The sequence below is a fragment of the Diadema antillarum genome, unplaced genomic scaffold, assembly GCF_040938485.1.
Source record: "Diadema antillarum isolate AM-2024a unplaced genomic scaffold, OU_Dant_1.0 seq00001472_RagTag, whole genome shotgun sequence".
NCBI classification, from domain to species: Eukaryota; Metazoa; Echinodermata; class Echinoidea; order Diadematoida; family Diadematidae; genus Diadema; species Diadema antillarum.
The window spans coordinates 328,424-450,319 of NW_027272211.1; the positions used below are offsets into that span (position 1 = coordinate 328,424).

At 38.2% G+C, this 121,896-nt stretch overlaps 2 protein-coding genes across 2 annotated transcripts; both read right to left on the bottom strand.

The window, feature by feature from the left end:
- Positions 1 to 51,104: 51,104 nt before the first annotated feature.
- LOC139709818 (uncharacterized) lies at positions 51,105 to 100,672 on the bottom strand. The gene is made up of 29 exons (XM_071621779.1): positions 100,205 to 100,672; positions 84,497 to 84,601; positions 83,532 to 83,615; positions 82,710 to 82,802; positions 81,485 to 82,433; positions 80,916 to 81,118; positions 79,930 to 80,072; positions 78,940 to 78,999; positions 77,028 to 77,102; positions 75,944 to 75,961; positions 73,679 to 73,831; positions 72,719 to 72,876; positions 71,861 to 72,075; positions 71,339 to 71,568; positions 70,533 to 70,691; positions 69,782 to 69,911; positions 69,076 to 69,294; positions 67,997 to 68,252; positions 66,908 to 67,205; positions 66,277 to 66,440; positions 63,567 to 63,817; positions 62,224 to 62,571; positions 60,951 to 61,322; positions 60,317 to 60,482; positions 59,169 to 59,320; positions 56,525 to 56,890; positions 55,528 to 55,652; positions 54,286 to 54,459; positions 51,105 to 51,960 (listed from the first exon to the last, which is right to left on the bottom strand). The coding sequence occupies exons 1-29, from the start codon at positions 100,436 to 100,438 to the stop codon at positions 51,105 to 51,107; spliced, it is 6,756 nt and encodes a 2,251-aa protein (XP_071477880.1). The 5' UTR covers positions 100,439 to 100,672.
- A 7,484-nt stretch (positions 100,673 to 108,156) lies between these two features.
- LOC139709819 (uncharacterized) lies at positions 108,157 to 121,535 on the bottom strand. Its single transcript, XM_071621781.1, has 7 exons — positions 121,480 to 121,535; positions 119,827 to 119,934; positions 119,560 to 119,785; positions 114,795 to 114,990; positions 112,503 to 112,671; positions 110,893 to 110,978; positions 108,157 to 108,886 (listed from the first exon to the last, which is right to left on the bottom strand). Exons 1-7 carry the CDS (start codon positions 121,533 to 121,535, stop codon positions 108,867 to 108,869), a joined length of 861 nt encoding a protein of 286 aa, XP_071477882.1. The 3' UTR covers positions 108,157 to 108,866.
- Positions 121,536 to 121,896: the final 361 nt, after the last annotated feature.

The following is a 121,896-nucleotide window of genomic DNA, read 5'->3' on the forward strand; positions in this document are numbered from 1 at the left end:
TGCAAAATATTTTGGAGTCTACTCTCATAGGAAACTCAGCTTGAATCACATCGCCACAGCAGCTTAAAAAGGGTATACTTCAACCAAAGACTCTCTCCAGACGAAGATATCATAAAGTTCAGGTGCTTTGCTACTCCACACTGCTCAGGACTGTCTTCTTCTTCTTCTGATTAAGTCTGCCTCCTTCAATAGGCTGAAGATTCTTGCAGACTGTCCTAGAATATGCATGCATTATCTGGGATCCATTCACCCTGGCAAACATCATGAAGTTTGGAATGATCCAGAGAAGATATGCACTCTTCAGCTGCAATGACCATCACATGCAAAACAATCAGTGTTACAGCCACAAAAAAACAACAAAAAAAACTGCAATGCCAATCCCTGTAAGAAAGTACAGGACAGGCAAATTCAGCGATGATGTTCTGCATCAAGACCTTTACAATATCCACTCCGCAGGAAGTTGTGGCTCCATTGCTGCATTCTTCAGAAAGGGTCAATGATCGGAAATGTCAGGCATCATTTGCAAGAACACAAAGTAGGCCTACTCCCAAAGAAGTTTTTTTTTTTTTTTTAAGTCGCTACCCTAGGCCACTCTCTCTTGTATCTCTTTGAAACACTTCAGGAGAGAGATACTCAATATTCAGCTCTGCTATTAAAGATACAGATGTCTGTCTTTTTGTTTTTGTTTCTGGGTTTTTTTTGGGGGGGGCTGCATATAGCTCTTTGGAGACCTTTTTTCACCAATTAAGAAAAGGCTTCACTGCAAAATATTACAAGATTACACAGTATAGTAAAGAAAAAGAAGAAGTAGTAGAAGAAAGAGAAGAGAAAAGAGATCTCCTGTCAATGATGTAGAGCCAATCAGTTCCATGGTAGATCATAGTCGGCACTGCAAAGGTTCGGATGTCTCTGTTGGCAAATGATATTCTAAAGCTCCAAGTAAGTCCTTGATGGGGTGTTTACATTGTCTGGGTATAGAGGGTTGGGTTGGGTCTATGAGGATATGATGCTTTGTTATAACAATTAGGTGTATATATATCTGGGGGGTTTTTTATGTTTGTTTTGACCATCCGGCATGGATCTCCAACACAAAAGAATGATAATGTGTTACACCCAGCCACCACCGTGTTTTTTTCCATAGATTTTGACATTGCAGTGTAGTTGAGAAAAAAATAACCTCTCATTGTCCCAGATGGAAGTCAAAATTGAACAGTGTGTGGAATACTTTGCATACAATTTTGGACACACACACACAAAATGCATTTTTCCGTACATTATTTCATAAACAGCTGGCCATTACAAACCAATGAGACCAGACATTAATACACTTACATTTCGATGCATATCTATCAATATCCTCCAGAGGTCAGAGGACAATCGCTAATGTTCATGTGAAACGAGTACACGCCTTTTGAGTTGCTCAATTTTATTGCTATAGAAATACGCAATATGTGCATCATGTCAATCATGAAGTAATGTATCAGTTTCATTTTCTGTCTTTGATTGTTGTTTTCTATGTGTACAAATAAAATCATGGCAAAGTGAAAAACTTTCACATCCAAATATAAACGAGAATACTAAAAAAGAAATAGATGTAATAACGTGCAAAGCAAATACCAGGCCTACATCATCTTTAGGCATACAGGTGAGGGAAATCACCTCATTGATAAACAATTTACTTGACTGGAATAGTGACCACTGAAGAATATTGTTTCTTACAATTCTCTCTTCTTTTCAACAAGTGGAATAAAACACATGCACCTACCGGGGCATCAGTTTGGAGGAGGGGTGGGGTGGTGTCAGATAAATTGTGAGATGTGGACTTTGCTTTGTTTTGTTTTGTTTTGGTGTGTGTGTGTGTGTGTTTTGTGTGTGTGTTTTTTTTTTTTTTTTGCTTGTTAGAAAATTGACCAAGTTTTTCACTTTAAGTGTGCATCAGATTGTTGAAATTTAATTCTGAAATGCAAAATCTCCCCTCTGTGAGAGGGGACATCTCTTTCCAATAGACTCCTTCCCCCTGCCTGGTTCCTTCCACAAATATAACATACTTTGGGGATTGATGATTTCCCTAATTCTATGAAAAATGTTTTTAAGAGATATCTTAATTGGAATTCTTAAGGTGAAAAGGCTTTCCTATAATATGCACGAGTGTTCATCTCGGAGGGCAAGAGGCAGTTGCCCGGCCTCCCGAGAAAATATGGGAGGGGGAGTGGTGGGGACATAAAACTATGCCTCCAAGTATTATTTCTTTTTTCACTTTTTGATAGAAAATAGATTGTCTGAACATTTCAACCAATAATATGCACCAGATTAAAAGGCAAAATTTCCTTTGCATACCCCCTCCCCAAACTATATCTTCCGTTAGGTCCCCTTCCATATACACTTAGTGCTTTTGAGATTAACCATTTTCGTTTCTATATCATCAAAAAGTATGTACTAGATCTTTAATTTCAGTTCCAACAAATTAAAGAAAATCCCGCTTGTTGGAGGGGGTAGGGTATCCTCTTTCAATTAACCCTACCCTCCTCGGTTTCTACCCTTAGATTCAGTACACTTCTTTTACTGATAATTTCCCAAATATTCCATCACAAATGTGTATACAAGATTTTTTTTTTAAATTTCTGTTCTTAATACAAAGGCTCCCACGCATGGGAAGGGTTGGGGGACAGCCCCTTTCATACCCTCCTCTCACTATATTAACCTCCCCTCCATGCATTGATTATGGCTACACATTTGGGGATGGACATTTTTTTTTTCTTCAAAATGGTAGTTCAACCAAGAGTGGCAAGAGATCATTGAATTGCAAACAAAAGAATGCATCAGATTCTATACAAAAAATCAAAAACTTCATCTTCGGGAGAGGGGAGGGGGTGAGATGCGCCCACACCCCATCAACTTCCATATAAGTGATGATGCACACGTTAAACAAGAGTTGCACGAAATCACTGATTTCAAGTCTAAAGCTGCAAAATCCAATCCCCCACCCACACCCTCCCCTCCCCCTCTGCTCCACTCCTTTGCACCATGGACCTATGCTTACATATATTTTCCAAGTCCCACCCCCCCCCCCCCACGTGAAAACAGATCGACACCCCTTGCTCTATGCACATACCCGATGTAGATAATTACCTGAAAAGTTCTGCGGAATGAGTAGCCACTATTTTGGTAACAGAAATGCCTGGTTTGTAAGCCCTACATTATACACAATTAACTATTAACTATCGCAATATCAATATTGATATCTTCACATTTCATTAGAGGTCTTTGACCTTGTGTGATTGTCATAGGTGAAAGGTAATGGCTCGTTAATAAGCAGGACCTACGAGTGCTCTCTAGAACATCATCATGTTTACCATTAATGATGCCAAACTATTCTGATACTATGAGGTCCCGCTGTTGTTTATTGTTTACATTAATGATTTTTGTGTTTCTTCCGATGTTTTATCTTTCATACTTTTTGCCGACGATTCAAATGTATTTTATTCGCATGAAGACCCAAACACCCTTGTGCAGACAGTTAATTCTGAGTTTAAAAAAGTATGTGAGTGGATACGAGCAAATAAGCTGTCTTTAAATATCCAAAAAACTAAATATATGCTTTTCAGTAATACTTTAGATAATTTGAATATGGATATTTGTTTTGGTGATGCTGTTTTAGAAAGTGTTTCCCATATCAAGTTTCTCGGAATCACAGTCGATAATAAACTCTCCTGGAAATTTCATATCGAAAATGTCTGTAAGAAAATTTCACGTAACATAGGTGTTATTAATAGACTAAAATTTTCTATTCCTCAACATTCGCTGTTTACATTGTATTCATCCTTGATATTACCCTATTCAAATTATGGAATTTTAGTATGGGGAAACACTCATCAAATATTATTGGATAGGGTTTTACTGCTACAAAAGAAGGCTCTTCGCATTATTTGTAACACCGTTCCATATTCTCATACAGATCCTTTGTTTTTTCATAATAAGATTCTGAAAATTAAAGATTTGTTTTTGTTTCAACTCGGGCAATTTATGTATACTTATAATAATAACGGTCTTCCGTCTATTTTTAACTCCATGTTCATGCGCAACCGGACATATCATGGATATCCAACCAGACAGTCAAATGAATTTCATTTACCTTTATTAAGAACCGTGCTTGCTCAACAGACTTTCATTTATGTAGGTCCAAGATTCTGGAACTCCCTTCCCATGGACATTAAAAATGCACCATCATTGTTTTCTTTTAAAAAGAGATTGAAGAGTTTTCTTTTGAAGTCTTATAATGCAACCGAATAAACATAATTCTGCAATGTATCTTCTTTCATCATAGGCAGCGTTCTCTTGAGGCATCGACCATTTTTTACCGCGTTTAGTATTTTTGTATTCCCCACGTGCCCTCACGGTTACAGTCTGTTCCGCTGGAAAGCAGCTCAACACTGTTTCACTCTCGAAAACGCGTGGCTATTTGTCTCTGTGGGCTTCGCCCCGTGGTGTATGCATCAAAATAAGTTAGGTTTTCTCTCTCTCTTTCTCATTCTCTTCCTCTTCTCCCCATTTTCTGTTCCCTATTTTCACACTTTTGCTTTCTTTTTCTTCTTTCTTTCTTTTTTTTTCCGACTTTCCCAGTTTCCCGCACTCTTTGTAGTTGTAAGTTTTTCACCCCCTTTACTTCCCCTCTTTCCCCCTTTTCCCTCAGAGGTACCCACATGTTACAAGCATAGTCTTTTGAGTGGGTACCTCCACTTTTTTTCACAGAGTGTATAAATGTTTCTTTTTGTACTACACATAAAGACATGAACATGTTGTTATCCCTGTCTGACTATGTATATTATCAAAGACTCGCATGCCAAATGTATCATATTGTTTTTTTGTACATTCTGTTGGAAAAAGAGTGAAAATAAAGTTTGAAGTTTGAAGTTTGAAGGTCATTGACCTCTCGAGATCATTGGAGGTCAAGGCAGTTACTCGTCGGTGTGCATTGGAATATAAAGACAATATCTTTGCCAAACAGATATGCTTGTTTTGTACATCTTAACTATGTTTATCACCAACCAATGATGTCATAGTTCAATATTCTGATATTGTGAGGTCATTGACCTCTAAAGGTCATCAGAGGTCAAAGGTAGAAACCTGTCTGCTCTTTAGAATATGAAGACAATTTCATTGTCAGACAGATATGCTTGTTTTGTACGTCTTAACAATGTTTACCATTAATCAATGACATAACAAATAAATATATTTTGAGGTCATTGACCTCTTAAGGTCATCAGAGGTCAATAGTAAAAACCTGCCAATGCTCTGTGGAATCAGAAATTGGTTTCCTGAAGTATAGATGCATGTTTAGTGCATCATAACCTCATATATCATTCACAAATGTCTCAAAACATCAACATTCTGATATTTAAAATTCATTGACCTATGGAGGTCATCAGAGGTCAAATCAGACTTACCTCCCGGTCTTAAAATAAATCTTATGGTATGTACTTACACTGGTGAAAGTTTCATGCTTTAGTCAAATTTTGCACAATTCTCGTGATTTTGAGGGATTAACCGCTCTACTACTAATCAGGAACCTCTGGGTTAGCAATAACAACATTCTGTAGCTTGCTACAGGAAAAGCAAATTTCCAACCCAGTGATAAACTAATGGACCAGTAACTGTGTGGAAATCACCTTGCAAAGAACAATATGTGAAAAACGTTTATGAGGAAAAAGTGGGCAAATATAATGTAGCATGCAATGGCAGACTGGAAATGACATGTGAACATCAACTTATGAACCTTCTGGGCTTCTTATAGCAGATGCAAGACTCAAATCAAATAAAGTGAAATTGTCTACCCCAACAGCAAGCAATCCCCCACCAACCATATCCGGCTTTGACACACATTTTTGTTTTTGTTCTACCGTCGGGCAAAATTAACCTCAAGGTCTTGATGATGATTACAATGAGCATTGTGATCCATAAAATCCTACTCTACATACAATTGATGGGGCAGGTAGATAAAGAACATAATGGACTGTAAGAGAACAAACAAAATAAAACAAACAAAAAACAAAGGCGAACAATTTGAACTCTAAAGGCAGTGCACAGTATTATATGACAAATATACATGGCGCGTGACATAATAGCGAAGACCTTCACTATTTATAGAAAGTACAGTAGCAGAGGTTACTTTCGTGGTTTTTGGAGCATACATCTTCAATAGCGTTTTAATTCCCAGTATCAACTTGCATATATTTATAAGATGAGGATGATTGCATAACAACAAATGTTTTCTCCTTTCATTTATCAACAAGGATAGTTTGTTTGAAACCAGTTAATGGTGATGTCCCTTTATTGCCTGGGCATTGTGGATGGGAAATTTTCAGGACTTCATGGTTTGTCATGACATTGTGTAAAGTAGCCAAGAAATCATCCATACGAGTTTATGAAATCTAAGTTCAGTGATTACTAGTATTGCTTTTTAACCATACGTCCATTCACATGACTTTAGTTGTGAGTTTTGTTGTTCATTGCTAAGGAAAAAGCAAAATCACAAAATAAGACACAAGAAAAATAAATATTCGTCTCTTTCACCTATTATACTGCAGCCTAATCATTTAGGTCTTCGGTTACACACACACACACACACACGCACACACACATACACACACACATACAGTACGTGATTACGTGAGTAGATATTACGAGCCAGATTTTTGTAGGAATAATTCCGGCGATCTTAACATGTCGAAATTGGGGCATACTCCAACGTCACACCTTGTACCTCTTCATTTTTGTAAGTAATACCTTGAGTGGTTATGTTTTATGTTTTATAGACCCGAAGAAAGCACATGTAAGGATAAGCAGGTCTACATTCACAGTGTACCACGTAATAGACAAGGTACCGTTTATTATATCGAATTATGTTTTTGACTTTAACACTGAACGCCATCAGACTGATCATAACACTTTTAATAAAATGTAACACGATCTGAATAATCTCATCACCTCATGTTCTCACGGAAAACCATTACATTGCTAGTACGTACGAAAAGGGAGGGTTCCGTCGCATTACCTCAAATTTTACTGGGACTGAAAATCAACTATTCGCAAAAAAAAAGTCTCACCCCCCCCCCCCCCCCTCTGTTTTGTCGAAAGTGTGCGTTGGAATTATTATGCTCTCTCAAACTCTTCCACTCGGTTGAAGAAGAGAAAAGTTTGTGTGTGTGCGTATGCGTGTGTGTGCGTGTGATTATTAGACTCTTAAAACGAAAATGGGTGATTTGAAGTGCAGTTCAATTTAAAGAAAAAACATTCTCTTCTAGCAACTTGTGATTATTTTAGGTAAGCTAAAGCCTGCCGTTAAACTAAAGAATTTTTGTTTCAAGTATTAGTAGACCTTCAAAAACATTTGAGAGAATTGATCATGAAAAATCGGTTTGTTGGCTTGATTTTTCAAAATTTATCTGGAATGCAGAAAACAATTTACAAGCTATAATTCACATACTTAATTCACAAATGCAAACAATGTCTTATGATGTTTCGCAAGTTTTGATATTGATTCCTATTTTTTTAATTAATGATTTGCCACGTTATCGTGTCATGATACCAATTTAATGAAACATTAAGATATCATTCAAGCTATAAAACAAAACTTGATGAATAATGAGAATAAATCAGCTTTAAATTATTCCCAACACATTTTTGAAATACTAGCAGTAAGTCTGTTGGTGTTGAAACTAATTTATATCTCAATGATATAAAGGAAGAACAAGTGAGGTCTGCAATTTTCTTAACGATTTTTGTTTATGAAGATATGAAATGGAAAAAAAATGATACTCATGTTCTCAGAACGGTTTCGAAAATATTGGTATCATTAAGAAACTGAGGTATTTCTTCCTCAACATTAGTATATTGCTTTTACCACTGCACTGTATAATACTTTGTACTCCCACATATAATCTATAATTGTATTTAAACTTTCGGGTAAGCCCAACATGTAGATTTTAAAGCGAATATATTGGCTAAGAAAAAATGTTGGAGTTAGAACTAGTTAATTTTTGTTGTCTTACTATAAGCCCTTATTTATCAAACTGAAAATTTTACCCATTTATCAACTCTATGAACACAATCTTGGCATGTCTGTACTTCTATTTAGCAAAGAATTATTACCAGAATTATTTAGTGCATCACTCATAAAGAATATGAATATTCATATTTTACAATACTGGATTTACATCAGACGGGCGAGTTCAACATGGCAGACCTGATTTTCCTCACTCACTCAGAATCTGTCAGAGACCCCAAACTTTGGAATTTAGCACAAGATAGTGTTTGATTTTGAATTGATTCAAGGAGAATTAGCAAGATTTAGCTTATTTCTGAATACAACCTGAAAATCCTGCTGTAAATAAAATGACATCTTGACTTTTCTTTTAAAAAGTACATTTTACTAAGTAATCATATTTAGGCACTTCCCTCTTCACCGCCCTTGGGGCAGTATGAACTATTTTTGTTCCACTCTGGAATCATAAGTCTTAATAGAATCTTTTTTATATGAAAACTTTTCGTGATCCCTCCGAAAAAAAGACTCATTTATAATGTTTTTTTTTTATTTGAAATTCATATTTATTCTTCGCGTGTATGCATAGACTCTATAATCCATCAGACTTTTTAATGCAAATTTATGGAATAAATACGCAGTGATATCACAAGTATTCATCCCGTGCATCTTTTCTTGATTGACATGTGGGGAAATGACTTGTATATAAATTTGATATTGTGTATGTTCGTGTTTAGGCTGTGGGGAAGAAGAGGGAAAACTTTGCTCAAAGTTGTCACTAATAAACCATTGTTTCTGGTCAGTTTTCTTTTTGATTTCTTTCATTATATTGATTATAGTTATGTATCATTATTTATATGTATATGTATGTATGTGTGTATGTATATGTATACAAATGCATACACGTGCAATACATGTATAAATGCATATTACATTCATATATTAGTGCATATTACCATCATTACACATGTCTTTAATCACTATACTTGAAAATGATAGTTAAGTTTGGTTATTATATTTCAGAAGATTGGTGTTGTATTATTGTACAGTGATATACGACATTGCGTTATAATATCACACTTATTACATCATGGCCCATTATGTCATCTAGACAATTATTGTTATGAATGTTCTGTTGGTAAATCCTGATGAAGGCCATTAAAGGCCGAAAATTCGATTAAAAGGAGAAGAAGAGAGCAAAGCCAGTCTAAAATCTAATTTCTTTCGCTGTATAATATCCACAATCAGGCACGCGTACGTTTCGGGCGGGAACGATCTCTCACATAATATATGTATGATTTGTAATGTATGCATGTAGATATATACCTTTTTTATTCATAAGCCTATATGAGCGTCTGTATATGCATTTTTAAATAGGTGAGAGAGAACTCGAAAAGAAATAGAATTCAATTTTGTTCTATTCTTCTTCTTTCCAACTCGCATTCCTACAAATTGGGAACCTCTGGATTAGCAATAACAACATTCTATATCTTGCTACAGGAAAAGTAAATTTCCAACCAAGTGATAGAATAATGGACCAGCAGCTATGTAGAAATCACCTTACAAAGAACGTATGTGTGAGAGACGCCTACAAGGAAAAAAAAATAAAATGCAGGCTGCAATGGCAGACTGGAACAGACATGTTAACAGTTCATGGACTTCCTGGGCTTTTTATAGCAGATACGAAACTCTAATCAAATAAATTGAAATTGTCTACCACAACAACAAACAATCCCCCACCTCCCATATCCTGCTTTGACACACATTTGTGTGTGTGTGTTTGTGTGTGTGTGTGTGTGTGTTTTCTATCGTCGGGCAAAATGAATCTCAAGGTCTTGCTGATGATTAATGAGTATTGTGATCCATAAAACCCTACTCTACATATTGATGGGGTAGGCAGATAAAGAACATAATGGACTGTAAGAGAACAAACAAAATAAAACAAAAAGGGGGGACAATGGGAACTCGAAAGCCGGTGCACAGTATCATATTACAAATATATATGGCGCGTGACAAAATAACGAAGACCTTCACTATTTATAGAAAGTACAGTAGCAGAGGTTACTTTCGTGGTTTTTGGAGCATGCATCTTAGCGTTTTAATCCCCCAGTATCAACTGTCATATGAAGAGTTTGTTCGCAAAAACCGATAAGTCCATATTTGCCAAATGGAGATATTTGCGATTAAAGGTCAAAAAAATATAGAGAATAATAAGAAAAGTTTGCTTCTTTTGACCATAACTTCAAAAGTGTACCTTTATAGGTAGTGACCAATATATCATTTAAAAGGTATAATTTTGTACTTTATGACAGAGACCGTACTTCAAAATCTTCAAAAATGGACTTATCGGTGTTTGCGAACAAACTCTTCATATTTCTTTCAGATGAGGATGATTGCATAACAACAAAATTCTTCTCCTTTCATTTATCAACAAGGATAGTTTGTTTGAAACCAGTTAATGGCAATGTCCCTTTATTGCCTGGGCATTGTGGATGAGAAATTTTCAGGACTTCATGGCTTGTCATGACATTGTGTAAAGTAGCCACGAAATCATCCATACGAGTTTATGAAACCTATTCAAAGTTCAGTTAATTATTGCTTTTTAAATATACGTCCATTCACATGACTTTTATTGTGAGTTTTGTTCAGTGCTAACGAAAAAGCAAAATCCCAAAATTAGACACAAGAAAAATAAATATTCGTCTCTTCCACCTAAATCACTGTAGCCTAATCATTTAGGTCTTTGGTCACACATACACACACACACACACACACACACACACACACAAATACAGTACGTGATTACATGAGTAGATATTACGAGCCAGGTTTTTGTAGGAATAATTCCGGTGATCTGAACATGTCGAAATTGGGGCACACTCCAACGTCCCTCCTTGTACCTCTTCATTTTTGTAATTAATATTTTGTGTGGTTATGTTTTATGTTTTATGGACCCGAAGCAAGCACATGTAAAGATAAGCAGGTCTACATTCACAGTGTACCACGTAATAAGTGTCGTTTATTATATCGAATTATGTTTTTGATTAACTCAACACCATCAGACTGATCATAACACTTTGCATAAAATGTAACATGATCTAAAAAAATTCATCACCTCATGTTCTCACGGAAAATCATTACATTGCTAGTACGTACGGAAAGGGAGGGTTCCGTCGCATTGCCTCAAATTTTACTGGGCCTGAAATCCAACTATTGGCAAAAAAGTCCCACGCGTCCCCCCCCCCCCCCCCCCTGTTTTGCCGAAATTGTGCGTTGGAATTACTATGGTCCCCCAAACTCTTCCACTTTGTTGAAGCAATCCTCTTGTAATGTGGTACTCATTTCTCCCTTTAATTCCAGGCTTTGAGCTGTAAGATCCTTGATGTTGTTTTTGGTAATCCTAATCCTTTCCGATAACAATGCTTTCCTTGATTTAGTGACGATGTTCTCCGCCTATTGCGTGTCCATCGGGCTCTTGGTGTTGAGACTGACCGGAATCCATTTTTCCCTTTTGCACCGTAGGTTGAACACAGGGTGATTGCGTTGCTGCGACAATTTCCTCTCTAGTCTACGCGATCCCATTCTCTCACTTTCCGGACTGTAGGCTGTCCAAAATCATCCCTCAAATCGCTGAAAAGATTATTATATCGTATATCATTCCTCAACACATAAGATCCCATTCTCTCAGATCGGCGTGCGCCATCTACGTCGGCTAGTGGGAGGACTCTCTCACAGCGTTCGATCTGAAGAAGCCTACAGATCAAGTAGGCGAAAGTCTCAAGAAGCAATGGTAATTTCGCAACTGATTGTGACAAAGTGAATTTTTATCGAGAATTTATCAGATGAATCTCTTCAGCGATTAGTAGGCCTACGACGATTATATGACATTTTCACTGTTGCCTTTCAAGTGGTGAAGACCTGCATTTCACTTTCAGAACATGGATGAACCCAGGCGCAGTCTTTACCTCCGGTCGAGATATATTGTGGAGATTCAAAAGGTAAGTAGGCCCTACAGGGATTATCCGACTTTTGTCATTCCTGTTCATGTTGTATTATCCTTTTGCAAATGCAGCTCGTAACACGGTAATTTGTGAATTTGTAAGTGAAATTTAACTATTAAGAATAAAAAATGGGAGTTTTCTTTGTAACACCTCTATATATATATATATATATGGGTCAGAATTTTGAACGATGTACAATTGAGCCAAAACAAGGTAAAATTTAAAAAGTAGGAAACTCTCCAAATTATTAATCTTACCTGAAAGAGTATAACTCAAGCTTTAATATGAACCCAATTATACTAGGATTTGCCCAGAGGAACAAGTTTTATTCACCGCTGAAGTTTACCATGTCCAGAGCAGCGAACGTCCGTGAGGAATAGTACAGCACATACACTTGAATACCATTTAACATAGTTTGCAAAGACCTGATTCAGTTCAAAATCCTAACAAAATATCTTAAGGGACATGTGTACGTGCTTGCAGAATATTAAGCTTGTACTCTTAACCTGTACGTAATGGTAGACAACTGATGATTTAACTAAATTCGTCGTTTCTGTTGAAATATTGCTCTTCCGCTAAACACTTTCTCCACTTTACGCGCATTTTACAGAAACTCAATATTTTGACCTCTTATTTCACTATCCCATACTTCAATCCTCACTCCCAAATAATAACATACCTTTTTAAGATGTATCTGATCTAGGCAGTCTCTATAACCCAACGAACATAGCATAGTTTTCATCACGGAGGTTCGCATGTAGCTCACGGACGTTCGGAACAAACAAGATGCAGCTCTCCTGAGTTGGAAACGCATTCTACTTACAACAAACAGCAATTTCATGTCGAGAACAAACTCCTCTGCAAAATCCTGAACAGATATTACCAATTCTCAATTACATAAGCTTGTTTATCTTCTCATACTGAGGAATTAAAGAAAACAATTTTCCATCTCTCGTAAATGAACATACCAACGTACGTGTAATCTCAGTGACGTAGTTCATCCTTGAGAACGAATATATTTATCAAAATTTCTTTATCATGAAGTAAAGATTCAGGTCCTAAATTTGTTATCTAAAGTCTACAAGGCAAAATTTGCTTATAACGAACATGGTCACAGCTAAAATTATGACAAAGAATTAACATAGAAAGACACAGAAATGTGCTCCGTTATAGAAATACGTTGTTTAGCTGGGGAGGACAAACGAATACGTTGTGAAGAAATCCCTCTATGTTTGCTCCTTGTGTTACACACAGTTACCGAGGAGAATTTGTATTATTATATTAGTCAGAAATGATATTAATAGGTTCGATACTGCGAAGTTTCGTCATAACAAGACACAGTAAGTCCATATTACATGGATGATGTTTGTGACTTCGATATTATACACTATGGTTTGTTATAACAAACATGTTGTAGCGCGTCATTTCGGAGGCTCGTTATTCATACAGTTTGTCAATGCGAAAATTGATAGAGTTCGTACAATTATGAAGCTTTTTTATTCGGTAAATGATAGGAATCTCCGAAGGTTAATCGAAAGGTTTATTAATCGGAACATGAAAAATCATGTTCGCTTATCCAAATGTGGGGAAACAAGTTAACAACTAAAATCCTCCAAATTTCAAAACCTCATAATAACCGTTTTCACCTTAACGAATATCAGGCCCTTTCCACTTTTAGAAGAACGGACCTAAAGATAATGATCATTAATATTTATTTTTCGAACTAACAAACTTTCGGAATAAGAAAATTTTTAATAACAAACCTCCTTAATTAACTACAAACTTTTTTTTCATTTTCGGAATAACAAACCTTTGGACATCGGAGTAAAGAATCTTAGGAAGAGCGAACGTATCAAAGTGTAACCTTAAACCTATTCTTGATCATAACTTTTTTTTAAATGTGTTTTCAAAGTAAGCACAAAAGCACAAAAAAATTGACGATCTCTCTGTCTCTTAAATGTAAAATGAAAAAAAAAGTCTTGGAAAGAATTACAAATGAACATTGCTTTTCATTGATGAGTATAAAACAAAACCATGTGATTATAAGCGGAGGATTTGTTTGTTTTCATCCGACAATAATTGTAAACTGCATTATTTTTGTTCGCTTGTGACGGCATTTCGATGAATAAAAAACGTAAACAAACAAACAAAAACTTCTCCAGAGGAATTTGGTACGACGGGAGTGCACTGGCAATTCTTTTCTCTGTGTGTTGGAGCTCGATCCCTTCTCTGTTTCTCAGTCATTTTTATTCAACTGCTTACACGTCCTTTTGAAACTTTTCCATTTTTTATTCAACACATGCCCATTACAGACTTCTTCCGTCATTATCCTGCATGTGATTACGTAGCACTTTTCGGATTTATTTTGGTTTGTTTTGTTTTGTTTCTGTTTTCTGTTTGGTCGCAGCATGTCCAGGCTATTGAGGGAATGAGAGAAAATCGTCATGAAGAGAAAAATAAGAATGAATTAAGGCATTTAATATCATGACAATTACAGCGAACGTCCGTTATGGAGACCAAAACTGGATGTGTTCTGTTTGAGACGCCAGCTACCATACTCAAAAGATAAACACTTGGCGCACCTGTCACTAAAAAGTGGCACTGATCCTCTTTCTCCTACTATGTAATCCATTGACTTATTCTACCAACGAACATCCGTGACCAAAACGTTTTCCTTTTGTTATTACAAGTAAATTGAGTGCTGAACATTATTCACTTTTGGGTATGAGCGGCTCGGTGATTTGGTAATATTTTCAACTAACATTAACTTTATGTGCAGTGATATATTTGTAATTATCAGCAATTTCCTTTCTCGGACAGAACGTCCGTGAGCGAAACTTTCAGAACGTGTAACAGTACAAATTGTCTCCAGATCCTCATTAGAAAGAAATTTAAATGCACAGAAATTACAGATTACGCAAAATTCCATTTTCCTACAACTTTGTTTTCAGTGATTAGCTGTTTTTGTACACTGTAAAAACATCGGTGTTAGATTTAACACCACGGGTGTTGAATCTAACACCGATCAAACTTCAATAAAGGACCACACCCACAGGTGTTAAAAATGCACTGTGATGGTGTTGAAAAGTGTTCACCTGACACTTCGTGGTGTTAATTTGACACTGTACCTGGTGTTATTTTGACACTGTACTGGTGTTAATTAAAAAATGACACCACATGGTGTTGATTTGATATTTGTTGGTGTTAATATCAATGGTTTAACACCCGTCCAGCTTCAATAAGAGACCACACCAGCTGGTGTTACTTTGGTATAAATTCATTTTCACATTTTTTTCAAAAATCTAGTATTTTAATGTAAAATTCTTGATCGTCTTGTTTAAATTAAAAATCAACAAGAAGTGCAGTTACTAACAAACTCTTCAAAAAACAGTTTAAAATTTGGAAATGACACCCGGAGGTGTTAATTTAACACCATAAATGAGCACCGAAAATTTAACACCAGCTCGGTGTTCACTATTTAACACCGGACTTTTTGCAGTGTATAATTAGAGGGAAAACAAGCGTAAAATTGTGAGTAAATTTTCAACTGTTTCTTCATCATGATCACATAACGCCTTAAAAATTCTGAAACTACTGCCCTAAACTCATTGTTTACTTTGTAAAACTTTATTTGTGACTATTGGAGCTAAAAGTTTTAAAGAATACAGGACACTTTTGGGACAAGTTATCCCCATCGAAGGGATTGCGTACGTCACGGACGTTCGCTGAAATTGTCACGGACGTTCGTTCTACTGATAGGGTCATGTTCCCGGACGGATAACTAATCGGCAGAGAGTACCTAGCCTTCCTAACTCTGTCAAAAATTTGAAAAGGTATTGTCGATGCAAATTATAAGAAATTTGACATCCTTACAACATATGTATTGCTCAGAGGGGGATCAGGAGGTGAATTTTGAGAGAAAATATTATATTAATTATTTGCTTGGTTTTCGGTGAATTGCATGGTCCAAAAACTGCGGACAAGCCTCAGTCCGCTCCAAAAATAACATACAGCTCCTCGGCTAGAGAGCCAAAGGTAAAATGCACCTTCGTCATCAAAGTAAGATGGTGTCCCACTCGAAAACGTTTTAATCATCACGGACGTTCTTTTTTTCTCGGAGGTTCGTCTAAAAATATAATTTCGGCTCCTATTTGACAAAGGATGGACAGAAACTCAAAACAAACATATTATCGTTTGGCTAGATCTTAGTTGATTACGACTCAGAACAATATCACCAATAGCGTTTAATGGGATACGATCTTTATTAGAAAATAGCGGAAGCACGTTCCATGACGAAAACTGAGTATAATTTTGCATAAAAGAATATTACGTCCCATGTACAGCCAGCAGACGTACAATTTTTGCAGGATATGTTCATTAGGTGGAACACCAAATTTTCGTACACGTTACAGTTGGTACGACAAAGTAGAATTTGCAGCAGCGATAGAAATAAAAGCACCACGGACGTTCGCCTGTTTAGGACTTTGATATTTCAATTGTTCTCTGTGATTTTATACGTGCTCATATAGTTCTTATAATGTTGTGGTTCATACCCATGATATGTCAGATCCAGAACATGGTCAGATATTAGATGCCACGTATGCTTAAATATGCACATCATTACTTTGAAAAACAAAAATTATTGTGAAAATAGCGTTTTTACCGTATTTTTACGCTTTAAGTCCTTGTCAAATGAAAAATATCAGGCAAAAGTCAACCAAACCATATATTTCCTGAAAGGAAATTTACCAATCTTTGAGATGACATGAAAAAATCTGGTTTCTTAGATCATCCTGGCGTGTTCTAAGGGAAAGAATGTCATAAGGTGCGAAAATGGGCAATTGTACATCGTTCAAAATTCTCACCCATATATATATATATATATATATATATATATATATATGACCCTGCACCTCAAAACAAATAAAAAGTCGCCAGACATGAATTTTTAGTTAAGACCATCCTGAAAGAGCAGACTTTAAGTTTTAAAATGATGTTTAACTCAAATCAAATGGACTATTCTAACCTATCTAAATATTGGAAAGAAAACACACACTCAGAAAAAGTGTGAACTGAGAAAAGAGGCTCTGAAGTACAGTGTCTATTCAAGCGCTTAATCTTTACCAAACCGTGCTGGCTGTGCGATGAATGGGACGAAAAACGGGAAGTTAACCACCAGAGCAACAACAATGAAGGGATTATCACAGAAATTTAATGCCTCATTAACACATTCTGTCCATAATTAATGCCACATTTCAAAGCAGTAGCACTATCCTTTCAAAAGTTATTAGAGTTGAAAGTGAAGAGTGTGGACAAGGTTTTTCAGAAATGAAAAAGGGATTCTAAAGACACACCTAATCACATTATTCTACCAAAAATGTTCGAGATAAACTGCTAGAAGAACACACTTTCCTGCCCGTTTTATGATATCAAATTTTAGCATAATGTAAAAGAAGACCCGCTCTTTCAGAAAATATGAAAAAAGTCAAGTTCGCCTAGGTTGACCCATTTTACTTATTTTCAGTCCTCACGCAGAATCAGTGTATGCGACTTTATGTTCGTTTTGAGGTGCACGGTCACATATATATATGACTCTGCATCACAAAACCAACAAAAAGTCGCCCAACATGAATTTTTAGTTAAGGGCAGATTCTAAAAAAAAACAGACTCTAAGCTTTAAATCCATGTATAACTCAAATCAAATGGACTTCCCTGACCTACCTAAATACTGAAAAAAGCGCACACTCTGGAAAAGCGTGAACTGAAAAAGAGGCTCTGAAGTACAGGGTCTATTCAAGCGTTTAATCTTTACCTGGATGTAAATCTCCGGTTCAACTACAATGAAGGGATTATCAGATAAAGCTGAATTTAAGCATGTATTATTACAGCACATTCTGTCTATTATTAAAGCAGTCAGGTATCTCTCTCTTCAAAATTTATTAGACTTGAAAGTGGAGAGTGTGCAGACGAGTTCAAAAAATGAAATGGGGCTTCTAAGACATACCTGATCATTCTACTCCATTATGCCCCCCGCACAAAAAAGGTAGTAGAAAAACTGCTGAAAATACACTTTCCCATTCATGTTATGATCCCAAAGTAAAGAATAATGTAGAAGGATAGCTCTTTCAGAAAATATGAAAAACTCGATATTGACTTAGTTGACCCTTTTCACCTTTTTTTTGTGTGTCCTCACGTAAAATCAAATGGGTGCGACTTTTTGTTGGTTTTGTGATATTAATATACATATATATATATATAGTCCTACATAGACATTAATAAATATATGAAATTAAATGCAAAAACCGATTCATCCATTTTATCAACTTGAGATATTTTACATTCTGTTAACTTACGTTTCTGCAGTTATTACAAAATCCTCTGCTTATACATTGTATACGATTTCCTCTGTTTATTTGATGGAAATAGAAATATATTTGAATTTCAATTTGAATATTGAAGATGCTCCAACACAAAGAAAATGATCGATATGTATGTGATCATTTTAATAACATCTTCACAACTATTTCTTGTTATGTAACGAGTGCAGTATCACTGAAAGATATATTTTTCTCTATTTCGTGATAACTTTACATAAATCACTTTGAAAATGGCGTTTATTGTTTATTCCGTTCTAAGCGTTAATGTAAAAAAATATATATATTTGAGAAGTTTTCTTTAGAGTAGTGACAAAAACACTTCACATATAGTGTACCATGTATACTTCTATCTATAACAATCTTTTTCATGCAGGCCATTATAAACCTGTGGGTCGTTGTCTTCATTCTAACATTCCCGTTACCAGGTGAGCACAGACCAGCACCTGTCCACATGCATCAGTTTAATCAAATAAACGAATATGTCTCCGTCAACATAGTATTCGACTATATCGTTATGGCCTTTCGGAGATAATTGGTTTTCAGTAAAGGTTGCTGCCGGCAGATGGGAATTTTGTGTTTTTGTTTTTTTTCATTCACATTCATCCAGTGACCTTTTTCTTCAACCAATAGGCTAATGGTGAAAAGTCTGTTACAGTTACTGTCTTACAGACAACAAGAAGAGTGTTCATCTAATTTGGAAGCTGTTGTTGCAGCTGCATTTCCCTCACCATTTTCCTCGATTAAGAATGGCTTTACTCTGTTACAGCTCCATGCTTTTGTGAGCATATGTCTGTGTCTCAGTGAAATAGATACGTGTAATTGAGTGCCATGAAAGTGTTTATGTGTGATGAAGGCTGTAAGTAAACGCGATGAGTAAACGACTGCAATAAGGCGATAATTATAGCATTATACCCGATATCTCGAGGCGATTTGAGTAAAGCTTTGACAAAAAAGAATGCCAATAGACAAAATAGCTTTTGATGTGTCTCGTTTGGCTATTGTGAGCCACAACTTTGATTTGCAATTGACTAAACTTGTAACAATAACAGAACTGACAGCTGACTAAATGACAGTGTTTCAACATTGATGAGTTCCATGACAAATATGGAAAGGGACTTTCCTTGTGCCTTTTTTTTTTTCCTTCTTTCCTCTGTGTACCTGGAGCAACAACTCTAAATTTGTTTATGTGCATGTATTGTATTCCTGGCGCACCGAGCATTCTTTCTCCAAGCGCTTGAAACTTCCAGGCTTTGTTCAGTTCATTTTACTCGTTCATTGCATATGTACTACATCTAATTCTTATTTATTACGTAACGATTGATATTTCAGCGCACTCGATTTTCTGTTTGATTATTGTTATAATAGACTAAGGTGGTAATTGAGAATTCACTGCCCGATAAGCCCCATGACAAGAGTGTAGAAAGGAATCCCTCTACTTCTTTTTGTCTTTATATACCAACATCAAGAACTCCAAGTTTGTCTTTGTGTATTCTTAGTGCTCAGAGTATTCACTCTCTATTCGCTTGAGACTTTCAGACTTTGCTGCTTCTCTTTTTTGTTTTGGTTTTTTTTTCTCTCTCTCTCTTTCATTTAATGTTCATGTTCAAATTATTATCACGTAAGACCGACCGCCTTTCATTTAAGTGTGGTTATTCAGGTGGTCTTAGGCTATTTGAGAATTCGGATGTATCCGAGAGTTCACTGCTCCAATGACAACCTCAATGGCCTCAAATAAGAATAGCATTTCTGAAGTCAAGTTGAAGTCAATAAACACAGGTCCCGTATTTGTTATCCTTTTATGTAGATATCATGACTATAGGGACCACACCTTTTATTTGAATATTTTGAAAAAAAATGGCCTGATGTTGCTGTTCATCTTTCTTTTTCTATTCCATATGGGCCTCTGTGTATTACAGTTGTGTATTGCCATTGATCCACCTTGGGTTATTGCCAGACATCCAGTAAAGCTTTGAAAGCAACTTTGAGAAAGCTGATTTTTTTTTCACACACTGTTCGTTAGTTTTAAAATAAATAAGCTATAATCAGTAATTTTTTTACGTTAAGAGCAAACAACTGTGGGTTTGAATTTAAAATACTCGTTAATGTTTGATTTCAATCGGTTGTGTCGGTTGGTTGTGCTTCGACTTGTTCGAGTTGTACATCTTTACCAAAACGTTATGTACATTTGTGGAAAATAGTCTTCCATAGTATTGTGAGATCCCTGAGAATAGCTTGTCATTTTTGTTCTTGTTTTCTAAAACAATGTCATCTTATTTGACTATGCTCTATAGGAGCACTGGACAACTCATGTCACGGGCAGGCTGACTTCCAGATACAATGGCGGATCCAGAGAAGACTGCACCGGGCGCACGCTCCCCTCCCCCTTGTAATTTTTGTTAAGACAAAAGACATAAAAAGAAAACTGCAAATTTCTGGATCCGCCCCTGGAATATATCATTGTTACTCTGGTACAGGCATTGAACTCAGAAATTAACAATTGGACAGGTCTCTGTATAGTGTGTGCTCGTTACGAAACTTCGTTAACATGATGATGTGTGAAGTGAGATGTAAATGACATCATTATTCGGAGTCTATCTTGCCTGACCAGTTTTGACATACTTTTCTCGGGGGGGGGGGGGGGGGCAGGGAGAGCGATGTTTGGGTTTAGCCTTTCGGAAATGTACCTTGGTCACGAGTCTATAGGTATGTGTTTTTGTGGTGTTTGTCTTGTTCTTGTCTACTGTTCTTGCTCTCTTGTAATTCTCGGGTATTTACGTTGTTTTCTTTCTTATTCCTACTTCTACCACTTTTTCTGTTCCTTCCTCCTCCTCATCCTCTTACATTCTTTCATGCTCTCTCTTATCTCATCCTCCTGCGGTCTCTGCCATGCATGCTCGAACTCACACTGGTGCTCGATGGCACCGAGTACGTCCTATCTCTTTCTGACTCCTAGATGACGCAAGTCGAAGACTTTGCTTTTTATTCATTAAACAGTGATGAGTTGTTTTTCTTTTATTTTCAGAAATAACACGGAAACACAGACAACTAATGACCCCTCTAGTAAAGATTATCAGTTACCTTTTAATTTCTATGAGGATAGTGTTAATTCTTGTCAGAATAAATCCAAGTTTGGAATATTTCTCAATTAACAATATCAAATCTGTGATTGAAGGTAATGATTGTGACAATAATTTGTCTTTAATGCATCTGAATATAAGGAGTTTGAATCATATTTATGATAATTAATCGCTTATTTATGGATGACGCTCATGGATCGTTTTGTAATGTAATAGGTCTTAGTGAAACATGAGCCACTCAGAGTTTTACTTCCATGCTCTCCGAGTTTATGATTTCATTCATAATAGCAGAAATCAGAGAATGGGCGGAGGCGTTGCTTTATATGGAAAACAAAATCTGGATTATGTTATTCATGATGAATTGAATTGTATGAGTGAAATTGTTGAATCACTTGTTATTGAAATTAAGGTCCCTTATTCAAAGAATATAATTGTGTCAGTATTACATAGACCTCCTAATTCAAATATTTATGATTTCTTTGATTATGTACAATCCCTACTATCAAACCCAACATTTAATAATAAAGATTGTTTTCTTATGGGAGATTTTAATGTTGATTTGTTGAAGTTTCAGACTTTAAACATTGCCCAAAATTTTCTGGATATAATGACTTCCTCGTCTTTTTTATACCGCTTATAACAAAACCAACTCGTTATGTAACCAATCACTCTGCAACACTTATCGACAATATATTTTGTCACATTAGCCCTTTACCTGCCTCCGGAATTATTCTATCAGATTTATCTGACCATGCATTATCCCATCTTCACTTATATCCCCCTTAACCGTAGAATTTCTTTAAAGCCTCCTGTGGTAAATTTCAGGAAAATAACACCTGACAAAATAGATTTGGTTACAAAACGAGTTAAATACAGTGGACTGGACCGATGTATATGATAATGAGGATCCAACTGAAGTTTATGATTTGTTTAAGCAAACGTTAATTTCTATTTTGGATAAACATGTTCCCATCATTAGAAAAAAAATGTAACAATTACAAAAGATATCCTAGGCTGCCTTGGATATCTAAATTTTTGTTGCGATCGATTAACCGTGAGAATAATTTGTATTACGTTGATAAAATTAAACCCACTCTGCAATCTCATAATAACTATACTTTATAAAAGAATGTTCTCACGCAAGTAATACGGTGCGAGAAACGTAAATATTTTATTAATCAGTTATCTTTGTTTAAACAAGATATTCAAAATACGTGGAAAACTATTAATACAGCTATTAATAAAAATACGGAGAAACCACGTATTACCACAATCAAACATAATGATTTGATTAGCGATGATGCTTCATCCATTTCAAATATTTTCAATCAGTATTTCTCACAAATTGGCAATAATCTTGCTCACAATATTCCGGATAGCATAAGAATTTTTCAGATTTTTTTACAAACTCGTAATCCTAACTCATTTTTTTTTTGTTCCTTTAGAGAGAAATGATTTGTTAGATATTGCTCAGAATTTGAAAAACAAGAAAAGTGCCGGGCACGACAGTATTGATAATGTTCTATTGAAAAATATTATCAATTTTATTGTTCATACGTTGGTACACGTTTTTAACTTGTCTTTGTGTAACGAAGTTGTCCCTGAGGGTATGAAAATTTCTAAAGTAATTCCCATTTATAAAATATGGGGATAGGGAAGATGTTTGTAACTATCGACCTATATCTTTGTTGACTTCTTTTTCGAAATTATTTGAAAAACTTGTTCATTCTAGGTTATAACAGTTTTTGGATATCATAAAATAATTTCTGATTATCAGTTTGGTTTCCGGCAAAACCACAACACATCCCATGCAATACCTACCTTTCAGATAAAGTTTCAAAAGCTATTGATCAATTTCATCATACAATCGGCGTTTTCCTGGACTACTCCAAGGCCTTTGATACCATTAAGCACAATATACTTCTTTTATAAATTATCACATTATGGGCTTGGAGTGGTTCAGGGGTTACCTTTCTAACCGTTAATGGACATACATCAGTCACGTCAGTTAGGCAAAATGTTAGTTGTGGAGTGCCTCAAGGAAGTTTGCTTGGACCTCTGTTATTTATCCTTTACATTAACGACATGCCGAATTCATCAAGTATTCTTTCTTTTCTATTATTTGCTGATGATTTTAATGTTTTTGTCACATTCTGATCCTAATATGTTAATTGATATTTTAAATGTTGAATTGGATAAATTACTTCAATTGATAAGAGCAAATAAATTGTCAGTAAATAGAAAAAAAAAATAATGTATGATTTATAGTAACTCTTTGGAAAATGTACCAAGGAATTTCTATCTGTATGACACAGTTATTGAAGAAGTCCTCTTCAATCAAATTTTTAGGTTTGATTATTGACCGTTAACTCACTTGGAATTTACATATTGATTCCATAAGCCGTATTATTTCAAGAAATATAGGTGTTATAAATAAAGTTAAATTTGGTTTACCCAAAAAGTTCTTTTAATGTTACATTCATCTCTGATTTTACCTTATTTGAATTGTGGTATACTCGCCTGGGGAAACACACATTCTTCTCATTTGGAAAGACTACTTTTGTTACAGAAAAAAGCTCTTTGTATTATTTGCAATGAATCGTGGAGAAGTCACACTGAAGTCACACAATTAATTCCACTACATTGTCTCGATTCAAAATTTTGTGGAAAAGACACCTTTTCAACAGATTGAAATTAGGTACATGAATGTAGAAAATGAAATGAGGTAGCCATGTGTGAAGTGTGCATGCAAGTGTGTATGCGTGTGTATCTGTGAGTGTGTGTGTGTGTTGTGTTGTGTATGGGGGAGGTGATATACGTGTACGTGTCTGCATTTATTATGTTGTATAATTTGTACATATTATGTTATACTCCATATAAATATGTTACACCTTGCCATATACTGTAGTATATTCTGTAAAGGGGCCCCGACAACAAGCTGTGCTTCACTGGGGTCCCAAACCTATCATTATGAATTTTTGCAGTTATGTCTTGTACTTTTGTTATGTTTGATTTGGTTTGAATAAACTGTACTGAACTGAACTGAGCATAAATTCCTACATAGTTGAATGAGTCATATCCTAGTTAAAGGGGAAGGCTAGTAACTGATCAGTGGGAATCAGTGGAAATGCTGGAAGATGATTGTTCCAATCCTTATGGGATTCATTCAAGAGTTCATTGTATATCTAGACTATTGTTGTGTGAAAATGATTTGCTTCAGAACGGTCTCATATTCAAGTAATGTGCAGATTAATGCCCCGTCACTGACCAGGGACGCTAACCTGGAAGCATTAAACTGCACATTACTTGAATATGAAACCATTCTGAAGCAAATCATTTTCACACAACAATAGATATACAATGAGCTCTTGAATGAATCCCATAAGGATTGGAACAATCATCTCCCAGCATTTCCACTGATTCCCACTGATCAGTTACTAGCCTTCCCCTTTAACCCTAATTTTGAGCTTTCTTTTTTATTCGTTATACTCATTCTTTTCTGTTATCTATTCCTTTCCTACCACCCTACAGTATGTACATATACCTCAGTGATCCATCGCACCATGTGCCTCGCGTGTGCTGGTATAGACCCTTCATCTCTTCTCCTTCCTCGCCTTTTTCTGTCCTCTTGTCTCTTTCTGTTTCTTCTTTCAAAATAATTTCCTCGTTTCCTCTTTTTCCTTCGCTGTATTTTGTTTTTCTCTCTCTATCTGTCTCTTTACAAATGAGGTTGCTTGTGTTTGTCCGTCTGCTTGTTTGGTTGTTTGTATAGGTCTCTATGTGCTGTGCACTTTTTATATTATGTCTAGCTAATTGCTTTTTGATGTTATTTAGTCTTTATGTCCACGAGGAACTGCTAAATACAATCTTTGCTTTTTAGCATGTCTCCTCCATTTCCTGCATCTTTAGTTTTAATTCAATTTTCATTTACTTTTGTGATGCATAGTATTGTTAGATTCAACTTTATTTCCATTTCCATCAAATAAACATAGACATTATATACATTGCATATGTACAGGATAATTGTAATACTTACAGAACATAATTTGACAAGGTACACATGAAAATGAGAAGTAGATGCGACTACATCTTTGTTAATATATACATAAAGCGTATAATACAAGTCAACTAAGGATGAGGATGGAAGTGGAGGGTCCCACTAAGAAGCAGAGCTTGTACGATATGGGACCCTCAGAAAATACACAAGACAGCAATATAAAACAAAATAAACGAACCGATGTCAACTGACATCAAGATGATTGGGAAGAGAATAAGAAAGAAAAGCAAAAAAACAAAGAGAGAAAAAAAAGAGAAAAAAAGGGGAGAAAAGGGAAAAAACTACAGCACGTGCCATCGTGGACGCAAGCAGTCTAGATTCCATAATGTAAAATAAGTGATGAAATACAAGCTGGATTGAATATAATGCAAAACATTTTTTATACGTAATTATGTTGGTAAGAATGCAGGAGAAAGAGAAAATAAACACATCATTATATTTAGAACACAGACAGGGACATAATTAGGAGAACTTATGTAAAAAAAGAATGATGACTTGACTGAGATGATAAAGGGAAACTAACTCGGTTGGATGTTGTAAAATTTCAATAAAAATGATTTTAATTTAGTCTTGAAGGAATTCAGAGATTGAGCTGTCGTAATATTGTTGGGAAATGAATTCCAATACTTTGGCCCATCGTAGATGAATGTGTTTTGAGCCAACAAAGTTCTCAAAAATGGCAAATGGAAATCATTTGATCGCCGTGTTGGATAATTATGAATGGATGATTATGAATTATGTTAACTTCACGCATTTTTCTTTGTTACTACATTGTATTGATGTTGTGTTATTTTGTGTATGAAAATGTTGTTGGTAACAAAATAAAAGAAATGAAATGAAATGAAATGAACAAAACAACGGGATTTAAACGAACATTCGCACATCCCATAGTGTCCAGGACGAAATTGAAAACAAATAAAATAAAACATTTATTTATCTGGTATCTTCAAACCTTTGGAGAGTTAATGGAGCTAAAAAAAAAACAATCTCGGATCTACGAACCAGAAAAGTTTCAAACTAATCTAAGATTTGTTTGATAGATATTTTATTTTCTGCAAATCAATATACATAATTTACATAATCATGAACATGTAGGAAATATGCAGAGTAAATTTTCGTTTGACTTGCATAAACAACGATATAAAAGGAAATTAATGATATGATATACAGTATGCATGTCTATGCAGCAGAGATTACAATAACAATTGTAGTTAAGAAGCGATTACGCAGAGGGCCGCCATTATAAGCATTGCTTGAAAAGATGGCCGGCCCGAGGAAAAGGCAGGGGAGTAATACATTCGTAACAATACAAATTCTGCTGCGAAGATAGCAGAGGAAAGTAAACTCCGGTGTGTGATGATGGTGAACGTGCGTGCAGGTGCTTGAAAGTGCACAAGGACAGATAGGCTGGAATTTAGAATAATAGAATCGGTTTGCTGGGAGAGGGAACGATATGCAATGTTGCTATCGGGAGACCAACATTAGTCATATAAATTATTTGTTTTTAGTTCGTATTTGAAGTATACTGTGATAAAATGTTGCTTTCAATGAAAACAAGGAGGCATGCTGTTTCAACTCCTCAGGAAGGGTGTTCCATGTATCCGAACCGTGATGTCTGATCGACTTTTGAGCAAAAGAAAGCTTTGGATTACTTCAATGAAAATCATGGGAACGACGGGTAGGGTATGAGTGAATATGGTCCTTGGTTACTAGGGCTTCGAGTGTGTTTATGGGTCAGAATTTTGAACGATGTACAATTGAGCCAAAACAAGGCAAAATTTAAAAAGTAGGAAATTCTCCAAATTATTCATCTTACCTGAAAGAGTATAACTCAAGCTTTAATATGAACCCAATTATACTAGGATTTTCCCAGAGGAACAAGTTTTTATTCACCGCTGAAGTTCACCATGTCCAGAGCAGCGAACGTCCGTGAGGAATAGTACTGCACATACACTTGAATACCATTTAACATAGTTTGCAAAGATCTGATTCAGTTCAAAATCCTAACGAAATATCTTTAGGGACACGTGTACCTGCTTGCAGAATACTAAGCTTGCACTCTTAACCTGTACGTAATGGTAGACAACTGATGTTTTGTCTAAATTCGTCGTTTTTGTTGAAATATTGCTCTTCCGCTAAACACTTTCTCCACTTTACGCGCATTTTACAGAAACTCAATATTTTGACCTCTTATTTCGCTATCCCATACTTTAATCCTCACTCCCAAATAATAACATACCTTTTTAAGATGTATCTGATCTAGGCAGTCTCTATAACCCAACAAACATAGCATATTTTGCGTCACGGAGGTTCGCGTGTAGCTCACGGACGTTCGGAACAAACAAGATGCAGCTCTCTTGAGTTTTAAACGCATTCTACTCACAACAAACAGCAATTTCATGTCGAGAACAAACTCCTCTGCAAAATCCTGAATAGATATTACCAATTCTCAATTATATAAGCTTGTTTATCTTCTCATACTGAGGTATCAAAGAAAACAATTTTTCCATCTCTCGTAAATGAATGTACAAACGTACGTGTAATCTCAGTGACGTAGTCCATCCTTGAGAACGAATATATTTATCAAAATTTCGTTATCATGAAGTAAAGATTCAGGTCCTAAATTTGTTATCTAAAGTCTACAATGCAAAATTTTGCTTATAACGAACATGGTCACAGCTAAAATTATGACAAAGAATTAACATAAAAAGACAACAGAAATGTGCTCCGTTATAGAAATACGAAGTTTAGCTGGGGAGGGCAAACGAACTCGTTGGGAAGAAATCCCTCTATGTTTGCTCCTTGTGCTACACACTGTTACCGATGAGAATATTTTGTATTATTATATTAGTCAGAAATGATAATAGGTACTGCGATGTTTCGTCATAACAAGACACAATAAGTCCATATAACTTCGATGGATGTTTGTGACTTCGGTATTATACAATATGGTTTGTTATAACAAACATTTTGTAGCGCGTCATTTCGAAGGCTCGTTATTCATACAGTTTGTCAATACGAAACTTGATAGAGTTCGTATAATTATGAAGCTTTTTTATTCGGTAAATGATAGGAATCTCCGAAGGTTAATCGAAAGGTTTATTAATTGGAACATGAAAAATCATGTTCGCTTATCCAAATGTGGAGAAACAAGTTAACACCTAAAATCCTCCAAATTTCAAAACCTCATAATAACCGTTTTCACCTAAACGAATATCAGGCCCTCTCCACTTTTACAAGAACGGACCTAAAAATAATGATCCTTGATATTTATTTTTCGGACCAACAAACTTTCGGAATAATACAATTTTTAATAACAAACCTCCTTAATCAACTATTTTTTTTTCATTTTCGGAATAACAAACCTTTGGACATCGGAGGAACGAATCTTAGGACGAGCGAACGTATCAAAGTGCAACCTTAAACCTATTCTTAATCATTACTTTGTTTAACATGTGTTTTCAAAGTAAGCACAAAAGCACAAACAAATTGACGATCTCTCTGTCTCTTAATGTAAAATGAAAAAAAAAATCTTGGAAAAAATTACAAATGAATATTGCTTTTCATTGATGAGTATAAAACAACACCATGTGATGATAAGCGGAGGATTTGTGTGTTTTCATCAGACAATAATTGTATACCTCATGATTTTTGTTCGCTTGTGACGGCATTTCGATGAATAAAAAACATAAACAAACAAACAAAAACTTCTCCAGAGAAATTTGGTATAACGGGAGTGCACTGGCAATTCTTTTCTCTGTGTGTTGGATCTCGATCCCTTCTCTGTTTCTCAGTCATTTTCATTCAACTGCTTCCACGTCCTTTTGAAACTTTTCCGTTTCTTATTCAACACATGCTCATTACAGACTTCTTCCGTCATTATCCTGAATGTGATTTCGGATTGTTTTGGTTTGTTTTGTTTTGTTTTTGTTTTCTGTTTGGTCGCAGCATGTTCAGGCTATTGAGGGAATGAGATAAAAATCGTCATGAAGAGAAAAATTAGAATGAATTAAGGCATTTAATATCATGACAATTACATCGAACGTCCGTTATGGAGACCAAAACTGGATGTGTTCTGTTTGAGATGGCAGCTACCATACTCAAAAGATAAACACTTAGAGCACCTGTCAATAAAAAGTGGTACTGATTCTCTTTCTCCTACTATGTAATCCACTGACTTATTCAACCAACGAACATCCGTGAAAAAAACGTTTTCCGTTTGTTATTACAGGTAAATTGAGTGCTGAACGCTATTCACTTTCGGGTATGAGCGGCTCGGTGATTTGGTAATATTTTCAACTAACATTAATCTAATGTGCAGTGATATATTTGTAATTGTCAGAAATTTCCTTTCTCGGACAGAACGTCCGTGAGCGAAACTTTCTGAACCTGTAACAGTACAAATTGTCTCCAGAACCTCATTAGAAAGAAATTTAAACGCACAGAAATTAAAGATTACGCAAAATTCCATTTTCCTATATCTTTGTTTTAAGTGTTTAGCTGTTTTTTGTATAGTCAGAGAGAAAACAAGCGTAAAATTGTGAGTAAATTTTCAATTGCTTGTTCATCATGATCACATAACGCCTTAAAGATTCTGAAACTACTGCTTTAAACTCATTTCCTACTTTGTAAAACTTTATTTGTCGCTATTCGAGCCAAAAGTTTTAAAGAATACAGGACACTTTCGGGACAAGTTATCCCTATCGGAGGGATTGCATACGTCACGGACGTTCTCTGGAATTATTACGGACGTTCGTTCTACTACTAGGGTCATGTTCCAGGACGGATAACTAATCGGCAGAGAGTACCTAGCCTTCCTAACTCTTTCAAAAATTTGAAAATGTATTGTCAATGCAAATTATAAGAAATTTGACATCCTTACAACATATGTATTGCTCAAAGGGGGATCAGGAGGTGAATTTTCAGAGAAAATATTAATTATTTGCTTGGTTTTTGGTGAATTGCATGGTCCAAAATACTGCGGACGAACCTCAGTCCGCTCCAAAAATGGCATGCAGCTCCTCGGCTAGAGAGCCAAAGGTAAAATGCACCTTCGCCATCAAAGCAAGATGGTGTCCCACTCGAAAACGTTTTAATCATCACGGACGTTCTTTTTTTCTTGGAGGTTCGTCTAAAAATATAATTTCGGTTCCTATTTGACAAAGGATGGACAGAAACTCAAAACAAACATATTATCGTGTTGCTAGATCTTAGTTGATTACGACTCAGAACAATATCGCCAATAACGTTTCATGGGCTACGATCTTTATTAGAAAATAGCGGAGGCACGTCCGTGACGAAAACTGAGTATAATTTTGCATAAAAGAATATTACGTCCCATGTACAGCCAGCAGACGTACAATTTTTGCAGGATATGTTCATTAGGTGGAACACCAAATTTTCGTATACGTTACAGTTGGGTCAACAAAGTAGAATTTGCAGCAGCGATAGAAATAAAATAATCACGGACGTTCGTCTGTTTAGGACTTTGATATTTCATTTATTCTCTGTGATTTTATACGTGCTCATAAAGTTCTTATAATTTTGTGGTACATACCCATGATATGTCAGATCCAGAACATGGTCAGATATTAGATGCCACGTACCATTAAAAATGCACATCATTAGTTTGAAAAACAAAAATTATTGTGAAAATAGCGTTTTTACCGTATTTTTACGCTTTAAGTCCATGTCAAATGAAAAATATCAGGCAAAAGTCAACCAAACCATATATTTCCTGAAAGGAAATTTACCAATCTTTGAGATGACATGAAAAAATCTGGTTTCTTAGATCATCCTGGCGTGTTCTAAGGGAAAGAATGTCATAAGGTACTAAAATTGGCAATTGTACATCGTTCAAAATTCTCACCCTTATACATACATATGGCAGTTAGGTATGAATGTATATCATGGGCCTTCACAGTTTTTAGGCGATAAAATATGGGATCAGTGTGAGCCAAGAAATTTGAATGTGCGCATATACGAAGAGCCTTTTTCTGGAGAAAAAAAAAATGTGTTTAATTTAGTTTTGCTCCAGTTGCCCCATACGATATCGCAGTACATAACATATGATAGAAATAAATGGTTACATAACATTAAAGTTTGATCGTTAATTATGCATTTTATTCTTCTTAATAAAATACAAGATGCTTTAGATATTGCTGTTGTAATATTATGAACATGAGTATTCCAAGTTAGATTGCTATCTACGGTCGCTCCTAGGAACTTGGTTGAATGTTTCTCAGCAATATTTGTATCATCAATAGAAATGCTTTGAGGAAGGGTGGGTTGGGATTGAAACGTATGAAAGTGTATAAAACATGTCTTATCAATATTCAATCAAATCTTGTTGCTTCTAAACTATTTCGAGATGTTGTTGATTCCGTATTTAGTGTATCAACCAGTGTTACAATGTCCTTGTGGGAATAAAAAAAAAACATTGGTGTCGTCTGCAAATAAGATGGAGTTTAAACGAGGGGAGGAATCGATAATATCATTAATGTAAATAAAGAAAAAGATCTACAAACCAAAGAGGATTTGTAAACGAACTCACGATTGAAATTTTGGATTATAGACTATTGTATAAATGTTATGTATTAGGAGTAGGACATGTTAAGCCAGGGTTACATCAAAGCCGAATTCTCCCGAATAAATTGTGACCGATTCTGCCCGAATATGGTCTGAATCGGATGGATTCGGTGGATTCGGAACCTATTTGTCTCCGATTCGGGGAGCTCCCCGAATCAGAACAGAATCGCCAATCTGGCTATATTCGCGAGGCTATTCGGGCCATTCTGGGCGCTCAATCGACCTATTCGGCTGCTATTCGGCCGTATTTTGGCCTATTCGGCTCACTCGCCTGTATTCTGCTCTGTATTCGGGTAACGACTCGGATGGATTCGGGGAGGTATTCGGGGTATTCTGGACAGATTCGATTCTATTCGTGATATTCGGGACTATTTGGATAGATGATTCGGGCCGTTACTCCCCTAATGATACGAATATGCCCGAATCTGCCCAGAATGCCCCGAACACTGCCGAATGCCTCCCCGAATCCAACCGGATTCCATCCGAATCCATCCCGAATGTGGCTCGAATGAAATTTGTCGGGGCTACATTCGGGAGTAGTTTTGAGGGTATTCGGCTAGTTTTGAACATTTCAAAACGAGCCAAATCACTGCGCAAATGTCCGAAAGGAAATGTTCACACAAAATAAAACAAAAAAGAACACCACTGTTAATGTACACCTGTTTCTCTTCATAGCACTTAATTGATTGATTTACACTCGAGAAGATGGGCAACGAATGGGGTGGGGATGACCATGATTGTGTTATACATGTGTACCATGTACCTCCATGGTTATACCACTTAGTGATGATGACAGCAGTGGTATAGTGTGTACGAATGGGGTGGGGATGACCATGATTGTGTTACATCATGGAGGTACTTGTACCTCCATGGTTACATGTATACCACATAGTGATGATAAAAGCAGTGGTAGTGTTTATGAAAGACTGATAATAGTGGTGATGGTGGTGAAAATGATGATTGTAATGATGTGATGATGGTGGTGGTATAGTGATATGATGATGGTGATGGTGCGGACATCGATGGATGGTAACAATGATGTGAACATGCTCTTCTCTTTCCCTATTATTTCTTTGTCTTTCATTCCAATCCTCCTTTACTTCTCTTTCCTTATGTATTTCCTTGTTTTCTGTAATCGATTCTCTTCTCTCTCCCTATGTATTTCATTGTTTGTTCTTCCATCTATCCTCTTCTCTTTCCCCATGTCTTTCTTTGTCTTTCCTTCCATCTATCCTCTTCTCTTTCCCCATGTTTTTCTTTGTCTTTCCGTCCATCTATCCTCTTCTCTTTTCCTAAGTGTTCCACTGTTTGTCCTTCCATCTATTCGATCCTCTTCTCTTTCCCTATGTATTTCATTGTTTTTCCTTCCATCTATCCTCTTCTCTTTCCCTATATTTTTCTCTATGTTTCCTTCCATCTACCCTCTTCTTTTCCCTTGGCGTTTCTTTGTTTTTCCTTTCATCTGTCCTCTTCTCTTTCCCTTTGTGTTTCTTTGTTTGTCCTTCCATCCATCCTCTTCTCTTTCCCTATTATTTCTTTGTTTTTCATTCCAACCATCCTTTACCTCTCTTTCCTTATGTTTTCCTTTTTATTTATTCGATCCTCTTCCCTTTCCCTATGTATTTAATTACTTATCCTTCCATCTTTCCTCTTCTCTTTCCCTAAGTTTTCCATTGTGTCTCCTTCCATCTATCCTCTTCTCTTTCCCCATGTATTTCTTTGTTTTTCCTTCCATCTATCCTCTTCTCTTTCCCTTTGTGTTTCTTTGTTTGTCCTTCCATCTATCCTTTTCTCTCTCCCTATTATTTCTTTCTTTTCCTTCCATCTACAAATGTGTATTCTTCCTTAAACCTCGCACCTCTACCATTATTCTTTGCGCCAACTATCATACTTCATCTCTGAATGGAAACCTCCCTTAAACTTCGCACCTCCGCATTATTCTTTGCCACTAGCACTGGTATAGGTCAGTGTTCTTTGCACCTACTTTCATGTACACAATAACGTACGCATGTGACGTCAAACATGCATATTCATGACCGCCACTATGCAGTTTTGTTGTTGTTTTGTTGTTTTCATATTTAAGGCGCGTCGTTCATATATGAATATTTGTGCCTTTATCGTTATAACATCATTAATTTACATGTAACTAATTTCTCACGAAAAATACACTTTTTGCAATTATTTTTATGCGCGCTATATGTCTGCTGTTATTTGGTTGGGGCAAATAACTTCTGGTGCATGCTGACGGCCACATAACTCTGATCCGCCCGGCTCGTTACATTGAGCAGGCTTCTCGGTCGCGCACACAGACCTATCCCTCATTTGCCGCACTCAGGACCCTCTGCCCAACGCATATGTATGATGCACAAACAGACTCCCGAATGCGATATATAGACATCATGCTATCGATATCGAGCGTGGTCTTTGAGCAAGTCGCTCCGCGGAATAAAATTTGCCGATCTGACGCGTTAGTGGCATGGAAAAAAAAATCGCCGGGCGGGATTTAGTTTTTCATCATAGAGTGTACATGAAGCTAAAAAAACCACTGTTGTATTATTCGCTCTACCTTATCTGCTTATCTGTTATCCTGGTTTTTTTTTTCTATGAAATATTGTATTACTGTTGTCTGTAATGTCTACTGAATGTTATCGTTATATTTTGCATGTCGCCATATGTACTGAGTAATTACAGTTTGTACACTGTGCAAATGTCCGAAAGGAAATTAAATGTATGTTTTTACATGACAATGAATTAACTTAAATCTTTAATCTTGAATGTTGAAACTTCATTCTACTTCATTCATTGATTTTACCTTGAACATGGAATGGATTTTCATTTGAGCTATTCACTTCTCTTTACGACGGTTTGTGTTTAGGCCTTCCGTAACATCATTCCATGCATAATAGTTGTGAGACTGAAAACATTGTTATGGTAATCAAAATCATTCCTATGTGATTTGAAATTATGCAAGTGAAGTATGAATGAAAACACGGATATGTGGCTTTCTATTAAGTCGTCATGAGACATAGGTTTTTTGACGTGAAATCTTCTCTTCTCATCTCTAATTACCCTCGAAACATCTGGAGGACAAACATTCAACCTGGAATCTGGAGAGAGTGTCACCATCGTATCCCCTAATTTCCCACAACCATAATCGTATGACAGCAACACGGACATTACGTGGACGGTGTCTGTTCCAGAGGGCTGTGGCATGACTTTGCGCTTTGACAGTTTCAATACTGAAAGTTGTTGTGACAAGTTCACAATCAGGGACAACTCTGACTTCTCAGGAGTAGCCGATGAGTTCTCAGGGCAAATGGTCCCACCCACCGCACACTACGACTTCACCTCTGCCTTGATCAGGTTTTACTCTGACTTTTCAGTAACCGGAGATGGATTCGAGGCAGTCATTTCAGCAAAATGCACAGGTTAGGACATTCCTCTTTCAAAAGTTAGTGTCGAAGTTTATCTTTCTGAAAACTTACATAATGTCGATTTTACAGAGTGAGGGAGTGGGGGGCAGTGATTTGGCTCAGTTGTAGCGCGTAGAGCCACAATCCAAATGGTTTGGGTTGATTCTTACTGAGTTTAGCGGGGAAATATTGTGTTTAATTATGCTGTCCCCTCCAGTAAGAGACAAAAACAGTCTGTTCCTCGGCTATGACATAAAGTGGAGGTGATGCGTGAGTTGCCTTTTGTCAAGGCCCTCTCGCTGTATGATGGCTATAACGGGCGAGCGAAGAGAGCCCAGCCGAGCACGACCCACTTGACTGAGTTCTCTTCACCATACAGCGTGAGGGCCTTGACAAAAGGCTAGTGTGTGAGGGAATCGTATCCATGTACAAGATTCTACTTAAATAAATGATCGCAAAGGAAGGACAGGGTTGTACAATACGGTAAATTGGCTCACCCATACCCAAACCGCAAAACAGATGAATAATGCCAAGACATAATTGCACACGGTAAACATTTTGTATAAAGAAACTATGTAACCTTACATGTACATCCACATGCGCAGCTTATTTCAGGCAAACAATGCATTTATAATTTTCTTCACGAATGTGGCCCAAATGAAATTTGTGGGGGCCACATTCGGGAGTAGTTTTGAGGGTATTCGGCTGGTTTTGAACAATTGAAAACGAGCAGAATCCCCCATGAATGTTCCACAATCCCTCCCGAATTTTCGCCCATTCGGTGAAGGAGAACCGAATGCTCCAGAATCCACCCGAATACGTTTATTCGGGCGGATTCGCAGCTGATTCGGTTCCGGTGTAACCGAGGCTTTAGTAAGCACTACCTTAAATCAGTATGTTTGTCCTGCAATCCCTGACATCGTCACTCGGCTATCACATGAATTCTGGAGTCATGGTTACTGTTTCTCCCAGATTTTTTTTTCTTAATTCGATCCATGCATTCGATTGCAGTTCAATCCGATTGATTTCAGTATTCGATTTGTAACTAGTTTCTTTAAGCTGGGTGCATGTTAAGTTGTAGTGCTGAGGTATTGTGCATGGTATTTCCTGTGGTATTTTACCGGTGGCATTCCATGCATTGTGTAGAATCGGGGTCATTTTGCTTTCTCGTTTCTTGGCTCCTCGCGAAATTTGCGCAAGTTTCATGCATGTGAAAATTTTTGGAAAATGAAATTCAGCAATTATACCACACTTGTGTTTACTGCAGTATGTGCGTACATTGCAGTATGTGAGTGTGTGGGCGTGTGTTGTGAAGTATGTCTTGCAGTGTAGGTATTGGATGAAAGGTGATGTACGTGTGTGTTCGATGGAAAGGTGCTCTTGCGTACACTGTAATGTGCCCAGATGGCAATTTTTTTTTCCGTACCACTAACGCGTCAGATCTGCCCGTCTAATTCAAATAGGGCGACTTGAATAGAGACCAAATTATGCGCGCGCTTATCAGCACTGCTCGGCGGAGCTAGCTAGCTGTTTCTTGCATCTCTAGCTACATGTAGCTGAGTACATAACTAGAGGTACAGAAAGTAGAAGACGTCTGCTACTGCTTCTGCTAGTTCTTTGTGCACGCCAGAATATGCATGATGGAGGAACCAGAGAACCTACATTTAGACGGGGCAACGCCCATTGCAAAAGAACCTAGAAGTAGAGGGATGATTAGAGCTAGAGCATGTGAAGATGCAGCAATCCCTGCATTGAGTTGTTGCCAATTGATGATAATAGTAATGCCTGTAAATCATTTGTTAAGTGCAGAAACGATGTCTATATACTATACTGCGCTGCATGATGTAGTGGAATACCTAAAGGTCCGGAAGGAAAAGCCTCTTTACAGAAATGATCAAAATTCTTAAGGAATTTGAATAATTGTGACCCGCTACAACAAAAGGATCCTAAAGTCGCTGACGGCTGAGCCGAAAAAAATGAGTTTCAAGTCACATCATCAAAATTGGTCAATGCAATCGGATTTCTGTTTTTGGCATAATTCTGTACTCTAATGTTTTGTCCATCATCTGCCGATATTTCGAAGCTAAATGGTTAAAGGAAAGGCAAGAAATCAGCGTTTTTCGGGGCCATGATTTTCCGACTTTCACTGTAACAGAAACAAGTCCGAAGATTTGGATTTAGCGCCGCAGCTAGACTCCACCCCTAGCAAGGAGGGAGTGATCTTATTGGTCAGGGCGTGGCATCCTGATTACTGATTGGTCGTGCGTAGACCGCTTGCGCTAAGCTTGAATGAACATCGTGGAGGTTGCTAGAAGCACACCTTCTATTGTCAAGCGGTGAAAACTGTCTCGCCTCCCCTTAATCATGATCGCGTTGGAAGGATAACTTTTAAAGCGTTTTTCTCAAAACTCTGATTTCCTCAACCACTTGAAATGCTCTAATAAAATCAGCGATATCTTCGCAACCGAGTACTTTTATGAGTTGTGCTATATATTGAATAAAAGTAGAAGAATAAGAGTATAATTATTGTCATGCAATTCTCAGAAAATTGTTCTCCCCCGACTTTCAGATCCTTTTGTTGTAGCGGGTCACAATTAAATGAGAAAGAGAAGTTTTTTAAAATTATGAAATTGGCTGACTAAAGTGTCATCGATCGGGGTAAATTTTTTGAACTATTATCAGTGGAGAGAGAAGAGTATTAATGAATAACATTGAAGCTGATTGGAATATTGTGGAAGTTTCTGCTTCTGTGGATGTTGTTGGAAAAATTCTGATAAACTGTCTATGATCGAGTGCCAAGATTTGGTTCGCACAAAATAAAAAAAGAACACCACTGTTAATGTACACTTGTTTCTCTTCATAGCACTTCATTGATTGATTTACACTCGAGAAGATGGGCAACGAATGGGGTGGGGATGACCATGATTGTGTTATACCATGTACCTCCATGGTTATACCACTTTAATAGTGATGATTCATTTCATTTCATTTCATTTTTATTTCATTTTCGGCCAAAACATAAAATATGACAATTTCATATAAACAAATTAAGTACAATGTAACTATTACATTTCCAAATGAAATTTAGATACACGTCATTTGTTTACATGACTCAATAAACATACTAGTTGAAAAAATACATGGGCAAAATGTGACTGAATCATAAGATGATGACAGCAGCGGTATAGTGTTTGCGAATGGGGTGGGGATGACCATGATTGTGTTACATCATAGAGGTACTTGTACCTCCATGGTTACATGTATACCTCATAGTGATGATAAAAGCAGTGGTAGTGTTTATGAAAGACTGATAATAGTGGTGATGGTGGTGAAAATGATGATTGTAATGATGTGATGATGGTGGTGGTATAGTGATATGATGATGGTGATGGTACGGACATCGATGGATGGTGATAATGATGTGGACATCCTCTTCTCTTTCCCTATTATTTCCTTGTCTTTCATTCTAATCGTCCTTTACTTCTCTTTCCTTATGTATTTCTTTGTTTTTCGTTTCATCTACTCTTTTCTCTTTCCCTATATATGTCTTTGTTTTTCCTTCCAACCATCCTTTACTTCTCTTTCCTTATGTATTTCCTTGTTTTTCTTTAATCGATTCTCTTCTCTTTCCCTATGTATTTCATTGCTTGTCCTTCCATCTATCCTCTTCTCTTTCCCCATGTTTTTCTTTGTCTTTCCTTCCATCTATCCTCTTCTCTTTCCCAATGTTTTTCTTTATCTTTCCTTCCATCTCTCCTCTTCTCTTACTCTAAGTGTTTCATTGTCTTTCCTTCCATCTATCCTCTTCTCTTTCCCTTTGTGTTGCTTTGTTTTTCCTTCCATCCATCCTCTTCTCTTTCCCTATTATTTCTTTGTTTTTCATTCCAACCATCCTTTACTTCTCTTTCCTTATGTATTTCATTGTTTATCCTTCCATCTATCCTCTTCTCTTTCCCTAAGTGTTCCACTGTTTGTCCTTCCATCTATCCTCTTCTCTTTCCCTATGTATTTCTTTGTTTTTCCTTCCATCTATCCTCTTCTTTTCCCTTGGTGTTTCTTTGTTTGTCCTTCCATCCATCCTCTTCTCTTTCCCTATCATTTCTTTGTTTTTCATTCCAACCATCCTTTACTTCTCTTTCCTTATGTATTTCTTTTTCTTTATTCGATCCTCTTCTTTCCCTATGTAATTCATTGTTTATCCTTCCATCTATCCTCTTCTCTTTCCCTAAGTGTTCCACTGTTTGTCCTTCCATCTATCCTCTTCTCTTTCCCTATGTATTTCTTTGTTTTTCCTTCCATCTCTCCTCTTCTTTTCCCTTGGTGTTTCATTGCTTGTCCTTCCATCTATCCTCTCCTCTTTCCCCATGTTTTTCTTTGTCTTTCCTTCCATCTATCCTCTTCTCTTTCCCTTTGTGTTGCTTTGTTTTTCCTTCCATCCATCCTCTTCTCTTTCCCTATTATTTCATTGTTTTTCATTCCAACCATCCTTTACTTCTCTTTCCTTATGTATTTCTTTTTCTTTATTCGATCCTCTTCTCTTTCCCTATGTATTTCATTGTTTATCCTTCCATCTATCCTCTTCTCTTTCCCTAAGTGTTCCACTGTTTGTCCTTCCATCTATCCTCTTCTTTTCCCTTGGTGTTTCTTTGTTTGTCCTTCCATCCATCCTCTTCTCCTTCCCTATTATTTCTCTGTTTTTCATTCCAACCATCCTTTACCTCTCTTTCCTTATGTATTTCTTTTTCTTTATTCGACCCTCTTCTCTTTCCATATGTATTTCATTACTTATCCTTCCATCTTTCCTCTTCTCTTTCCCTAAGTTTTCCATTGTGTCTCCTTCCATCTATCCTCTTCTCTTTCCCTATGTATTTCTTTGTTTTTCCTTCCATCTATCCTCTTCTCTTTCCCTTTGTGTTTCTTTGTTTGTCCTTCCATCCATCCTCTTCTCCTTCCCTATCATTTTTTTTATTTTTCATTCCAACATCCTTTACTTCTCTTTACTTATGTATTTCTTTGTTTTTATCTATCATTTTCTCTTTCCCTATACTTTGTTTTCCTTCCATCTACAAATGTGTATTCTTCCTTAAACCTCGCACCTCTACCATTATTCTTTGCACCAACTATAATACTTCATCTCTTAATGGAAACCTCCCTTAAACCTCGCACCTCCGCATTATTCTTTGCCACTAGCAATGGTAAGAGGTCAGTGTTCTTTGCACCTACTTTCATATACACAATAATGTGACGTCAAACATGCATATTCTTGACCGCCACTTACTTGTTACTTGTTGAAATAATCCCAAAACTGCAGCTCCGTTGAAGCTATACCGGGATGAACAATCCCTGCTGTGTGTCAACAAGGGTGCAGAGGTGCCATAATCATAACCCACATATTTACATTAAAAGTGGTTGAACCCGTGCAAGTAAAAAAAACTATGCTGTTTTGTTGTTGTTTTGTTGTTTTCATATTTAAGGCGCGTCGTTCATATATGAATATTTACGCCTTTATCTTTATAACATCGTTAATGTACATGTAAATAATTTCTCACGAAAAAAATACAAATTTTGCAATTATCTTTATGCGCGCTATATGTCTGCTGTTATTCGGTTGGGGCAAATAAGTTCTGGTGCATGCTGACGGCCACATAACTCTGATCCGCCCGGCTCGCTACATTGAGCAGGCTTCTCGGTCGCGTACACAGACCTATCCCTCATTTGCCGCACTCAGGACCCTCTGCCCAACGCATATGTATGGTGCACAAACAGACTCCCGAATGCGATATATGTGACCGTGCACGTCAAAACGAACATAAAGTCGCACACACTGATTTTGCGTGAGGACTGAAAATAAGTGAAATGGGTTAACCTAGCCGAATTTGACTTTTTCATATTTTCTGAAAAAGCGGATCTTCTTTTACATTATGCTAAAATTTGGTATCATAAAACGGGCAGGAAAGTGTGTTTTTTTAGCAGTTTATCTCAAACATTTTTGGTAGAATAGTGTGATTAGGTGTGTCTTCAGAATCCCTTTTTCATTTCTGAAAAACCTTGTCCACACTCTTCACTTTCAACTCTAATATCTTTTGGAAGGATAGTGCTACTGCTTTGAAAGTTGGCATTAATTATGGACGGAATGTGTTGAGGCATGCTTAATTTCAGTTTAATCTGATAATCCCTTCATTGTTGTTACTCTGGACAGGTGGTTTACTTCCTGTTGTTTTTTTTTTTTTTGTCCCATTCATCGCACAGCCAGCACGGTTTGGTAAAGATTAAGCGCTTGAATAGACATTGTACTTCAGAGCCTCTTTTCTCAGTTCACACTTTTCCTGAGTTTGTGCTTTCTCTTCATTATTTAGATAGGTTAGGAGAGTCCATTTGATTTGAGTTATACATCATTTTAAAGATTCAAGTCTGTTCTTTCAAAATATGGTCTCAACTAAAAATTCATGTCTGGCGACTTTTTGTTTTGAAATATTTGGAGGTGCAGGGTCACATATAGACATCATGCTATCGATATCGAGCGTGGTCTTTGAGCAAGTCGCTCCGCGGAATAAAATTTGCCGATCTGACGCGTTAGTGGTAAAGAAAAAGGAAAATCGCCGGATGGGATTTAGTTTTTCATCGTAAAGTGTACATGAAGCTAAAGAACCCACTGTTGTATCATTCGCTCAACCTGATCTGCTTATCTGTTAGGCTGTTGTTGTTTTTTTTTTCTATGAAATATTTTGTGCGACATTTACAGACCTGTGCCTTCGGTTACTGTTGTATGTATGTCTATTGAATGTTATTGTTGTATTTTGCATGTCGTCGTATGTACTGAGTAATTACAGTATGCACACTGTGCAAATGTCCGAAAGGAAATTATATGTATGTTTTTACATGACAATAAATTATCTTAAATGTTTAATCTTGAATGTTGAAACTTCATTCTACTTCATTCATTGATTTTACCTTGAACATGGAATGGCTTTTCATTTGAGCTATTCACTTCTCTTTACGACGGTTTGTGTTTAGGCCTTCCGTAACATCATTCCATGCATAATAGTTGTGAGAATGAAAACATTGTTATGATAATCAAAATCATTCCTATGTGATTTGAAATTATGCAAGTGAAGTATGAATGAAAACACGGATATGTGACTTTCTATTAAGTCGTCATCAGACATTTTGGAGTGACCTCAGGGATCACTCGAAGATTTTGGAGTGATCCCTGACGTCACTCCAAAACGAGTGAAAATGAACATTTTCACCCGAAATTCACTCCGATTTCACTCTAAATTCACTCTTTTTTGTATTCACTCCTTCAAGAGTGAAAATTTTCACTCGATTTTTTTTAGAGAGTATTCGGCTGGTTTTGAACATTTCAAAACGAGCAAGCGGTATTGTCGTGGAATTACAATGCTACATTTCTGAAATGTATGAGCCTCCTATGTTATCATCCTTGTTCAGTGTACTTTGTTTAAGGTTTTTCAAAGTATTGTTTCTCTGCCCAAGAACCACAATAAATTCCACAAACCTGTACATGGAGCTGTTGATTGATGTACTACATGATGTAAAATCATGGAAATCGTCTGGAATTCCCCTTTTAGCTGGGTGCATGTTAAGTTATAGTGCTGACGTATAGTGTATGGTATTTCCTGTGGTATTTTTGTAGTAATATTGTGGGGTAATTCTGTGGTATAAAGCGTATGGTAATCCTGCGGTAACTGTCCTGTGGTTACTTGTCCTATGGTACAGGGTGATGTGTGGTAACTGTGCAGTGTAATGCCACGTCACTGTACAGGCATGCTTACCTGGCCAGGAAACATTAAACTGCACATTACTTGAATATGAGACCATTCTGAAGCAAATAATCTTCACACAACAATAGATATTATAATGTACTCTTAAATGAATCCCAAAAGGATTGGAAAAATCATCCCCCAGCAGTCCCACTAATTCCCACTGATCAGTTACTATCCATTCCTTTAATTCATAACTTTACATGGAAAAAGGAATTCACAAGAAAAGCATAGCTTGTAAAATGTGTGAATTACTCTAGAAGGTGAGGGCATCTCAATATCCGTAAAAGACTCCCAGTAGAAAAGCAGGGACGAAACAGAGAAAAAGTAAAACTAAAGATAGGCGTGACAAAGAAAGGGAGGGAAACAAAACAAGACAATGTCTACATTGAGGGATATATCCACCCTAATAATATCTCTGAAACTTGCCAGGCAAGGGAGATGCACTTGGAGACACGTGTTCGCATATACCTCAGGAAATGAAAGACATGTGCCCGACCATATTCTCCGAAAAGGCTGGTGGATACGTCAAATTGACTCCGAAGTACGTCCCACTGGACCATCCTAATTATGACGTCATCGTTCCAAGAGAGGCCAGAGGAAAAACCAATCTATACTGCGCCCATCCAGGTATTTTCGGTTCTCCAGTCATAATGTGACATTTGTTTAGTTCTATTCATATAACTTTGTTTACATCGTGTATCATCAGGTAAGGCTCCAACGAAGATTGATTGAGATTTTGATTTGTAACAGAAAAGCTGAGAATCACATGATATGTAAGTTATACATCAGACAAATCACACCCACTCAACGTGTATAATAAGCCTACTAGAAATGATTTTTTACTGGTGTACAGACACATGTATGTGATCTGTCAAAGCGAAAGCTTTCACTGTACAAAGGCACCGAACACTGATATACACAGCTCTTGGAATAGTCGGCTTTGGATTCACGTTTTTGAATATCAGAAGGTCTGTCGAATCTGAATATTCATTGGGCCACTGTAACGTAGATCTCACCTATTCAATGAGATATTCATTGTTCCTTCATGTGACAACTCAAGTTTTGAAAAAGCGCAATTTGTCATTCTTGTCTTTAAAGTCCATGTGTTCAGTCATGCATGTCCTTTGTCAACATATTTAGCTATCAAAGGAAAGAGGAATGGATTTTTCTTTCTTCACAACCAACATTATGCTCCTTGTAGCTGACAATTGATAGTGGCCCTCCAAAGTTGGATTATCTTCTTTGGTGCACACTGTATATTGTTTTACATTTCGCAGTAGTTTAAGTTAAATGTTTTTACTGCAATAAGAAAAATAAGGGAATACTTTGTAGTCATGTAAAATTACAGAATTATCACACTTTTTTGTCTGTTGTTTTTATCAAAATTCAATACATACACTTATTTCGTCTTTCTCGAATCACCACACTGACTTGTGTATGTTTACAGCATGCATCTCAAACCCTTGTTTGAATGGAAGAAACTGTTCGGAAACACTGGAGGATTTCGTGTGCGATTGTGGCGACAGTCTCTTTGGAAGGACCTGTGCTAGTACGTGCAAACGTCTAAAACTCGTTATAAAACTGAGATATAATGTGCATTAAGATCATAAAATTGTACATTTATGTGCTAATAAGTACCAATATAAAAAAACGAAGGTCAGTCAAAGTTATTGCAGTGGTGTAGATCACCCTGTGGTATTCAATATCTCTATCCATGTGTGTGTGCGTGTGTGTGTGTGTTTGTGTGTGTGTGTTTGTGTGTGTGTGTGTGTGCGTGTGTGTGTAAGTGATAAAACTGACCTTTCGCAAGAAGTTCCATCTCTATGAAAGCAATTATTGCCTGTTTGAAGGCTGCGGTATCTCTATACTCTCCTTTGCTACCGTCTTATCGAAAGTAAAAAGATTTACTTATTGTGCTACAAACCCACTCCAGGTTTCAGAAATGTACCGGAGAGACCGTATATGGATGAAAGTATACATGCAGTGTTTAAATGCATCTGCCAGTGATAGAATAAGGATTTAACAGCTTTAGATATAGCATAATACAGATTTGTGAGAATGGACACAGATCTGCCAAAGAAAATCGGAGTTGTACTTTCGCACGAGCAATATTGTCATAGAGTTTGACTACACATGAGCTCGCTGTTTTGCTTTGCTTTGTTTTGTTTTGTTTTGTTTCATAGACTGCCAGCTTATCTATGAAAGTACACAGGGATTAACATGTATTTCATGTATTTCAGTTCAAACTGAAACCTGTATCCAGTGCTCTAAACAAACTCTGGAATGAAATGGAAATTAACTATAAGTGTTATGATCCCAAGCTTTAACATAATGTAGAAGAAGACTTACGCTCTTTCAGAAAATATCAAAAAGTCAAGATTGGCTAGGTTGACCCATTTCACCTATTTTCAGTCCTCACACAAATTCACTGCGTGCGACTTTTTGTTCGTGTTGTGATGCACGGTCATATATTATATGTGTGACGGAGGAATGACTCGCAGACGTTGCAGTAATGTTCACTATGGCCTTTATTTCGCAAGCTGTCGACGGTGTAACCAGCCTTTTTCAAGGGTTTGATGAGACATAAACATAAAAGCAGAAAAGCAACATATATGCATGCATTTGAAAAGAAAATAGATATTTAAATAGATATTTTTGATATTTATAAATGATTCGCCACGCTCTTGCTCTTTCTTTAAATTCAGATTGTTTGCCGACGATTCAAATATTTTTCATACTTATGCTGCTCGACAAAAAGAAATAGATGTGAATGAAGTAAATGAAAACCTGCACAAAGTTCAAACATGATGTAATGCCCATAAAATTACAATTAATTTAAAGAAAACAAATTATATGGTAATCAGAAGAAAACGCCAGTTACTCTCTAAAAAAAATCGAGTGAAAATTTTCACTCTAAAAAGAGTGAATACAAAAAAGAGTGAATTTCGAGTGAAATTGGAGTGAATTTTGAGTGAAAATGCTCATTTTCACTCATTTTGGAGTGACGTCAGGGATCACTCGAAGATTTTGGAGTGATCCCTGACGTCACTCCAAAATGAGTGAAAATGAACATTTTCACTCAAAATTCACTCCAATTTCACTCGAAATTCACTCTTTTTTTGTATTCACTCTTTTAAGAGTGAATATTTTCACTCGATTTTTTTAGAGAGTAGTTGCGATGAGGCGTGGAATAAAACTATCTGACACAGACATTGATGAAGTGAGTGTTGCATCCTTTATCGGAACTCAGATTGATTGTCATCTCACTTGGAAACCTCACATTCAATTGGTAAATAAATGTGTTCGAAGGTAAGTACGTGTATTGTATAAATTAAGACAGTATGTTCCGCAGCGCATTCTTGTGCTTTTGTATAAATCTTTTATACAGCCACACATAATGGTATTGAGGTATGGGGGAGTACTTATAAATCTCACTTAAATTGTATACATATTTCTCAAAAAATGGCTCTGAGAGCTATAACATTTTCGACATTACGAACACATTCAGAACCATTGTTCCAACGATTCAAACTTCTAGATGTTGTTAGATTACATAAATTCTCAGTTTTAACATTTATGTACGATCTCTGCAATGGAACAATTCCGCACCCTCTGTATGACTATTGCCAAACTGTGCATCATACTTACAGGACAAGAACAAATGAAAAAAAAGAATGTTGTACTTACCAAAATTTACAACCACACAGGGACAATTTTCGATTTCTTACTCAGGACCAAAACTTTGGAACACATTGCCACGAGAAATGCGTGAACAAAGCAAAAGATCCACATTTCGTAAATGCCTTGCAGATTTCCTTCTCTAATAGATATTATATACTGTATCAAGTATAATTAGTTTTCTATGTTAGAAAATATATGATGTACATTGTATTTGATTAACAACAGCCATTTCAACCAACCATGTAAACATTTTTCGTTTGTGTTTACCTTTTAGTATGAAGATCAAGGTGACCAATCTCGACAAGCACGTGTGCTAACTTTTGGTTTCCTTGTTAACAACAACTTTGAAGTATTACGCTACATGTATCACATTTAAATCTCAAATGTTTTCATTTAATCATGTTATTGTAAAGGAGTAATAGATAAGTTTTTTTTTCATATATGTATGTAATTACAATTGTATAATGATTGAAAATGTACATGTTCAAATGGTGTTGCTAATAAAACTTCAAACTTCAACTTCAAACTTCAAAGCCAATCAAACGGAATTTTTCATTCGCCCCCCCCCCTCTCATTTCATAGGCCCTGTTTTAATCTAGCACCCAGAACCTATGAAAAGTGTAGATGATTATGGAGTACTCACTTATGTAACTATGTTTACAGTGCCTTGTACCTATTTGTACGGTATGGTATATCACATTTCTAGGTAGCAGCCTGAATCATTTTCACATGTTTCAATCGCGATCTACGAAGAAATGAAATACAGTGTTGTTAGATTTGCAGGAAACTGCTACTTGTTAATACTGCAAAACAGTAATATTTGTAGTTGCAGTATACTGTAAGAGCACTGGACAAATTTTGAAGGTGTATCAGCTCTTATTGCACTGAATAAAACATGCGAAATTCATTGATCATGATACAAATTGTAAGATTCTTTGTTTGCAGGATGCAGTGTACATCTTGATCTTCCTCCCACGTTCCCTGGGTATGTGATGTTTGGGGCGTTTGCTTGTATGTCTGTATGTCTGTCTGACTGCTGTGTCGGCATACTTATTACATAATGCAGATAATAAAAGGAAAACAAGTTTGAGACGATGGAATAAGCGGAACATCTTAATGCCCATCTGATTTATTTCAGTTGAACAATACAATGTATTTTCAGGATAATGTAACAAAGCATTTGGCAATGATCTGTGAGTAAAATAGAAAATCAGATAAAACTAAAGATACACAATATAACATTCTGAGTGAAAATATTGAAGAACTGATAAAGCGATTGATACCAAATCACATAGTGACTATTCGTATAATGTGTGTATACTGTAGCAACGGAGGTACAGGTGTCTGCAGGCGAATATTTGTGGACAGATATTAACTGCTTTACAAGCCAACCTTCTTACTTTCAGAGTCAGATTTGACAAATGAAAGAAATACGCTTAAACCAGAAATTTGGGAACATAATACGTCCCCATGAAGTCACATTTTATAACATATTAATCGGTATGATGTTGTCCGTCTATACGTGTTGTTAAAAACGGAAGTTGTTTCGTTTGCTTCCTAATTTTGACCTTTGACGTTTGCTAGGACATGCCCTAATTTATATCGATACCATCTACCTCACTCGGTTCACATATTAGGTGGAATCTTTCCAAATGTCCTCTGTATTTTTCAATTATAAGGCATTCCTATTTTTTTCTCTGCGAGTGAGTCCCTGCAGAAGTCGCACACTTAAACAAATTTATTACTTTTACTTGACACAATCATAATTTGAAAAAGAATTTGAAATTTCTGAGATTCTGTCCATGTGACAGTTGCTTTGTCGCCCAATGATACATTTACACAAAAGCATGTCATGTGTGTGAGGTAAAATGTTTTAAAATTGTCTCATTTCGATAAGAACGCTACCAGAGTTTATTGGATTTTACTTCTATGTTCTATACTGAAACCCAACTAGCTCAAGGTGTGACATTTAAATTGTAAGTTCAACACCCATGTGTGGCTGAGGAGAATGAAAAGATAAATCAGTTCTGTAACATATCAAAGGACAAACGGCATAGCGAACACTGAGCATGAAGATTTATATTTGATGTGATTCCTTGACATATTACATATTGCATTAAATCGTCCTTTTGACAGCCGTATTATGGATAGATACATACATAGATATAAAGAAAGAAAGATAGATAGATAGATTGATAGATAGATAGATAGATAGACAGATACACTGTGTGTGCATGGTATTTAGCTTTATAGGGCTAAGGAAAAGCACAAAAGCAAAGTTAATGGCTAACGAGTTGCATAGTACAGTATCGACATAGAACCTTGGTGATAGTTCATAAAACGTATGTACTGATAGGCGCTAGGCAGCCACGAAGAGCAATTCTGTATCAATACATAAGATATAATAGCATGGGATGTAATATAAACTGCACTTAGATCAGAATCGAAATAGATGCTGGATAGTGCACGGTAACCGGTATCACATTGACTTTACTCACTGGAGCTGCAAAAAGGGGCAAACTTCATAATGAATGCAATTTGCTAAATGTGCAGACACCACAGAAAGTAAATTTAGGCACCAGCAAAAACACTGGGACATCAGCTCGCCATGGAATAATCGTGTCATGCCGCCGAGGTTTTATGCAGAGTAAATTCATGCGCATCTGCACAATGGCAGACATTCTGGAGCTTTCGCAAGCACGACGCGGCCGGTAGTTGAGCGTGCCGTGTGCAGAATTTGCTTCTGCGCATGTTCAAATCCGAAAAAAAAATAATAATCCAGTCCCGGGGAAAACGAGAATGGTTCTCCGCCTATAAAGCGTCCGTTCCCTATGTTGGGGATAACAGAGCAGACAATCAACAATCTTTTCGGTACGGTTGCGTCCTCACCGAAAAGCGAAACTGGGTAGAAATGGGGATGGGAGTCCGAATGCGGAGACCGTCACAGCTGACTGCTTCCGCGTACTCTCGGTCTTCCTGTCGGTCGTGTAGCGAAAGCTCCCTTTTCGATGGCAAGACAGATACTAGTAGTACATAATGAGCTACACATTTGCATCGGCTGATGATTTGCATGATTCCTACGACCAACCCACCAAGGTTAGTCTCATGCCAAGTCTTTGAAAGATATTTTCCCTGGTACCAGGGGATATCGTGGCTTGACAATCCTTCCAAACTACTCATGGGATTATTCTTTCAATGATAAATGTATTGAATACACAACGAAACTGTCTGAAACATTGCGAACAGCTTTGGTATTAATGAAATAGCAGCTAACTGGTATTATTCTTAACAATACACGATACAAAATTACACCTAACTAAAGCAAATGATCAAATATTCATAAAGAAGCAGGCAAGATAAAATGGGATCTGAAAAAAAAATATGATCAGTAAAAAAGCGATTATATTCCATAAATGTAAGCACAAAGAAAAAGCTTTCTATTCATACATTTCTTTGACATAAATTACAATATTCATAGTTTTTGAAAGAGTTGAAAAACAAGTGGTTCTCTCGAAAAGATGTGACTCAGTTTCCCTTCGATAGGCTTTGTGAGGAAAAATCGTCTTTATTTTCGGTGGTGAAAAAGTGAAGGCAAGCCACTTCAAAGACAAATTAATAAGACATGTTGAAATATTAATATTGCCAATAAAGCTTTGTGTTCCAGAACTGCAAAATCAATTTTCACTTCCCCAAATACAAAACACCCCGAAATCGATATCTAATAAAGAGCATTACTTCCTCCGTTATTTACCAGTCTTGACTTGAGTTTTTACTTAATTTTTCTTCACATTTGTACAGCAGCACAGAAATGAAACTTAGAAAATTTTCAAATTGGCAAACTCTGAAAAATCCAGTCAACAAATGGCAAAACATGGCTGTCACTGAAAGCCAATAGTAACTGGTGCGTAGGCGCAGATTTTCTCATTGTTTTGATTCTTTCTCAACTGGATTCTATCCCGGAGTCATAATCATTTGGATCGCTTTGGAGTAGACCCGCTACCCCAGTGCTCCGTCTACTTCCTTCCCGGTCAGAGAGTCCTCGTCTACTTCCTGCCAGGTCAGACAGTCGTGACCTCTGACCCTGAAAGTCAGCCCTCTGCCCCTTCTTCCTCCTGTTCCGGCTCCTCATCTTCGTCCTCGGGAGAGGTGTCGCCTGTGGTCTCGCCAAAGAGCTCCTTGCCTCCCGAGTCGCTCACGGAGGAGAAATCAGGCGTCTTGACGTCTCTTCCTTTCAGTCGGAGCGTGACGACGTCGGAAGAATCTCTCAAGCCGAAGACGATGAGCTGGCCGTCCATGACGACTTCGACACACGAGATGCGAAGATCCGGGGTAAACATGGCCAGCTGCGAGGCGTGGTCGAGATCCCAGAGCGTAATATCGCCCGAGACGACCACGGCCCGCGAACCACCATCGATCATGAAGATCCGTGAGCTGGTGGTGAACTGGAGGGACTGCGCCGACGTGTGCAGCCGGCGAAGCGTGCTACGACCTCGCTGGATGTCCCACACCTTCAGCTGGTGCCGCTCGTTGCCGAAGAGCACCCGGGATGCCGTCGCGTTGATGCCGATACAGCATACATTCGATTCCTTCTTGAGTCGCTTCCGCACCTCGCCCTTGTGCAGGTTCCACACGGTGATGTAGCTCACCTTGTCACTATCGTCGTAGGTGGCGTGAGCCAGATACTTGCCTTCCGGGGACAGTGCAGCAACGTAGAGATAGAGCATGGAGTTCGGGTTCTCCACAGTCTGTACATGCTGCTGAGTCTGCACATCGAACACGCAGAGGTGATGTGCGAAGTAGGAGCAGACGAGAACGCGCTCGTCTGCGCTCATCAAGAACTGCTGGATGGCATTCTCTTTCTCCTTTCTCATATCCTCCAATCGCTTCTTCTCCTTCTCCAGCTCCTTCTCTTTCCTCTTCTGTCGATCCGCGTGTGTCTCAGATCTGAGGATGAACAATAAAGGATTGACAAAACCATGGTTATCACGTAGAGCACGATCTTGAATGCACCTGAGCAGATTGTATGCATGGGTAATGCTTATAGTTATCTTGATTGCAATTAGGGAGAAATACATGCTTGATGAGTTCATCATGTAGTACTATCTTCAACAGTCCATGAGAAAGCATTAACTATCTCTTGTTAAGGAATCAATACAGTGATGATGAATGTCGCGTTGAGTCATAATTATCGCAAAGTCTCATGTACTGTATGGTAGATAAGCTAGTTGGTACTCTAACGCAAAATGCAAACATTTCACATCTAATATGATTTCATGTTGACCTCGTGATAATCATGTTTTGTTTCGCTTTCTGAAAACCAGTATCATCCAGCACCTGTAAGTTTACTGAACATCGGCAATGTTATTTCTTACACCCACAAGATTTAGGTGAGCACAATTTTATGCCATCAACGTGTCGATGGAAGCATTTTCAAGAAAACCAAGAAAATGCTTTCATTTTCATAACGCTTCTTAGCTCGTATTTTCATAACCAAAGTTAGCCATGACGAACCAAAACTTTCCAGACCATTCCTTAATACAGGGTAACACCCAGACCTCAATAACATAACGCGAAAGATATGACTTATTATCATGGTTGAGTATACGTCACTTCCGGTGCAGCTGGAGAGTAAACAAGCAGCTCCCCTTGCAGTACTGTACATGTGCGGAGCTATTGAGTGTGAATCGGTTGACTGCTGTTCATGCACAAGCATACAGTGTACGAATCTGCGTGACCATACAGACGACACGGCGTCGGCGTTCAAAATCCTCGATCTACTGCCATTCATGTACGTAAATATGTCAGTAACATTTTTTTTTTTTTGCCATCAGAATTGTAACAATTGACCATATTTGATAATTCTATGAAATTTCAAAGTCGATCATGGAAGAAAAGAAGATGATTTCGTTTAAAAATACGCTGATCGTGGATTTATTTTCACTCCAGCCGCTGCTAAGTACCTGATGTCTGACAATGAGAATTCTTACTGACTTCCGGTCAAGGAAGGAAATATCGAAAAGATATTAGTACAAGTCAATTGCAGACTACTAAGGTGATAACATCATCACTTCCCATTCAGTTTGTCTATAGGTGAATTTCCCAATATCGCCATTTTGTAAAAACATGTGAACATGTAACAAATCATACAATGTATTTATTAGTAAAAAAAAAAGATTAGCGAAGAAAATGGGATTCCTGGAATCGTAATTTTTTTGATCATTTTCCACAAATAAATTATATTCATTTGTGATTAGTTTTCTTCAGTTTGCGTTTGTTACATACTCACAAAGCTGCATCACTTCGGTGATCCCTCGCATTAATTATCCCGAAGTTGAATTATCCTTCGGGTTTATGTCAGGTTTGAGTGTGATGTGCGTCACACACAGTCAAACACACTGCTATAGCTTCTGACCATTTGAGCATTGAGAATTAAGGTTTCTGGGACGAACACTGTAACAGGGCTTTCTACAGCGTATCAGGGCAATAACCCACAGAGGGTAATTACCCCTGGCTAAATACTGGTTAGTGATAAGGTTAGAGTAAACATTAGGGTTAGGGTTAGCTTTCGGGTTAGACTTTGGGTTAGGGTTAGGATTAGGTTCAGGATTAGGAGTAGGGTTATGATCAGGGGAAGGGTCCGGGGTAATTGCCCAGGGGTATTGCCCTAGACCCTTCTACAGCTCAGTGGGAAGAGCACCGGGCTAGAATCCGGAGGTCTCGGGTTCGAATCCCGTTGGAATCTCATTTTCTTTGCTCATTTTTTCCACGAATAAGTTACGTCCATTTCTGGTTAGTTTCCTTCTGTTTGCGTTTAAATCAATTATTCATGATACAGGGCCTAAATAAAATTTTGACAAAACGCCCTTCATTTTGTTCGTCTGAGATCTTTCTGTTCATTAAGGTCAGTCTGCAAATAGTGTTGAATTTCGCCTGAATCCTGGAGGGAGATCTATTCTTAGATCGGCTGATCGTAATTCAGGATAAATTACTACATTACCATCCCATCCATTGCTATCATACCGTAGTTACGAGGTCTACGATTATGGAATTATGAATTCAACCATGACTATCGCACTCATGTACGTAGTGAGTTTGTCAGACAGCCATGACGGCAACGTTTAAGAGCTAATTACACAAATGACAGTGAAATAAAACTCATTAGGTAATGGGCAATTTATCATGGAACAGGAAATTAGTACACTAATGCGGGAGGGAAAGGGCAGTCTCATAATTCATCGCGAAAGAGAGAAAAAAAAAGTACTTGTTTACCTCCGTTCCCATGGCGACATGTTGGCCGTGTTTTGCCGCATAAGCTTGGTCCGTAGCTCCTCCTCCTCCTTCTTCATTTGCGCGCGGTCCGTGCGGAAGTTTTTCTTGATGCGGAACTTGATGTGGCCCGACACTAGATTCCAGGCGATGAAGTGGTCGCGAGTCTCCGAGAGTCTGTTAAACATACGACATATAGAAGAACGGACGACGAAGATGATATTGAAAGTTTCGCAGGTGGTGGTAATGGGGAGCTTTAGATTTTCGCGACGGGAACGTTCAGAAGGAAAAAAAACTGTTCTGAGCATGAGCAGGACTGTCTATCAAAGTCGATCTATTAATAGCTCGCGTCGTTTGAGTTTTCGCTACGCGTTCTGTGCTAATTTTACGTCCGCTCAATTCACGACATAGAGAGCTGCTTGATGCACCAATCATATGAAGCGTAATCTAAAGCTGCTTTTCAATACGACGCAGGGAAGAGGAGAACGTCCAACGCTGTGGCAAGCGTCGTCTCAAACGTCCGCGCCGTAAATCTAAAGCTCCCTAATAGCTCCATGGTATAACTAATAATATCTTATGTCAATGAGATTCATCATGGGACAAAAGTAATAACATCCATCATAACATCACGATAAAGACGAATGGTGCTGATGATGACAACATTGATATTAATAAATATAATAATAATGATAATAATAATAATAATAATAATGGTTATAATAATAATATTAGTAATAATATCAATTATGTACAAAACAGAAATGATAATGATACAAAATAGTTATCATGATAAAACTGATAAAAATGATGATGATAATAAGAATGATTAAAAAAATTACTGCTGTGGTTACTATCCACAGACTATCGACTGCTAAAGGCAATGCACTGTATCCTCATTGCCTAGTCCTTGCTAAAGGACTTGAAGTAGGTGATTCCTTGGTTTCTTGCTTATAAGCATCAAGTGCTCTACTAGCGGTGATGTTACACAAATCAATTCAAATCTAATCAAGATGATATCAATTATGATAATAACGACGTTGAAATAATAATGACTTCACAATGAAAGCAAATCAATTGCAGAGACTTTAAATAATGTTTATGCACAGTCCTTCCACAGAAGGTAGGGGGCGAGAAAACGTAAGCACCATAAGTGCAGATTAAAGTGTCGGAAATGTGCGAAAATCATATTGCAAATTAATGTGTCGGAAATGTGTGATAATCATAATTTGTATTGAGATAAAATACCCGAGGAGAAGCTCGCCGTCCAGAAGGCGGTACTCGTGGGCCGGGGACGGCACGATGAAGACCCCCGTCAGCTTTCGCACGTACTTCTTGGTGCCAAGGTCGTAGATGAAAACTGTCTGGAAAACCTGTCGACACGATAGGGGGCGGTATTTCATTAGTTTGATGACGAAGATGCCTGCGTCTTGTTCGTGCGTGCTCACGTTAGCATGTGTACACGGCGGCAAGACCGAATGTTTAGAGGGAGGAAGAACATTCGAGGCAAAACCCAGAGATGCATGTGCTTAGTTAGGCAAGTCATCTGAAACTTAGTGAGCTCAATATTCTTAATTCACAGGCAAATGTGAAATTGTTGGGTTAAAGAAAACATACGATACTTTGAGAGTGATCTATTTGATCTATTGATCTTTCGAGGGAAAGAAGGCATGGGAACCGTTTGGAAAAACAAAGATAATTATATTTCTGATATTGATTCTTTCCCTTTTCTTCCGTGTCACTGTGTTTTCTCTCTTGACAAAGTATTTTGCAAACCACGTTCTTCTTGAAATACACAGATTGGTACACGGCAAAGCTAGATAAATAACGGTTAGGGTGCTTACAGGACCCTCCAGATAAAAATTTCATAATACATTCACAAGGCAAACTCTTTTCTTTTCTTCCTTCTTCATTTACTTCTTTGAATCATTATGGTAGTATTTTGTAGTAGAAAACAATCGTAGTAGTGGCAGTACGCCTTTCCTTGTTGCAGTCAGATTGTCATTGTTACTGTTGATAATATCATCATTGAGACAATATTAGAGTCAATAATATTGTAACTATTTTCATTGGCAGTAGTAAGAGCAGTAGCAGTAACATAAAATCATCATCATTATTATCATCAATTTAATTCCTGCTTAAAGTGAGCATTTTTGTAAAAATGTTGTCTGAAATATTGCCACTGTAATGACGTTGTCGTTGTTTGGTTTGGGCTTTGTTTTTTCCCCTGTGTTTATTAGTATACCTGAGTGGGATTTTCGCTGACGCTCGACATGCCCAGCTCAGAAAGGATGACGACACGGTTGTTACGCACGAGCACGATGTCGTGCTGGTCCGTTAGTCCGCGCTCGATGCGCACGGCGCTGCCGGCGCACTTCCCTTTCACGACGTTCCAGACGCTGAGCGGGCCGTTGTTGACTGTCTTGGCCACGACGTAGCGGGCGTTGTCTATCATGGGAACCAGCCCGCTTATCCCGTGACCCTTCACCTTGCTGGTTGACTCGTTCCGCTCGTTCACCTTCTTGCTGATGTTCCACATGCGAAGGGATTTGTTGTTTTTGGAGGCCGTCAGGCAGTACATGAGGTCCATACAGGCACCCAGACGAGAGAGCTGGTATTGTGTGCGAAAACGTGAAAGATCGTGATCTACTTTGCAGTTTCACTTTTATCATAACATCTTGTGTCATGATGAAGAACAACAGTCTTTTGTCTTTCACCTCAAGAACGGGGGGTTTTTTTGGACACTATTTCCATTTTATCAATTTTGCTTATTTGGTCCTTCATGCTACGAGAACCTCTGATATTGTGTAAACATGAAGATACTTAAAATTTACGGTTGGAAATACAATGCTTCAAGAACTTGAAAATGTTTGAGTGACATTTTTAGTTAGTACAGATTCACCATGAATTAAACTAGTTCATATGGGTGAGGTGATAGTTTGTTTATAAATCTCTAGCTACCGAAAGTATATTTCTCCTTCTGTAGGCGTATGGTGTTTCATACATTCGAGTATCATAAGATTGCCGTTTACTCGAAAAAAAAAAAAAACATTAGCTAGCTTTGGATCTGCGATGCGAACGCTAAGACGACGTTAATTAGGCTAGTGTTCTGCACATGCGCGAGACAGCTAGCTGTTTCCATCGTCCAACCCGGGAGGCTGCGTGCGTCGTCTTAGCGTTCGCGTCGCAGATCTACAGCTCGTGAATGAGACTATTAAGAGGGCACTAAAAGAGAAAGATCATCTGGCTTACTTTCTGAGACCTTTAAGAGATCGATCAAGAGCTCTGAGACATTAGTCTTTGAAAGTGATCCCTCAATAATATCTCCAAAAAAAAAAAATCATTCCGTGATCTTACGGCAATCCCTGAGAGACCGTTGATACTCCCTTCCTTTAATTATGGAATTTTAGCTTGGGGCAATACTCATCAGATGCTGCTAAATAGAGTGTTATTACTGCAAAAGAAAGCCCTCCGTATCATTTCCAATTCTCCCACTCGTTCGCATACAAATGCATTGTTTGACTGTTATAAGCTTTTAAAAATCAACGAATTATTTTCATTCAACTTAGGTCAATTTATGTATATGTATGATAACAGTTTACTCCCACCTATCTTCAAAAAAAAATCAAACATTTCATAATTACCCCATCCGACGCTCTAACGAGTTTCATTTACCACTTCTTCGAACGATTTTAGCAAAGAATATATTTACACTGGACCAAATTATTGGAATTCCCTGAATCATGATTTAAAATCTGCTCCTTCTATATATTCATTTAAAAGGAGATTAAAGTTTTTTTTCTTTTACAATCCTATAATGACGACTCCCAGAATCAGATTAGATTATAGGCTTACTTTGTTACCCGTCCGCAATATCTGCATTACTGTTCTTTTTATTATTGTTACTATTCCCTGAGCCTTGACTATAAGATCTTCTTTAACCTATACTTCGCAGTTGAAGGGTTTGTTCTATATTCTTTTTTCCTCTTCTTTTTCTTCTTCTCTTTCTTCCTCAAACCTCCGAGGATCGTTGTCTTTGTCTTTGTTGCATATTCCTGTCTATTCTGTTACCTCTTTATCACGCTATAGTTTTGTTTCCTCTTGTTTCCTCTTGTGGCGTTTAGTCATTTTTTTTCCTACTAGTAGTCTTGTTGCAGTCTCAGCCCTGTTTTATGCTCATTACTCTGTTTGTAGTTGTTTCCTGTACAACTGTTTGTCTGTCTGTCTCTAAGTGGGCTGCTAAACTTTTTGTGACAAATTTTTTGTACCGATTTGTTGTTGTCTTTAATTCAATTTTTGCATCGGGTTTTTAATACAAGAGGGGCCCACACTCTACAAGCTTTGTTTTTTTAGTGGGTCCCTCCGTTTTTTGTTTTTTTTTTTCACACAGTGCATATATTGACAACTATTTCATTATCGTTACCTGTTCGCTACGGGTTTTTTTTTTCTATTACTGTTGTTTTCTCTGTACATTTGTATGCATTGTTTCTGTCACTCAAGAAAGTGAGATTTATGTTTGTATACTGTGAAAAAAGAAAACGAATAAATTTGAACTTGAACTTGAACTTGAACTTGAAAGATATTTGAAAGACTAGTCTAGACCCTTAAGAGCTCGTTTTGATATCGCTGAAAGACTTCCGTCAGAGAGTTGAAAGACTATATTCTTAAAAGACTGCAGAAAGACTATTCTGAATCCTTTCAGGAAATGTATGGAGACTACGGAGACCACGAAATTCACTGAAAGATCACGGAGGAATCACTAAAAAAACGGAGAGACCATTGAAAGTGCACTGAAAGATCATTAATCAATGATCAGTTTACAGTCTTTCAGTGGTCTTTCAGAGTTTTTGCCCTATATTGAATGAGGAAGTTTGGTAGCATTGGCTTACGTGCGCGTGTTTGGCGAGGTGCTTGTGGTCCTCCGTTTCGAGATTCCATACGGCCAGAGTGGTGGTGTTTGTGTGCGCGTTGGGGCACAATGATACAGCGTGCGATCCCTGACGGTTCACCAACAACTCATTCACCACGTCTGACGTACAACCTGAACAGAAAAAATACGTGATAACTCTTAAAGTCAACCCTTTTTTTAATTGGAACGAAATAAAGTCGAAACAAGAAGATGCGACAAAATATATCAACCTCTTAAATCTGAAAGGAAATGGGAAGAAATACTTAACCAAAAGTTAGACTTGATCAATCATCATACAATGTTCCCTAAAGATCTACCCTGAATTAATGACTGAATTATTTTCAATATAAAATTCTGCGCAGAAGTACTGGTGTGAATGGATTACTTTTTGCAATGGGAATCTCTAACGCAGACCTCTGTACGTTTTATTCGAGCTCCACAGAAACAATTCACTTTTTGTCTTGGGAATACGATGATAGACAATAATATATCTATTTCTTAAATACAGCAAATTATGTTACAGAATCAAACTTAAATTACGAGAAGTACTTTTATACTTGGTTCTACAGAAAACTTAAAGCGTTACAATGTGGTTTATTTGTATATAAAGTACTTTATATTTATATAAATAATATATTTATATTTATATTTATAATAAAAAGTACTCATTACAGTTTCGCTAATTTTGTCAATTCTTAAAACAAACGAAGAAAGTAGATGATTAGGCCTACATGTCTGAAATAAAAAACCCTCTAAATTGTGTATGCAGTATCAACTGGAATCCTATTCATATCATTCAGACTGTTCGTAGCTGCCTGTCAAATTGTAGGACTTGTTTTTATGTGACATTTATTTGTACCTGAATGTTGATAAGTATACAAAATGGATTACATTACTGGCATTTCTTTTTGAGAATAGCATGGATACCAATTCTTTTTTCTCTGATTTTTTGACGCTATTTTGTATCAATTTATCTAAGTATTCTTGCATTGTCTCATGCTTCGAGAGATACAGTATTTCATTTGTCAACAGTCAATCGCAGTAATGACAGATTTTGCTCTCTGAACGGTCTGTATCTGATCTGATCGACTGAACCCCATCGCCATCCTACCGACAGTGACTATGTACCTTGCACGGCCCGGAGGTAGGCGCCGTTCTTGATGTCGAAGAGTTCGAGTCGGTGAATCTCGGTCGCCTTCTGGAAGAGGTAGCGGCAGGCGACCACGTAGTAGTCCTTCGACACACCCAGCGCAGTGATCGATGCCGACGCCTTGGGCGCGGGAAGCGAGTGAACCTGTTGGAACGACGTCGGTCGTGAAATTCTCAAGTCAAAGTTCTCGGAGGACATTTGTGCAGTTACATCGTATTTGATTGATAAGTGCATAGGGAATTGACGTTTCTGCAAGACAAAGCTAATGACTTTTTGGGCAACACTATAGGATCATTATTCATTTGAGTCAGACTTGGAGGACCTGGCTCTTAGCACAAGTTTTATACGTCAGCAGCAACGCTCCTGACTTCGTTACTGTATGGGCAATACCACAGCAAACGTTATACAGAGAAAATTGATAGCTACGTGTCATCCCCTGCAATTGTAAACAGAAGCACCTTCACGGCCACGACCGGCAGTTTTCGAAGTATTTCCAGCACGACAATGGAGTCGCGTTAGATAAAATGAACGCACAATGAATTTCATAACTGCTTGTAATAGAGCTTCGCAGATGTAGGTCTACATCGGGTTAATGATGCTGACTTTACCAACCTTGTTCCCGGTTCTGGCGTTGACGACGCTTGCCGCACTGCTGCTACGAAACGCATACAAGACCCGATCGCCGTTGGCGCTGAAGGACGCGCAGAGCGAGCCGTCCTTGTGGATGGCCGTCCCACCGATATCCACCTCCTGCTGAAGCTGAACAGCGCCCTCAGATAGGATCCACGTGCGCATCACGTTGGAGCCCGAGAAGAACGCCACCACAAGCTCGTCCTGCTCCCCAGCCGCCGTGACCACCGGCGGGTCGATGTACTGGCGGACCGACAGGAGGCACGTGCCGCGGTCGAAGTCCAGGAACTGGATGCAGCTGGACTCCACGGTCACGGCTATGGTGTCCGACAAACACAAACGGAGACTCGAGATCTGGAAAATTAAAGAATAAAGAATAAGAAAGACGGAACAAGTATACAGATATAGGCCTAATGTCGTAATTCTGCTCACTTCAAAAACAAAATGAAAAAACAAAAACAGTAAAATCCACATGACTACTAAGGTGGAAAATAAAAAGACATGAAAAAATCAATCCATAAACAAAATAATTTGATAAAGAAAATATCATAGAAGTATTTTATCAGATTCAAACAATTCCGTTCAGGCAACAGACCCCATTATGGTTAAACATCTCTCATAAGCAACTGACAAGCCAGTATCCCATGCTTTACTCGTACCCGCTATACAGAGCATTAGCACAGAGAAATATTTCCTTTGAGCAAAACCAAAGCTATTGAGTTTGAACCTAAGGAGGTCGATTTTGAAGTCATTCATGATAAAATAAGGGTTTCTGAATGGTGCTAATGCCGCCGCGTATGCCGTCCTAATTGTCCCTTTATTCTCACCTTGACACTTATATGTAGGCTGTCCTGTCAGTGGAAAGCCTTTTTATCCACATTCTCCACTCTGTTCTAACAAGGGCAATGGTCTTGACTTTCTTGTGCCAAATGTCTCTTGTTCCAAATGATAGCTATCCACATGACTTGTCTACCCACTTTGAAACCTATTTCAGTTTTCCGTTTACCAGGGGAAAGTCAAAACACGAACACCTCCCGAACCCGTCCCAGACCAGCTATTTTAAGACAACCAATGACGCCACCCGTCTCAGAATCGAGACGAAAGTTAAATCCTCTACGGACCAGTTTTAGATTCTGGTACTGGATATGCTGGAGAACAAGGAACATGCGTAGTTTGTGGTACATACTTAAACGGTAACAATCAACCATTAGAACGTGCAGATCTGATCGCCGTTGATAAACATGACGACACGAACCTCTTTCCCAACTCCTTCGATGGTCCTGACGACTTTCCTGTTCTTCAAATCCCAGAGCTTCACGGTGCCGTCTCGGGAGGCCGTGGCGGCAATACCCACGGTGACCCGGGATGCCGTCACCGCCGTGATGACTTCCACGTGGCCGGCGAGCAGGTCGTACAGGACCCCGCCAGGCTGGGCCAGGCAGGTCACGGAGGGGACCAGGGCCGGAATGGACGACCGCTGGGCTTGGCCCAGCATGATGGCCACGGTCGGGTACTTCTTTGGGTCACCGATGGACATGGGTTTATCATTGGTCACTATGCCGAGGAGCCTACCCACCAACTGGGAGGCCAGCTGGGTGGGGTCCTTTAAGAACAAGGTGGACAGCAAACCGGATGGAATACCTTAGTAAATCATGATCAAAATCAATTAGTAATTACTGATTCAGACACTTCAAAATCTCTTGAAGTTGTTCACTTCAAATAACAGAGACGTCCCTAATAATACATGATATACATGTATATGACAAAAATAAGGAGGATGCAAATGGGTATAATGCAGGGGCCGCGGAAGGGTGGGGTGGGAACGGCACTTTTGGGAGTCTCAAAAAAAAGACGAAGAAAAGATAGCACCAAAGCACCAACTTCCCAAAAGGTCCCCTTTATATTCATTAACCCTTGATCCTGTGAGCCCCCCTACCCTAACAAGCGTTCCGCAGGTCCTCTATTGCCTGCTATTGACACTTCAGACAACGATTCATTTTTGCAACGCGGTGTCGCTTCGAGGACACTGCTTACTGCACTTACACATTCCGGCTTACAGAAATTTTGTAGAAGTCAGAAACCTTACAAGAAGTGACTTCTACAATACAGAATCTAGAATCATTATCAGACTTATACAAACTCAGACAACTCTATATTGTTGGCTGTAAAGTACTTTGGGGAGTAAAAAATTGAAGGAACTGCGGAAGCTATTGAAAAACGAAGGAAATGAAACTAATTGCCGTGTAACAAATAAAGGGGCGGGCTTAAACTACAACCACCATTCTACCTTTCATTGAGAGCCGGTAGCGTGGGGATTTGTAGGTGGCCCGATTCATTTGCTGTCCACCGGGGTGCATTCGAAAACCACGAATAGCACTGGTCAGCGACTATGGCGTTACGCTCATCGGTAAGAGTAGACGGTAATGGTATGTGTACTACTATAATAGAGATCAGCGCTAAAACTTTACACAGATTCGTTACGAGGATTCTCGAATATTATCCGAACCGGGCCAGCCTTCTCACTCCATGGTATCCCCACGCTCTCGGGTCTTTAAGTGTGAAAGAAGATGGTAAGCACTTTGCATTTCGTCACGATACCTTAGTCAGCGCAGTGGACGACAGATGGAGTGTGTCACTCAGTAGACGCAGCTCCAGGTCATTGGGGTGGACGGTGAGGGCGCTCTGCACGTCGTCCAGAACGTGACGCAGGGAGGTGGCGCGCAGTTTTGCCAGTGTCCACTCGTAGTTCACGAGGACCTCTGACTTGAGTGCCTCCAGCTGGTTGGCGTGCAGGAAGTGGTGTGGAAGCTCGTTCAGCTTCCGCATGTTGTATACTTTGAGCGGCGCACCTGGTGGGATGAAGTACGAGGGTTGCTAAGATACACCTAACATGTACTCTTCCACAGTGATTAAAGGGACTCTGCGACTGAAATGGAGAAAGCCTCTCTAATGCCAATCAGAACTGCTTAATGATAGCTTCAATCGATTGTTCAACTTGAAATGCTGTCAAACAGTACTTGCTTCCACTCGTTAAACTTAAGAATACGCGCTTACGTGACGCGGAGCTGGTGTGACGTCATAATGGGAACTACTATTGCGGTATGTCGACGGTTCTCGAATCTATACGTAGCCTACATGACGTGGGTAAAACAATGTGAAACATAACGCACAACGTCAAGATTATGGAGCATCTACTCTGCGACGACGTGCTAATCGAAATATCCTAAATAAAGTCCTAATAATACTATCAGTCTTTTTAACACTAGTTTTTAAATAGTTTCAGTAATGTTTTTGGTGTGCTCGGGGAAAAAAGGAATGAGACCACCTTCAACTCATGAGCAGCCCAGGGTAGTGGTATTTATAATAATAATAGTGAGACTCTTATAAATATATTATAGTATAATATGTCATAATCGTTCCATGTTCAGCCAACAAGGCGTTTGACTCATCTAAGATTTGAATCTTTATCGCCTCACAATTTTAAAGCATTGTACGCTGGACACAGAGATACATGTACTGACGAAGGCTGCAGCTTCACATTGGCTTGTGCGAAAATAGTTGTCTATTTATACAAGAGGGTCTAATGATGATTATCTAATTAAAACATAATGTAATTATATCACGTCATGTCCACAAGTTGGAGGTTAAATCGCCATAATATTTTTCTCCACACTTTTCCCTGCAAGTCACAACGTTATTTTACTCATAAAGCAGTATTAGCCATTAACAGTAGATAAGTTTCGGTTTATTTTCATCAAAAGAGGTATGTGTCAATCTCTGTGAAGCCTGAAAGATCATTCATGCTGCCTTAAGCTGCCATTAACGATTGAACATTGGCGTACACCTTGTTCTTAACCACACCTCATCAGTATTTTGGCACGTAGTATTTACTCTGAAATAGCAATAATATTAGCGTTTTTTAGCACGCAAAAGCGATAAAAATGTTGTTAGTAGACCTAAACTTACCCCTCCTGTGGTATCCAACTTAGAGAGGCAACAGCCAAGCATGCAAAACGAAGAGAAAACTGGCAATTGTCAAACAATCGAGCACTTGCAGCAAAGCAAACAACAGATGAGAATAATAACACAGAGAAGCGAGTATGGGTCGATCATAAAGCATGGTCCGCACTCACACCCGAAAGATAAGAGCGGTTTAGGCCGAATCAACAGAGTAACGCGAGTTTAGAAATTCAAATGTGCTGGATGTTAGGGGGATAATATGAAGAGCTTGTTTGCAAAAACCTATATGTCCATATTTGCCAAATGGAGATATTCGCGATTAAAGGTCAAGAAAAATAAAGAGAATGATAAGAAAATTTTTGCTTCTTTTGACCATAACTTTAAAAATGTACCTATTGATGTAGTGACCAATATATCATTTGAAAGGTATTATTTTGTACTTTATGACAGAGATCATACTTCAAAATCTTCAAAAATGGACTTATCGGTTTTTGCGAACAAGCTTTTCATATGCTCCGCTGTCCGTTTCCACGTTAAAACTGTTTCAGTCTCAAGGGTAAAGCAAAGTTGAATAATTATTCTAATGCCAGTTCACATATTATGAAAGGAAGTATGGGTAAAAAAACAACAACTGTGTGCTGTTTGTTGTTGTTGTTTTGGGGGTCAATTTTTCAATGTGAAGTCGTCGGTAACATAGGTCCCTAACTAACGTTCTTTTCTGGGTAGCTCTTCCCGCGTTTTTATGTTTCGAGTGTGAATGGGCTTATTAGACTAAATAACGGAAAAATTCCCATACAACTGTACTTACAGAATGCTATACAATGAACGCATTAACGTGGGAATTCCGTGTGTCCATTAGGTATATAGGAAGAAAATACTGAGATTACTGAAGCAAAATATTGATTATTATAAAGCGATAATCACTGCAACAAAGCATTGGGATTTTTGATGGAGAGATCGAATGTAGGGGATAATCAATGTACTAGTATGTTATTGATAGCTTCAGGAGGAGATCACATGCATTTAAATATATTCACTGCAGATTGGCAATGCAGGAAGTTAATATTTTTGCATGCAAGCAATAATGTCAGTTTAATGATTCTCAAAGTCTCGTGCATTATGTTAACTGTTCAAAAATAGAACAACTTAACAATGACATTCGACTATATTATCAGTATCTATTTCACAGGCACGGCAATGGATAGAAGTGTTACGCAAATGAGGAATAAAATAGGGAATATTTGTCGATACAATTGAAAGAATGTTTGCAGTTTCAGCAGTTGCTGGAGTTGGGGGTTCGAGCTCATGAGTTATATTTCTTTTTCTTTTGCTCTTAGTTTTGTTGTACCTGATGGTTTAAAGAGAGAGAGCATAAGGGGCTGGGGGTCGACAAAGCGATCAGCCCCGCCCTCGTTGCCTGGATACGGTTTCTTTCGCTCTGCCCACGTCCCCATAAAGTATTCGGCCATGGCACTGTGGTAAGAGGGCGCCCTGTCCTTTTGATTCAGGTATCTACAGGAAGAAACCAATAAACATGAATGCATAAATTCCATTGTTAACAAAGCAACGGCATCGATTCTACAAGGGTAATGTCTTCCAAACGGCGCATTAGAAAATTTTCGCCTTACAGCTAACTGAACAGTACAAGACACACATCAAAGAGATAACTAAAAAGTCAACTTAGCGGCAAGGCTCTTCGCAGGACTCGGCAATGTCCGAACAAGCGAAAATTACAAACTTCAGTCACTTTTTATTTTTGTAGCACGATCGAAGGTGTCATGATCTTTACAATAACATTACACTGAATAAATAGCAGAGAAGAAAAATAATTCGACAAAAAAACGTTGAGTCTGTTAGCTAAGTCCGAACAAAGAAACATTTTTATGAAACTTTAATTCGAAAAGGAATGATATTAGCTTTTATCACCTTGTCTACACAAAACATTTAGGAGAAACTGACAAAAAGGGGAGGAGTCTCACCTGTCAGTGGCCGCCTCCTTGAATTGCTGATCCGCCCATCTCCACACCCACACGCCGTCCACCTTCCACACCCGGAAGTACTTTCGCATGTCCGCCTTGAGCCGACACCAGAGGGCGGGCGGCAACCGGCGGAGGGAGGGGGAGTGGCGGGTAGCGATGTCGTTCATGGCGTGTTCGTCGCAGGAGAGCAGATCGGTGAGCTCCGACCACGAGAGCCCGCTCCGAGCGGCTGTGAGGTAGCCGAGAGCCCGCCTCACCAACGGCTCGCCGTGCTTGCTCTCTAGAGATGCTAAGATTCCTGTAAGTAGTGGAAATAGGGCAAATGGAAGTGAACACTGCCTGCATTACAATATTACGGAGAGCATTACACATACTAATTAATATTGAATAACTCGGAATGACTTTAAAGGTACACCGGAACCCGGGAGTAAAGAGGGCGCTGCTGGTTGGAGTGACGATCACCGCTATCTTTATTACTAAGATCGACGATGTAAAGCTACTTACAGGCCAATCAACGCAGGTCACGTATTTGCGCCTAAGGCTAGAACAATCTGTTAGAAAGGAAACTTTGTGACCATAATCACCGTTGGTGAGCAACGCGTGAAATTAGGGAGCTTTAGACTTTCGCGACGGGGACGGTCAGAGGGAAAAAAATTATCTGAGCATGCGCAAAAACGCGTGTTGAGTCGATTTATTTATAGCTTGCGTAGTCAAAGTTTTTCACTATACGCGTTCTGGCAGTGGTTCTGGGTTATTTTTACGTCCGCTCAATTCATAACGTTGAGAGCTACTTCATGCACCGATCATATGGGGGCGCCATTTTATTTCTTATAGGTTGCGTCTCAACGTAATCTAAAGCTATTTTTCAATACGACGCAGAGAGAGAGGAGATCGTCCATCGCAATCGTCGTCTCAAACGTCCGCGCCGCAAATCTAAAGCTCCCTATTACTAGCATGGAGTTCTGTGACGCACATGAAATATCGGCATGGAGCTCTGCCCTGAAAACCGGGTTGCGCGCTCGGGTGGTCTACAGACTAAAAATCGAGACGTCCAGAATTTGACCTTTGGAGCATGCACGCACGACCTACCATTGATCATCTTCCGGAGGTCACTTGCCAAGTGAATGCCCTTCTTCTCCGTGTAGCTCTTCCATTTCACCGCCTCGTCGCATACCAGGCGCAGATAGAGTGGATTCGAGTTCTCCTCCATTGCCTTCATCAGAGCTTGGTGCTGGTCATCCGTTAGGCGGCGTCCTGCTCGCCCGATCAGGTAGTGCGCTATGTATCTTGCCTCTGATTGGCTCAGCTCGGGCACGGTGTAGAAATCGGCGTTAGGACATTGTTTCTGTATGTCACATTGGAAATAGAATCAATATGGAATAACTGACGACACAATACACTACACCATAGAGCTGCTCATGATTACACGTACACATACTTAAGTAGGCCCTGTGGCATAAAGGATTCACAATCAAGGTTCAAATCCTATCAAACACCGTCGTGTCAAAAACTCACCTTCTTGTATGAGGTGCTTTTCATTACTAAGATCCTATTGATTGAAATGTAGATAGGGCCTATGACTGATATCTTGATCGTTATCACTATTTTTGTTCATTGTTATCATGATTACTATCTTCACATCATATTACAATGCCAGTGTCTTAGAGTCTGCGGAAGAAAACATTCGTGTCAAACTCGACTTTGAACAGAGTGAAAGCCGTTGATTTGCACTGAACCAAAGAAAGGTTCAAGATAAAAGGAACACGTGCATAGTTATATGAGTAGACAAATGTCTCGGTATAATCATATCGTGTGACTATTCATGATTATGGCTGCATCTGGTGGTATGAGTGCGTGCTGGCACGTATATGTTACAGCTGACCTGTAGTATATTCTTGTCTGTAATTGTACAACTGTGTTACACAAAGAACTTTGTATCAACTAATATCAACAAAACCTTCATACCGTGTTATTACTCTATGAGATGTGAATTTCGATGAAAACTCAATAAAAATTGAGATAAATGCATAAATAAGCAGGGATATAAGTCTATTAATGACTGGTAACTTTCGCACAGTACAGTGAAAGTGGGTGAAATAGCCTTCGGCACCATCAGCTTATAAAAACTGCAGTACCCGACATGCGGATGTGGGTTAAGTTGGTATTACCTTCAGTGCTTTGAAGCTGTCCGTTTTCTCCTCAGGCAAGGTCGTGCACGACAGAACCACCTTGACGTTGGGAGGAAGGTTGCTCGGCAACCAGGTCATTGACCTCGCCTTGTGGTCGTTGCTGAGCTTGTCGGGACCGTCGATGTAGATGACCAGTGGCCGGTCTTCCGTAGCCACGGAGATACGACCCTCTAGGTCATTGATCAGAGCGTGGTAATCCTGCGAGAAATGAAATCGTGGGTGTGAACATAATAGATATGAAAGCATCAAAACCATTTCGTTACAAAAACAAGAAATCTACTCAACTTTGAACAACACCACCACATCTTCAAAACTGCTAAAAAAAGTCATTGTTTTGACCATGTCAAATATCTTCATATCGTTCGGGCAGAATGTCACCGTTATCATGATTCTTGAAACACATACTTTCTGTGGCGTGCTATGCAAACCACTCAAGAACAACACTTTTCATCTTTAGTTCTTATCTTTCAGAACTTTCTTCCATATAATCTTTTTTAATCTTTCTATCTTTCCCTGCGTTTCTCTTTCTCCATCTCTATCCCCTCATGCTTAATGTCCAACATCATATTACTAAATAATATTTGAAGCAGAAAATTACAGATTTTTTTTTCTGTTTTTATTACTAAAATCTAAAACCCATGCATTGACCTGAAATGCATGCTCACAAACCGTGAAAAGGGATTACCTCTGGTACAGTGGCGAGGTCCATACTGTACGTGTGACCGATCTGCTGACACACGCTTTGAAGTAGCGCGCGCACGTTCTCCGAATCCGCAGTCAATCCGACAAACCGTACTACTGTTGCGACGTCCCCACTGCGACCACACAACACATGAAAAAGAAAGTTAGTAGAGGTAGTGTAAATAGCCTAGGTGCAGATTAAAACCCTAAAATAGCGATAAACATGTGTGGTGAGCAAACGTTATGTAATTTTAGATGAAAATGATGATAATAATGTTTATATTTCATAGAATTTTGATGTGAGAATAAAAATGATAATAATGACGTGATGGATCCTGACAGTTCTTGAAATGAGGTGGGTTGTGGAAAACAGAAAATCGTAATGCTTGTTTCTCATATTTTAGTAAAGAAAATGAAGCAAGTGGAGAATCATCACATACTGAAATATTTGCATGGTCTTTAAATACTATTGCTGTTCTTTTTGTTCGTTTGTTTGCTTGCGTGTTCGTCTGTTTTGTTTTAGAATGGACGTACATGTGATATCAAGACGCAACATTTGAGGAGATACACTCATTCTACTATGGTATGACTTGGTCAATATAATTATTCTCATTTTTATTATATCGCACGGTAGTTAACACACGTAATAGTTACGGGATGCTCCTATGAAGGAAATAAAATTAATGTTCGTCTCTTGTTACCCTCTTGCTCTAACGAAGGAGTAATGAATGTACTATAGAGTCGTATGTCCAAACCTTTTAAACCAGGCCCCAGTGAGTTGACATGCTTTAGCGAGGAGTGCCGTCTTGCCATACCCGGGCAGCCCGCAGACCACCAGTGGCTGATTGCTGCTTCCCGCTAGGTAGTCCTTGATGTGCTGAAGGCATTCCTTTCGGCCGTAGAATGTACTCGCCCTGCAAAGTGACAGCAACACACATGAAAATCAAGTACTAACGTGGGGTCCTTTCCATGAAGCCATCATAGAAAAATCTTAACATTAATTCTCAGAATGGCCAAGGCCGTTCATAATGTAGTTATGCCGGTAGAGAAGTAAAATCCACTTCATAAAGTCTCTCATAAGACTTTCATGAAACGGACCCCTGGCTAAATTGATATTTTGGGAGACTGGCGTGTTTGTTTTGCTTCTTTACCATGCATACATACTTGTATACATGTATTCTTGTCGAAAAAACGAATAACACAATGAAACAATATGTTTATTTCATTGTCATATACATAGGGCCTATATTACAAACATACTAAACAGCCAACCTTTGATAAGTCGTAGCCAAAGGAACCGGAAAAGTCTTTCGACTTATGTGAATGTCGACTTGGACAATAGAATAAACGCAAGTTTCAAAATTCATGAAATTCTTCCGTCGAGGTGAAAAAAAAAATCATAAAAAACAAATGTTTTATATTCATCGGGGTAGAATTTACCTTTAACCTAGCCAACTTTTCGATTTGTGCAAGGTTCACTTATCTTCTTAGAACTCTGTTATATGGGAAGTTTACTGATCGATCGTCCAGTGTTACTACAATTCTAATATGTCATCCTTACTTCTCCTGTACGAAGTTGACGTGCTGCGCCACCTCCTCGTAGAGTTTGTAGGATGTCGCGGCAGTGACGGCAACGTGGTCGACCATAGCTCGCTCAAGTCGCGTCTTCATCGCCTCGTAGAAGTCGTTGGCCAGGCCGTCCAGGTAGTGGGCGTGGCTTCGGTCGGCCTGCGGGCTGATACCGTCCTTGTGCCATCGGACGCTGTACTCGCGCACGTTGTTGGAGCCAATCTGTTAACGACCACAAAACCAAACTGAGAGTGTCCAAGGCTTGACACTAACTTTTCTTTTGATGGCCCAATTGGGCCACTAAAACATATCTCCTTTTAAAAAACGGTGGCCCGGCAAACATGAATATCATACATTCACTAATTTTCTCGTTCCTGATGGCATCCCACTCAAAATTACTTTAGATTCGTTGGTGTTTTTATTTTTCATTTGTTTTTATTTGCTTTGTTAGGTTTTGTTTTGTTTTTGTTTTGATTTTTTTTCCTTCCTTGTTACGTACAGTTAGTAGCCTTACATTCTGGGGCACCCGGACGTTCCTGAGATCCTCGACCCTGTCAAATTTGGCCACATCCACCTCGGGCTTGAGGTTGTGCATGTCGATGTAGTCCTTGGCGGAGAAGTCCTGCAGGTTCTTTCGCATGTCCTTGACTTGGCGTACGAAGCATGCCACTCGTCCCCGCTGGCTCGGGCTGGCCGAAAACACGGCCTGGTCCAATTCACGCTCCGTCACTGTATCATTGGACAAGGGGTGATGAAGGATCCAACATTTGCATTAAGATACATCAATGATATTGAATGATACTATATTTACACATGGTTTTAATAACAGAAAGTACAATGCAAGAGTATTTAGATTGTAAGATTAGGTCAGCTAGTCTGCACATTGAGTCACATATTATAAATCCTCCCCTACATCCCCCCCCCCCACATCGGACCACTGTTCTTACTAGCGAGCTTCAGATCTGCGACGCGAACGCTAAAGACGACGCTATATAATTAGGCCCCCCCCCCCCCCCCAATGGTGTTCTGAACATGTGTGAGGCAGCTGTTTCCATCATCCAACATGGGAGGCTACGTCGTCTTAGCGTTCGCGTCGCAGATCTAAATCTCGCTATCCCACGGGCTGGAAAACTTTGGTGTGTTTCCTCACAATACAGGAGATCCCCTTTTTAACGAAGTCCTCGGGACCGGCAGTTTTCTTTCGTTATATGTACAGTGTATCGAAATTTCGCTATAGCCGAACAGTAAGGTACATGAAGACATGCTGACGATAATTTTGGGACCTGAATTCTTTCTTCGTTGGAACGAGAATTTTGTTTTAACCGCATTCGCTATAACAGAGTGCACTGCATCTCCTTAATTGTTTTCTTACCTGTCTGGAGGTAACCCTCTGCACGTTTCTTGTCCGACACGCTCTTCTCAGCGTACTTGGCCATGCACCTGACGAGGCGCTTGTACATGATGATCCACTGGTTCTTCGCCCGTAATCGCCTCTGCTTGTCGTTGCTCAGTATCTCACGGAACTGGGAGCTGTGAAAGGGATGACGTCATCACAGGTTTACTCATGTGTCGAGAGAAAAAAAAATGCAATTTTCTTCTGTATTTTTGCATCACCTCAGTCATCAGCTGTAGTAAAGCTTTAATAATGATGAATGAAATGATGAATATGACGGATGACGAATTGAGACTAGTCAAACTGACATAGTGTATTACTGAATGAAACAAAGATTTGCTACTTCCACGGATAGGCCTATACCAGCATGAAAGCTTTTAAATAACACGTCGGATTGTGTACAATTATATATAAACTAACGAGCGGATTTAACATGAGGCAATGAGAGCACCCACCTCATCTACGCCAAACTTTGCATTGTCATTATATGCACTGCTTTGCCGCACCATTCATCCTCTCACGAAGCTCTCAAAATCCCTTAGTATAGACCTAAATGGGTACTGCATTGTGACATGATGATTGCCATCGCTCAACGAGAAGAAGAATTATGATTATCATCGTCATTCTTTCATAAAACTCGACATTTTGGTGACTGCACATTCTGCGACCAATTTCAATATTTTCCGATCCGTTGTTTGTGACTCTATAAATACCTACCGCAAAAAAAGCCTTTAACATAACATTTACCTAAAGTAAGTAACGACTTGAATTTGTGAAAGTGTGCTGTGTGCGACTGGATGTTTATTATCCATATAATTACTGTTGTCTTCAATGACCAAATACTTCGCACACCCACTCGTTATCCCGGCATCACATCACTATCGACACGCAGACAAGCAGCCTCCTATGGGGATATCAGGAGGCTTCATTTCTTGTTACCTGATTGGCTGAAGAACGTACACTGGCGGCTCGCTGTTGTCATCCCGTCTGTACCACGTCTTCAGCGCGTTGATGTCGGCGTCAAACTCCTTCTCCGTGGCGCCTTTCTCGCCATCATCCAGCCCGTCGGTAGCCGGAGACTTGTCTGAATCACTGTAAGACAGCAGGTGGGCAAATAACATAAATTATGTTTTATGGATAGAGACAATATTCTTCTTTGTTGTCGCCTTGTTGTTTTCATTCCGAATGACGAAAGGTACATCACTGTGCTCCATCTTGATTCTACATTGTGTTCGTGTTGTTGCAGTTGTTGTTATTGTTCTTGTTGCACCGTCACAGCAGCTGAAGTACTATTTTCCTTTGTTGGTCAATATTTGCACGATATTGGCTGAGTTTGGAGGGGACATCGAAATTCATTAGATCGCTGATAACCATGATAGTGGATATATTCTATCGCCCAAGCAAGGAATGTTACATTGCTTCAGTTGGTGATGACATTATCTAATGTCCTCCGGAAGACAGTATGATTTTTATATTTCGATGTCCACTAAGAAAAATACCAGCCATGCAGTAAATCTAGCAATTACTAAAACACAAAACAAAACAAAATAAAAACATTGAATGACGAGAGATATCACATCAAAAAGGCACGTCATGAGTAGAAAGTGAAACATCCCCTGCAAACGAACAAACACACACAAAGGAAACCTTTTGACTGGAAGAAGGCGTTTATGACTCACTGTTTGAGATTCTCATATCAACGTGTTTCCGACGATAAAGTGTATCGTTTGTAATGCCATTTGTAAGGCAATTGTGACAATTTGATAATAATGATATGAGATATCATTAAACGAGAAAACAACAATTAAGAAAACTCGATATCTTAGTCGCTCAATTATATCAAGAACTATCCGTTTCAATTCAATTCAATTCAAAGTTTATTTCATTTTTCGACAAAACATATAAGTTACACTTCTTTTGACAACAGAGAACTGGTAAACAGAACATTATGTATCGAAAAGAATATAAAACAATTGAGGAGGACCACATAGTAATTATACATTGTAGTAAAAAAAAAAACAGAAGTGATCGAAATATAGTACATGTATAACTTTGCTTAAAGTGCGAAAAATGGAGAGACCCACTAAAAAGACAGAGCTTGTAGAATGTGGGCCCCTCTGGAATAATAACATCAATGGAAAATTTAATTAAAGCATTATAAATACTATAGGAGAGGGGGAAAAAGAGGAAGAAGTCTGGAAGCCCACTGAGAACTAGAATCACAGATAAATACACTTACTATTATAGACGTGAACTATTACTATTACAGACGTTTCACCCTTGCTTTCCTTTTCGAGGAAGCCTGATTTGTCATACGTTTTGTACAGGCTAGATTCCTTATCTACAAGCTCAGGTGTCATAAACTTCTGAGATTCATAATGGCACTGCACGCTTGACCCTCACAAAGTCTGCTTCAGGAATGCTACCTAATTTCTCCGGTGATAAAGGGCATCCAACAAAATACCATACAAGCCCACGAAACATTCGTTTCAATATATACGAATAAAAAAAGTAAAGTTTTGGAACCCCACTAACTCATCCTTCCACACACATTATGCGTGCACACACGCACACACACACACACACACACACACACACAAATCAGTGCCGTGTATAAAGAGAGTCAGGGGCATTTCATGAAGGAACTTGTCGGATAAAATATCTGACAAGTCAATTATATCCGACAAGTTTTGAGAAATTCTTTAGTCTGATTGGCTGATTTCTCTGAACTTGTCGGATATAATTGACTTGTCGGACATTTTATCCGACAAGTTCCTTCATGAAACGCTCCCCTGGCCAACTGCTAAATTGGACGCCACGTTGTTACGCAGCGTATTACACGTTACAGGGTTAGCGTGTACGCTAGCGAGTACGCTCAAACGTAACAATGAAAGCAAGCCAAATAAGGGCTAGTGAACAATGGGCACTGCGTATGAGCGCACTTTGGTGACGACATGGTTCCACGAAGATCACGGGACCAGTTTTGACCAATCATAGGCTTTAAAACGCAAAACCGAGAACCGAGTTGGCCAGACTCTCTTCATATACGGCATTGACACAAATGAATGCTCTACTACTAAAAAAAAAAAATAATTCCAGGAAAGAAAGCATTGAGGGGAAAGATAGAGTTCATCTAAATATTGTTAGTCCGTTCACAGGCCCATGGTCAGTGATGATAGAAGTATACCATGAACATCTACTTACCGCCACGAGGCAGTCCGACTACATTCAGTGAAGCATGTTTGGAGAGTGACAGGTATCGAGTGTTAGTGTTATATGGACAGCATTTACATGCAGCTTGACAGAGCATGTAGCAGAAACAATGAAATCTATATAACCTTCAAAGTCGTTTAATCGAATCATTTTTATTCGATTTTTATTCAATTCTCCAGTCTGCATGAAGCGTACTCTCTTAGCTTTCAATAATTTTATTATGTTGTGACCATTTCATCTGCATATTTCATAAGGCCAGTTAAATTAAGAATACTACATTCGGCTTGCCATACAATTAAAGAAGTGTTCTATTTGTCACTTTCTTTGGTATCCTGACGTGTAACTATTATCTGAATAGGAATGTTGGCTGCAAACATCTGATTTTAAACATACTACTATAGGATGACATCAAACAAATTGAATACTGTATACTCAAAGATAGCAAGAGGACATATAATTATATGAAAACAAAATATTGTGTTCATTCACGAGACAAGGCAATCAATCTCATTCGTGTTGGAGTGCATCGGCATTCGTGATGTGTTTACGTCATTCAACATACAGAGTAGCCTTTGGTCAATGCGTTCTGAGCTATTAATACTCTTCAATAAAAAACACATCGGAGCGTGAGACTCCTACAAACTGACATGTGAACGATAAACTAGCAGTGAGGTATTTAAAGAAGAGCGAAGCTAGGAACGCCTTGATCCTAGGCTCAATGTGAAAAGCTGATATCATCAAAATATTCCAGCCCGCAATCATTAATCGTTCATGATTTCACTTAATCAAATCATATTAATGTCTGGAAGAGCGTCGAGCCTTACTACATCGGTAGGTGACTTTTCCTGTTCATTACACAGAGAATCTAACCCTTGATGGTAAAAAAAAATGTTCGTATTGGCCTAGATATCTTTAATCCCTGTATCAAAAACTTAAATATCCATTAGACTATCGAATCCATTTTAGAAATGTCGACATTTTCATACGTAGGGAATCATTGGTTTACAAAAAATTCAAAGTCTGATAGTTTTAGTGTCAGACTTTGTAGTTATCTTCAACAAAATGCATTAATTACCGTCTATCCAGCCCGCCAAATACCTTCATTGTTAGCATCATGCGATTCACACCTGACAGAAAAGAACGCTTGGTCCTTATTGGTGCAGAGAGAGAAACGTCATAGGAATATTAATGGAGGAACAAAAGGTCATAATTAATATTTAGGAGAAAAATACAGAAGACTCGTTGAAACAGGGCATTGAAGAAATGCAGAAATTCGAAATAAAATCAGACATTTAAATACACTCAAACATGTTCTGTTATTAACATTGCACTCTGACTTGACAAGAAATCACGCATTTGTCAACTAAACGGAAGTGTTAAATCACAAACAAACAATTTTTGTACATTAACTTACAAGGAGGGTTTAGGTACGAAATGCAACATACACAATTTCAATATAGAATGTACGTGTCGATGTTAGTTTCGTTTCTCTTTCTTTGTCATTCTCTTTCGTTCCTATGCGGTTTTTTTTTTTTTGTCTACTTCCAATACGGGACATCTCTCTCTCTCTCTCTCTCTCTCTATCTATCTTCTTTTGAATTTCTAAGTAATATATTCATAATTTACTTTGTGAATGAATGAGTTAATGAAAGAGGCTACAACGCAATGGCAAATAATTACGGTGTTGTAAATTGAATGCTGAATCTGTGGTCACGGCAGGGTCTATTCCGTTTCCAAGCTCCATGGAAGAAAGAATAAATAAATGTAATACGGTGCATCTTATGTTGAATCTTTATTGATTTGGAGTCTGGTGTTACTCAGTCAACGCGCACCAATGTTCACGGCGTGCGTAAGTAAGTCGGCATCGGGTAAGGCATTTGTTAATATTATTCAGGCGTTGCAAAACAAAAACAACAACAACTTAACAATTCAAGTTAGATGACACAAAATTATAAAAGTATTATTTCACGATTAAAATGTGCAACACTTCATACATTATGAAACGAAAAGTTACGAGTAGTACATTAGTATCTTAAATAAGTCTTGCTCAACGTATATCCGCATTGAATCAAAGTGACTAAATATAAAAGTGTAACTAAAACCAAGCTTGATTAACAACTTTTTTTAGTACATCTGATAGCATGGTATGTCATTAAATGTAAAGTATTTATCATGATTGTACAGTTCTTTCGGTTTTCTTTGATACAATTCTCTAACGTGCGATGATAAAACAAATGCGAGTTAACTTTGAATGTGAACCAAAAGAATGGAAAAGGTTTTGTAAAAATCGGACCTGAACAAGAACACATAACATTCAAGAAGTTTATAATTCAATCTCAAGAAGTTTATAATTCAATCTCCAATTTTGATGGAACTTTTTCTATCCTGATTTTAATTTACATATCAAACTACGCTGTTAGAATTTGCACTTATAAAAAGGAAACACCTTCACAATTCCTCATTCTACATGATGAGATTTGATTGGTCCATATCATAGGTTCAAAGTCTATGTAAACATATTAAAATTCTCACAAGCAATAACTTAGAGTTCGCATCTTTGTGTATACTTTAAATGAATGCGGATCATTCCCGTAAAATGCATTTATAACGTTTAAGGCGGAATCATCAGCAACAGCAGAGCAAATCAATGCAAACACAATCGTCCAAAACAAACAACATAAATGACTGTATAAAGAAGAGATTGCAAGAAATAATGTGTCAGAAAGACACGCACTCAGTCTCACCTCATTTAAAGATATAAGATATAAAGGTGAAGTTTGGTACAATTATGCTTTCACTTTTCCAGATATGTCATTCAATATTTGAACATTCAAGATTGTAAAAGTTTCAATGTATGGCGACATTTTATTAAAGGTAAATTAGCCTTGTTCCTGCTTTCCATATTTCTATGGTTTTACTGACCAGTATTATTCCAAAAAAAAAATTATTATGATTCATGATTTTTTTTTTCAGCAGGCATTTCATACCTTGGTACTTGACTCCTCGTCATTCCACTTGATCGACCACTCCTCGTCTCATCCGAGATGCTGCAGACAAGAAAATATGACAGTCTTTGCCTTTGCTTAATTTTCCTTCTTTTTTTTTTCTTTTTTTTTTTGGTAGCTTGCCTGTTTTTTCCTAGGTAATGCACTGCGCGTAGTCATTACATTCACAGATTATTATGTGTTTTATATAATGGTACTTCACTACAAATGTGCTAGCGTCTTGGAAATGATACTAAGTACAGTCCAAACTAGGATAAGTTACACAAACAATTTGTTCGTTTATTTAGGCTCTCGATGACAGCGATAGATTATGAGGATAAAAGAAAGAACCTCGTCGCCTTGATGTCACATATTTTACATCAGCTTCAGGACTCACTGAGGCGTTTATAATGAAATCCTTCTATAAATATAGGACATCTGTCTATTTCCACTCTAGTACGGCAAGAAAAAAAATACACAGGACTACAAAAAAAAAGTTCTACAAGACGAAATAGGGTGACCACTACAGCTTGAAAACAAACAAATAATAGATGTGTCGTTGACATGACCCATTGAATCATCTTTTCTTGTTACATGTTTGTTAGAAGACCCCCTCCCTCCACACAGTCATGGCCGATACAAGTTACATTGTTTTAAAACAACTTGGTTTACGACAGTAGCGTATGAAGTGTACTACTGTTAAAACAAAGTCCTCGCGACCGGCCATTTTCTTTCGTTATATCGAAATCTTATGATAACCGAACACTATAGTGTTATAAACGCACTTACATGATAATCTTGAGACCTGAATTTTGATTTCGTAGTAACGGGAATTTCGTTATAGCCGTGTTCATTATAGCGGGGGTGCACTGCATGTTATGTATGCCTTATTCTTTGAACAATTTCGTTATAACCGTGTTCGTTATAACGGGAGGCACTTCTTTGAACAATTCTTCAATCTCATTTTGATGAGGGGAAGCTCATAACACTGACCTCTGCGTCGGGAAGATTGACGGTCTTCTAGCGGAGAAACAACTTTCCCGCTCCTTCTCAATCGTGGCTACGATGGCCTCGAAATCTTCGACGGGAAACGTGTCCGACAGTGCTTGGAATCCGCTTCTTTGTCCCATCAGGGTCTGGGGAGGATGTTGATAAGAAACTAAATAATGATGGTGGTGATAATGATGACATCACAAAAAGAAAAGAAAAAAACCTACAGAGAATCTTTTCCCTACACGATTGGTTCTTTAACTTCCGCAACCATATTATTACAAAGATTTATTTCGTGGCAAGGCTGAAAAGATCAAGGAATAATCTGGAATAGATCGTTCCTGTCATTTATTACAATTCATGGATGTTTCTTTTCTATTATACAGCCTAGTAACAAAGCATTTCATTCACCTGCTCCCTCCCATTACGTCCCAAAGGCAGGAATTTGCTAGGTCGGGCAAGCCCCCGGCAAGCTTTGTTGTTGTTAAGAGTAATATTTGTGAGCAAAGCGTGCTTAAGAACTGAGTACATTACAGAACCTGTCAATTAAGGGCCCGGTAGCGTGGGGATTCACGGGTGGCCCGATTAATTCGCTGCCTACTGGGGTACATTCGAAAACCACGAATAGCACCGGACAGCGAATGATAATGTGAATCCCAACGTATACGCTCATCGGTGGCTGTCAACTCCAGTGCTGATTTTTCATTTGTGTGTGTACTTGACACATATATCAGTGATAAAGTTGTACACAAGTTTTTTTTTACGGCCCGTAACAAATTGCGTACAACTTTATCACTGATCTCTGTGTCAAGTACACACACACACTTAGATGGGGGTTCTCTGATAATCATATCCAAGTCGGGACAGTCTTCCCATTCAATGGTATCCTGACGTTAATCGGGCTAAGTTTTTGTAACAGTCTTCTATCAGCCATTTCAGAGATCAACATCACGATCTCCTTATATGTCCATTGTCCCCCTTGTACCTACCACGAAGTATGGTCCCTGGGACACCTCCTCGCATTCCCTGAGTTCCCTAAGGCAATTCCCGGCGTAGGAATGGTTATCGGTGGAGAAGTCCCTGATGCCCCAGTTCATGTCGGTCAGCTGAAACTCGAAACCTCGTTCCCGGCAGAACGCCCGCAGTCTAGGGAATGTCTTGGACATTAGTATCGTGCGTTCTGCCTCGAAGTCTACACGTGTAAAGAAAGACAAAGGGAGAGACAGAATGAACGATAAATCGATAGATGGATAGATAAATAGATGGATAGAGACATAGAGACATAAATAAACATTGAGAGATTGAGACATAGACAGAGAAAGAGAGAGAGAAAGATAGATAAAGGGAGGCAGATCATAGAGAGAGAAAAAAGAAAGAGAGATGGAGATTGATGGACAGAAAGAGGAAAGAGAGAAAGGGGGAGCTGTACTGACCCAAACTCACACATTGGTGTATCGGACACCGATGTAACATAATCATTTTCAAAACGGACACATTCTTTATACACGTTTCTTTCAGTCCAAAGAAGTGGCAGGGAGACCACTCCGTTCAGTCTTACCTGTAAACGTGGAGCACACATAAAGCCTGAAGATGTTGGATTCCCATGAGCACTGCACATCTACCCTGCTTTGCAGAACGTTGTCGACGGTGAGTTGGTACTCCAGGGATCTCCTGGGATCTTCGTTGACTGGGAAGGGAGTAGAAACCGGTGAGATCACCTCTTCTTCGTCACTTCCGAATTCAGACGATTCCTGGCTGGTGTGGTCCTGGTGTCCCAACTGGGTGACGTTCGCCGAGAGAGTCGGGTGCCTCCTGCCGTCTCCCGTCAGGGACGGAAGTTTCAGATCCTTCTGCGGGGAAGGCGGCGTGGGTTTCGGACTTCCGACCACAGGGCCAGCCTGCGGCAATTGAGGCAGATGATCTTGGCGAGAGTCGGTCTCGCCTTTGGCGCTGGTCGACACAGAGTTCGACGATCGACTGGCATTTCTCTCCGGTTTCGGACCTTCCGGTGGGCGAGGGGCTTTCATTGGGGAGAGTGTCCCGAAAGGACTTCCTCGGCTCCCTTCAGATTTTCCTGAGGAGTTCCTGGATTCCTTGGAAGACACACTGTCCGACTTTCCCGTCAGGGACTGCACTTCCAGCAGCTCCGGTTTCTCCACATCCCCATCACCTTCGTCCCTTATGCGAGCCATGCTCTCCAATTTCTGGAAGAGTTCCTGCTCTTCCCCGGCGCCGGCTGTCCTGACAATCACCGGAGCGAGACGCTGGCCTAGGGTTACAGCAGCGGAAAGGCGGAATCCATCCCCATCCTCGAACCCTTCCGGATTAACTTGTGAGCCGTTTGGTTCTGTTGTCGCTGCTTCGTGACCGGACGATACCCGGGTGCTTGTCGGAGTTGGTGAGAAAGTAAATGCCCCTGGGTAGAGCCCGTCTAGGATGTGGCCCTCGCGGCTTACACGGCCACCGATCTCATTATACTTGCTGAAGATATCTACCGGACCTGGGGTCTGAAATTAAGTATTTATAATTTTATGTCTCAATCTCTTCAATCTACTTTCAATCAAAATTGAGTAACTCGTAATGCTGTACTGCAAATAAGGTCATCTATAAATCAGAACTAATAATATGTCTAATCAAGCACAGCTTGTAGCAGGGTGTAGGTTTGGGACGTTTACAAACATAAGCAGTCAAAAGAAAAATTACGAACATTAATCGAAAATAGATTGATATACATGTATATAGAGTGATAAACCGGCAAAGTTATTCAACTATTACAATATCACCTTTGGCCGAATCTTGAAAGGCTGTTCCCCACTGTTATTGCTGTCACCCAAGTCGTCCTCCAGCCACATCGCCCCTCTTTCTCGGAACCGTTTCTGGGAGACACCATGAAATTATTCAAAGATAATTTTTACAACATACCACAGCATTCATGTTGTGTTCACAAAGAAGAGTTCAAAGCTTTGCCAACTTTTCTGTAGTGCTCCTGCAATATAACTGGTCAATAATCGCTTCATCGAACAATAACAAATCATTACAAATGGACCAGCTCCTTCTCTAGAATGGAAAATGACGGAGCATGACATCTGACCCAGTGCTAAATGGCACCACGTGTGTCATTTAATGCGACATGAATTCCTGAAATCATCTTAGAGGCAACATCTAATTACAGTTTGCACATCAGGGCCCTGTTTCATAAAGCTGTTTGTAAAGTTACGCGTGACTTTACGAACGAATGGAATATAGAGTGCCAATATATGTGCCGATTTTTTTTCTTTACGTTTCAATGAAGTACAACTGTATGTCAAAATTTCATCTACATTGGGACAAAAATACGCTTTCAACTAAAAGCGTGTGTAAACACATGTAACTGTGTGTAAACACATGAGAATAATCATTATCATAATTATGCAAATTTTATTTTTAGCTACATGTACTGACATTAACAATGATTAGGAAACCCGATTGGCTTGCCATATTTAAGTCGTTCGTAAAGTCGTGAGTAACCTTCCGAACAATTTATGAAACAGGGCCCTGGTGAAATAAACCCATACCATGGAAGCTGCTTCACATCGGTTCCACGGGTAAAAATTCGGTACACTCACCCTTAGATAAGAGACTATCCTCCTGTTGTTATTCAAGCTCATCTTTCTGAGATTCTTCCTCCTCGAATAACGCTGCTCCGGAAACTGAAAGTAAGCCATAATATCAGATATATATTACAGTTCAGATTGATAGTTTTAAAGTACCCAGTATTGCTTTATAGGTAACACAATCATTTGCAAAGAACTTGTCTGCATCGCTTAATAATTGCGTAAGAAAAAACTTCAGTTGATTAACCTTTATCTTCATTGAAATCTTCTTGAACAATGTTCGTGGAGAATTTGCTTCCGTCTCTTTTCCCTTTCAAAAATTTTCCATTTCATGTCGTGCCATTCCAACACCAAAATTTGCTTCAGCAAAATAACCATGGAACACTATTATGACAAAATATTATGATACCATGATATCACACAACGCCCCAGAGGTCATCCATCAAGCCGGGCCGTCTGTGCTCACACTATGCAAACAGGCGAGCTGAAGCACCGAGTAGGCCTATTACGCAGTACCGGTATCGCTCCTGACTCCCGACTCCCGACTCCTAACCCCTGACTTTTGACTCTTGGCTCCTGATTCATAACTCTTGACTCCTGACTGCTGACTCTTGACTACTGACTCTTGACTATTGACTGCTGACTCCCGACACTTGATTCCGAATTCCTGACTCTAGTCAGGTTTCCTCCAAATAATTGTACGTTAAACATTTTTGTGGTGCCATTTCTGCACATCTTTTTTTATTCGGAGGTTTGTGTTTTCTCAAAATCATAAAGAGTAGAGTTATACTGCAACTTATAGCAATTATTTACTATTAATGGGCGACCTTTGATGTGATTTCACATTATTTTGTTGGCACTTCCTCACGGGCTTCTTAAGACGATACACATTTTATATTCTACATCTAGAAATCTGAATAGAGTGAATATCGAATTTCTGTTATCCAGATTGTAACAACATAACAGGTACGACTTACGCTAACAACGTCGGGACCGGCGTACGAGGCAGATATGAACTTTGGCCTTTGATCCTCAAGCTTGACCTCCATGACGGAATCGACTGACGAACCTATGGCGTCACTCTGTGGAAAAAAAAAGTCAACAGTCATTGTCAACGTGGATGTCTGTGGCAGATCAAATACTTCAGGAGTTATGTCTCAGTGGTCTTCCGCAGTTGACACAAGTACTAAATCTTTTCGTATCAGTGTTTCAAAGTACTCTTATTCGCCAAATATTTCACGACGTTTTTACTTTAAAAGCACAAAAATGTTAACTTTGATCCCGACTTGAACGTGACGTGCACGCATACATTTCTCTGTTCACTACTGTACTCCACAATCGCGAATTTATCCACTCGCATAATCACTATAACTATTATCATCTTATCAATTATTATCATAACAGTACATCATGTAATGCGCTTTGTTTACTGCTTTCATTATCATACCTCACATTCAATAAGAAGCGTACTTATCATAATTGATATCTAATACTACTACAACTGCTACTGCTACTTACTACATTCTTATTGTTAATACAATTTTAATATCACCAACATTATCGGCATCTTTTGTAAGGCCATTTTCGTCCAGGGTTGCGTCTTCAATGCCATGATTTTAAAGTGATGTTGTAAAGAAAAAACGGTAATCTGTCCAATAACAAAATAATGTTTGCGATGAAGAGGTTTTAAACTACAAACAGCTCCTGTTTCAGATTTGCGTGTAGTAATACGTTGACAACTAAACCACCGTGCTCCAACAAAAAAAAAAGAAGAAGAGACGTATATCGAGAGAAAAGCACGTCTACAGGAATATTCTTGCTAAAGTAGTGAGAAGGCAAATGGAAATACGCAAGCACTCCAAAAGAACCCCAAATCGTGAATACCCTCGCCCCATGTATACCACCACAGTGAACTACCACAAAAAAAAACAAAAAAAAAAACGTGCAAGAAAAGAGTTTGCTCCTACTCGGCAGGGTGTATGTACACACTAGTTAAGTGGACAGTAGTGAAAGGTGCTTTAAGTTCACCTGTAGTTATCTTGCAGAGACAAAAGAGCATGTATACACAAACGCACAGACACACCCATGTCATGATCAAACTGTAACACAAATGTTGAAATGCACACAGTACTTAACCTTATCATCTTTTGCGCAATTTATCGACTTGTTCTCTTTTCAACATTGGATGTAAGCTAAGTGGGCACAGATCAATAGACTCTTCAGGGCAGTGTTTGTATTCTAACAAACCCCACTTCCTTGAGGAGGCACAATTTGTTGTACCCTCAAGAGCGTATCATTAGGGATCACTTCCAAGGTGTGCCCTGTCATCATTTATTGTGTGTAAGATCGTCACAAAAAAAGGGGGACAGAGAAATGCTCAGTATCATCGAAATGATTTTCTTTGTCCTTGAAGGGTAAATCAGGCACGGTTTGGCAGCACGGCAATACCAGTCCTGGTTCCCAATGGAGAAAGACCGCACAAGTGGACCAGGTAAAAGATACGTGCAAAATAACAGCAAGATGAATTTCAAAAAAGGGGGGTGAAGAAAAAGCACCTCCAAAAAATCAAACGCAGAGTGCGAAATGCGCAGATTATTAACTTTGTGCAGGTTGTGCAGACAATGCAGATAGGCAATTATTATACCATGAAGCTTTTGTAGCTCCATGGTGGGTGGTAATTGGTGCAATACGTACGCCCCGCTTGGTAGCTCTGACCCCGAAGGGACTGGCGCGTTTGATGACCAGGTAGTGTGATATCGAGGCGCGTCCAGTCCGCTGTTTGGGAGTCTTAATCAACATGTAGGAGAAGGGACGGAATTGATGTATCAATTAGCATGATTAGCATCCAGACATCGAGCAAATAGAAATACAGACTGGAATAGAGATGAGTTTGAGTCAGGATTTTACAGGCTTCGATTGTCCAAGCAGTAACTTAACAATGGCCGAACGGTTCACACTTTAGCCAACTCTATGGCGGAGGCATAGATAGTGAAGTAATGATGTAGTTGAACGATGTGCGAAATCTAGATTGGTATCACATAACATCACTGATGTCAATGATCTTCGTGCTCCCAGGTATAATTCTTCACATCGCGTTTTAAAAAGCATTGGCTTGATATATCGATAGTGCTTCACAGTGTCTCATGAAGTTATGGTGAAATATATTCCATAAACAGATAAACGAGAAATGTGTTAGTGTCTCATGAAATTATGGCGAAATGTAATATATTCAAGAAAGGAAAAATGAAGTAATAAATGACTTTTTTGGGGGGGGGGAACTTTTGTGTTTGGTAGATCTACGACGTTGACCACTTTGACTACAATTGGCTGAAATTAAGTACATAAAAATGTTAAACAAAATGAAAACAATGTGACTTCATTATAGTGTTTTTTTAAGATTATTTTGCATTGTTTGGGTGGTAGGAGCTTTTACCCCGCTGATACCAAAAAGAACTGCAGAGCTAAAATTGGTTTAAATGTAAATGGTTGACGAGTTTTTCGTACTTCACAGGCTTCGATGTCTGTATTTAGCGTGCGCTTGTCACGCGTGACTTGATGAATGAGAATCAATTTGGGGTCACGCCATTCAAACAGGCCCCAGCGCCTCGGGGGGAGTTTATCGCACTAGTTCTATTTGCCCGCCGTGCTCCGCAACCTTTGCTTTGTACATCTCTGGGAGTCGATAAGCCCCGCCCACTGAAGCCCTTACTTGACAACCATTTTTTTTTTTTTTGTTGTTACGCCATGAAATTGAAAGGACGCGGCGCAATCGGGGCTTCGCACCTGGCGATATAATAAGTTCTTTCGATAAGAACTACTATCAACGTACCAGTGACTGGTAAATACAAATGGCGGACAAATATATCAAAAATGGAATGCATGTAAGCTATACTAGTTTGATAGCGACGAGTTGGACGTGGTCACTGGGTGTGGTCTCACCTACTCAAACTCCACCAACTACTGCATTCATCTGCATTCAAAGAAACTACTAATTAGCTATATCAAAGGTATTATCTTTTCACATCACTATCTGCACTTAAGCCATTAAGTACATTCAAACCACACTTATGCACTTGTTTAAAACCCCTCATCCTTTCTTTACCTAAATGTACATGAAGAACCTCCCATATATCAGCATCAGTGTCATTTTTTTTCACCAAAGACAACAACTGATGCAGAGCAGATGCAAAACTTTATATTAGTCTGCAGGGAAAATTCGAGACTCGGAAGCAATTTGATAAGGAAATTTGGTGTCACTAAACACTAAATTTAATGTACACTTCAAGAAGGGAAGTATGTTCTTTATGCTCACAGTCCTGCTCCAGATATGCCTGAAATAATCCACTATCATCATACTTTTCTACATCCTCTATATGAGACAAAAAAAAAAAAAAAATCTTGAAAATGCCTCTGGTAATATTCTGTTTAAAGACACAGAGAGGATAAAGTTATTCGCAAAGAGTTCTGGGCTACTAGTAAATTGATGTGAAATATTTGTGAGCCTAATGATATTCCGAAGGTAATCAATGAGCATATCATGTTGTACTTTTTATTCTATACCAGCAGACACCGTTAAGGCATGCATACAAGGTAGACAATATCGTATACTTCTGATGATTATAGTCTAAGTGTTTGATTTGCTCTGAAACTACGGTGTATTCTATTCCGAGAGAATACGCTTGCATCTACGCATGTACACAGTAATCAGACAGAGAGATATAGATAGATAGATAGATAGATAGATAGATAGATAGAGAGAGAGAGATAGATAGAGATAGATAGAGATAGATAGATAGATAGATAGATAGATAGATAGATAGATAGATTGACAGATTGATTGATTGCTTGATGGCTGCATAATTATGATGATGATGATGATGATGATGATGATCCACAGCATTTGTATGGCGCCACATACAGTACCTGTTATAGAAACATTCAAAGGCGCATACTCCTCCAAGGCAGTTAGCAATTGAATGCCTGGTGAAAAATATGAGTCTTGAGTGAGGCTTTGAAGTGATCCAGATTGTCAATTTCACGGAGAAAAGATGGAAGGGAGTTCCACAGGCGAGGAGCAATAGAGGAAAATGCCCGGTCTCCGTATCCCTTGAGATGTGTGATGGGCACCTGAAGAGTAAGGCCATATAAACGAAGGCCAGGGCGATATGATCTATAAAGATAGATATACAGATGTATAGATACAGAGATGACAGTTTGGACAGAGAGACATACTAGCTATATCTTTATATACTTCGAGATAGGATAGATAGATAGATAGATAGATAGATAGATAGATAGATAGATTGATTGATTAATTGATTGATTGATTGATTGATTGATTGATTGATTGATTGATTGATTGATTGATTGATTGATTGATTGATTGATTGATTGATTGGTAGAAACATTTGTAGATAGGTAAAGTGAAGTTATTTGAGGTATTCTCGTTTGGGTTTTGTGGCTGATAGGCCTATATACCACATTTCTACCAACACGGATGCGGCAATATACATTGTATATACCACATTTCTACCAACACGGATGCGGCAATGGGCCACGCCCGCAAAGCTTGGTATCGGGCGTCACGGTGGATGCACGGCAGTGCAAGGGGAAAGTGGTATACCAATCATTCTCCATGGTGTCTTCTCAAGTACCGTCTCAATCGATACGACCGGCAGCCACTCTGGGCTGAAAGATGATGAAAGGCTTAATTTAAAGATCGATGAGAGCTTTGTGCTCACCAATTGGGGACCAATATGTGCCCCAAATCAGAGCAATTGACGAGAGCAATAATGGTTGATGAAAACCCCATGATTCGGCGTAAATGTGCGAGCCTACACAATAGGCACACACGCCATAGTGCGCACGCACACACACACACAAACACACACACACACACATAAGTAAATACTCATTGCTGTTCATATTCAAAACAATCGTGGAAATACATGTAAAATCTACATAAATGGACTGATAGGCCTGCTGGTATACATTCTTGGCGGGTTGCACACAAAGCAAGATTTTCGAAGAAGTCCCTTTGTACGCAGGAGCCTAATATTTTATCACTCTCACTCATCCAAATTTTCATAATGTTGATAATTAATCAAGTTACTATTCTGAACAAATCCCTGACCTTTAGTGGGATATGATATTAAAACACTAAGGTATCAAAGAGAAAAAAAAAGAAAAAAAGGGGAGCTCCGACACCTCTACAGAGTATCACTTCATAACGAACTGATCAAACAAATTACTACCTTGTGTTCATGATGTACATGGGTAACATACCGCGGCTGACCCCAGTAATGCCAACCGCTCGATATTTCAAAGTAAATGACCGTTACGTCGATGTGGCTTTGAATAGCTTCTACACCGATCGATACTGGTCTGTCGTAAAGGGTGGATTCCGCCGTCACTCGAACAAACCCGCCTATTCTTTAGCTGCATTGTTAGCCGGTTTCATGGATTCTTTCACTCTCAATTACCGGCCCATATAACCAGCTCTTCGAAGCTATGGCTCTCGGGGCAGAATACTGGTCAATCTCGGTCCATTTTCCTTCTCCTGCGCCTCTATTTTTCTTTTCAAGCTCCTTCATGTCCGTCTTTAACATTCTATATTTTTCTCCTTCGTCTTCGTCATCTTATCTTCTTCTATGCCTTCTGTCTTGTTCACTTTTGTCTTCTTTAATTCTTCGACTTCTTTCTCCTTTTTCTTTTGTTCTCTTTATTGCAAACGCGGAAGTATACTGCAAAATTCCTTCTGCGTAGGGGAACAATCTTGCACCCTCTCCTTCTCCTTTCTTTAACCCTCTCTTTTCTGTTGATCTTCCACTTCATCCCACCCCCTCCTCAAGTTCCTCGTATTCCTCTTTTCTTCCTTCTTCATCTCCTTTCCTCCTCCTTCTTATGCTAGCTCTTCTTCCATTTTCCTCATTCTCTTCATTTCCACTTCATTTTTATGTTCATCATTCCACTTTTATTGTCATGTTTTCTCCTTTGATACACCTATTATTCTTGTTTCTGGTCACAGCGTTCCATATTAATCAACCCTAGATGGACACATTCACTCTGATTCTCTTTCATTTCATCTTGTCATTGTGTTTTTGTTTGGCTCTTGGTGCTGGTTATTGTTTTTGTTCGTTCGTTTGTTTGTTTGCTTGCTTGCTTGTTTTACATTTAGCATGTCATTGATCATCTCTGAAAGTCGTAAGCGTCCGTCAACGCCAGAAGGCATACTGGCAACATGTTTATATACAATCTGAGAAGAATTACAGAACAATGGGCCTAAAATGTCAAAACACTGACGACCTTACAGGTTGATCACCAAAATCTAGAACAACAAACAGTTTGGTCTGTATATTTTCTTGCACCATGTGTATATGAAGAGTTTGTTCGCAAAAACCGATAAGTCCATATTTGCCAAATGGAGATATTTGCGATTAAAGGTCAAGAAAAATAAAGAGAATAATAAGAAAATTAATGCATCTTTTGACAATAACTTCAAAAACGTGCCTTTATATGTAGTGACCAATATATCATTTAAAAGGTATTATTTTGTACTTTATGACAGAGACCGTACTTCAAAATCTTCAAAAATGGACTTATCGGTTTCTGCGAACAAACTCTTCATATGCATATACAGTGTATAATTATACACTTACTTTATTTTTCCTATCCGCCAACTGAAACTGCGCCAAGACGTAATATGCTCTGATTTCCGTATGTAAAATAACAATTCAGTCATCTGATTTCGCCTCAATCGAATTAAAAATGAACCAACTTCTATCCTTCGAAATACGTGAATTTCGACTTACACATTATGATCACCACATGCTTCACGTCCATCCGAGTATAATCTATCTCCGACTTAGTAAAGTTTGCGACTTGTGCGAAATTGACAATTTATCTAGTGTAATGCAAAAAACAAACAAACAAACAAAAACAATGGATATCGAAACAATTCATTCTTTTTGCCCAAATACCACAAAATGAAATGAGCCACACGTCAACCTAGCAATATCCCATCACCATAAGTGCTTTAGGGCAGGGAAGAGGGTTGCCACACCCGGAAGGCACTGAGAGCAGTGTTTGACATCCCCGCCCTAATGAAGTGTTATTTTGGTAGGATTTCGTCAAAACCAAGAACAGACTGTAGTCATTCGATACGGTTGTGAATTTTGCTTGTGATTTGCTGCTGTGTTGCTGTTTAGTGTCGTTGTCAGCTTTGAGCAGCATTGCACTCGAGTTGTTAGCTTGGTTTGCCATTAAGGAACTTTAACTGACCATGCTAAATCTGAGACCAGGTACAAGTGAACACAACTCTTAACAAATAGACGTAAGCATATATGTGGCCATAAGTCAGAGACGTGACTTCGACATGTAGAACGTTTCATCTTTCACGTTTAAAGTAAAAAAAAAAGAAAAAGAAAACACTTATAGGGCAGGATTCTTTATAAGACCACCACATACCAAAGATTCAGACTGTCTCTCTTTTTATTTGTTTCTCTCTCTTTTTTTGGGGGGGGGGGGGGGGCTGGGCGGCTCCGGGCCTTTCTTTTTACTATAGTTTGGAGAGGAGAGTATAAAGGAGAAGAAGTTAAAAGAAGATTGAACGGTTTAAATTGAAGTATCATTTTGAAATTTCACAGTCCCTCATATTGCCGTGACATCTTTATCGATGCCACCTGTTTCTGGACAGCCATAGTTTTTCTGTCAGAGTATTGTTTTATACAGATATCGCTGTCAAGATCCGGGGGATAACGCACTAGATATACGAGCAAACAAGAAGACCAGCAAGGGTATATAAAGCGGGATAGCCGCCGTTCCCACCATCTTCATGACAGACATACTGTAAACATCCGCGAATATCTATGTCATCCTCATGTCTACTCTTCATCCCTTCCCTTCCCCTGCTTGCGTTTCAGCCTCCTCTCCCTCCCCCCACCCTACCCCCTCACTCTCTCTCTCTCTTTCTCTCTCTCTCTCTTCTCTGAATATCACGATTACCAAAACTAGCCGACGGGTTTTATAGGGAAGGTACAACATAGGTCTAGATGGGAGATTCACATTTTAACTCTTTTGGCGAGATAATTAGAAACCATTGATGAAATACAAAGATCACATAATTCTAAGATGAATTCAAAATTACGCAAAGTTGTCCTAATAAAAGGTGGGGCGCATCTAATAGGATCTCTTTGTTTTTGGATATCTCAGCCATTTTAAAACCGATTTTCACTGAATAAACTTGAATTTCCTCTTAGAATTGTATGTCCTTTTACATTTCATATTCGTGGTTTCTAATTATCTCGCAGAAAGTCAGAACGTAAGCCCCAAGCTCAAGCTAAACCATAATCATACCTTTAAGAGAGGAGCGCGTAGGCATTGAAGTCGAACTGTGGTACAAATCGTTGTTTCTATATACGTGTATAAGTATTTGACTGTTTTAATGAGAAGAGCTACATCGAAGATTATACGTTAAGTATTTTGTATGTCCAGTGAGTATGCATGTCTGTCTGTCTGTCTGTCTGTCTATCTGTAAAAATTGTGATGCATACCCAGAGCTGCGCAGACGCAGTAGGGTCTATGATACGCTCTATTGTAAGAACAGTTTAGGGGCCATGCTGCGTTCCAGACTACTTTCGCCAAACGAGTTTCTTAGCTATCCTTCCAGATCGCAACATTAAACATTTTGTATTTGTACGGTTCGTAAGATTGGGCTCTTTCAAATTGTATACAAACTGACTGTAAGCGTATTTTTTCTCCCTGGAAGATCATACGCTTAACGCTTTCAGAACTGACATTTTCAGTGGCAAATTCAAAAGTGATCCTGACAGAGTATTATAATATGCTATCAACATCCTGGTACTCAAATAACATCGCGACGAGTCGTAAAACTATCTCACCTTTGACCCGACACGAAGGAATGACATCACATCGCATCCGATTCGCATTTCTCAGGAAAATGATTTATTTTCCAAGCTCCTACACGTTATCTTATTAGCGCTGCTAAGTTTTTAAGTACGTGGCGTTGTCATGGTGATAGGGTTTGAATTTGGCGAACATGAGGACACTAAATGAAAACTTGAAAAAAGAATAATGATAATATTGCAGTCTTTTTGGGGGGGTGTTGTGAGGACTACAACAGCTTGTACACTGCGCTTTAAATAAGAGTCAAGGGTTCGAACCCTTGCAGGGCACAAAAAAGGCGTGTTCTTACACATCAATACACTGTAAAAACATCGGTGTTAGATTTAACACCACGGGTGTTAAATCTAACACCGATCAAACTTCAATAAAGGACCACACCCACAGGTGTTAAAAATGCACTGTGATGGTGTTGAAAAGTGTTCACCTGACACTTCGTGGTGTTAATTTGACACTGTACCTGGTGTTATTTTGACACTGTACTGGTGTTAATTCAAAAATGACACCACATGGTGTTGATTTGATATTTGTTGGTGTTAATATCAATGGTTTAACACCCGTCCAGCTTCAATAAGAGACCACACCAGCTGGGGTTACTTTGGTGTAAATTCATTTTCACATTTTTTCAAAAATCTAGTATTTTGATGTAAAATTCTTGATCGTCTTGTTTAAATTAAAAATCAACAAGAAGTGCAGTTACTAAGAAACTCTTCAAAAAACAGTTTAAAATTTGGAAACGACACCCGTAGGTGTTAATTTAACACCATAAATGAGCACCGAAAATTGAACACCAGCTCGGTGTTCACTATTTAACACCGGACTTTTTGCAGTGTACTCTCGTAATCAGAGAGTTCTTACTGATTGTCTGACTAGATACAGGAGAACAACCCCACGAAAGTCAGGAATAAGTTATGCCTAGACAACAAGAGCACGTGTGAATTGCTTTTGTTGCTTTTTTGCCTTAGTAGCTTTTAAGTAGCTATCAGTAGAGTTAAATGCTACAGATTGGGCCATAAACGAGCAATAAAAGATTGTGATGATTTACAGTGCATCTGTCAAGTGCACAAATTCAAGACGTGTGTAATTAAGTTTCTGAGCGTTTGTGAGTGTTACGGTGTGTCAACCTATCAAGTTAAAAAAAATACAAATATAAAAAATATACTGTAAAAAAAAACACACAGAATTTTTCGCGTGCATGAAATTTTCGCAAATTTCCCGTGGAGCCAAGATTCGCCAAAATTGAAATGAACGGGAATGTCAATGTGTACTAAATGTCAACGGCAATTCACAAAAAAAATTATGTCGCGTAAAAGGCCATCTGCTCCAATATAATTATATCCACAAAAATTCCATGTCGCGAATATTACTGGTTTTAAGGTTAAACTTCGATGATTCATAAAGGCATAATGATATGTTTGTAATCTACAGCTTGTCATTTTGACTGGATTTCAATGATATTCTTTCACGAATTGCTTGGCATAGATGAAAGCTACATGTGACCACTGTAATATTTGTTTGTTTGTTTTTTAATATCATGTCTTTATATCATTGTTTGTACAAAGCGCGTAATTAATCTGTCTGTTTTCATAACTATGATTGTAAAACATGTGCAATTCAGTCTTTGGCTGCCAGACATGATTTTTAATAAAACCTGTTCAATTCAATTCAATTCAATTCAATTCAATTCAGTTCAATTCAATTCAATTCAATTCAGTTCAATTCAATTCAATTCAAATCAAAGCACGTGCTGAGATTTCATGGACGATGTCACTCAAGATGGCGATTGATTTAAGAGTAATTGAGATTAACTTTAAGTGTGAAGGAATTTATCGGTCATGCACATGGATCCGTAATGACCGTTCGCTCATTTCTACGGCTCCCCGGAAGCCCTCTAAGGGTCTGCCCGGGCTGTGAAATGCCTGCAACAGTTAAGACAATGAATAAAACCTTTCCCTCAGGCTGTAGGAGGACTCAACACGGTTGCCAATGGCAACCACTGATGAGGCTACTACCAGGGCATTATCCCTGGTCTGGCGCAAAAAGAAAGATCACCTTATTACCCCCACCCCGGAGGGATATTTTAAGTCCATCATTTACTATGGGTGACAGTACTTCCTGGCATGCCAGTAATAGAGTGCTTCTGAAACAGTGGTCCTGAGAAAGCTAACACCTTGAAATTACCGTGGAACATTCAAGGGTTTCAGTCTGTGGTCCACGCGTGGATTCTTACGCAACACGCTCCGTTCACTCCTCCAAAATGATAGCACAGAAAATAAGCCTTGAAAGTGAATCGATATTGAGATAAGGCTCGTGCCTGCACACTTTAAGATATCAATTTAAAAAATGCCGATATTATTATTGCATTTGTCTTGATAATTTTCTCCAAGACTGACAGGGATGTGGAATGAGGGAGAGGATCAGTGAATACTCTCAGTGAGTGTTGAGAGTGTTTGAGCATGGACCTACTGCACACAGGGACTAAGAACGGAGGTCTTTCTTTGATCCGACCTGCATCGCCGCCACCTGATTATGTGTATCTTGATGAGTACATTCAGACGTTTGGACAATGACGAAAGAACCGTTTCCCTCATTTCGGTTCTATTTCGCTGAGGTGTCTTTTCAGACTTAACTGCCTTACGGAAAGTCGACAATGATGGGGAGCAGCAAACCTCAAATCATGACAAATTTCGTGTCACAAAATCAGTAATTACTGACGTGGACACTAGTGGACGCGCATGTACAGTTGCTTAATGGTAGGACATACATGTCGTCCACCATTACTGTCCATGTTTACTCTGAAACAATGTGCGAAAAATGGGAAAAATTAGATTACAAATTGCAACCAACCTGCCGAAACACGTACTTTCTCTCGCACAGTACGTGCATTTCGCAAATGAAATTAAGTGAGCGATGATTTCCCATTTGTCTTGATTTAAGAGAGTTATCATCTTCTGCGCATGTGTGTAGTTTGTAGATATCTCAAAGCGCCGTCTTGTTCTTACTCCAGGTTGGCTGTCGGTGATGCACGATGAAATAAAAGCAGGAAGGCATCTTTAAAATGTTATAGTGACGCTTTTCGCAGAAACAGGTGTTTGAATTAATGAAACGAGCGATGAACGTCCATGTGTGGTAGGTCCATGGTTTGAGCCACATTACTATTATTCTTCCATCTTTTATAATGTCGGAGGGATTATTATAGAACTACGGAATTTGGATTTGACGGGTCATTTGACGTACATACACTAGGCACGTTTTTCAAAGTGGAGATGGCGCGATGACCCTCAAACCCTGAGTAACAACGATGATTTTTGAAACCCTGAAGCCTTTGGAACCTTGAATCATTGTGAGAAAATGCTGCTTTTTCACCAGAACAAAGTGTAATGAATAAGGGGTCAGGTTAAAGATGTAGAAGTAGCCTTCCCTACACATTTGCCTTTCGCTCTCTCCCAACTAGCAACCGATCCAATGTATTATATGACTATATAATGAAATATATGTATATCATTATTATATATATATATATACATACGTGTGTGTGTGTGTGTGTGTGTGTGTAAAACTTAATTTACCATTTTCCTAGAAAAGTTTAGCTGGTACCAGATCACACTGGACACACACACGTTGCATGATGGTATGAACTTTGAAACAGCCGATTGTTACACGGGGCTTGCTGGTGTCATTCTTTCTTGCAGTAAACTAGTTTTTTGTTTTTTTTTGGCCATTCACTGAGCTTGGGACAATTACAAACCAGGGCCCCGTTGCTAGAAACTTTGCGTTTAAACGCAACTTGCAACTGATTGTCACTGGCCAATCAAAATCATTGTTGCATGCATGTCTTCTTAATAGGGCAGACCCTGAGCCAATCAGAATGGTTGTTTCAAAATTAGTAATTATTTGCAATTGATTGCAACTTTCTTGCAACGGGGCCCAGATCATAGTTCTAGATCTGAGATACCACTCGCGTGACCATGAAAAAAGGAAAAGAAAAAAGCGAGCTTTGACAAGTTACCATTCCTCTTTTGCTCTTGGGCAATGGTTGAGGGTCAGCTCCCATGACCTTGCCTGTCATGAAAATAAAAATAAGAATCCCTATTATCCTGTACATAGTATACAAGCCATCTTGTTTACCACGTTGCTATGGTTACGTTTTCATCATGTGGTCACCGAGGGCACTAAGATGGGACGATAGATAGCTGTAATCGGTCCGTTGTCAAGGAGACAGAAATGCGTTTCGTGTTGGGGTGGGTTTTTTTTTTTTGGGGGGGGGGGGTGTTGTTAAAAATAATCTCGATGATTTATATGAGCACTTACAATCCCAGGAACCGCACCTTATGGTGGTTCTGTTTTTTTATTTATCCTTTTATTGTAAATTGTAATTTTAATTGCCAGCGTTTCATACATACACACACACCTAATATATATATATATATAATGTGTGTATGTGTGTGTGTGTAATATCTTTCATTTAAGCACATTGATGACCTTAAATCTTTATTGCTTCAAATGCAGAAATTGCAAAAACTTTTCATTGCTTAATCTAATATAAATCCTTACATTAGCTAAACATTTGATAAGGCTGTAAGTTTCCTTTCTCTATTTCATAACCTGGGAAATCACTGTATAATTTCTTTTGATTAATTGCCGATTTCTTTTTTATGCAACAATTGAAGTTACAAGTAATCGTTTATTACACGTTAAAATTATAGTCAATCTCGCCAACAACTTAAGAAAATTCAAAAGGGATCGGAGAAAATTCCTTCGATCTACTTGAATTTCCACTTACACTGGAGAATTGATACATGTATTGATATCCATCCGGGTAGAATATTAATTTTCTTATAGATTTAGCCGAAGTCTCGACTTGTGCGACGTAGCTTGCACATTTCTCGTATTCATGCAGATACGAAGTAAAATCAGGAGGTGCCATTTTTTTTTTCATAACAAGATAATAATATCGTGAATAGTATAAAGTTCTCTCAGAACTTGATGGCAGATATGGTTGGCTTTCAAATCTGTGAATGGAATGGCATTAAAGGCATGGACGAGCCACAGAACCATCCTTTTGTTGCATCATATACATCAACCATGATAAAATAAACGTTGAGAGGAATTCACGAAATCATAGCAAACGCCTCCCTGATTCGGCAAGTGTTCGGGAAAAGTAAATCATATAGCAGATTTTTCCCCATACAATCTCTTCTAATTCACACAAACACACGGCAGAGAATGACTGCAAAAACACCATCTTCATCTTTCTTTTATAGCTCTGCTTGATGTATTCGGTATGCATCTTGCAACTCTCCTACATCCCTCTTCCTCTTTTTTTTTCTATCTCTCTTTCCTAATCTTGAAACGATAATGGTTGCCTGTAGATAAAGAATGAAAAGTCTGAAATTTCTGTCAGTGTCTGTAGTAAATTCATTTTGTGCTCACAATTCGAGAATATAACCATACATCTCATGTGAAGATGAATAAAATTATGTCCATACCATTTCATATTGTTTCTTATTCAACTTGTATTGTGAGTAAAAACAAAATGATTAAGTTGCATTACTTTTTAACTTGGACATTTTTATGAAGACATAACGCTACATTCGGCCTTCAATATTTTGATACGAGTATCATTTCTGCGCACATGTAATCTTGATTAACCAGCTATTGCACGTGTATACTGCCTTGAGGGTAGAATTTATTGACGTCCAGAACATAACGTATCGCGGCATCCAATTCCCCTTTCAGAGTATCTAACGCGTAAAAAGAGTTTGTATTAAAGCTACATGACACTTCAAAGAATAAGATATCCATGCTCAAAACAGAAACATGAAAGCTTACGTCATTGAAGTTTTACAAGTAGACGATTACTATGTAGTTTGTATTACATCAGGCTGTAAGCTTTCATGATATTGGAAATTGAATGTCAGGACGTTCGAGAGATGCCCTAGCCCCATCTTATTCATTGTGTCATTAAGAGGGTACAGCAAGTATGGTTTTCATGAAAACATGTAGGCCTGCAACTTTGTATGTTCGATTTAGTATGATCACAAAATGGATAGACAGATAGATAGAAAGATAAAGTATAACCAGATACTAGTATTCCACTTGGGTGGTAGCAATTTTAATGGCTTGGAAGACAAAGGAAAAATTTCATGATGGACAGCATCAGCTCACCTAATTCTCGTCTCTTAACATATCACTATACCGTACTTTCTGACTGAATTATAAATGTACAAATCTGTTGGTATTTGTCCGACTGCAACGAAACTGACTCTGCGCCGTATCGATAGTCTGTATAATTGCATTCACCCTGCTCATTAACGGCGATTTAAAGACAATGAAGTAGAATTCATCTCAAAAACAAGGAAAAACAAAAACATCAACTGATCTCTATACAGCATGCGTTACTCTGTATTTAACTGTACGTCGATATCTACCAATTCTACGCTTCAATTGCTGGAGTCACGATGCGCTATATGCACTGCTAGATTTGCACGACGAGAGCTGTCAAAATAAATTACGTCGTGTCTTCCTGAAAAAGAAAATAGCATGGTGCAAGAATTAAAAAGTATCAGACTTTGGAAGGGGGAGAGAACTTGAAATGATACATACCTACCTACAGATATTTGCAAAAAGGTATATTGAAATTATGCAATATATTCCACTGAATGGTCTCAGTGTATCTACTGTACAAATGATATCCTACTCTGAAAAAGTATGCCAAGGCAACCTCCTATATAAAACGTGTTGGTTTAAAATGGACACCTCACCTTTGATCCTGGTTGCCATGGTTTTTCGAAAGTTCCTTGCGTGTAGAATTCCACCGCGGAATTTGCGTAAACTTTTCCGTTCGAGTCGAGACCTCCGCGGCGGTTGCTAGGGCCCGTGTTCGCCAGAGCTTCTCGCGTCGGTACGTCGACAGGTAGCACGGAACCTACAACCTCGCCGGTTTTAACGGCAAGACCGGTTCCGTTTATTTCCAACATGCCTACACCGCTAGACATGGTGTTTGTATGTTGCCATATCCATTGTTGAAATTTGCCAACCAAAGCGTGAGATGTAGTTAAACTTGAGGTACAAACACAGAGCACTACGGATTAGTTCAAGACAGCGTGCGGAGATCCCGAGGTGAAAGATTAACGGTGGCCGTACAGGTGCGTTGCAAACTGCGAAGAAATTTTACGCCAATATGCGTATTCAATCACGCTCCCCCACTCAAACAGTATTGAAAATGATCAGCGTGCATAAGCCGTAACAATGGTCCTGCCCGGATATTTTCTCGCTGATAAAACTTCGTGCAACTAAAACTTTAACTCTTGAACACGGTAGCCAATGATTCAATGTTCCAAAGAAGCCGTATGTTACTCGCCAAAGACTAGAATATCGATTTGGAAGGTAGTGGGCAAACTTGACGGACAATCAAAATCGATACTGTTGGAGCATTATGTACCATGTGTGCACACTACCTGGCGTCGAGTGTGTACCCCTGTAAACAACTCCTGCACAGGGCACAATGGGGCGCGCTGTATCTCGTCAACGTTGAATGGGTCTTATGTGTTAACACGTATACGAGAGAGGCACGATACCCGTATTGAGTAAACATAAGAAAGATCAACAGTCTCGTCGAGGGCTTGCGAGCTGGTGTAGAGGTGGGAACGTTGGGAAGGCGTTAGAGGGTAAGGTAAGAGAAGGGGGCGGGGGACTCGGGCTCGTATCCCCGGAGCGACCATGTTGTGACTCACAATGATTATTCACAGTGGCGGATCCAGAAGGGGGCGCACCGGGAGCGCGCTCCTCTTTAATTCTAAGATTCAAGATTCAAGATTCAAGATAATTTATTGTCATGTATAAAATATACATAAAATTTGTTTTCGGACATACATAAAGATAAAGGTGCATAAATGAAGAATATAAATAATGGAAATAACATAACGAGTTTTATACCATACATACATTAAAAACATACATTTAATGCAAAAAAATTAAAATATTGCATTGAAATTACAATGAAGAGGGAGGAGAAAGGCTAGGAGGACAGGAGAAGAATAAGCGTATTACATGTAGAGTATGCATTTTTTTTTTCTTCGTCCCATCGCCCCACCCAGGCACTTCCATATGCCGGAACACTCCTCCAGTTGAGATTTTAACACAATAGTCATGTTCTACACACCATCACTACCCCCCCCCCCCCACTCTCACAGAGTACACTTTCCACACACACACACACACACACACACATACCCCACACCCGCGAGTTACACCCATATAAACTTATACATACCACACACACATATACACCAAAACTATCACCTAATCAACGTGAAAGAGCGCTCCAGCACACAAAAAGCCTGGGCAAGGATAGGAGACAGTAAATTATCTCAAAGAGAATTTGCTGCGCGACAAAGGCTATAAAAAGACAGACACATTCGTACAACATAATAAAATATAGCAGGCCGTGTAACATGTTACAAATGCTCAATAATGTTATCATATTTGCATTTTGTTTAAAAGTTCTCTTAATTCTTTTTTCTTCTTTCCTTTTCTGCATATGTTCCAGTAACAAATACAATATAATTATAATAAATTAAAAATATTTCATCACAAAATCTACAACATTCAATTCAGTCATAGGTCATAGGGTTGGCAAGACATACGGCTCAAAACTTCCCAGGTCTACTATTATCTCATCCACAATCACATTGCTGCTGTTTACAAATTTGTGTACCATTTGCAATGAGTCAAAAATATGTAACAATTCAACATAGCTAACGAACAATACAATATTGTCATCAAGTGTGCACATACTGGACTTTCACACGATTGCACAAGGGGTAGTTAGGCTCAACACATACAGTACATGTAGATTGATTTTGTACATTTTAATTTTGTACATTTTGATTTTGTACATGTACGTTTTATTTTGTTTTTCTAAACAAAAGAAATCAAAAGAAAAAATAGAAGGCACGTGCTCCACCCCCCCCCCTTCTTTTTTTTAATACTTTTATAAAGAAGCTTCCGCTTCAGGGAATTCCTGGTTCCGCCCCTGATTCATACGATAAACGGCATGATAGAATTAAAACAGATTCTTTACCATGCCACCATACATTTTTATATGTGTGAATTCGCCATCAATCCCCAACATCCCCACCCCCCCCCCATAAAAAGGCAAAGTGATGATTTAATATGACTTTCATCAAAACAAAATTAAGTGATTTAGTAAATATTAGAAAAACTACAAAAAAGATCGTGATAAAGATAGCTAGAATTAATCTTACTTATTTAAGTAGCGCTCTGAAACCTCTCTTTTTCCTTTTTTTTTCTCTCTAGTCATTCTTCTCTAATTTTTTTTCTTGAAAAAGAATGTTCATTACCTTATTCATTTCATAACTTTCCTTTTCCCTTTTTATTTCTTTTATTACAACAAATAAAGGAGGCGGTGCGCCCCCCCCCCCCCCATCCGCCATTGAGTTCATCATCTTCTTCTTCTTCTTCTCTCTTTCATTCTCTCTCTTTATCTCTCCATTATCTATCCACCAACCTGCAGTGCAAAACACCAGTGTTAGATTTAACACCATGGATGTTAAATCTAACACCGATCAAGTGTCAATAGAGGACCACACCGACAGGTGTAGTAAGTATTTTGTGATGGTGTTGAGAAGGGTTTACCTGGCACTTTGTGGTGTTAATTTGACACTGTATAGCTGGTGATATTTTGACACTGTGCTGGTGTTAATTCAACAATCACACCACATAGTGTGGATTTGATATTGCTGGTGTTAATGTCAATGGTATAGCACCCGCCCAGCTTCAATAGGAGACCACACTAACTCATGTTACTGCGGCGTAAATGTTTTCACACCTTCCTTTTTTTTCAAAAATCAAGTACTTTATTGGAAAGTTCTTGATTGTCTCGTTAAAGTTCAAAATCAACAAGAAAAACAGTAACTAAGTAACTATTAAAAAAAAAACAGTTTCATGCATTGAAGTGACAACAGGAGGTGTTAATTTAACACCAAAAATGAGCACCGGAAATTTAACACCAGCTCGGTGTTTCATATTTAACACCAGATTTTTTGCAGTGTGTCTGTCCCTCTCTCAACCTTCCTCTCTCTCTCTCTCTCTCTCTCTCTCTCTCTCTCTCTCTCTCTTACTCTCTGTATGTATTAATAAAATATGTGTGTTTATGTATGTGTGTATGTTTGTGTGTGTGTGTGTGTGCGTGTGTATGGGCGGTAAATTTACTCAGTCGGCAGCACGTCTGCCTCACGATCCAAAGGAGCCCGGTTCGATTCCTGGGTCCCACTCAGCAATGTTGTGTGTAATCAGGATTATCATCCCCTCTTGTAACAGACAAAACACTCTATCCCTCAGACAGGACATAAAGTGGAGGTCCCGTGTGTGAGAGTCACATCTCATCCCGCTTCATCTATTTATCGCAAAGAGTATACAGGGTGTTTAACCTGGTGAAGTGGTCATTACATCAAACTGGACCCCATGGAAGACCAGCTATTGAAGCTGAATATGGGCTATCCAACCACCTTCTCAGATGGAAATGAAAGAACATCAACATGTATAAACCCTGAGCATGCATTGTTTGTTTGTTTGTTTGTTTGTTTGTTTGCTTGTTTGTTTGTTTTTATTTTTGGTCACCTCCCATCCTCATAAATCACTAATTTATGTATACTTGAATGGCAAAATATGGGTTGAGTTTCCCTGGACAACTTTGTGTTTATGGGAATTGTTTTTATGAATTAACTTATTTTGCACAAATTAGGGAATCAGACAATGTTATTTGTTGGGACATTTCATTATGTTACACAAAATGAAAATTACAGGCTATGGGTTGATGGGAATGGCGTATTTGACATTATGACAATATAAGAGAGCATTTTATCCTGTTTAGTTAAAGGCATTATTTACCATTTGCAGATGGAATAAAAACCCAGCTTTAGTGCTTCAAAATAGTTCTAAGTTAGCGATAGAAACAACCAATTTAACAATTTGAATCAGTGTAATCAATGGTAAATATTGCTAAATATAGAAAATGTAAACAATGGATAACATGAAACTGTTTCTAGACTAAGCCGTCTTTAATTATGGTTTAGTGGGAAAAGTAGTGATATTTCCTTATATTTCAGGCTTTATTGGGAAGTCTATATATTATGGTAGGATGTTTTATGATACAACTGACCCACACATATGCATCAAATGTGGTATCTCGAACATTCTTTAAATCACTGCTCCCAAATGGTTAACAGTAACTTTAATAGCACAGTGGATATGGACGTTGCATTATGTTGGGATGCATGCATGTCCTTGCTCCCATCACGCGTAAAAACGACGCACACGCACTTATTTACAAGAGAGTATATTTATTTTTATCGGCGAACAATGCACACGCTGAGAAGCGTGACTTGTGTATAAGAAGTCGATAAGATTGTATTCATGATCTCAGTACTATTTGAATCAGAATACATGATTTTCACAAGAGAAACAATGTCTATTATGACAAAGTTTTTTATCATATTTTATTTCGCATATTCTCATTCTTTGTTTCTTATCTGATAATACCAGTTTTTGAGATACAATGTCGATTGATCGATATCTTTAATTGACAAATATTATGATTTGTCGTTCATCACAGTGTAATATTCGCAATAAGATTACGTTATGTCCAAGATACTCATATAATAGTACTTCATACGATACTCATTAATTTTTTATATCATTAAACCTGCATTACACCATGAAAACACAATCCCCTCACACTGAATAAGTCCATTGCATATTTGTAATAAAACAGATAATACAATGTATGTTGTCTGATTACACTTATTTTTATTCTATGTTACTACTTTCAATATCATTACAAATAAGAACAATGAGATTGCATCACACACAATAAACACAAATTATGAATAAAAATATAGCTTTCAAGAACACATAAAATAAAATATACAACATAACATAATTCACGAGAAGTGGATGTAATATAATCATATCAAGTTGATCATCATAAGTATACATCTGTTGGACAAACAATTCTTATGGACACAAAACATATAGCTAGGCGAGAATCACTCTGGAATAATCTTAAATAGGACCACACACAATTAATGAAATATGAAGAAATATATTTTGTAATAATTCTGTCATCAGTCGCTTTTTTAGAAAACTGACGCCGTGGTATTTCATTAGCCATTCATCTTAGTGTGATGCAGAGCCTGCAAGACGTCGTCCATTTAAACCAATTTTCACCCTCATACAAACCATCTCCAAAGTTCTAGATCTCAAAGAAGTAATAAACCCAAACGCGTGAGTAAATAAAGGATGATGCTCAAACAATATCATAATAGCAAACAAAACTAGAATAACACAAACAATCTCTTCTATGTGAGAACACAAAATAACAATTGGAAAATATACATTTCACATAATACATCGTTCACTGAATTCATAATAGTAATAATAACAATAATGATAATAGTAATGACAATGATAACAATAACAATAATGAAAACATAAGCACATAAGATTATGTACGTGCATGTATTCCTCACTTTTAACAGGTTAGGAAATAAAGTCAAATGTAAAACAGGTAAGGAATGGAGCAGAGAAATTGATGTTACCTTATCGACATTCATTTTTAGATTTGTTGGTTTCTAATGTCTGCGTTGAAAGAGATTTATTACAAGCAGAGAATTGAATCTCCATGCGTCTTTCCACTTGTTATTGATACATACAAATCAGATGTGAAATAACAAAGTTGTGAGCATTTAATTTTTACATGATTGCACTATACGGCAATTTTGACGACCACACATTTGGCCAGATGATCACCCTTAAGTTTGTTTGGTTTTTTTTATCGTAAAGTGTAAATTTTAATAAAGTGTTGTCTTCAATTTTGTTGTAAGTTTTGATATGTAAAATTAACAAAAATTGCCTCCTTGTGACAAACATATCTTGCGAATTTTTCGACGTCGTGACATATATGTCTTGTTGGTTTTTTTTTTTCCTCCTGTTAGTAATCTGAAGATGTTGTGGTGGGTTACTTTTACTGTTCGTTTCACAAAAGATATCAATGATAATAATTATGGACGTGTTTTCAACGAGGATATACCATTGGATAATAAAAATAAAACAAAAACACTTGAACAAACTCTCTTTAAATACACTTGAAATTCAATAAAACAAAGATACGAAAAAGATACATAAAGAACATATACATGTGAAGAGTTTGTTTGCAAAAACCGATAAGTCCATTTTTGAAGATTTTGAAGTACGGTATCTGTCATAAAGTACAAAATAATACCTTTTAAATGATATATTGGTCACTACACATAAAGGTACATTTTTGAAGTTATGGGCAAAAGAAGCAAAAATGTTCTTATTATTCTCTTTATTTTTCTTGACCTTTAATCGCAAATATCTCCATTTGACAAATATGGACGTATCGGTTTTTGCAAACAAACTCTTCATGTATATATTCTCCGTGGTTTATGAATTCACACAAATCATAATACATCATAACTATATGTATATTAGGTTAGTCAAAAAAGAAATTCACACCCAGAAATTATTGTCATTCATTTAAAAAACAATGTTTGAAAAGAGTGTCCTATTCCACATACGACATAGAAATGATACCGAATGATACTAAATGTATGCTACCCTGTTCGTTCATAGGGGTCTTTTTTCAATCAATTGCAATTTTCTAGGTATAAACTTTTTTACTCACCCTGTATTATTCTCAATATATATCATTCACAATACTATGAAGATATGAACAAAATTGTTGGTAGATCAAACATTTCTGCCTTTACCATTTAATAACAAACAAACATAAAAAATAATGATATGAATTTGAACAAAGGAGAGATTCTATGATTATGAATATTTATTTTCTTTTATCACTTGATTTTTTTTTATCTAACATGAACACCTAAGGCCACGCAGATAGAACATTGAAATCTTAATATGTATGTTTGAATGAGGAAAAATAGAAAATTATGCCTTTGTAAACGTTTTTCATGTCCTGTAGCTAACCAGTGTTTATAAAACTAAACGAGGCCCTGCTCTCTTCGCCTTACAACTGTCTCATGAATGGGTATATCTCCATTTGGAATCCGCGGCATGGAAAATATGGCTTTTTCGTGATGTAATCTAACAGTTTTGTATATATTTTGTGCTATTGTTGTCAATTTCTATGTTTGTCATGTTTAAACGTGGTGATCTTTTTTGTGTGTCTTTTAAGGAAAATAAACACAAAGATGCGACTATGTCACATTGTGTTATATTACTGTCAAATAATCCAAAAATAATCTCAACCTGTTTATAGACTTGACTGTGTGATGTATACTTGCGTATAGTTAGTATAATATTCTTTTGGTAATCAAATTATACATAATAATGTCAGCTTAGGTACGACTAAAACAAATATAGTTTTACTCTAATGTTACACCATAAGCATAGTTAAATCTCTCAAAGGGCAGACTGATTAACCTACATTCTAAAAACATAAATGGTAGATCAACGTCTTAATTGTTTTCACTCTTCCACCATTTTGTAAAATATTGAATTTAACACTAAAACCATCTAACACTAAGTTACCATTTCCGAAAGAAGAGTAATTCAACATAATGAATGTTAAGTTTAACGTTTTGGGTGTTAGATTTAATATTCAACAAAAGGTCGGAGTAGTTGCCATATTTGAAATGTTAATTGAATAAAAGGGTAAAGCAACATTTTAAGTGTTGTTACTCCTCCAAACTTTTTGTAAAATTTGTAACATGTTAAATTTCGTATGAACACTCAAACTGTTGGATACACCAATTTTGAAAGGGTAAATCCAAGAACTTGACTGTTAAAAAATTCAACATTTTGGGTGTTAAACTTAACATTTAACAAATGTTGGATGAGTGACAACATCTGAAATGTTGATTAACCATTTCAAATTTTTGAGTTTACATTTAAATCATTCACTAAAAACCCGGCAAAAAGAGGGTGACTTACGTAGACGACGCACGGGAGATAACAATTGATACAATTCTTTAGATAATTATTGCACGATGCAGACACTCACGAATTGAAGAGTTTCATTGCAAAACGAGCTAAGCGCCATTTTTAAACATTTTAAAGTAAGTCCATCATCCGATAGAGCAAAATAAAAACTTTCTGGTGATACCTCATTTCTTACATGACAAGGAATATTCTAGAATTTATGATTAAAAATATCCCATTTTTTGTTATTATTTTCCTTGCTTTTTGGCAGATTTAATCACAAGTATCTCAACTTATCAAAAATGGAGTTAGCTCGTTTTGCGATAAAACTCTTCAATTGTCCGAGAGCAGGAAGATGACGTGGTCGAAATTGGAGGATTCGCCAGTTTTCGCATTTAGATCTCAGAGGTGGAGCCGGCATACGATGAAGTTCTAAGAAATGATGTCCAGACCTTCACAAAGATATGACAGAGAGCGAGAGTAAGGAGGAAGAGCAACAGAACAATAATTCAAGCATTGCATTTTTCCTGATTATATTCAACTCCAATTCCAATGGTGAAGCGATAATTCGCCGACATAACATTTCACATCGACAGAAAGAGTTAAGTCCCTGCTTCCCTGATATTCACACACTCTAAAAAAAAAAAAAAAAAAAATAGGGTCAGAACTGACCCGGAACTGGGTCCTTTGGGGTCATACACCGTTCCGGGTCAAAAATGACAAGGAATGGGGTAAGATATGACCCCATCCAGAGTCATGAATTGGGTCCGGGTGACCCCATTCCGGGTCTTCATGACCAAATTCCAAGTCATTTTTGACCCGGAACGGTGTGTGACCCCAACGGACCCAGTTCCGGGTCAGTTCTGACCCGGATTTTTTAGAGTGCACAACGCAGTGGAGTGTAATTTCCAAAATGTAAGTAAATATTTACTGGTACATTTATTATATTAAACAACTTAATCCATTTCTTTTAATTGCACTTGGTTTTGGAAACACGACATCACGTAAAGCAGCATTGTGCATCGAAAGTGCGCAACGTTGGTTATTTTTTTCTGCAATCGCCAATAATAAGCAAATTATGTCAAGTACAATGAACATATTTTTCCCAGTTTGGAAGTCATGAAAAATCTTTGGTTTCTTGATCTCATATCCTTTGTATTAACTATAACCCGCACTCCTTTCTTTCCCTCTCTCCCTCTGATCTTTCCTTCTCTCTCTCTCTCTCTCTCTCTCTCTCTCTCTGAGTGTTTATTTACTGAAATAATTACCCTATAACCTGGCTATTTGAAAACGTTGCCTTACAAATTCGTAAAATGCACTGTGTAATCCTATCAAAGCAACAAGGTCAGGGCTCAAAATGGCAAAGGTAAATTCCTGCCACAAGTATAATTATTCTAAGTATGTCAGACTTTAAGAATGTCAAAAGTAAAATCACAGGAGGAACTCTAAACACAGATATCACTCAAAACAGTGCACTTTAGACATGTTTACATTATGTTGCTTGTATATAAAGTCTGACATTTCAATCTCTATAGCGTTTGACATTTGACTTCTGCACATCAAATACAAACAACTAAAACGTGGATTTGTACGTGCACTTTGTTGTATTTTTGAAGATATGGGATGAGCACAACCATTCTTCTTTTTGACAGGATAGATAATATAAGACGGTACCGAATGTCTACGGAGAAAAACAACTGAAAACCCATGCCAAATCATGTGCCAACTGGTACAAGCCACTGCAAAGCACGTAACGGGGCAGGCGCACCTTGGATATATTTTCATCTTCAACGCTCATTCTGAAATAGTGTTTGTTTTTGTTTTTGTGTTTTTTGTGTTTTTTGTTTTTTTTGTGGGGTTGTGGTTGTTTTTTGTGTTTTTTGTGTTTTTTTTTTTTTGCAAGTAGGAATCATTCCGGGTTTTTTCTCCGTTTCCTCCATAAAAACGCACAAAAAAAGTTTCAATTTTCTATACTGTCGACATCCTGATTTGTCATGACGTCATTATGACAAAATTTTAGACATTAAGACTAAAACACCAGCTCAGCAAATCGGTTTTGAAAATATGACTGATAAAGAATACTGACCTCATTCTGAAACCGAAATAAACTTCTTAAATAGAGTTCGATGATCGAACACTATGAATTCATACATTTGTATTACTTTGAGATTTGAAGCCCCTCTCTTTAAACCCGTTTAGGACGAGTCCTGGGTATCAAATGTGTTAAATTCCTTGCGTGCTTTAAAATCATTCTAGGTGGAGAGCAAATTTCCTTTGAAACAAAGTGGCCTTAGCTCTCATTGTTTGTATTCGAGATATTTCTGGATAGCACATATGCGACAAACTTTACATTATCTTAAGGGCGCTTAATCAAGAAAACTTTTAAAACTGACAAAAAATGATCGTAATCACTGGATGACGAATCAATCAGGGGCAGAAGTAATTTTGGATTCTTTACCTTGTCCGCACTGGCCAATAGAGTTATACGTGTAAGAAGACTGTCCGCTCTCACTGAGGGAAAAGTTCTCCTTAGCCATTAGACACCTGTAAGAGAACAACAAATGAGATTTCCTTGAAATGTGTTGAGGGTAGTAGATAATGGAATGTTTCTTTACCTTCTTTTTAAAGATGGACATGGCATGTCGCCACTCAATGATCCTTGAGTTGATATCACATACGCATATGACAAGAATTTAGTCAATCAATGGTCTCTTGGTTAAGCCATATGACAAGAATTTAGTCAATCAATGGTCTCTTGGTTAAGCCCCAGTCACATATGAAACGATCCCAAGATCTTGCCGGCGATGATCCGGGGAGTTCCGGGCTAGTTTTGCCCCAGATGGAGCGTCGACGAGCGCTGATGACTGTACACCCACGATATCAATACGGCAGCTACACGGATGAGGCTGGATCAGCACTACATATACACGGCGCTTACACAGGGCCTCCAGTGATCATACCAGGGCCCCGTTTTATCAAAAGATAAAATCGATTTCAAATTTCCGTACCACACAGTCTGCCATAGACTTACAGTTGAAATCAACATTATAATCTATTTTAACTCTTCATAAAACAGGGCCCAGACCTACTTGGCAGCTACATGGTCCATGCCGGCAGAGGAAAAGAGAGCTGATTTTGGAGTTTCACCAATCTTCTTCTCGTTCTCGTCACGAAGTTAGGGACCTCGTAAATCAGTGTATATCCTTCTAAAAGGCCTACCGTATACGGTGTTTGAAATTGATGATCCGTGTAGTTGCCGTGTAGCTGCCGTGGAGGTCCGTGTATCTGCCTTGATAATCCCTTACGCTCCTTGATGTGAAAAAGACGTCTCGGATGACCAAGGACACTCACGGCACCTGCACGATCGTTCTAGGCAACCACGGACCTTCACGGTAACTACACGACAGCCACACGGACAATCCTGGATTGCTCTACCAACACGGCAGTCCACGGATGACGCCGGATGTTTTTGACCTCCAAAAACTGCCGTGTTGGTCTCCGGCTCCCGGACATCCACGGACCTACACGGACCCCCAGGGATCTCCCCGGATGCACAAGGCCTCAACGCCAATCTCTCTCCGATCTCTCTCACTGCTGGATGAGAAGACTTCTAGAGCATATGATTTCACATGCGTACATCGATATAAGGAAAATACTAGTATGAGAGAATTTCACAAAATTTTACTTTTTGGTGAAGGTGCACTTTTCCTCGACTTGTCAGTGATGTATGTTAAGGGTAATATTGATACCCCTGACTTCTAAAAGAGGCAAGTCAAGCGTTCTATTATTATGCAAGAAAAGTGAAAATATGATAGATTTTCTTTGTTTCCTTTATATTGTTGTACACATGTGACACCACAAGCTCTAGCAGTCTTCTCATCCAGCAATGACTGAGCAGAAACTACAAAATTTAATAACTGTTGAACAGATTGTCCGATTTTCCTCAAACTCTCACTGATAATCTTCTACTAATATTGCTGCATTCACACAATCCACATGTTTATAAAGGTGGACTCGTCCTTTGATAATGCATCTGAGTACACAGGGTTCAATATTCTTCAGCCTTACCTATTTTGAAAGGTTTTTAGTTTGTCCTCTTTCCGAGCACAAATCGGGAAATACACGCTTGTCGAACAGTGGGTGAAGTTTAGCGTGCACTTGATATCTCTGTTTGGAAGCATAGAGCACGTCTCGTACCACTTGCACCTATTCTGGTGGGCGGGATGGTTACACATACCTGTTAGGAGATAGATAAAAGAAGAGACAGGGTTCACGTATAGAGAACACCACGTTAAATTCAAGGTACGGCCACTCCCGTTATAGCCTAACGAAGTCGTAACCGGCAGTTTTTCTACGTTACTAGTATATCGAAATTTCATTAAAGCCTGTAAAGATATGTGGACGATATTTTTGGATCATGAATCTTTGCTCCCTTGTAACGAGAATTGTGCTGTAGTCATGTCCGTTATGACGGGAGTGCACTATACCGCCAATACGCAAATGTCACCCTGCCAGCCCTGTTGCAGATGCACTGTGGGAGGGCTTCGTATTGAGTCTTTCATCCAAGGGCATCGTGCTCATTCGTAAAAGTATAATTATCATCTTATTATTTCATCATTCTATACAGTGAGAACATCTGCCAAGTTTGGTGACACAATAATCAATGACTACAAGGTGCGTTTTCAAGTAGAAATGGAAAATAGGCTCGGCGGTATCCACTTTGTCCCCCCCCCCCCCCTTCTCCTCAATGAGTGCCAACAGGGACACACCTGGGTCTGACGTGGACAAGCGTAAAGCTGCATTCACAAACGTACTAGGTGTTACAAAAAAACCCACACATTTCCCACTTTTGATCCTAAATACTTCCAAAACTATGTAATCAGATAACACTGACATTGATATTAGCAATAGCTGAATAGTGTACAATTTTGTTGGAGGTAATTCAAAAATGAAAGCATCGATTAGTTTCATTGAATTCAAGATTAGTTTTTAAGTGAGGGTTCAGATATTGCTCTATTTTCAACCCTCTGTACAAAACTTTAACTTTGCACAGGGGTCAATTGGTGTGTATTGGATTGTGTGGTTAAAGGGATGATATATACTAGTATTGGTGGAGATGAGGATTGAGCTTTTAACGTTTTGCGAGATACCGAGAAACCACTTATGAAATAGGACAGAGCATACCATTCTAAGAGGTATTCAAAGTCTATATGATGAAAATCAGTTTTGGAATGGCTGAGACATCCAAAAACAAAGTAAAACAAAGCAATCGTAATAAAAGATGGGTTCCATCTTTTATTAGGATCGCTTTGTTTTGGATATCTCAGCCATTTCAAAACCAATTTTCATGAAATAAACGTTGAATAGCTCTTGGAATCACATGCTCTTCCAGATTCCATAAGGGGTTTCTCATTATCTCACCAAAAAATGTTAGAAACCTGAAATGAGGACACAATCACAACTATACAATCCTTTTAACACCAAGACAATGGTCCTGAACAATAGCCATTCAGGCTTTGAATGCTCTAGGAACCTATTACATATTCATCATTACTCCACAATCACAGCTAGTCTTTATTCATCCTACAATATGTAGTGTATGCAAGCACATGAAAACATATGCTTACTTTCTTTCATGTGCATGCATTTACCTTTTACCAAAGATCTTGTGTAGGATCTTCGCTTTTACCATGAGATCAGACTAGCGGTGCCCAGGGCAATCCATCATGAATTATTAATAAAGCATTCATGTCCCTTGGAGCAAGAGACCAGAAGCGTAGTCAGCAGAGCTCTGAAAAGACGGTATTTGTGATATTCATGTCTATTGTTCAGGGTTATCGTGAGCACTCACTCACATACACATCATTGGTTCCAGTGTAAAGTTCAATTTTGTACAGAAGGTTCAAATTTGAACAAAATCTGGACCTTAACCATGTTTACGTTAAAATTAATCATGGATTTAATGAAACTGATTCACGCTTTCATATTCAAATCACTTCCAACTAAATTGTACACTGTTCAGCTATTACTCACATCAATGAAAGTGTAATCTGATTATGGTTATCAAACTATTAAGGATCAAAAGTGGGAAATGTTTTTTTGTAACACCTATCTATAGTAGTTATTCTCAACGTCCTGATTTTGATTACACTAATCCTATCTGCTAAATCGTACGCCGGGATTATCATCCTCCTTATCATTTTCTTCTGAAAGTTCTCGTAATGGGAAAAATGTAAGCACAAAATTTGATTTTTGTTCTTGTTGTTGTTGTTTATTAATTATTTTTTTTGTTTTATTTTCTAAGGTTTTTGGATTTCATGACAGTTCGAAATGTCGCCCTCTTGCGGCCGCACAACTCACTCTGGCATGTACTGGACGCGCTCCTTGTGGCAGCCGAACCGCAGAACAAGTTCCGCACACAGTCATCATCTTCTTTACAGTCCTCCCCGAGATCTCGTCCGCATGTACAGAAACACATGGTGCCATCCACTTCGTCAAGTAACTTTGTCAGGTAGGACTTATCATTGTCTACCTGAGGCGGGTCGCAGTCACAGAACTGTGAAAGGGTACGTATGGTGATGGGGAATACAATGGTCGTGTTAACTAAACCCTGGAAATAGCGAGCTTTAGATCTGGGACGCTAAGACGACGTTAAGGCCCCGTCACACTACAGCGAATGCCCAACGAATGCCCAACGAATTTCCGATAAATTTGAAAATTTGAAGATATGTTTACACCCATCGGTAATACTAGAATAGTTCGTAACATGCTTGGCGTTCTTTGTATTCATTACCTATTCGTCGGGATTCGTAGAGATATACACTGGAGCCGATTTTTTTTTTAAAACATGTCCAAAACCTTCAGCGTATCTCTGCGAATCCCTACGAATAGCTAATGAATTCAAAGAACGTCAGACATGCAAACTGTCTTCACATTTTTGAATTCGTTGGGCTTTCGCTTGGCATACGTTGGGCATTCGCTGTAGTGTGACGGGGCCCTTAGACGACGTTAGTAAGGGGAAAAAAAAAAAAGATGTTGTGCACACGCACGAAACAGGTGTTTCCATTGTTCAAACCGGGAGGCTGCGTCGAGAGGAATTTACTGAATTTCAAAAATTTGTTAACAATATGTAGGCCTGAATGAGTGATGAGATGATGCAAATTTCCTTTATTTCAAGCCTTTGTTTCTCACCAAATGTGACCGTGCACCACAAAACGAACATAAAGTCCCACACACTGATTTAACGTGAGAACTGAAAATAAGTAAAATGGGTCAACCTAGCCGATCTTGACTTTTTCATATTTTCTGAAAGAGGTCTTCTTTTACATTATGCTAAAATTTGGTATCATAAAACAGGCGGAAAGTGTGTTTTTTAGCAGTTTATCGAGCATTTTTGGTAGAATAGTGTGATTAGGTGTGTCTTGTTTAGAGTCCCTTTTTCATTAAGATTTTTTTCTGAAAAACCATGTACACACTCTCCACTTTCAACTCTAATAACCTTTGAAAGGATAGTGCTACTGTTTTGAAAGTTGGCATTAATTATGGACAGAATGTGTTTATTAGGCGTGCTTAATTTGAGTTTAATCTAATAATCCCTTCATTGTTGTTACTCTGGTGGTTTACTTCCTGTTTTTTGTCCCATTCATTGCACAGCCAGCACGGTTTGGTAAAGATTAAGCGCTTGAATAGACATTGTACTTCAGAGCCTCTTTTCTCAGTTCACACTTTTCCTGAGTTTGTGCTTTCTTTCCAATATTTAGATAGGTTAGGAGAGTCCATTTGATTTGAGTTATACATCATTTTAAAGCTTAAAGTCTGCTCTTTCAGAATATGGTCATAACTAAAAAATCATGTGTGGCGACTTTTTGTTTATTTTGTGATGTAGGGTCACAAATTATATTCTCTCATTCTCTCAATATCCGTATACCTTTTTATGAGGCATTTTTGATAAGTAAGCAGCCTCATGAACAACGTAATTACTATGTTTGAGAACAGAAACAACCAGATACACTGTACCTAAAGGACAGGTTCACCTTCATGTGCATGTGAATTGACAGAATGCAGGTATTAACATACCTGCATAGCACACATCAGTGAAAGTTTGAGGAAAATTGAACAATTTGTGCAAAAGTTATGAATTTTTGAAGCTTCAGTGGATGAGAAGTCTACTAGAGCTTTTGATGTTGCATGTGTAGAACTATATAAACAAAATATAAAGACAATTTAACATTTACTATTTTCACTTTTACCTCATCATACACGAGAACTTGACTTGCCTCTTTCAGAAGGCAGGGGGATAATATTACCTTTAACATACGTCAATGACAAGGTGAGGGAATGTGTGTGCGTTTTTGTTTTGCTTTTTAATGAAATTTTGTGAAATTATCTTTATATACATATTGTTCTACGCATGTGACATCATAAGCTGTAGCAGTCTTCTCATCCAGCTGCAGCAGTGACTGCGCAGAAACTTCAGAAATCCAGAACTTTTGAATGGATTGAATTTCATTGACTGTGTCAAAACTGAGTTATTTTATCTAGGGATCACTTTGAACAAACTCTTATGTGCGTGCTTTTTGTAATTCCTCAAATATCATTTGTATGGTCGATTTTTTTTTTAATGTATGACCATAATCATGTTGTTGTTTTAATGCCTTCTTCTTCTTCATCATCTTCATCTTATCCTTCTTCTTCTCTTTCTTCTTCTTCTCACTTAAAGGAAACCAAAACCCAAATATAAATGTGGATTAAGTGAAAGCAGCAATATTAGTTGATCTCATTAGTGACAGGCTAAAGAAAATTGAACATTTCATTCAAAAGTTATGAATTTCAATGCTTTGGTGCCGTCATCACTTGACAAGGAGACTACTACTGTTCAAGATGTCATTTTTAATGGACAACAATAATTATAGAAAACTTGAAAAAATTCGACATATTTTCGATTTTTTATAGCATCATGAAAGAGCACTTGGCTTACCTTTTCAGAAGGCAGAGAGGATAATATTCCCCTTAACATATGTCAGTACTTTGCTGATTGAATGTGTGCTTTCAATTAAAAAAAAAGAAATTTTGTTGAATTTTCCATAGAGAATATAATTATTTTCTTTATATTATTGTCCACAATAAACTCATGACCTGTAGTAGTCTCATTATCCAGCAATTACTGCACTGAAAATTGAAAGATTCATAACTTTTGAATCGATTTCCTCAAACTTCCGTTGATACAATCTGCTAAATACTGCTACTTTCACTCAATCCAAATTCATATTTGCGTTTTCCTCACTCATCTGGAGGACTGTAGCATTAGAATGATAACAGGGGCCATCACGACCGATAGATGGCGCTTGTTGATCACTATATATTTGTCGTTTCCTGTAATTGGCTGGAAACAGGATTCGTGGATAGAAAGTACGGCGGAGGCCGCAGCGACCCTACAGCTTGACAGGTCGGCAGTGAGGCTACGTTTTGATGGTCAAAGAATCTAATAATGCAGATGTATAACTACTGGCGGATTCACAGGGGGGCGCACCGGGCTGCGCACCTCCCCCCCCCCCCTCTCTTTATTTGTTGTTAAAACAAAAGAAATAAAAAGAAAAAAATGAGATGTTACCCGGAAGTAGAACCAGAAATATTATCACCCCTCCCCCCCCCCCCCCTACCCTTTACAGAATTCCTGGATAACTGATATAGGATTCTTATATATGGTGAAAATCCGAATTGATAGATAGATTAAAGTGAGCTGCTTGGAGGAGGTCTGTGCTCTCCTGTAATTACTTTACTAGTTGATACATCTAAAATAAATGCGTTTATACCAGAGGCAAGTAGCACTATCTACTTCGTCGGACTAAAGTAATATAACAGTCACCCATTTTTACAAGACGAATATAGTGACACATTCGTATGCTGAAAACGAATGGACACTTGCTGATTGTCCAACATTTATAGGTAATGTTGCTTGTCTGTCTGCATTAACGATTATCAATAAATTGAACTAGCTCTAAACACATGTATATATATAATGTAGCCCTACTGTGCTTTTTCAAAGGTGCAATAATTATCTAAGCTTAGTCAACTCTGTCACTGTCCGGTAATTTTGATCATGCGAGTGTCTTGTACGCACTCGACGAACGACAGGAAATGTACACAATAAAAGATAGTACACTCTCGCGTACAGATATATCGATACTTATTCTCTTCAGTAAATTACGGACAAACAATTGACAAAATAATCTTTTCCATTGCAGTAGACCATTCAAAAAACAATTTATTCCCAAGCTACCATTTGAAGAAAACAAAAAGGTTATATTTTCAATGGCATTTTTTCTATAAGCTTCATCTTTTACATGATAATCTGATATACAGCTAGCATGTAGAATAACGTATAGTTTAAGATTTTTTCAACAATGAAAACAATGCTATGTGCAATAATGCATGTACCGTGCACTCCCATTATATAACGAACACGGTTACAACGAAATTCCGATTAAAATGTAATAAGAATTCAGGCCACAACAATATCCACTCTACTTTGTATCGTTTATTTATTCGGTTATAACACAATTTCGACGTAACGAAAGAAAACTGCCTCTTCCGAGGAGTTCGTTATATTGGGAGTCCACAGTACATTATTAATTTGGGTTTTCCTTGGTTTCCTCGCTGTTCATTGTATACAGATATTTCAAACTAATGAAAAGAATTCAAGGCTTCTTTGTATGGTTGAATTGCGATCCGAAACAACCACTGACAACTGTGCACCTCAGCCCTACAGTTCATTACATGCAGAAAAGTATAATCCTAGTGATCCTTTATGAAGATGTTTAGAGCGAATCTCGGCATCCCGTTTGGAGTGTTTTTATGACCAATATCACCACTTTGAGATAACATGTTATTGAAACTCCAATACTCGTGTTTTTTTTTTTTTTTATGACGGATTTAATCTAACCTCTACAAAAACTATATAATTGTAGGTGGACTTTTTTCTGATTTTCATGCTTATACCAAAGCCAAGTTGACTTGGAGTGGAATAATGTCGTGGTAGATGCCATCACAATACTGTGTGTACGTTACTTTATTTTAGCAATTATGAAGACTAATTTCAGATGTAAGATAAAACTTGGGAACTTACAGAGCATTTGGCGAGCACACTTTCTGCGGATGACTTGTGTAAAATAAAAACACAGGTCCCAAGAACAGCGAACAAAAAATGCTTGAACGCCATTTTCGTTCGCCTCCGACTCGTCTGCGGCTCTCGGTCGTTGTTCGCGGAGTCTCTGTCGCAGGCTAGTATGGCGACGTTTTGGAGCAGGGGGAATGATGAGTAATGGAGGCTCGATTTAGTCTCGTAGAGTTTTCTATAGTGCAATAAAGTGGTGATCTTACTGAGTAAACGGGCGTTTTGGGATAGGGCGTGGCGTGATACGTCATATTGGCGCTGCTCCACTCACGGGCCGAGTCTCGGGTGACGACGGGTAACTGGGCGTGGTCATAGCAGTCGTAGGAGCTATATGGTGATTCACAAACCACGAATCAGAACTGAAATTTCCCTTCGCGGCTCTTCCATTTCATATTTTATGAAGATATATATTACTTCAGTGTGATTTTTCCTAAGACGCAATGTAAGTAGTGTTTTCAACGTTTTTATTTGGGCGGCATTTTGCGTCAGCGCGACATTTAAAAGGATGGTATAGTTTTGGTTCAGATGAGGGATTCAAGTTTTAAATGTTGGTGATATGATTAAAAATCTCTTATAAGCAATATTTAAGAGCATCTAAGAGGATATGAAAGCTTATTTGATGAGAATCTGTTTTGAAATGGCCAAGATATCCAAAAACAAAAGTGAGGCTTATAAAAGGACCACTTTGCTTTGGTTTTTTTTTTTTCGATCACATCCATTCCACGACCATTTCAAAAATTAAATTTTGATGTGTGTGTATGAAAGTGGATCTAAAATGAGCTTTTAGCTAAACACAAAAGTTCCATTTCGAGGTGCAGTGATTTTTAAAAATGTTCAAGATTTCACATTTGATGCAATCTGTGTAGGTCAATTGTATCACAAAACATTCTATGCCACATAAAATTTCGCAATAAAGCCTAAAAAGAGATATCATTTTTTATTCCTCAATACACCATAACTGTAGACGGTTTAGTCTAGAAACAATTTTATCATAACTATTGTTCAGATTTTGTATATTAAAAGGTCGTTTTAACAATAGAATGTATTTATCAAACGTTGAATATACTCATCCAAATTTTTACATTGGTTGTTTCTTTCCCTAACTCACATCTTCTTTGAAGCACTCAAGCTGGCACTCAAGTTTTACAGGAGTAATGCCCTTATGTTTGTATGTTCAAACAGATGAGCAACTACAAAGAACATTGTAAGCAAAAAAAAATAAATAAAAAATGAATGGATGAAAAACATTGCCCATATGTTGTAAATGTTTGAATTGTCATGAATTTGAATTCCTAAACGTTCTTCACAGCGGTGGCGGTGCCGATACGGATTTGAATGCGTTGCACGAGCATTTTTGATATTATTGATCGCCATTTTTTTTTACGTTTATATGATATACTCATGAAATCACATGCTGAAGAAATTAATTTAAATGGACCAGTTACATTTTTAAACATTGATCTCGGTAATCATTCAAATTCACTCGAAATTAAATGATCGCGGATCACAAAGAAAACTCAACAAACTTGTCTCATAAAGCGATATACCCCCTCATCTCTCCCCTAACCCCCCCCCCCCCCCCCCCGCCTCTTTACCGTGGGTACCTGTAAGGCTCTTGTATACTCAATTATACAATTGATTTATGACCAAACACAAACATTTCACTGCGCAGTATGTTGGGTAGCACAGGATGACGCAAACGGTGGGCGTCTACGATAAGCCCATTGTGGAGATTCTATAGTGAAGCAATATTATTTAGCGTTAAACTTCAAAGTTGAGTATTCGTATTTTATCACGGAACGATCCAGCTGTGTTTGTTAGCGATTGATCTGTTGGGGATTGGCAGGAAGTAGAATAAATATAGCAACACACCTCCGTAACACAACCGGGTATCGATTCGGCAAACTGAATCTCGGCTTGGCTAACATTTCTCCACCGTGAACAGACGACCGATCGAAAAGCGAAAATCGTTGGCGCCCTCGAATCTCTACCATCTGTTTTGAGGGACTCTATTCTGCGCACACTCCGTACAAACTCGTTAACGCCAAAGTTCTTAATAATTTGCTTGTTTCTGCTATACGGTGATCGTTCTACCTCCTATCGAACAAAAAAAAAAAAAAAAAACAAAACAAGACAAGACAAAAAGCAAATCAAAAAGAAACTAGAAACCGCTCTCCTTATAGTGTGGAGAAAATTAAAAATAGTACAAGTTCAGCAAAAAGTAGTGATATGTTAATATTTTAAGGTGACCTTTGACCCTTAACGGTGAAATGTTTGCATTTGTCCTTG

Bases quoted from the DNA above. Each gene is read 5' to 3' on its own strand.
- LOC139709818 (XM_071621779.1), bottom strand. From the start codon at position 100,438: ATGTCTAGCGGTGTAGGCATGTTGGAAATAAACGGAACCGGTCTTGCC. The intron at 60,483-60,950 runs GTTGGTAAAGTC...TCGTTCCAACAG, and splicing joins ACGCCAGAACCGGGAACAAG to GTTCACTCGCTTCCCGCGCC. The intron at 54,460-55,527 runs GTATTTTATCTC...TATGTTTAACAG, and splicing joins GACGGCGAGCTTCTCCTCGG to ACTCTCGGAGACTCGCGACC.
- LOC139709819 (XM_071621781.1), bottom strand. From the start codon at position 121,535: ATGTTAGCCAAGCCGAGATTCAGTTTGCCGAATCGATACCCGGTTGTG. The intron at 119,935-121,479 runs GTGTGTTGCTAT...ATCACCATATAG, and splicing joins TACCCGGTTGTGTTACGGAG to CTCCTACGACTGCTATGACC. The intron at 110,979-112,502 runs GTAAGGCTGAAG...GTTCTCTTACAG, and splicing joins CTAAAAACCTTTCAAAATAG to GTGTCTAATGGCTAAGGAGA.